The following is a 144179-nucleotide window of genomic DNA, read 5'->3' on the forward strand; positions in this document are numbered from 1 at the left end:
TCTTCCTTATTCATTGTCCAGCTTTCATGTGCATACAATGCGATTGAAAATACCATGGCTTGGGTCAGGCGCACCTTAGTCTTCAAAGTGACATCTTTGTTCTTCAACACTCCAAAAAGGTCCTTTGCAGCAGATTTGCCCAATGCAATGTGTCTTTTGATTTCTCGACTGCTGCTTCCATGGCTGTTGATTGTGGATCCAAGTAAAATGAAATCCTTGACAACTTCAATCTTTTCTCCGTTTATCATGATGTTGCTCATTGGCCTGGTTGTGAGGATTTTTGTTTTCTTTATGTTGAGGTGCAATCCATACTGAAGGCTGTGGTCTTTGACCTTCATTAGTAAGTGCTTTAAGTCCTGTTCACTTTCAGCAAGCAAGGTTGTGTGATCTGCATAACGCAGGTTGTTAATGAGCCTTCCTTCCATCCTACAGTCCAGCTTCTCAGATTATTTGCTCAGCATACAGATTGAATAGGTATGGTGAAAGAATACAACCCTGACGCATACCTTTCCTGACTTTAAACCAATCAGTATCCCCTTGTTCTCTCTGAACAACTGCCTTTTGTAAAGCTTCCTCATGAGCACAATTAAGTGTTCAGGAATTCCCATTCTTCGCAATACTATCCATAATTTGTTATGATCCACACAGTTGAATGCCTTTGCATAGTCAATAAAACACAGGTAAATATCCCTCTGGTATCCTCTGCTTTCAGCCAGGATCCATCTGACATCAGCAATGATATCCCTGGTTCCACGTCCTCTTCTGAAACCAGCCTGAATTTCTGGCAGTTCCCTGTCGATATACTGCTGCAGCCGTTTTTGAATGATCTTCAGCAGAATTTTGCATGCGTGTGATATTAATGATATTGTTCGATAATTTCCACACTTGGTTGGATCACCTTTCTTGGGAAGAGGCACAAATATGGATCTCTTCCAGTCAATCGGCCAGGAAGCTGTCTTCCATATTTCTTGGCATAGATGAGTGAGCACCTCTAGCGCTGCATCTGCTTGTTGAAACATCTCAATTGATATTTCATCAATTCCTGGAGCCTTGTTTTTCGCCAATGCCTTCAGAGCAGCTTAGACTTCTTCCTTCAGTACCTGGTCATATGCTGTCTTGAAATGGTTGAACATCGGCTAATTCTTTTTTGGTATAATGACTCTGTGTATTCCTTCCACCTTCTTTTGATGTTTCCTGTATCGTTTAATATTTTCCCCATGGAATTCTTCACTATTGCAACTCGAGGCTTGAATTTTTTCTTCAGTTCTTTCAGCTTAAGAAACACCGAGCATGTTCTTCCCTTTTGGTTTTCCATCTCCAGCTCTTTGCACATGTCATTATAATACTTTCCTTTGTCTTCTCAAGCTGCCCTTTGAAATCTTCTGTAGTTCTTTTGCTTCATCAATTCTTCCTTTTGCTTTAGATGCTCGGCTTTCGAGAGCAAGTTTCAGAATCTCTTCTGACATTCATCTTGGTCTTTTCTTTCTTTCCTGTTTTTTCAATGACCTCTTGCTTTCTTCATGCATGATGTCCTTGACATCATTCCACAACTCATCTGGTCTTCGGTTACTAGTGTTCAATGCATCAAATCTATTCTTCAGATGGTCTCTAAATTCAAGTGGGATATATTCAATGTCATATTTTAGCTCTCGTGGACTTGCTCTGATTTTCTTCAGTTTCAGCTTGAACTTGCATATGAGGAATTGATGGTCTGTTCCACAGTCAGCCCCTGGCCTTGTTCTGACTGATGATATTGAGCTTTTCCATCGTCTCTTTCCACAGATGTAGTCAACTGGATTTCTGTGTGTTCCATCTGGTGAGGTCTATGTGTATAGTCTCTGTTTATGTTGGTGAAAGAAGGTATTTGCAATGAAGAAGTCGTTGGTCTTACAAAATTCTATCATTCAATCTCTGGCATTGTTTCCATCACCAAGGCCATATTTTCCAATTACTGATCCTTCTTCGTTTCCAAGTTTCACATTCCAATCGCCAGTAATTATCAATGCATCTTGATTGCATGTTCGATCAATTTCAGACTGCAGCAGCTGATAAAAAATCTTCTACTTCTTCAGCTTTGGCCTTAGTGATTGGTGCATACATTTGAATAATAGTCACATTAACTGGTCTTCCTTGTAGGTGTATGGATATTATCCTATCACTGACAGCGTTGTACTTCAGGATAGATCTTAAAATGTTCTTTTTGACGATTAATGCAACATCATTCCTCTTCAAGTTGTCATTCCCAGCATAGCAGGCTACATGATTGTCTGATTCAAAATGGCTAATACCAGTCCATTTCAGCTCACTAATGCCTAGGATATTGATGTTTATGCATTCCATTTCATTTTGGATGATTTCCAATTTTCCTAGATTCATACTTAGAACATTCCAGGTTCCAATTATTAATGGATGTTTGCAGCTCTTTCTTCTCACTTTGAGTCATGCCACATCAGTAAATGAAGGTCCTGAAACCTTTACTCCATCCACGTCATTAAGGTCGATTCTACTTTGAGGAGGTAGCTGTTCCCCAATCATCTTTTGAGTGCCTTCCAACCTGGGGGGCTCACCTTCCAGCACTATATCAGACAATATTCTGCTGCTATTCATAAGGTTTTCACTGGCTAATGCTTTTCAGAAGTAGACTGCTGGGTCCTTCTTCCTAGTCTGTCAGTCTGGAAGCTCAGCTGAAACCTGTCCTCCATGGGTGACCCTGCTGGTATCTGAATACCGGTGGCATAGCTTCCAGCATCACAGCAACACGCAAGCCCCCACGGTACAACAAACTGACAGGCACGTGAGGGCAGACAAGATTAGACAGGCCTAGAAATAAAAAATAACACATGTGAGGAAGGTGCTTCTTTGTTCAATCAAATATACGAGACCAAATGGGCAACTCCTCCTGAGAAGGCAGGAAGGGACAGGAACTGGACGAATGGACACAGGGAACTTGGGGCAGAAAATGCTGTAACGTTGTGGGGATTGCAACCAATATCACAAAACAGTATGTATATAAATTTTTGAATGAGTAATTAACTTGAGCTGTAAACTTTCACCTAAAGCACAATAAAATTTTAAAAAAGAGATGAGTCATGTTAACAAGAACCATTAATTTTTTTATTAAATTTATAATCAAATACTATGATAATTTCTTCTCTTTCATAAAAAACTTAAATATTTACAACATTATCAGTTTGCAGAAAAAAAAAACAAAGAAAATAAGTAACCAAAAGACAAATTTAAACACAGAATAAATACAGCCTATTAATGTGTCTGCCTGGCTCTCATGGCTGTTGTCAGGGTATCAGACTCTCAGTCTCAAAATCAGTAATAGTTCAAGATCTCCTCCAGATTCAACATGTCCAAGGGGGGTATTTTGGTGACTTCAAAGAAGACCCTGCAAAAGGAAGAGACATCTGCTCAATATAAAATAGGACAAAGCCTACCATGCTCCATAGGACAAGGAGGACATAGCACCCCAGGTTCCCTATTTTGCTTTAACTCTAGAGCAGCAAAGAAAGTAAAATTGTCTGAATTCTTCTTTTTTTCATTAAATGAAGACAGTCTGAGCCTAGTGTTTTAAGGCTTCCCCAGGTCTGAATACAACCCCAACCTCATCCAGGGCTTGGTACTTACTGGTGAGAATACTTGGAATACACAGTCTTGAGCCTGTCACAAGATTGAAAAGTCAACATGATGTTCAGCTGCCTGACCAAGGGGTGAAGATCAGAGGTCTTATAGCCACTGTAATATTCCAGGGTAGGAGCCTGATAGAAGCAACATGAACAGTAATTTCTACTACAGGAAGCAGATTCTTCCTCCGTCTCTGCTATCCCAAGCCTAAACTTCCCATCCATGGTACAGTCATGAGTAACAGTCCAAATATTTTAAAAACCCATACAGCACAGATACTGACCAATAACTATAGGGTACTATCTAGAAGAACGGATTCCAGTATCCAAATATACCTGCTAGATATTAGCTCTGGTCATAGGTGATCATGTAAGCTGAAATCCATCAAATAATCTAAGGAACACGACTGATTTTGTAATTTACTCAGTCTCAGGTCCAGGGCCAATGGTCAGACAATTCCCAGAACAAACTTCAGGTTCCAACTCAACAGCCAACAGAAATTAAGGCTGTTTCTCTTATGACTATCATTCCATACATTCATTCAGTTCTTAAGAATAACTATTATGCGGCAGAAGCAGGATAGCAGAGTGTTTAAGAGCAAAGGTTCTGGATGCAGATTGCTTGGCTTCAAATCTCAGCTTCATGGCCTTGAGCTAGTTATTTAACCTCTTGGTGCCTCAGCTTCTTTGTATGGCAAATGAGGGCCACTACAGTAATTATATCATAGGATTAAATGAATTAATATATATAAAGCACATAGAGCAAGGTCTAGCATACAGTAAGTACCCAATCAATATCAGCTAGGATTAATAATACCAAACCCTATGTAGGATGCTGGGAATACAAAGATTAATAGTAAGGCTCAAGTTCTTGGGGAGTCTGTAGTCTAGTGGGAGAGACACATAAACAGAGAGTTACAAACTATGTGGTAAGTGCTATAATGGAAGTGAGCATGGGATACTGGAGGTACAGAGCAGCAGGGCCAATGAACTCTGGCTGGAAAAGTCACAGAAAGCTTCTAGAGGAGGGCACATTTGCAGTGGGTATTGAAAGAAAAGTGGGAGCTCAACAGGCAGAGAAAGGAAGAAGACTTATTCTGTAAGTCAGTGGCTTTCTAAAAGTGTTTTACATTCTTTTCCTTGATTTCTTTTTTTTTTCCCAAATAGCTTGCCTGGAAGCCTAAATATCTAACCGAGAATCAGAGGAGGGGGCCTATAAGCCCACCAATTTGGATCCCTTTGCCTTTTAAGTGGCCCCTGAGACACTTCTGCAGGAACCCCAGGGCTCTACCAAATACTGTTTGGAAACCACTGCTACACGCAAAGGGCAGTCATTGGAATGTTGAACATGGAAGTAACACATGGAGGCAACACACCATACTGTGTGTGTGTGTTAAATAAGATTAACGGTGTCACTGCCACTGTGTTGGTTCAGGCTCTCAATGTTTCACCTTGACAATTATGATAGCCTACTCACTGATGTTCCTACCTTTAGACTCTCTCTCATCTAATATACCTCATATACAGTACTGTTTCCAAAATACACAAACAGGAGTATGCTACTTTCTTGCCTAAAAGACCTCCAATGCCTTAGAATAAAGTGGGTTTCTCAGCATGGCATACAACGTCCCTTACAACCTGATGACAGCCTACCATTTTGATATCATCTCTCACCAGTCCCTGTTTTTTCATATATGTGTATATATATTTTTTACTGTGGTGAAATAATATACAAAACATACCCCAATTCAACAATTTCCCTATTAATTTACTCCCTGCTCTATCCATAGCAGATTTCATATTCTGCCTCAAATATATCACACTCTTTTCTTAGTGCCTTCACATCTTTGCAAATACCACTCTGCCTTGAATGTCTCCTCTCATAAATTCCTACTCATCTTTCAAGACTCAGCTTAAAAGTGATCTCTTTTGTAAAGCTTTAGTTATAGGAAAGACAGTATAACATAGGGGACTGTGGAGCCAGACTACCAGAGTTAAAATCAGGGCTGACATTTGGCTGATATTCACTAGTATAAGCCATTAAAAAAAAAACCCACTGTGTTAAAACACTGAAATATTTCTATACTGGCTGGCAAACAATTTGCTGCCTTGATGCTCTCAATTGCCTTCTTCCGGACCCACTGGACTTTCCTAGAGTCCAAGGGTCAGAGCCTAGCTTAGCATGGGGACTCCAGGACTGTGGCTCCAGAGTGCTGGTCACATCCATTATGCAGTAGTTATATATTTTGAATACCACTCCTAGTTCTCAAAGCGTAGATCTCTTTCCCATTAGCTGTATAAACATGGAAGTTATTTAAATTCTCAGTGCCTTAGTTTCTCAACTGTAAATAGGGATAATAGTCCTGATCTCGTAAGGTTGTTGGGAAGATTAAATGAGTTAATACGCAAAGTGCTTAGAACACTGTCTAAGCTCTTAATGAATGCTAGCCATTATTATTATTATTTATTCTTTTTTGTCATCATCACTGTCTCTCATTGAATGCTTTCTCTGTCCCAGGAAATTTCACTATGTTCTTAGCACACAGAGGTTTTCCCATCAGTAGTGGCATGAAAATTTCTAGATAGGAGGGACATAGGGGTGGTTAGAAAAAGGGGTTGATTTGCACAGGATGCATACTCTTTTTTACTTGGATTACATGTTAACATCAACAAATATTCAAAGGTCTTTAAAGTTTCTTTTATTCACAATTTTTCATAAAATTGAGAAAGCATCAAATATGATTTTTATTTGTATAGGAATAGAAGGCTTAGGGGATCTTACCCATCAGAGTAGAGCACTAAAGTCATACCTCTGAGTTCTCCATTATACATATGGACAGTTGCTTTCACTACTCTATTTGCACTGGCCGACCTTGCTGACAGGACTGTAAGGCGCAGGGATGGAAGGAGGTCAGGGATAAGAAGTGGGCCTACCCCACCCCCCTGCTTCAACTAGAATAACTCCACATTAGTTTGCTTTGCAATATTGGGCTTTGTGGTAAGCCTTCTTTGGAAAAAGGGTACAGTGACTGTTTTGGATTGAACTGTGTTCCCCATAAAAGATACCTTGAAGTCCTAGCCCCTGTACCTGTGAACGTGACCATATTTGGGAATAGGGTTTTTCTTTTGTTATGTTGATAAGATCATACCACAGTAGGGTGGATTCTAAACTTAATCCCTTCTGAGTGGTCTCTTATAAAAAGGAAAAACAGACAGAGAGACATACATAGGGAGAGGACAGACACTATGTGAGGATGGAGACAGATACATCTATAAAGGATTGCCAGCAGCTACTAAAAACTAAAAGAGACAAAGAAGAGTCGATGCCCTGAACTCTGAGAAAATACATTTCTGTTCTTTAAAGCCACCTACTTGTGGTTATTTTTGTTACAGTGGCACTAGAAAACTAAGAATTTGCACCTAATAGTGGGATCCTGCTACAACAAATAACTAAAAATGTGGAAGGGGCTTTGGAATTGGGTAATGGGTAGAGACTGGAGGAGTTTTGAGGTACTTGACAATAAGGTCTAGATTTCCTCGAAGAGGCTGTTGGTAGAACTATGGATATTAAAGGTGATTCTGATGAGGGCTCAGAAAGGATTGAGAGGTGTGGGGAATTTCTGTTGTTATGAACAGAATGTTGCTACAATGTGGAAGTTAAATGCATTTCTGGTGAGGCTTTAAAAGGAAACAATGAACATGTTATTTGGACGCTGGAGGAAAGGCAATCTTGTTATAAGGTAGCAAAGACTTGTGAATTATGTTCAAATGTTTTGTGGAAAGTAGAACTTGTAAGTAAGCAATGAACTTGGATATTTAGCTGAGGAGATTTCTAAGTGAAATCCTGAAGGTGCAGTGTGGTTTTTCCTTGCTGCTTATAGTAAATATGGGAGGAAATAGGCAGACTGATAAATGAACTATTAGGTAAAATGAAATCAGAACTTGAAGATAGGCATGTGACCTATGGATTCAACCAACCATTTCAGCAGAAACACTCCCAGTTTAGAATGAAGGGAACAAAGACGGGACAAAATGAAGTAAAGCTGTCCAATTCCTGTAATTATATAGGCAGAAACAGGACAATGGAGCAACTTAGCTGTGAATATCTGTTGTCCCCCAAGAAAAGGAAAAGACAATCCTGGGAGCAGTTTAGAGATCAGCAGGACTGGTAAAAGGAGCATGAGGAGGCAGGGTCACCAATTCCTGGGCTTCAAAGGGTAGGGTCACCCCTAGGTTTCAAAGGGTGAGACCATCACCTCAGCTCCAGAGCGTGAGGCTGTTATGCCAGTAGGTTGGGAGAGTGGGGCTGCTCAGGACTGAGAGGATAGGGCAATCAACCTGATGGGCCAGAAGAACAGGACCTTCCCAAACCAGAGATGATAGAGCTGCCACCCAGGGCTGCAGGGGCCCCACTCAAAGTCCAGAGGGCAGGGCCAATGCCCAGATGGTTCTGAAACACAGATTACTTTCAAGTCTTGAGATCTAAAAGCATTTGCCCTGCTGGGTTTTGGACTTGCTTGGTGCCCGTGACCCCTTCTTTCCCTCCCATTTCCCCCCTTTGAAATGCAACTGTTGCCTTATGTCTGTTTCACCATTATACTTTGGAAGCAGGTAACTTGTATTCTACATTTCACAGGTCTACAGATGAAGAGAAGTTTGTCCCAGGATGGATCATACCCAGAGTCTCACCTATATTTGATATAGATAACTCGGAAGATAAGATTTTAGACTTAAAGTGGATGCTGAAATGGGTTGATTTTGGGGATGCTGGGATGGAGTGAATGTGCGTTGCATGTGAAAAGGACATGAATTTTGGGGGGCAAAATGTGGAACGTTACGGATTGAATGTATCCCCCAGAATATATGTTGAAATCCTAACTCCTGTATCTGTGAATGTGACTCTGTTTGGGAATAGGGTTTTCTTTTGTAATGTTAATGAGGTTATACCAGAGTAGGGTAGGTCCTAAACCTAATCCCTTCTAAGTGGTCTTTTTTAAAAAAGGAAAAATCAGACACAGGGCGAAGACAGACACCATGTGATGAAAGAGGCAGAGGCATCTATAAGCAATGACAACAAAAAAACCAAATCTGCTGTCATCGAGTCAATTCCGACTCATAGCTATCCTATAAGACAGAATAGAACTGCCTCATAGAGTTTCCAAGGGGTGCCTGGTGGATTTGAACCGCCAACCTTTTGGGTAGCTCTTAACCATTATGCCACCAGGGTTTCCAATATAAGCAACAAAGGAATGCCAATGGTTGCTGGCAGCCACCAGAAACTAGGTGAGAGGCTAACAGAAGAAATCAACAGGGCTGAGACCTGAATTTGGTCTTTTAGCCTGCAGAAATGTGAGAAAACATATTTCTGTATTTCAAAGCCACCCACTTGTGGTATTCTTGTTACAGCCAAAACAAACAAAAAAACCCACTGCCATCAAGTCGATTTTGATTCATAGCAACCCTACAGGACACAGTACAATGCCCCATAAGGTTTCCAAGGAGCGGCTGGTGGATTCCAACTGCCAACCTTTTTGTTAACAGCCATAGCTCTCCACTGTGCCACCAAGGTTCCAGCACTAGGTAAATAAGACGGTTACTAAGAAAAATATTTTAAAATCATTGCTGTAGAAACCCTTTTGGGCAGCCAGGCACCTAAGTTGTTGAGGTATTAAGGAATTCATAACTTTGGGTATGTGGCAGTTTTTTCACTCAGAGTTTCCCACATCTTCCCTCCGAGTCAACCCTGTTTTTGAATTCCAACCCCTTGCCCCCTGCAAGTGTTTACCCAGTGTCCAAGCTTCTCCATGTAGAGGGCCAGGAGGAAGGAGCTAGCAGCTAGCTTGGAAGCCCTCTCCTGGATATAGTCATATTCTTGCAGGGTCATCTCACAGATGAAGCGGGACAAGGTCAGGGTCTTCATATTGGCACGGACACACTAAAAGTAGCAAGAAGACAGGCTCAACAACCAATTTGGAAAACCAGAACCAACCAGAAGTCTCCTCTATACCCACCCTCTCCACTTATCCCACCCCGGGACTAAATCCTATCTGCTTGAGAAATTTACCTCTCCTGCCTCCATGGTTCATCCTAAGGTCCCTAACCCAAAAAGAACAGAATCTTTATGAGCAGATTCTGAAATCAGCACTGGGAACTGCCGACTTTGGGGTTTTAAACTAAATTCTCAAATGTGTTCTTCCACCTACCTTTTTTGTAACAGTCATCCTTTGAAGAGCCAAAGTCCTCCCACTCTGACTTGGACCTTGCTCCACCCTAGAAGATGGTCCAGGATCCAAGAGAACCCTTTCTCTTCTCTTGTTTGAACCTCTTTTAAAAATTGTGGCCACACGCACAGACACAGAAAATTACAGAATGAACATGCAGCATACAACAAAAAATTACAAAGTGACCTTCTGTGTAACCAATACCCAGGTGAAGAAAAAGAACTAGCATCCCTCAAAAATTGCCCAGATATCCCTTCCTGGTTAAAGTATTGTCTTCCCTAGCCCTACTATGCCCTCACCTCAAAGCCTTATGGGCATGGAACAACCAGAATGCAATTAAAGAGAATGCTGATGCACTGTGAAAAACGTAACTAATGGTACTGAACAATTTGTGTAGAAATTGTCAAATGTGAACCTAATTTGCCGTGTAAACATTCACTGAAAAAACAATGAAGTTTTTTTTTTTTTTTAAATCTTGTAACACAGGGAATATAGGGTAGAGGAGTGTGCTGCCTCATTAAGGGGAGAGCAACTAGGAGTACACAGCAACGTGTACATAAGCTTTTAGTTATGACAGACTGGCTTGATTTGTAAACTTTCACTCAAAGCACAATAAAAAGAGGCGGGGCAAGATGCCAGAGTAGTCAGATTCTTCTGGTGATCCCTCTTATAACAAAGACCCGAAAAAACAAGTGAAATGATTATATATATGAAAAGCTAGAGCCCAGAACATCAAAGGCAAAGTTAGAAAACAGACTGAGCAGCAGGGGGAGGGAGAGATGGTTCAGAAGTGGTGAGGAGCTGCCGGACCTGAATCACCGAGAAACCTCAGGCACCATTCCCTGGAGCGACTGCGGCAGTAATGGCAGTAGTTTTTCCGACGTGGTTTCCTCAGGAGAGACAGTGAGCTGCACAGCCTACTAAAGCCTCCGGAAACAGATAAGAATAGTACTGTAGGCAAAAGCTAAGTATTTGCGTTTATTTTACCGCGACCCCTGCCCCCAAGCCTGCTTCAGCGGCTGTCGATTTCCCTGGGCCTGAGACAGGTCCTGCTGTGCACCTGAGCCATTCTCCCAGCCTTGGAGAAGGAGTAAATTCACAATTTGGGGAAAAGATAATCTGCCAGCTCTGCTAAGCTGGGAGCTCAGGACAGGAACAGCTCCTGTCCAGGCATAAACGGTCTGCAGACTTAGAATATATTTCACCCCTGCATGGACCTGTGTGGGCCCATTTCAGGAGAATAGGCCCTTGTTGGCAGACTGCAACTGTTTCAGCTGTGCGCTGGAGAGGTGGATGTTTGATTCTTGACACCGCTTCACCTATCAAACAGGGTCCCCACCTACTCACATCAGGGGCCTAAGGACTGGTAGCTCCACCCACGTCATCTCACCACCTGTGACAGAGGTCAAAGGATGACTTGTACCTCCCAATCCTTAAACCAAAAGCACTGGGTGCCCGTGGTCTGGCTGCAGAACCCACTCACCTGTGCGCTCTATGGAACAGGGATGTGCTTTCCTCACAGACACTCAGGGGATGATTGTCAGCCCTCTGCCTTATAAAGAGCACAATCCCCTGCTGCAATCAGACACCTGTACCTACACCAATCACCGCTGCCCCTCTAATACAGCAGAAGAGAGCCCATACCACATATCTGATGACCAACTACTTAGACACCTGGAATTAATCGATACAAGAAAAATGAATGGACTCCTAGGCTCATATATCTGGTAACAGCTTTAGCTATCTGGTGACAGGAAGTTAAAGCTTCAAAGGCAAAAATAATCAAGCTTGCTCACTCAAGCAGCCTATTTGGGCATATCGAAATAAAGCAAGAAGCTAGGATACAGTAAGCAAACATAAAATAAACTAATACGATAACTTATAGATGGCTGGGAGACAACATTCAATATCAAATCACATAAAGAAGCAGACCATGCTCACTTCAACAAGCTGCCAAAACAAAGAATCCAGGAATCCTGCAAATGAAGGTGCCTTCCTGGAACTGCCAGATGCAGAATATAAAAGATTAATATACAGTATGCTTCAAGATATAAGGAAGAAGATCAGGCAAAATGCAGAACAAGCCAAGGAACACACAGATAAAGCAGCTGAAGAAATTAAAAAGGTTATTCAAGAAAATAATGAAAAATTTAATAGACTGCAAGAATCCACAGAGAGACAGCAATCAGAAATTCAGAAGATTAACAAAACAATTACAGCATTAAACAACTCAAGAGAAAGTCAAAGGAGGAGAACTGAGGAAGAAGAAGGCAGAATTAGTGAGACTGAAGAACATGGAACCAATATATTCAAAGAAAAATCCTATAAAAGAATTTGAAAAAATGAAGAAACCTTAAGAATCATGTGCAACTCAATCAAGAGAAATAACCTACAAGTGACTGCAGTACCAGAACAGGGAGGGATAACAGAAAATACAGAGAAACTTATTGAAGATTTCTTGGGAGAAAACTTCCCTGATATGGAGAAAGATGAGAAGATATCTATCCAAGATGCTCATCAAACTTCACGTGAGACAGATCTCAAAAGAAACTCACCGGGCCATGTTATAATAAAACTTGCCAAAACCAAAGATAGGGAAAGAATTTTAAGAGCGGCCAGGAATAAATGAAAAGTCACCTATAAAGGAGAGTCAATAAGCATAAGCTTGGACTACTTGGCAGAAACCATGCAGGCAAGATGGCAATGGGATGACTTATATAAAGCACTGAAGGAAAAAAATTGCCAGCCAAGAATCACATATCCAGCAAAACTGTCTTTTAAATATGAAGGCATTTCCAAATAAACAGAAGTTTAGGGAATTCATAAAAGCCAAACCAAAACTACAAGAAATAATAAAGGAAGTTTTCTGGTCAGAAAAACAATAATATCAGATAATCGACCCAAGACAAGAATACCAGACAGAGCAACCAAGTGTCAACTCAGATAGGGAAACCACAAAAATAAATGAAGATTAAAAAAAAAAATGCTTAGGGCAGAGCCACGATAGCAGAATAGACACACGATTCCAGCGAGCCCTCTTTACAACAAAGACCCGAAAAAACAAGTGAAACGAGTATATCTGTGCCTGGCTGGGAGCCCTGAGCATCAAAGGCAAGCTTAGACAACGAACAGAGGGGCAGGGAGAGGGAGAGACTGTTTAGAAGTGGAGAGGAGTTACCAGACCAGAATTGTGGGAAGCCCTCAGGCACCATTCCCAGAGCGGCGGCGGTGGGCTACTACTAGCGTTCGGCAGCAGTTTCCTCAGGGAGAAGCAGCCAGCCATACAGCCTGCTCACACCTCTGGAACCTGAGAAGAACGGTGCTCTCAGCAAAAGCTAAGTACTTACGTATATTTTACCATGCCCCCCGACCCCCAAGCCGGCTTCAGCGGCTGAATCCCTGGGCCTGAGATAGACCCTGGTGAGCACCTAGAGCCATCCTCCCGGCCTTGGGGAAGGAAAAAAATTGCAATTGTGGGGAAAAGAAAATGTGCTAGCTCCATTAACCGGGGGAGCTCAGGACAGAAGTGGCTCCAGTCCAGGCACAAACTGTCCGTGGACCTTAAGCACCTTTCCCTTCTGCATGGACATGTGTGGGCCTATTTCAGGAGAATTGGCCCTTGTTGGCAAACTCCAACCATTTCAACGGTATGGTGGAGAGGTGGCTGTTTGATGTTTGACATTGCTTTGCCTATTAAACAAGGCCCTCACCTACCCACATCAGGGACCTAAGGACTCTAGCTCCACTCAGGTCACCCAGCCACCTGCGACAGGGGTCCAAAGATAACAGGTACCTCCCATTCCTTAAAACCAAAAACTTTGAGAGAGGCGAGGCCAAGATGGCGGACTGGGTGGACGCTACCACGGATCCCTCTTGCAACAAAGACTCGGAAAAACAAGTGAATCGATCACATACATAAAAAACTATGAACTCTGAACAACAAACACAGACTTAGAGACGGAGAACGAACAAATACGGGGAGGCAGCGATTGTTTTCAGAGCCTGGAGCCAGCGTACCAGTCAGCAGATTTTCTGGAAAAAACTAGTTTCCCAGTGATGGCTCGGAGACAGCAATCCATATCAAACCACATAAAGAAGCAGACCATGACAGCTTCTCCAACCCCCCAAACAAAAGAATCAAAATCTTTCCCAAATGAAGATACAATCCTGGAATTATTAGATACAGAATATAAAAAACTAATTTACAGAATGCTTCAAGACATCACAAAGGAAATAAGGCAAACTGCAGAAAAAGCCAAGGAACACACTGATAAAACTGTTGAAGAACTCAAAAAGATTATTCAAGAACATAGTGGAAAAATTAAGAAGTTGCAAGAATCCATAGAGAGACAGCATGTAGAAATCCAAAAGATTAACAATAAAATTACAGAATTAGATAACGCAATAGGAAGTCAGAGGAGCAGACTCGAGCAATTAGAATGCAGACTGGGACATCTGGAGGACTAGGGAATCAACACCAACATAGCTGAAAAAAAATCAGATAAAAGAATTAAAAACAATGAAGAAACCCTAAGAATCATGTGGGACTCTATCAAGAAGGATAACGTCCGAGTGATTGGAGTCCCAGAACAGGGAGGGGGGACAGAAAACACAGAGAAAATAGTTGAAGAACTCCTGACACAAAACTTCCCTGACATCATGAAAGACGAAAGGATATCTATCCAAGATGCTCATCGAACCCCATTTAAGATTGATCCAGAAAGAAAAACACCAAGACATATTATCATCAAACTCGCCAAAACCAAAGATAAACAGAAAATTTTACAAGCAGCCAGGGAGAAAAGAAAGGTTTCCTTCAAGGGAGAATCAATAAGAATAAGTTCAGACTACTCAGCAGACACCATGCAGGCAAGAAGGGAATGGGACGACATATACAGAGCACTGAAGGAGAAAAACTGCCAGCCAAGGATCATATATCCAGCAAAACTCTCTCTGAAATATGAAGGCGAAATTAAGATATTTACAGATAAACACAAGTTTAGAGAATTTGCAAAAACCAAACCAAAGCTACAAGAAATACTAAAGGATATTGTTTGGTCAGAAAACCAATAATATCAGGTACCAGCACAATACAAGGTCACAAAACAGAACGTCCTGATATCAACTCAAATAGGGAAATCACAAAAACAAACAAATTAAGATTAATTAAAAAATAAATAAATGAAATAATACACATAACAGGGAATCATGGAAGTCAACAGGTAAAAAATCACAATAATCAAAAAGAGGGACTAAATACAGGAGGCATTGAACTGCCAGATGGAGAGTGATACAAGGCGATATACAACGATACAAGTTAGGGTTTTACTTAGAAAAATAGGGGTAAATAATAAGGTAACCACAAAAAGGTATAACAACTCCATAACTCAAGATAAAAGCCAAGAAAAACGTAACGACTCAACGAACATAAAGTCAAACACTAAGAAAATGAGGATCTCACAATTTACTAAGAAAAACGTCTCAGCACAAAAAAGCATGTGGAAAAAGGAAATGGCCAACAACACACATGAAAAGGCATCAAAATGACAGCACCAAAAACTTATTTATCTATAATTACGCTGAATGTAAATGGACTAAATGCACCCATAAAGAGACAGAGAGTCACGGACTGGATAAAGAAACACCATCCATCTATATGCTGCCTACAAGAGACACACCTTAGACTTAGAGACACAAACAAACTAAAACTCAAAGGATGGGAAAAAATATATCAAGCAAACAATAAGCAAAAAAGAAGAGGAGTAGCAATATTAATTTCTGACAAAATAGACTTTAGACTTAAATCCACCACGAAGTATAAAGAAGGACACTATATAATGATAAAAGGGACAATTGATCAGGAGGACATAACCATATTAAATATTTATGCACCCAATGACAGGGCTGCAAGATACATAAATCAAATTTTTACAGAATTGAAAAGTGAGATTGACACCTCCACAATTATAGTAGGAGACTTCAACACACCACTTTCGGAGAAGGACAGGACATCCAGTAAGAAGCTCAATAGAGACACGGAAGACCTACTTACAACAATCAACCAACTTGACCTCATTGAGTTATACAGAACTCTCCACCCAACTGCTGCAAAGTATACTTTTTTTTCTAGCGCACATGGAACATTCTCTAGAATAGACCACATATTAGGTCATAAAACAAACCTTTGCAGAGTCCAAAACATCAAAATATTACAAAGCATCTTCTCAGACCACAAGGCAATAAAACTAGAAATCAATAACAGAAAAACTAGGGAGAAGAAATCAAATACTTGGAAAATGAACAATACCCTCCTGAAAAAAGACTGGGTTAGAGAAGACATCAAGGAGGGAATAAGGAAATTCACAGAACGCAGCGAGAATGAAAATACTTCCTATCAAAACCTCTGGGACACAGCAAAACCAGTGCTCAGAGGCCAATTTATATCGATAAATGCACACATACAAAAAGAAGAAAGAGCCAAAAGCAGAGAACTGTCCCGACAACTTGAACAAATAGAAAGTGAGCAACAAAAGAACCCATCAGGCACCAGAAGAAAACAAATAATAAAAATCAGAGCTGAACTAAATGAATTAGAGAACAGAAAAACAATTGAAAGAATTAACAAAGCCAAAAGCTGGTTCTTTGAAAAAATTAACAAAATTGATAAACCATTGGCTAGACTGACTAAAGAAATACAGGAAAGGAAACAAATAACCCAAATAAGAAGCGAGAAGGACCACAACACAACAGAACCAAATGAAATTAAAAGAATCATTTCAGATTACTACGAAAAACTGTACTCTAACAAATTTGAAAACCTAGAAGAAATGGATGAATTCTTGGAAAAACACTACCTACCTAAACTAACACATTCAGAAGTACAACAACTAAATAGACCCATAACAAAAAAAGAGATTGAAACGGTAATCAAAAAACTCCCAACAAAAAAAAGCCCTGGCCCGGACGGCTTCACTGCAGAGTTCTACCAAACTTTCAGAGAAGAGTTAACACCACTACTACTAAAGGTATTTCAAAGTATAGAAAATGACAGAATACTACCCAACTCATTGTATGAAGCCACCATCTCCCTGATACCAAAACCAGGTAAAGACATTACAAAAAAAGAAAATTATAGACCTACATCCCTCATGAACATAGATGCAAAAATCCTTAATAAAATTCTAGCCAATACAATCCAACAACACATCAAAAAAATAATTCACCATGATCAAGTGGGATTTATACCAGGTATGCAAGGCTGGTTTAATATCAGAAAAACCATTAATGTAATCCATCACATAAATAAAACAAAAGATAAAAACCACATGATCTTATCAATTGATGCAGAAAAGGCATTTGACAAACTCCAACACCCATTTCTGATAAAAACTCTTACCAAAATAGGAATTGAAGGAAAATTCCGCAACATAATAAAGGGCATCTATGCAAAGCCAACAGCCAATATCACTCTAAATGGAGAGAACCTGAAAGCATTTCCCTTGAGAACGGGAACCAGACAAGGATGCCCTTTATCACCGCTCTTATTCAACATCGTACTTGAAGTCCTAGCAAGGAAAATTAGGCTAGACAAAGAAATAAAGCGTATCCGGATTGGCAAGGAGGAAGTAAAGTTATCACTATTTGCAGATGACATGATCTTATACACAGAAAACCCTAAGGAATCCTCCAGAAAACTACTGAAACTAATGGAAGAGTTTGGCAGAGTCTCAGGTTATAAAATAAACATACAAAAATCACTTGGATTCCTCTACATCAACAAAAAGAACATCGAAGAGGAAATAACCAAATCAATACCATTCACAGTAGCCCCCAAGAAGATAAAATACTTAGGAATAAATCTTACCAAGGATGTAAAAGACCTATACAAAGAAAACTACAAAGCTCTACTACAAGAAATTCAAAAGGACATACTTAAGTGGAAAAACATACCTTGCTCATGGATAGGAAGACTTAACATAGTAAAAATGTCTATTCTACCAAAAGCCATCTATACATATAATGCACTTCCGATCCAAATTCCAATGTCATATTTTAAGGGGATAGAAAAACAAATCTCCAATTTCATATGGAAGGGAAAGAAGCCTCGGATAAGCAAAGCATTACTGAAAAAGAAGAAGAAAGTGGGAGGCCTCACTCTACCTGATTTCAGAACCTATTATACAGCCACACTAGTCAAAACAGCCTGGTACTGGTACAACAACAGGCACATAGACCAGTGGAACAGAATTGAGAACCCAGATATAAATCCATCCACGTATGAGCAGCTGATATTTGACAAAGGACCAGTGTCAGTTAATTGGGGAAAAGATAGTCTTTTTAACAAATGGTGCTGGCATACCTGGATATCCATTTGCAAAAGAATGAAACAGGACCCATACCTCACACCATGCACAAAAACTAACTCCAAGTGGATCAAAGACCTAAACATAAAGACTAAAACGATAAAGATCATGGAAGAAAAAATAGGAACAACCCTAGGAGCCCTAATACAAGGCATAAACAGAATACAAAACATTACCAAAAATGATGAAGAGAAACCAGATAACTGGGAGCTCCTAAAAATCAAACACCTATGCTCATCTAAAGACTTCACCAAAAGAGTAAAAAGACCACCTACAGACTGGGAAAGAATTTGCAGCTATGACATCTCAGACCAGCGCCTGATCTCTAAAATCTACATGATTCTGTCAAAACTCAACCACAAAAAGACAAACAACCCAATCAAGAAGTGGGCAAAGGATATGAACACACACTTCACTAAAGAAGATATTCAGGCAGCCAACAGATACATGAGAAAATGCTCTCGATCATTAGCCATTAGAGAAATGCAAATTAAAACTACGATGAGATTCCATCTCACACCAACAAGGCTGGCATTAATCCAAAAAACACAAAATAATAAATGTTGGAGAGGCTGCGAAGAGATTGGAACTCTCATACACTGCTGGTGGGAATGTAAAATGGTACAACCACTTTAGAAATCTATCTGGCGTTATCTTAAACAGAAATAGAACTACCATAGAACCCAGAAATCCCACTCCTCGGAATATACCCTAGAGATACAAGAGCCTTCACACAAACAGATACATGCACACCCATGTTTATTGCAGCTCTGTTTACAATAGCAAAAAGCTGGAAGCAACCAAGGTGTCCATCAATGAATGAATGGGTAAATAAATTGTGGTATATTCACACAATGGAATACTACGCATCGATAAAGAACAGTGACGAATCTGTGAAACATTTCATAACATGGAGGAACCTGGAAGGCATTATGCTGAGCGAAATTAGTCAGAGGCAAAAGGACAAATATTGTATAAGACCACTATTATAAGATCTTGAGAAATGGTAAAAACTGAGAAGAACACATACTTTTGTGGTTATGAAGGGGGGAGGGAGGGAGGGAGGGAGGGAGAGGGTTTCTTATTGATTAATCAGTAGATAAGAACTGCTTTGGGTGAAGGGAAAGACAACACTCAATACATGGAAGGTCAGCTCAATTGGACTGGACCAAAAGCAAAGAAGTTTCCAGGATAAAATAATGCTTCAAAGGTCAGCGGAGCAGGGGCGGGGGTCTGGGGAACATGGTTTGAGGGGACTTCTAAGTCAATTGGCAAAATAATTCTATTATGAAAACATTCTGCATCCCACTTTGAAATGTGGCCTCTGGGGTCTTAAATGCTAACAAGCGGCCATCTAAGATGCATCAATTGGTCTCAACCCACCTGGAGCAAAGGAGAATGAAGAACACCAAGGTCACACGACAACTAAGAGCCCAAGAGACAGGAAGGGCCACATGAACCAGAGACCTACATCATTCTGAGACCAGAAGAACTAGTTGGTGCCCGGCCACAATCGATGACTGCCCTGACAGGGAGCACAACAGAGAACTCCTGAGGGAGCAGGAGATCAGTGGGATGCATACCCCAAATTCTCATAAAAAGACCATAATTAATGGTCTGACTGAGACTAAAGGAATCCCAGCGGCAATGCTCCCCAGATCTTCTGTTGGCACAGGACAGGAACCATCCCCGAAGACAACTCATCAGACATGAACGGGACTGGTCAGCGGGGGGAGGGGGGGAGATGCTGATGAAGAGGGAGCTACTTAAATCAGGTGGACACTTAAAAAAAAAAAAACCAAAAACTTTGGGTGCCCATGGTTCCTCTGCAGAACCCACCCACTAGCACACTCTAGGGAACAGGAAGGCATTTTCTCAGAGACACTTGGGGGTCGGTTCTTAGTACCCTGCCTTGTTCAGAGTGTGACCCCCAGCTGCAATAAGATACTGGTATATACGCCAATCACCCCTGCCCCTCTAAGACTGTAGGACAGAGCCTGTACCACACACTTGATGATCAGCTACCTGGACACCTGAGCTGAATTCATACAAGAAAACTGAATGGACTCTGAGACTGATATACTTAACAGCTCCAGCCAGCTGGGGACAGGACACCAGAGCTCCAAAGGCAAAAATAATCAAGCTAGCTCACTCAAGCAACCCATAGGGGTATACCAAAACAAAACAAAGCAAGCAGCTATGACACAGTAAGCAAGTATAAACTAATACAATAACTTATAGATGGCTTGCAGACAACAGTCAATATCAAGGCACATAAAAAAACAGACCATGATCAGCTCAACAGGCTCTCAAAACAAAGAATCAAGGGATCTTCTAGATGAAAGTGCATTCCTGGAATTACCAGAGCCAGAATACAAAAGTTTAATATAAAGAACCCTTTAAGACATCAGGAAGGAAATGAGGCAATACGCAGAACAAGCCAAGGAACACACAGATAAAGCAACTGCAGAAATCAGAAAGATTATTCAGGAACATAATGAAAAATTTAATAAGCTGGAAAAATCCATAGACAGACAGCAATCAGAAATTCAGAAGATTAACACTAAAATCACAGAAGTAGACAACTCAATACACAGTCAGAGGAGCAGAATTGAGCAAGTAGAAGCTAGAATTTCTGAACTTGAAAATAAATCACTTGAAGAAGAATCAGATAAAATAATTTAAAAAAATGAAGAAACCTTAAGAACCATGTGGGACTCTATCAAGAGAAATAACCTACGAGTGACTGGAATACCAGAATAGGGAGGGATAACAGAAAATACAGAGAATATTGCTGCAGATTTGATGGCAAAAAACTTCCCTGATATTGTGAAAGATGACAAGATATCTATCCAAGATGCTCATTGAACTCAACATAAGTTAGATGTTAAAAGAAAGTCACCAAGACATATTATAATGAAACTTGCCAAAACGAAAGATAGAGAATTTCAAGAGCAGCTAGGAATCAATGAAAAGTCACGTACAAAGGAGAGGCAATAAGAACAAGCTCGGACTACTCGGCAGAAACCATGTAAGCAAGAAGGCAACGGGATGACATATTTAAAAAGCTGAAGGAAAAAAATTGCCTGCCAAGAATCATATATCCAGCAAAACTGTCTCTTAAATGTGAAGGTGAATTAAGACATTTCCAGATAAACACAAGTATAGGGAATTCATAAAAAACAAACCAAAACTACAAGAAATACCACAGGGAGTTCTTTGGTTAGAAAATCAATAATATCAGGTATCACCCCAAGGCTAGAACACTGGGCAGAGCAACCAGAAATCAACCCACACAGGGAAACCCAAAAAAAGAAAGCAAGATTATAAAAAAAAAAAAAGAGGTCAAAACACGGTAACAGTGATGTTATTCTATAAAAAAAAGACAACATTAAAATAATAAAAAGGGACTAAGAAATGTAATCATACACCTTCCATATGGAGAGGAAGATACATCGATACAAAGAAATAACAAACTATCCTACTCATCAAAATAAAATACAAGGGAAAAATAGAGACTCAGCAGAAACAAAATCAACAACAAATATGAGGAAATGACAATATATAACGAAAATCTACTCAGCACATAAAATCAAGTAGGAAAAAGAAACTGTCAACAACACACGAAAAAAGACATTGAAATGACGGCACTAAATTCAGACCTAGCCATAAATACCCTCAATGTAAATGGACTAAATGCACCAATAAAGAGACAGAGAGTGGCAGAATGGATTAAAAAACAAGATCCGTCTATATGCTGCCTACAAAAGACAAACCTTAGACTTACAGACACAAACAAACTAAAACTCAAAGGATGGAAAAAATATATATCAAGGAAACAACAATCAAAAAAAGAGTAGGAGCAGCAATATTAATTTCTGGAAAAATAGACTTAAAGTTAAATCCATCAGAAAGGATAAGGAAGGACACTATATAATGATTAAAGGGACAATACACAAAGAAGATATAACCATATTAAATATTTATGCACCCAATGACAGGGCTTCAAGATATATAAAACAAACTCCATCAGCATTGAAAAGTGAGATAGACAGCTCCACAATAATAGTAGGAGACTTCAACACACCACCTCAATGAAGGACAGGACATCCAGAAAGAAGCTCAATAAAGACACGGAAGATCTAAATGCCACAATCAACCAACTTGACCTCATAGATATATACAGAACACTCCACCCAACAGCAACCAAGTATGCTTTCTTTTCTAGTGGCACATGGAACATTCTCTAGAATAGACCACATATTAGGTCATCAAGCAAGCCTTAGCAGAATTCAAAACATTGAAATATTACAAAGCATCTTCTCTGACCATAAGACCATAAAAGTGGAAATCTATGACAGAAAAAGCAGGGAAAAGAAAGCAAACACTTGGAAATTGAACAATACCCTGCTCAAAAAAGACTGGATTATAGAAGACATTAAGGATGGAATAAAGAAATTCACAGAATCCAATGAGAATGAAAACACTTCCTATGAGAACCTTTGGGACATAGCAAAAGTGGTGCTCAGAGGCCAATTTATATCAATAAATGAACACATCCAAAAAGAAGAAAGGGCCAAAATAGAAGAATTATCCCTACAACTTGAACAACAAAAGAAAGCCACAGGCACCAGAAGAAAACAAACCATAAAAATCAGAGCTGAACTAAATGAAATAGAAAACAGAAGAACAACTGAAAAAATTAACAAGAACAAAAGCTGGTTTTTTGGAAAAATCAACAAAACTGATAAACCACTGGCCAAACTGACAAAATAAAAACAGGAGAGGAAGCAAATTACCCGAATTAGAAATGAGATGGGCGATATTACAACAGGCCCAACTGAAATTAAAAGAATCATATCAGATTACTATGAAAAACTATACTCAAACAAATTTGAAAACCTAGAAGAAACGGATGAATTCCTAGAAACACACTACCTACCCAAACTAACACAGAGGTAGAACAACTAAACAGACCCACAACAAAAGAAGAGATTGAAAAGGTAATCAAACAACTCCCAACAAAAAAAAGCCCTGGACCGGAGGGCTTCACTGCAGAGTTCTACCAAACCTTCAGAGAAGAGTTAACACCACTACTAAAGGTATTTCAGAGTATAAGAAGGACAGAATACTATCAAACTCATTCTATGAAGCCACCATATCCCTGATACCAAAACCAGGTAAAGACACCACAAGAAAAGAAAATTATAAACCTATATCCCTCATGAAGGTAGATGAAAAAATCCTCAACAAAATTCTAGCCAATAGAATTCAACAACATATCAAAAAAATAATTCGCCATGACCAAGTGGGATTCATACCAGGTATGCAGGGATGGCTCAACATTAGAAAACCAGTTAATGTAAGCCACCACATAAATAAAACAAAAGAATCACATGATTTTATTAATTGATGCAGAAAAGGCATTTGACAAAGTTCAACACCCATTCATGATAAAAACTCTCAGCAAAAGAGGAATAGAAGGAAAATTCCTCAGCATAATAAAGGGCATTTATACAAAGCCAACGGCCAACATCACCCTAAATGGAGAGAGCCTGAAAGCATTCCTACTGAGATCGGGAACCAGACAAGGATACCCTTTATCACCACTCTTATTCAACATTGTGCTGGAAGTCCTAGCCAGAGCAATTAGGCTAGATAAAGGAATAAAGGACATCCAGATTGGCAAGGAAGAAGTAAAAATGTCTCTATTTGCAGATGACATGATCTTATACACAGAAAGCCCTAAGGGACCCTCCAGAAAACTACTGAAACTAATAGAAGAGTTCGGCAAAGTATCGGGATACTAGATAAACATACAAAAACCAGTTGGATTCCTCTACACCAACAAATACAACATTGAAGAGGAAATCACCAAATCAGTGCCACTTATAGTAGCCCCCAAGAAGATAAAATACTTAGGAATTAATCTTACACGAGATGTAAAAGACTTCTACAAAGAAAACTACAGTACACTTCTGCAAGAAACCAGAACAGGCTTACATAAGTGGAGGAACATACCTTGCTCGTGGACAGGAAGACCTAACTTTGTGAAAATGTCTATTCTACCAAAAGCGATCTATACATTTAATGCAATTCTGATCCAAATCCCAATGACATTCTTTAATGAGATGGACAAACAAATCACCAACTCCACATGGAAGGGAAAGAGGCCTCAGATAAATAAGGCATTACTGAAAAAGAAGAAGAAAGTGGGAGGCCTCACTTTACCTGATTTTAGAACCTATCATTCCACCACAGTAGTCAAAACAGCCTGGTACTGGTACAACAACAGATACATAGACCAATGGAACAGAATTGAGAATCCAGACATAAATCCATCCACATATTAGCAGTTGATATTTGACAAAGGCCCCAAAGCAGTTAAATGGGGGAAAAGACAGTCTTTTTAACAAATGGTACTGGCATAACTGGATATCCACCTGCAAATAACTGAGACAAGACCCATACCTCAACTCCATGCACAAAAACTAACTCAAAATGGATCAAAGACCTAAATATAAAACCTGAAACAATAAAGATCATGGAAGAAAAGATAGGGACAATGTTAGGAGCCCCAATACATGGCATAAACACTATACAAAACATTATAAAGAATGCAGAAGAAAAACCAGATAACTGGGAGCTCATAAAAATCAAACACTTATGCTCATCCAAAGACTTCACCAAAAGAATAAAAAGACTACCTATAGACTGGGAAAAAGTTTTTAGCTATGACATTTCTGATCAGCGCCTGATCTCTAAAATCCACATGATACCGCGAAAACTCAACTGCAAAGAGACAAACAGCCCAATTAAAAAATGGGCAAAAGATATGACTAGACACTTCAGTAAAGAAGACATTCAGGTAGCTAACAGATATATGAGGAAATGTTCACGATCATTAGCCATTAGAGAAATGCAAATCAAAACTACAATGAGATTTCATCTCACTCCAACAACAACAAAAAAATTTTTTTTAACAAGGCTGGCATTAATCCAAAAAACACAAAATAATAAATGTTGGAGAGGCTGTGGAGAGACCGGAACACTTATACACTCCTGGTGGGAATGTCAAATGGTACAACCACTTTGGAAATCGATTTGGCGTTTCCTTAAAAGCTAAAAAATAGAACTACCATACGATCCGGCAATCCCACTCCTTGGAATCTATCCTAGAGAAATAAAAGCCTTTACACGAACAGATACATGCACTCCCATGTTTATTGCAGCACTGTTTATAATACCAAAAAGATGGAAGCAACCAAGGTGCCCATCAATGGATGAATGGATAAATAAATTATGGTATATTCACACAATGGAATACTACTTATCAATAAAGAACAGTGAGGAATCTGTGAAACATTTCATAACGTGGAGGAACCTGGAAGGGATTATGCTGAGTGAAATCAGTCAGGTGCAAAAGGACAAATATTGTATAAGACTACTATTATAAGAACTTGAGAAATAGTTTAAACTGAGAAGAAAACATTCTTTTGTGGTTATGAGAGAGGGTAGGGGGGAAGGTAGGAAGGGTGGGAGAGAGGCACTCACTAAGTAGATAGTAGATAAGAACTTCTTTAGGTGAAGGGAAAGACAGCACACGATACTGGGGAGGTCAGCACAATTGGACTAAACCAAAAGCAAAGAAATTTCCTGAATAAACTGAATGCTCTGAAGGCCAGAGTAGCAGGGGCAGGGGTCTGGGGACCATGGTTTCAGGGAACGTCTAAGTCCACTGGCATAATAAAATCTATTAAGAAAACATTCTGCATCCCACTTTGAAGAGTGGCGTCTGGGGTCTTAAATGCTAGCAAGCAGCCATCTAAGATGCATCAATTGGTCTCAACCCACCTGGAGCAAAGGAGAATGAAGAACACCAAGGACACAAGGTAATTATGAGTCCAGGAGACAGAAAGGGCCACATAAGCCAGATACTACATCAGCCTGAGACCAGAAGAACCAGATGGTGCCCGGCTACAACCGATGACTGCCCTGACAGGGAACACAACAGAGAACCCCTAAGGGAGCAGGAGAGCAGTGGGATGCAGATCCCAAATTCTCATAAAAAGACCAGACTTAATGGTCTGACTGAGAGTGGAAGGATCCCGGTGGTCATGGCCTCCAGACCTTCTGTTGCCCCAGGACAGGAACCATTCCCAAAGCCAACTCTTCAGACATGGATTGGCCTGGACAATGGGTTGGAGAGGGATGTTGGTGAGGAGTGAGATTCTTGGATCAGGTGGACACTTGAGACTATGTTAGCATCTCCTGCCTGGAGGGGAAATGAGAGGGTGTAGGGGGTTAGAAGCTGGCAAAATGGACACAAAAAGAGTGACTGGAGGGAGAGAGTGACTGTTTCATTAGGAGGAGAGTAATTGGGAGTATGTAGCAAAGTGTGTATGGGTTTTTGTGTGAGAGACTGACTTGATTTGTAGACTTTCACTTAAGGCACAATAAAAATTATAAAAAAAAAACTGCTCAAAATATGGAAACAGCGATGTCATTATGTAAAAGAAGACAACATTAAAAGAATAAAGAGGGACTAAGAAACTTAGTTATAGATCTTTCATCTGGAGAGGAAGTAAAGGCGACATAAAGAAACAAAAGTTGTGTTTTAAATTTAGAAAAATAGGGGTAAATATTAAGGTAACCAGAAAGGAGACCAACAATCGTACTCACCAAAATAAAATGCAAGAAAAAAAAGGCTCAGCAAAAACAAAATCAACATCAATGAATAAGAGGAACAGACAACATATAAAGATATACTACCCAGCACAAAAAATTAAGTGGGAAAAAGAAACTGTCAACAACATACTAAAAAAACATCAAAATGATAGCACTAAATTCATACCTATCCATAACTACGCTGTATGTATATGGACTAAATGCAACAATAAAGAGACAGAGAGTGGCAAAATGGATAAAAAAACACAATCCATCTATATGCTGCCTACAAGAGACACACCTTAGACGTAGAGACACAAACAAAAACTCAAAGGATGGAAAAAAATTTATCAAGGCAACAATAATCAAAAAAGAGCAGGAGTGGCAATATTAATATCTGACAAAATAGATTTAAAGTTAAAACCACCACAAGGGATAAGGAAAAACACTATATAATGATTAAAGGGACAATATACCAGGAGGATACAACCATATTAAATATTTATGCACCCAATAACAGGGCTTCAAGATACATAAATCAAACTCTAACAGCATTGAAAAGTGAGATAGCAAGCTCCACAATAATAGTAGAAGACTTCAAAACACCACTTTTGGTGAAGGCCAGGACATCCAGAAAGAAGCTCAATAAAGACATGTAAGATCTAAATGCCACGATCGACCAACTTGACCTCATAGACATATACAGGACACTCCATCCAACAGGAGCCAAGTGTACTTTCTTTTCCAGCACACATGGAACATTCTCTAGAAAAGACCATGTATTAGGTCATCAAGCAAGCCTTAGCAGAATCCAAAACATTGAAATATTACAAAGCATCTTCTCTGACCACAAGTCCATAAAAGCACAAACAAATACCATAAAAATCAGGGAAAAGAAATCAAACACTTGGAAACCAAACAATACCCTAATCAAAATGACTGGATTATAGAAGACGTTAAGGATGGAATAAAGAAATTCAAAGAATCCAATGAGATTGAAAACACTTCCCATCAGAACCTTTGGGACACGGCGAAAGCAGCGCTCAGAGGTCAATTTATATCAGTCAATGCACACATAGAAAAAGAAGAAAGGGCCAGAATCAAAGAATTATCCCTACAACTTGAAAAAATAGAAAGGGAGCAACAAAAGAAACCCTCAGGCACCAAAAGAAAGCAAATAATAAACATTAGAGCAGGATTAAATGAAAGGGAGAACAATAAAAACACTTAACAAGATCAAAACCTAGTTCTTCAAAAAGATAAACAAAATTGATAAACCATTAGCCAAACTGACAAAAGAAAAACAGGAGAGGAAGCAAATAACCAAAATAAGAAATGAGATGGGTGATATCACAACAGACCCAACTGAAATTAAAAGAATCATATCAGATCACTGTGAAAAGCTATACTCTAACAAATTTGAAAATCTAGAGGAAATGGAAGAATTTCTAGAAACACATTAGCTACCTAAACTAACACAAACAGAGGTAGAACAACTAAATAGACCCATAACAAAAGAAGAGATTGAAAAGGTAATCAAAAAACTCCCAACAAAAAAAAGCCCTGGCCCAGAAGGCTTCACTGGAGAGTTCTACCAAAGTTTCAGATAAGAGTTAACACCACTACTACTAAAGGTATTTCAGAGTATAAGAAGGACAGAATACTATCAAACTCATTCTATGAAGCCACCATATCCCTGATACCAAAACCAGGTAGGGACACCAAGAAAAAAAGAAAATTACAGACCTATATCCTTCATGAACACAGACGCAAAAATCCTCAACAAAATTCTAGGCAATAGAATTCAACACGTCAAAAAACAATTCACCGTGACCAAGTGGGATTCATACCAGGTATGCAGGGATGGCTCAACATTAGAAAAACAATTAACGTTATCCATCATATAAATACAACAAAAGACAAAACTACATGAGCTTATCAATTGATGCAGAAAAGGCATTTGAGAAAGTTCAACACTCATTCATGATAAAAATTCTCAGCAAAATAGGAACAGAAGGAAAATTCCTCAACATAATAAAGGGCATTTATACAAAGCCAACAGACAACAGCATCCTACATGGAGAGAGTCTGAAAGCATTCCCCTTGAGATCAGGAACCAGACAAGGATGCCCTTTATCACCACTCTTATTCAACATTGTGTTGGAGGTCCTAGCTAGAGCAATTAGGCTACATAAAGAAAGAAACGGCATCCAGGTTGGTAAAAGCTTCTCTATTTGCAGATGACATGGTCTTATACACAGAAAACCCTAAAGAATCCTCCAGAAAACTACTGACACTAATAGAAGCATTCAGCAGAGAATCAGGATATAAGATAAACATACAAAAATCAGTTGGATTCCTCTACACCAACAAAAAGAACATGGAAGAGGAAATCACCAAATTAATACCATTTACAGTAGCCCCCAAGAAGATAAAATATTTAGGAATAAATCTTACCAGAGCCGTAAAAGACCTACACAAAGAAAACTATAAGACACTACTGCAAGAAACCAAGAGAGACCTACATAAGTGGAAAAACATACCTTGCTCATGGATACAAAGACTTAACATTGTAAAAATGTCTATTCTACCAAAAGCAATCTATAGATTTAATGCAATTCTTATCCAAATTCCAAAGACATTTTTTAATGAGGTGGAGAAACAAATCACCAAATTCATATGGAAAGGGAAAAACCCCAGATAAGTAAAGCATTACTGAAAAAGAAGAACAAAGTGGGAGGCCTCACACTACCTGATTTTAGAATCTATTATACCACCACAATAGTCAAAACTGCCTGGTGCTGGTAAAAACAGATAAATAGACCATTGGAACAGAATTGAGAATCCAGACATAAATCCATCCACATATGAGCAGGGGATATTTGACAAAGGCCCAAAGTCAGTTAAATGGGGAAAAAGACAGTCTCTTTAACAAATGGTGCTGGCATAACTGGATATCCATCTGCAAAAAAAAAAAAAAAAAAATGAAACAAGACCCATACCTCACACCATGCAAAAAAAACTAACTCAAAATGGATCAAACACCTAAATATAAAATCTAAAACAATAAAGATCATGGAAGAAAAATAGCGACAATGCTAGGACCCCTAATACATGGCATAAACAGCAAACAAAACATTACTAACAATGCACAAACCCCAGAAGATAAACTAGATAACTGGGAGCTCCTAAAAACCAAACACCTATGCTCATCCAAAGACTTCACCAAAAGAGTAAAAAGATTACCTACAGATTGGGAAAAAGTTTTTAGCTATGACATTTCCGATCAGCTTCTGATCTCTAAAATCTACATGATCCTGCAAAAATTCAATAACAAAAAGAAAAATAACCAAATTAAAAGATGGGAAAAGGATATGAACAGGCACTTCACTAAAGAAAACATTCAGGTAGCTACAGATACATGAGCAAATGCTCAGGATCATTAGCCACTAGAGAAATGCAAATCAAAACTACAATGAGATACCATCTCACTCTAACAAGGATGGCATTAACCTAAAAAACACAAAATAATCAATGTTGGAGAGGCTGTGGAGAGACTGGAATACTTACACATTGTTGGTGGGAATGTAAAATGTTATAAGCAGCTTGGAAATCGATTTGGCACTTCCTTAAAAAGCTAGAAATAGAACTACCATACGATCCAGCAATCCCGCTCCTTGGAATATATCCTAGAGAAATAAGGGCCTTTACACGAACAGGTATATGCACACCCATGGTCACTGCAGCACTGTTTACAATAGCAAAAAGATGGAAGCAACCAAAGTGCCCATCAACAGACGAACAGATAAACAAATTATGGTATATTCACATAATGGAATACTATGCAACGATCAACAACAATGATGAATCTGCGAAAGATTTCATAACATTGAGGAATCTGGAAGGCATTAGGCTGAGTAAAATTACTTAGTTGCAAAAGGATAAATACTGTATGAGACCACTATTATAAGAACTCAAGAAATAGTTTAAACAGAGAAGAAAATAATCTTGGATGGTTACGAGAGTGGGGAGGGAGGAAGGAAGAGGGGTATTCACTAATTAGAAAGTAGACAAGAACTATTTTAGGTGAAGGGAAACACAACACGGAATACTGGAGAGGTCAGCACAACTGGACTAAACCAAAAATAAAGAAGTTTCCTGAATTAACTGAACACTTTGAAGGCCAGCGTAGCAGGGGCGGGGGTTTGGGGACCCTAGTTTCAGGGGACATCTCAGTCAACTGGCATAATAAAATCTATTAAGAAAACATTCTGCATCCCACTTTGGAGAGTGGTGTCTGGGGTCTTAAATGCTAGCAAGCAGCCATCTAAGCTGCATCAGTTGGTCTCAACCCACCTGGATCAAAGGAGAATGAAGAACACCAAGGTCACAAGGTAATTATGAGCCCAAGAGACAGAAAGGGCTACGTGAACTAGAGACTACATCATCCTGAGACCAGAAGAACTAGATGGTGCCCGGCCACAACCGATGACTGCCCTGACAGGGAACACAATAGAGAACCCATGAACGAGCAGGAGAGCAGTGGGATGCAGACCTCAAATTCTCATTAAAAAAAACCCAGGCCGAATGGTCTGACTGAGACTAGAAGGACCTTGGAGGTTGTAGTCCCCAGACCTTCTGTTAGCAGAAGACTAGAACCATTCCCAAAGCCAACTCTTCAGACAGGGATTGATCTGGACTATAGGATAGAAAATGATACCTGTGTGGAGGGAGCTTCTTGGATCAAGTAGACACATGAGACTATGTGGGCAGCTTCTGTCTGGAAGGGAGATGAGAAGGCAGAGGGGGACAGAAGCTGGCTGAATGGACACGGAAATAGAGGATGGAGAGAAGGAGCGTGCTGTCTCATTAGGGGAGAGCAACTAGGTGTATATAGCTAGATGTACATAAATTTTTGTATGAGAAACTGACTTGATTTGTAAACTTTCACTTAAAGCACAATAAAAATTAAAAAACAAAAAAGGAAAGTAAAAGAGAGGTAGTGGCATCACTAGAGGGGTGTGGGGGTGTGGATCATACTGGATGGCACTGTCAGAGGGGGGTACCAGCAAAATGACTTCTACACAATATCTGTGCAATGTTTTAGAAGAAAAAATTTTTTAATAAAAAATATCCCTGGGGATACTACGCATTGATAAAGAACAGCGATGAATCTGTGAAACATTTCATAACATGGAGGAACCTGGAAGGCATTATGCTGAGTGAAATTAGTCAGATGCAAAAGGACAAATATTGTATAAAAAAAAATCTTGAGAAACATTTTAAACTGAGAACACATTCTTTTGTGGTCACGAGAGGGGGCAGGGAGGAAGGGTGGGAGAGGGTTATTTACTGATTAGATAGTAGATAAGAACTACTTTAGGTGAAGGGAAGGACAACACTCAATACAGGGGAGGTCAGCACAACTGGACTAAACCAAAAGCAAAGAAGTTTCCTGAATAAACTGAATGCTTCGAAGGTCAGCGGAGCAGGGGCCAGGGTTTGGGGACTATGGCTTCAGGGGACATCTAAGTCAATTGGCAAAATAAATTCTATTAAGAAAACGTTCTGCATTCCACTTTGAAGTGTGGCATCTGGGTCCTTAAACGCTAGCAAGCGGCCATCTAAGATGCATCAATGAGTCTCAACCCACCTGGATCAAGGGAGAATGAAGAACACCAAGCTCACAAGGTAATTATCAGCCCAAGAGACAGAAAGGGCTACATGAACTAGGGACTACATCATCCTGAGACCAGAAGAATTAGATGGTGCCCAGCCACAACCGATGACTGCCCTGACAGGGAGCACAACAGAGAACCCCTGAGGGAGCAGGAGAACAGTAAGATGCAGATCCCAAATTCTCATAAAAAGACTGGACTTAATGGTCTGACTAAGACTAGAAGAATCCTGGCAGTCATGGTCCCCAAACCTTCTGTTGGCCCAGGACAGGAACCATTCCCGAAGCCAACTCATCAGACATGGATTGGACTGGACAATGGGTTGGAGAGAGATGCTCATGAGGAGTGCGCTACTTGCATCAGGTGGACACTTGAGACTATGCTGGCATCTCCTGTCTGGAGGGGAGATGGGAGGGCAGAGGGGGTTAGAAACTGACAAAACGGTCATGAAAGGAGAGACTGGAAGGAGGGAGCAGGCTGACTCATTAGGGGGAGAGTAAGTGGGAGTATGTAGTAAGGTGTATATAAGTTTATATGTGAAAGACTGACTTGATTTGTAAACTTTCACTTAAAGCACAATAAAAATTATTTAAAAAAAGAATCCCTGGTGGCAGAGCACAATAAAAAATAAAGGAAAAAAAATCTTATAGGTACAGTCTGCAAGTCAGTGATTTGACCCCCTGCTTCATAGACTGCTGTCTTAGTTATCTAGTGTTGCCATAACAGAAATACCACAAGTGGATGGCTTTAACAAACAGAAATTTATTCTCACACAGTTTAGGAGGCTAGAAGCCTGAATTCGGAGTATGAATTCCAAGGGAAGTTTTTTCTGTCAGCTCTGGGGTAAGGTCCTCATCATTAATCTTCCCCTGACCTAGGAGCTTCTCAATGTAGGCACCCTGAGTCCAAAGGACACACTTCACTCCTGGCTTTTCTTGCTTGGTGATAATGGGGCCCCTCTTCCCTCTGCTTGATTCTTTTATATTTCAAAAGAGATTGACTCAGAATACAACCTAATCCTGTAGATTAAGCCCTGTCTCATTAACTTAACTGCTTCTAATCCTGCCTTGTTAACATCATCCCCAAACCAAGCCCACTGCCATCGAGTTGATTCCAACTCATAGCGACCCCATAGGGTTTCCAAGGCTGTAAATCTCTACAGAAGCAGACTGCCGCATCTTTCTCCCACGGAGCAGCTTGTGGTTTCAAACCGCTGACCTTTTGGTTAGCAGTTGATTGCTTTAACCGCTGCACCACCAGGACTCCTTCATTAGTATCTTAGGGGTTAGGATTTACCACACACAGGATAATCACATCAGATCACAAAATAGTGAACAAGCACACAATACTGGGAATTGTGACCTAGCCAAGTTGACACATGTTTTGGGGGGATACAATTCAATCCATAACAATTGCCAACCTTTAATTAAAGGAGATAATTCCCCTACACCCCAGCTGTCCCCATTCTCTTTTCCTATGACTCAGACAGTCACTCTGGGCACACAAAGGACTAAAGAAGCAGTGAGAGAATGAAGATGTGCCCCTTCCACCTTACCATAGCATATCTGCGCAGAAAATGATAGGCAGTGGGGATGTTGATATCAAATTTGAGGGTTTTCAGGATGCTGATTTCCATGGCAAGCACATCATCTCTCTGATAAATATCATCACAGATGTACAGGAAGTCATCCACACAAGGTGAGCAGGTCTCCTATGGGGGGAGAAGAGAGGCAGTCACAACAGGCTAAAGACAGCACTCTGCTCTCTGCTTAAAGATAAATGGCAGAGGAAGAGAGATGAGATACAGGATGCAAACACACATCCTAGTATAAATATTCAGGGTACCACTGACAGCCAGCTTCTGGTAGATTTGAAAGGCTCAGAAAAATAAAATGAAAGGTGGATGACAGAGGAAGAGAGGAGGGTATAAGAGGGGCAGCAAGAGGGGAAGAGGGAGAGAGAAAGGGTGAGAAAGAGAAGGAGAGAGGGAGAGTGGGAGAGGCAGAGCCAGAACTAGAGGAAGAAAGGTGGAAAGAGACTAACAGAGAGGGGACAGAGAGTGAGACAAGGGGAGAAGGGGAGAGGGATGTATATCAGAGAAAACAGAAAAGAGGGGAAGAGAGCAAGACAGAAGAAGAAGGTGGAGGGAGGGAGAGAAAGGGAGGAGGAGTGAGGGGGGCAAAAGAAGGAAAGAAAGTGAAGGAGAAAGGCGGAGAGAAAATAAGATGGGAGAGAGATAGAAAGAAGTAGATAAGAAAGGAGAGAAGGAGTTGGGGAAGGGAAAGATATAGGGAGAGGTAAGTGAAGAGAGAACGAGAAAGAGAGAGAGAGGAATAGGAGTGGGGGTATCCAGAACAAGGAAGAAAGAGGAGAGGCAGAAATAGGATAGGAATAGTAGAAGATAGGCGGAGAGAGATGGCGGGGGTGGGGGAGAAGGCAGGGAGAGAGAGAAAGAAGGACAGAGAGGAGGAGACAGAGGGAGGGAGAGGAAGAAAAAGGGACTGAAAGGCAACCAGAGATCGGGACAAAGATGAAAACAGAGGATGAGAGAGGGGTAGTGGGAGAGAAGGAAGAGGAAAGGGAGGAAGAGAGAGACAGACATGGGGCAAGAGGGGGAGAGAAAGGGACAGAGAAGAGAAAAGAAAGTGAGGATAGGAGTAGGTCAAAGGGATGGGGGGAGAGCATGTGATAGGGAGAGGAGAAGGGAGGAGAAAAGGAGAGAGAAATAGGCAGGAATACAGGGAGGGCGCTGGAAGGAGAAAAAGATAGAAGAGAGGAGGGTAGCAGAGAGTGAGGGGGTAAAGAGAAGGGGAGGCAAAGAGGGAAAGGAAAAAGGAGACAGAGAAGGCTGGAGAGAGGGACGGGGCAGGGGAGAAAGAGATGTAATCAAGGGAATGTGGGAGAGAGGGTGAGAGAAAGGAGGGGTATGCAGAGGGAAAGAAGGATAAAGAGACATAGAAAGAGAATGGAGAGGTGGAGAGAGGAAGAGAATGAGAGTTGTGGGAGACTGGAAAAGTGGAGAAGGGCAGGAGGAAGACGCAGATAGAGATGAGTGAGGTAAAGGGAGGAGGAGGAGGAAGGAAGGGGAGGAAAGATGGGAGAGATAAAAGGAGCCAGAGGGAGAAAGAGTGAGGGGGATGATGAGGGGGAAATGACGGGGGCAGAGAAGTGAACAGACATGAGGGCAGAGGATAAAAGATGAGGGTAAGAGAGGGAAGAAGGGAAGGAGAGAAAAATAAAGGGGGCAGGAGGGACTGTGGTGAAAGAGGTGGGGGGAAGAGGAGAGGGGAGGGGGACAGAGGGAGGAAAAGGGTATAAAGAAGGGAACAGAGAATGATATGAAAGAGCGAGGTGGAGGTAGAGAGAGGAAGGGATGGTAGATGAGGGGTAAGGGAAAGATATAACGAGAAAGGAGGAGGAGAAGGGGGAAAAGCGGGAGAGAGAAGTAGCAGTATCTAGAGCACTGGAGAGAGAGGGGAAGCAAAATGGAAGAGAGAGGAAAGGGAAGGAGAGGAGGGAGAGATGGAGAGAAAGGAAGGAAAAGAGAGAGGGGGAGGGAAAAGAGGGAGAGAGAAAGAAGGGACAGAAAGGGGGATAGAGAGGGAGACACAGAGGCATATCAGAGAAAGAGGATCACAGGGAGTGAGTAGAACATAACAGGAGAGAGGGGTAGACAGAGCGAGAAAGAGAGCAAGGGGAGAGGGGGCAGAAGTGAGATGGAAGAAAAGGTCGAGGGTGAAGGAAGATGGGGAGAGTCTTGGGGGGAGAGAATAAGGGTTAGGAGTAGGAGAGGAAGGCAGAGGGGAAGAGAGGAAGAAAAGGATAGAGAGATAGGCATGAAGATAGGGAGGGACCAGGAGGGATAGAAGGAGATGGGAGAAAGTGAGAGAGGAAGAGGTAGGGAGAGCTAGTGAGAAATGAAGAGGAGGGAAAGAGATAATGGGAGGGGGAGAGAGAAACAGGGAGAGAGGTAAGCAAGAGAGTGTTGGGAGAGAGGAAGAGGGTACAGAGGGAGAGAAATGAAGAGAGAGGGAGGGAAGGAGAGGGAGAGATAGGAAGAAGGAGGGAGAGGATGAGAGTTGTGAGGAGGAAAGTGGGAGACGGAAGAAATCCAGATAGACATACAGGGAGAGAAGGAGGGAAAGGAAAGATTGAGGGGCCTATAAGGGAGAGAGAGGGAGACAAAAAGGGATAAAAGAGGAACAGAGATGGGGACAAAGAGAGGGACGTGGGAGAGGGGGAGAGAGGAGAAGAGAATTGAGGGAGGGAAGTAGAAAAGGAGAAAGAGATGGTAAAGAGATAGAGTGAGAGAGAGAGGAAGAGAAAGAGAGGGAGGGAAAGAAAAGACAGAAGGAGAGTTAAGAGAGTGAGAGAGAAAAGGAGGAGAAAGAGAACAGAAGGTGGGGGGGAACAGTCAGAGGAGGACAGAAAGGGGAATACAAAGAGAGAGATGGGAGAGAGAGGGAGGGGTGGAGAGAGGGGAGAGAGGAATATAGGAAAAGAAAAGGAAAGGGAAGGAATAAAGGGGGAGAGAGGGCAGGAGTGCAAAGGAGAAAAGGGGAGAGAGGGGAAGAACGAGATGGGAGAGGGAGGTAGAGAGAAAGGAAGGGAAAGAGGAAAGAAGGGAGAGGAAAGGAAAGATATAGACAGAGATAATGGAAGACCGAAGAAGAGAGAGAGAACAGGAAGGGAGAGAAAAGAGGGAGGGGAAAGAGAGGGAGGGGGGCAAGAACAACTGCGAGAAAGTAGAGACAGGAATGGGATAGAGAAAGTGGGACAGGGAGAGAAGGACAGAGAAGAGGAGACAAAGAGGGGAGACAGAGGGAGAGAGATCAGGGCTAGTGAGGAGGAGAGAAGATGAGAATGGGAGAGGGAGATTTTGGAAAGGGGGAGAGGTAGCAGGAATGGGATGGAAGGAAAGGAAGAGGAAGGCTGAAAGAGGAAGGGAGGGGGAGAGACAGTAAGAGAGGAGAAGAGAGGGTGAAAAACAAGGAGAGTAAAGAGAGAGGGCAGAAGGGGGAAGAGAAGGAAGGAGCAGGGAAGAAGGGGAGGAAGGGAGAGAGATTGGGGAATAGGAGAGGGGTAATGGGGAAGACAGAGAGGAAGATAGAGAGGGAGAGTGGAGAATTAGAAAGAAATGGAGAGTGAGAGAGGGAAAGAAGAGGGAGGAAGAGAGGAATGGAATGAAAAAGAGAATGGGAGATATGAGAGTGGGAGAGGAAAAAGGGATAGAGAGAGGCACAGAGATGTGGACAAAGAAGGGGAGACAGATAGGGAGGGGAGAGGAGGCAAGAGAGGGAGTAGGGGGGAAAAGGTAGGAGGCAGTGAGGGAGGGAGGAAAGAACCCAAAGACCAAGACAGTGGGGGAGAGAGAAGAGGGGACTGAAAAGAAGACGAAGAAGGGAGACAGAAGGGGACAGAGGGAGAAAAAGAGTGGTGGTTGGGACTAGGAGAAATAGGATATGAAGCAGGGAAGAGAGGGAGAGGAGAGGAGAACTAGGGAGAGGGAAAGAGAAGAGATGAAAGATGGAAGGTAGTGAAGGTGCAAGAGGAAGGGAAAGATAGGGATAGAAAAGGGATGAGAGTGGGGGGGAGAAAAAAGGACAAAGAAGGGGAATGAAGAGGGTAGAGAAAAGGGGAAATGGGGAGAGAGATCAGAGGAAGAGGGAAAAATACAGGTAGGAAGAAAGGAGGGAGAGATGAAGATAGAGAGGAGAAGGGGGGGAGAGATATGGAAAGAAACGGACAGAGAGGGGAAAACAGAGGGAGGGAGGGAGTGGGAAAGGAAAGAGTTGAGAGATAGGAGAATATGGAGAGAGAGGGAGAAAAAGAGGGATTGAAAGAGTAACAGAGGGTGACAGAGATGGGGAGAAAGAAGGAAAGGCAGAGAAGGAGGGGGAAAGAGAGAGGGGTTGAGGAAGCAAGGGAGAAGGGGGAGGGGAGAAGATAAGGAAAAAAGGGACTGAAAGAGGAACACAGGGTGACAGAGATGGGGACAAAGAGGGGGAAAAAGAAGGAAAGGCAGAGAAGAGGGGGAAGAGAGGAGGATAGAGAGGGGTACAGGAAGCAAGGGGGAAGAAGGAGGGGAGGGGACAGGAAGAAGGAAAGGGGGAGGGAGGGGAAAGGAGAGACAGAGGGATCTATAGAGAAAGAATATGGGAGAGAGAGAGGTAGAAAAAGAAGGACTGAAAGGGGGACAAAAAAAAAACCCCAACCTATTGCCACTGAGTCGATTCAGACTCATAGCAACCCTAGAGTACAGAGTAGGACTGCCCCATAGGTTTCCAAGGAGTGACTGGTGGATTCGAACTGCTGACCTTTTGGTTACAAGTTGAGCTCTTTAACCACTGCACCACCAGGGACAGAGGGGGACAAATAAGGGGAGATAGGGGAAGTGAGGGAAGAGAGAAATGGAGAGAGGGGAGTGAATGAAAGGAAAGAGGAGAGGGGGAAAAGGGAAAGGAAGGGGGGCAAGAGAGAGAAGGGGAGAGAGGGGGGTTGCTGTAGGTAAGAGATGGTGAAGAGAGGGCGGGAGAGAGAAACAGAAAGATACAGGGAGGGAGAGATGGAGATACAGAGCAAGGGAGAGGGGGAAAGGAGAAAGAGAGGAATGAGTTGGGAAAGAGGTGGAGACAGTGATAGAGGAAGGAGAATGCAGGAAAAGAAAGACAGAGGGAGAGACAAAGAACGTGTTGTGGATTGAATAGTGCCCCCCGCAAAATGTGTTAAAGTCCAACACCTGTACCCGTAACTATGACCCTGTTTGAAAATAGGGGTTTTCTCTTGTTTTGTTAATGAGGTCTTACCAGGGTAAGTCTTAAATCTAATCACTTCTAAGGAATAAAAAGAGCAGAATATAGACACAGAAATACACACAGAGAGAAGACAGACACCAAGAAACACCAAGGAGAGAACAAGGAAGGACCTTCCCTAGTCTATGCCTTGATTTGAACTTCTGGCTTCCAAAATTGTGAGACAATAAATTCCTGTTTTTTAAAGCTACCCATTTGTGGTATTTTTGGTTATGGCAGTACTAGGTAACTAAGAAGGGGAGACAGGGAAGGACAGAGAGATAGAGAAGACAGGGGAGTGGGAGTGGGGAGAAAGAGGGACAGAGATAAGGGGACAGAGAAAGAAACAGAGATGGGGAGACAGAAGAAGAGATCAGGGGAGAGAGATAGCGCAGAGAAAGGGAGAGGTATGTATAGAGGAGAGGTGGAGCAAGGGAATGAGAGAAAGGAGAAAAAGAGAAGGAGGGGGACAAAAGGACTAGGGGAAAAGGGGAGGGGGCAGAGGAAGGGGACTGAGGGAGAAAAGGGAGATAGAGATGGAGAAAGAGAAGGAGAGGGAGAGAAAAAAGGAATGGGAGAAAGGGGAAGAGAGGAAGAAGAAGAGGAGGGAGAGAAATGGAGGAAGGAGGGAGGGAGGGAGAAAAGGAGGGAGGGAGGTAACTAGATAGGTAGAGAAAGGGAACAAGAGGGGAGGACAGAAGGAGAAAGAGGAGGTAGAAAGAGTGGGGAGAGATGGAGAGAGAGGTGGTAGAGAGGGGGGATAGGAAGAAAGAGGGAGAGGATGAGGGTTGTGAGAGAAGTGGAAAAGTGGGAAGGGAGGGAGATTCAGATATAAAGGTAGAGGGACAAGGAAGAGAACAGCAGGAAGGGAAACAGATAGGTAAGGTGATTAGAAGGAAGAGAGAGTGCGAGCAAGAGGAGGAATGGAGAGAAGAGGGGGTGAAGTAGTGGAATAGAGAGAGGAAGGAAGTGAGGGAGAGGAAGAAAGAGGGGACAAGAAGAGAGAGAGGGTGACAAAGGTGGAGAGAGATGGAGATCTGGGGAGAGATGGGGAGGGATAGAGATAGAAACATAAAGAGAGGGGAAAGAACAGGGAAGGGGAGAGAAAGAGAGGGATAGACAAAGGGGTGGAGGAGGGGGGAGAGAAAGGGAGGAGGCATGGAGGAAATGGGGTTGAAGGAGAAAAAAGGAGAGAGGAGGGGGAGGAAGAAGAAAGGGAGAGAGAGGAAGGGGAAGAAGAGGGAGAGAAGGAGAGAGTGGAGAGTGGACAGTGGGAAGAGTAAGGGGGAAAAGAAAGTGGGAAAGAGGTGAGAGAGAGAGAGATGGAGACAGAGATAGGAAGGGGAAGAGAAAGGAAGGGCTGGAAGGAGGGAAGCCAAGGGAAAGACACAGGGAGAAATAGAGGAAGAGAGAGGTGGATAGAGAGAGGTAAAGAAAGGACAGAGAGGGGGACCAAGAGGGGGACAAAAATAGGGGAAACAGAGGGAGAGAGCTCAGGGGTTGAGAGGGGAAGAGGAGGGAGGGACAGAGAGAGTGTGGGAGAGATGAAATTAGAGAAAGAAGAGGGGGGAAGAGGGGAAGAGGGGTAGAGAGAGGGGAGAGAGATGGAAAGAGAGGGAGAGAAGGACAGGGAAAATATCGGGAAAGATAGAGAGGGAGAGACAAAGAGAGAGGTCATAGAAAAAGGGGGAGAGATAGAGAAGAAACAGAGGTTGAGGGAGGGGTAAAAAGGGGGAGAGAAAAGGCATAAGATAAAGGGACAGAGATAGACAGAGGAAGAGAGATCAGGGGGATAAAGAAGGACAGGAACAGAAGAGAGGGAGAGGATAATATGGGAAAGAGATGGAAATAGAGAGGGAGAGAGGAAATGTGGGTAGGAGGGAGGGGAAGGAAAAGATAAAGGAAGAGAAAGGGGATGAGGAAGATGGAGAGAGAGCGAGCTAGGGAAGAAAAGAGCGACCCAGAAAGGGGAAGAGAGGGGAGAGGGGAGGAGAACTTGAGAAAGATAGAGAGCGAGGGAAACAGAGAGGAGGAGAGTGAAAGAGAAGCAGAGAGATGGCCAGAGAGACAAAGAGGACAGAAGAGAGGAACAGAAAGCGGAACAAAGAAACAGAGAAGGAGAAAAAGGGGGACACAGAGAGAGATCACAGGGAGAGAGTAAGACATGGGGGAGAGAGGGAGAGATAGAGGAAAGGAGAGAGGGAGCAAGGGAGAGATGGGGCAGAAGATGGATGGAAGGAGAGGAAGATAAAAGATGAAGGAAGAGGAGAGTCTGGGAGAGGGAAAAGGAGAGGAGGGGGAGGGAGGAATGGAGGAAGAGACGGGCAGGAAGGGGAGAGAAAGGAGGAGAGAATAGAGAGATAGGCATGAATAAATCCTGCTGACTATGCCAATTGGGCAAACAGTCCAGGAAAATTAAAATCACCCACTTCTGATGCCAAGTTGTGTGGTGGATAACAAATTCCACTCCATACAACCAGCTGTGTCCAATGGAAATCTCAGCTTCCCTTCCCTGTTCAGTTCAGACCTCAGCTCCCCAAGCAGCCCATCTCTCCCTCATCCCCAGCCACCCACGACTGGGTCATCAGGTATCAACCACAAGCTCAGGAGTCCACATGACTCCTTCCACTTTGGATCAACCATCCCCTTCTCTCCTTTCAGTCCGATAATTTACTGGAACAACTCGCAGAACTCAGGTGAGACATCATACTTTCAATAACAGACTTAATATCACAAAAAAGGATACAAATGAAGAGATGCATAGAGTGAGGTTTGGGAAAAAGTGGGGAAAAAAGTGGGAGGGGTCACAAAATGGAGTTTCTATGTCTCAAGGGGACATGCTACCCTCCAGAGAGCAGATGTTGGCTCTTCCTAACCAGGAAGCTCTCTCAGCCTGTCTTCCAAAGCCTTTATTGGCCTTACCATGTGGCCTTTATAAATTATATCCTTACTCCTGAAGCTTAGTCAGCGTTGCCCCTATGTAGTCACTCTTGGGCTAGTCAATACCACTCATTAGTCTCAGGTGCTTGTATGGCTTGAGATAATTGAGAACAAAGGCCAAACGGTTTTCTGCAAGATGATTCCATACCTTGCGGGGGGGGGGGACAAAGAGAGGGAGAGCTAGGAAAGGAGAGAGAGAGAGGAGGGAGGGAAAGAGAGGGGGGAGAGAGAGAAAGATACAAAGGGGGGGGAGAGAGGGAGAAATGGAAGAGGGGAGGAAGCATGGGGGACATAGAGAGAGGTAAGGGAGAAAATGAGAGATGGGGAGCAGATGAGGGGTGTGGGAGGGGGAAAGTGGCAAAACAGGGAGCAAGATGTAGACAGGAGGGAAGGAGAGGGAGAGAAAGAGAGAGAAATAAGATGACTGAGGGAGAAAGAGATAGGGGAGATGGAGTGAGAGAGGGGACAAAAAGGGGCAGAGATGAAGACAAAGGGAGAGATCAGAGGGAGACAGAGACTGGGAGATACGGACTGAAGTGGGATAGACAAAGGATGGGGAGGATCAGAGGGAGACAGAGACTGGGAGATACGGACTGAAGTGGGATAGACAAAGGATGGGGAGGAGAGAAAAGAGGGACAAGAGGGAGGGAGAAGGGGACAGAGGTAACAGGAGAGAAGAGGACAGAGAGTGAGATGGGAGAGAGATGGAGGCAGGAAGGGGATAGGAGGGAGGGAAGAGAAAGATATAGGGAAAAACAGGAGAGACAAGAGGGAAGAGATAGGGAAGAGATGGGGGAGAGAGAGAAAGAGAGGGAGGGAAGAGAGAAGGATGGGTATCTAGATCAAAAATGAGAGGGGCAGGGATGTGATAGAGAGAGGAGAAGAAAGAGAGGGGAAAAGAACTAGGGGAAAATGGATAGGAAGGGAGGGAAAAAGAAAGGGGGAGAAAGAAAGGGAAAGAAAGATATGGCCAGGAAGAGGAAGGGAGAGGGAAGATCAAGAGACAGAGGAACATGGAGGGGGACATAGAGGGAGACAGAAAGAGAGATAGAAAGGCGAGGTCACAGGGACAGAGTAGCAGAGAAGGGGTAGAGAGGGAGAGATAGAGGGTAAGAGAGGGAGTAGAGGGGAAGTGGGAGAGAAGAAGGGAGGGAGAGAGACAGGGGGCAGGAGAGGAGAAGAAAGGGGGGGAAGAAAGAGTAGGGGTAGGAGTAAGAGAGAAAGGAAGGGGGAGGGGAGGGAGAAAAGGACAGAGATATAGGCAGGAAGAGAAAGGAAGTGCGAGGAGAGAGTGAGAGAAGGGAAGAGAGAGAGCCGGAAGAAATGGAGAGGAAGGGAAGAGAATGAGGGAGGAGAAAGGCACTGAGGGAAGGAGAGGGGAGGAGAGAAAGTAAGAGAGAGGTGGATATACAGGGAGGGAGAGACAGACAAAGAAAGGTTGAGGATTGTGGGAGGGGGTAAAGTGGGGGAGAGCAGGAAGGAGACGCAGATAGAGACAGGGCGGGAGGGAAGAAAAGAGAGAGAGAAGGACAGGGAAGGGAACAGAGATGAGGCCAGAGGAAGAGAGTGCAGGAGAGATGGAGAAAGAGCAGGAGAGAGAAAATGAGAGGGGGCAGAGGGGTGAAAAAGTGGGAGAAAGATGGAGACGGAGAGATGGAGATGGAGACAGAGAAGTAGAGACATGGAGAGATAATCAGAGAAAGGAGAAAAGAGAGAGACAGAGGAAGAAATATCAAGGGACAAGAGGGAAGGGGGTGGCAGAGTGTGTGGAGTGGGAGAAGAGAAGAGGAAAGTGGGTGGGAGAAGGGGATAGTATGGGGAAAGGGAGAAGCTAGAGATAGAGGGAGGGAAAGAGATTGAGATGGGAGAGAAATATCTAAAGAGATGGAGAAGGAAAGATGGAAAGAAGAAAGGAGAGAGACAGGGAGGCAAAGAGAGAGAAATGGGGTGGGAAGGAGAAAAGGGAGAACTGAAAGATAGATGGAGAGATGGGAAACGGGAGATTGAAATGGTAACAGAGACAGGGACAAAAATGAAAAGACAGAGAGGGAGGGAAGCAGAGCAAGATGGCAGAGTAAAGTCACTCCCATTTATTCCCCTGCAACTAACTCACTGAAAACGAATAAAAAACAGACACAGAGAGAGATCTCAGAGCTTTGGATAGCAGCTGAAGTGTTGGAGAATGGAACAAAATAAATATGTTATGCAACAATGCGCTTAACTGGCAATAAAACATACCAATTATAGTTGAACTTGACAGCACACAGCATATATAAACCCATGGATTTCTGTTCATTTTCAGAGAAGACAGAAGCAAAAGGTCTCTCTGACTCTGTCTAAAGACTGAGAAACCTACTGAGATACTGCTTGTCACAAGAGACCTCAGACCCTAGCTAAGGGGGACTACCTTTGACTTTGAGGGGTGGTCAAGTCCCCTCCCAGAGACCAATCATTAAAGGTAAAAACCTGAAGTCTAAAGATTTGGACTCTAACATTTAAACTAAAATTATAATTGTTAATTCTGATTCTCTAATGCTAAATGAATGTCTTGAGGTCTTACTTTTGTGCTTAGCTATGACTACCTTGCAATAAACTAAATGAGTTTACGTATAAAAAAAGACAGAGGGGGAGGGGGAAGAGAGGGAGGAAGGAAGAGACATAAAGACAGAAGACAAAGAGAAAGAGGTGAAAGAGAGGGTGTGGGGTTGGGAAGAGGGGGAGAAAGGATGATAGGAAGAGAGGGAGAGGGAAGGAGAAAAGAAGAGAGAAATAGGCATGAAGAGAGGGAGGGATATGGGGGGAGAAAGAGATAGACGAGAGATGGGGTAGGAGAGAGTGAGAGAGGGGGGAGAGACGGAGAGGGATGAAAACAGAAAAAAGAATGGATAGAGATAAGAGGTAGAGGAGAGAGGGAGAGAAGTATAGAGATATAGGCAGGGAGAGAGGGAGGGAAGAGCGAGGGGAAAAGAGTGGGAGACAGATCACTGGGAGAGGGAGTGAGAAAGGCAGAGAGAAGAGGAACAGAGGGGAGAAATAGCAAGGGAGAGATGGGAGCAGGAGTGGGATGGTAGGAGAGGAAGAGAAAGGATAAAAGGGGGAGGGCAAAAGAGACAGCAGGAGAGAGGAGAAGAGTGGAAGAGGGAGAGAGCAAGGGGGCTGAAGAGGGAAGAGAAAGAGGGAGCAGGGGAGAGGAGGAGGGAGGGAGAGAACAGACAGTGAAAGAGGGGGTGAGTTGCTAGATGAGGAGGAGTGTGTCAGAGAAGGGAACAGTGGAGGAGAGGTAGGGAGATGGAGATAGAGAAATGAAGGCAGAGATGAAGATAGAGAGGGATGAGAGAGAGGAATAGGAAGGAAGAAGGGGAGGGGAAAGGGGGAGATAGAGGGAGAGGGAGAAGGATAGAGCAGGGGAAAGGGGAAGGAGAGAGGAAGGAGATGGAGAGAGAGAGAGAGGGGACTAGAGAAGGGGGGAAGAGATGGGAGAGAGATGCAGAGACAGGGAGAGAGGGAGGGAGGGAGGGTGGGAGAGGAAGGGGAAGATACAGGGAGAGAAAGTGGGAAAGAAAAAGCGAGGAAGAGAAAAAAAGGACAGAGGGGGTGACTAAGAGGGGTAAAGAAAGTGGGAGAAAGAGGCAGGCAGAGGGAGAGAGATCAAGGGAAGAGAGAGGGAGGAATAGAGAGTGGGAAATGAAGATAAAGAAATGGAGGAAGGGAGAGCGAGGGAGAAGGGAGAGATGTAGAATGAAATGGAAAGGGGGAAAGCAAGGCAAGCAGGGAGGGGGAAAAGATAGAGTGAGAGATAGGGGCTTACAGTGGGAAAGAGGGTGAAAAGAGAGATTGAAGGGAGAGGTGGAGACAGAGGAGAGGTGGGAAAATAGTGGAATAGTAAGGGGTAGAGGCGGGTGAGGAAGAGGGAGGAGGACAGAGGGGAAGAAATGGGGATAGAAAAAAGAAGAGGAAGAGGAGAGGAAAAGGGAGAGAAGGGAGGGAGGGGAAAGGAAAGACAGAGGGACCTACAGGGGAAGAGAATGAGGGAGACAGAAGGAGAAAAAGAGGGACTGAAAGGGAGACAGAGAGGGGGGCAAATAGGAGAAGAGGGGGAGTGAATGGGGAGAGATGAAGAGAGAGGGAGTAGATGAGAGGGAAGAGGAAAAAGAGCAAGGAAGGAAGAGGGGGGAGGCAGGAGAGAGAGAGAAAGTAGAGAAAAGGGAAGAGTAGGGGTCAGCTGTAGGAAAAATTGGGAGGTAAGGGGGGAAGAGAGGGTGGGAAATGGAAACAGAGAGATGGTGAAGAAAGAGAGAAGGGGGAGGGAGTGTAGGAGGGAGGGAAAGATATAGGAAGAGATAAAAAAGGAGAGAGAAAGAGAGGCAAGGGAGAAAGAGGAAGGGGTACTGAGAACAAGGGGAGAAAGGGGAGGCAGAAATGGGACAGAAAGAGTAGAAGAGGGGAGTGAGGAAGAAGCTAGGGAGAGAGAGAGAGAGAGAGATGAAATGAGAGAGGCAGTGGGGAAACAGATGGCCAGAGAAAGGAAGGGGAAGAGTGGAGAGAGAGAGGTGGAGACAAAGAGAGGGAGATCATGGAGAAAAAGAGTAAGAGAGGGAGGGAGAGATAGGGGCATGAGTGGGTTAAGGAGAGGGGGAGAGAGACCAGGGAGAGAGAAAGAGAGGGGAGGGGGGAAAGAGGGAGGGAGGTGGAGGGAGAGAGAAAAGGAGAGAAGGGGAGAAAGACGGAGAGACAGATAAAGAAGGAGGGAGGAGAAGAGAAAGATAGAGGGAGAGTTAGGAGAAGGGAGGGGGGGAACAGAGAGGGAGAAAGAGAGAGGGAGAGATAGAGGAAAAGACATAAGGGGAAGAGAGGGAGAGATCAGCATTTGAGAGTAGGAGAGAACTGGGAGACCCTGTGATAGGAGAGAGATGGAGACAGAGGTAGAGAGAGGGAGGGGTTATAGGAGGGAGGGGAAGGAAAGATAAAGGGAAAGATAAGGTTAAAGGGGAGAGAGATGGAGGTAGAGGAGAGGAGGAGGCAAAAGAAAGGGAGAGAGAGGGGAGGCAGGAATGGGAGACTGTGAGACAGGGAGAGGGGAGAGAGCTAGGGAGAGGTGGAGAGAGAGAACAGGAAAGAGATGGACAGACAGGGGGACAGCAAGAGAATGAGAGACAGGGAAATAGAACAAAGGGGGAGAGGAAGAAGGGAGAAAGGGAGGAGTGGGAGAAGAGGAGAGTGGGTGGGAGCAAGGGACAGTAGGGTGAGAGGGAAGAGGTGGAGATAGAGCTAGAGGGAGGGAGAAACAGAGATACAGGGATGAAGATAGAGGGAAAAAGAAGGAGAGAGAGATTGGAGAGAAATATAGAAAGAGATGGAGAGAGAGAGGAAAATGGAGGGCTGGAGGCAGGGAGAAAAGGATGGAGGAAGGGAAGGTGGAAGGGGAAAGGAAAGACAGAGGGAGAGAGAGGAAGAAAGTGGGAGAGAGGGAGAAAAAGAGGGATTGAAAGGGGACAGAAATGGGGATGAAGAAGGGAAGACAGAGTGAGACATAGTGGGAGAGGAGGAGTGAAGGGAGAGAGCAGGAGAGAGGGGAAGTGGGAGAGGGAAAGAAGAGAGAAAGAGGGGTAGGAAGGGGAGAAAGAGGAGGGGCAGATGGGGTATAGAAGAAGAGAGGGAAAATGGGGGAGGGAGGGAGGAGAAAAGGAGGGAGAGGAGGAGAGAGAAAGAGGGGCTGAGGGAGGGGGAGAGGGCATAAGAAGCAGTGAGATGAGAGATAGAGTAGAGATGGATAGAGGAAGGAAGGGTAGGAGGGAAAGAAAGGTAAAGAAAGATATAGGAAGTGACAGGAGAAGAGAGGGAGAGAGAGGGAGGGAGGGGAGAGGTAAGCGAGGGAGAAAGGAGGAGGGGTATCTAAAGCAAGGGGAGAGAGGAGAGATGGAGAGAGAGAGAGATGGGGAAGGAAAGAGAAGGGGAGAGAGGAGGGGAGGGGGAGAAGTAGGAGGAAGAGAAGGATAGAGCGAGGAGGAGCAGCAGGAGGGAGGGAGATGGAGATAGAGGGAGGGAAGAGAAGAGAGGGGACAAGAGAAGGGAGGGAGAGAGTGATGATGGGAGAGAGATGAAGAGAGGAAGGGAGAGAAGGTGGGAGGGGAAGGAAAAGATATAGGAAGAGAAAGGGGAAAAGAGAGTGGGAGAGAGGGGGGAGAGAAAGAAGGACAGAGAAGAGGACCAAGAGGGGTAGAAAGGGGGAGACAGAGGGCAAGAGATCTGGGGAAAAGAGATGGAGAGAAGATGGGAGCTGGCGATAGAGATGTATGTGGGGTGGGGAGAGAAACAAAGGGAAAGAGAGGGGAGAGATATAGAAAGAAATGGAGAGAGGAAAGGAAGGAAGGAGGAAGGAAGGGAGGGGAGGAGAAAGAGAGAGAGGGAGAAAAAGAGGTATTTAAAAGAGAACAGAGAGGAGGACAAAGATGGGAACAAAGAGGAGGAAACAGAAGGGGAGAAGAGGGGAGAGAAGTGAGAGGGAGGGGGAAGAGACAGAAGAAGAGAAATGGTGAGAGAGAAGGGGTGAGAAGGAGAGGGCAACAGGGAGGAAGAAAGGGAGGGGAGAGAATAGAGGGAAAGATAAAGGGACCTATAGGAGACGGAGAAGGAGAAAAAGGGATTGAAAGGGGTACAGAGATGGGGACAAACGGGGAGAGGGTGAGAATGGATATGAGAGGACAGGGGAGAGAGACGGGGGAGGGAATGAGAGAGTGAGGGGAAGAAGATGAGGGGGTAAGAGAAGGAAGGAGACAGAGAGAGGTAGAGAGAGATGAAGATAGGGAGAGAAGGAGAGAGAGGGAAGTGAGAGACAGGAAAGAAATGGAGAGTGAAAGGGAAAGAAAGAAGGTGAGTTAAGATGAGGGAATAAGAGAGGGGGTAGACAGAAAGAGGAACAGAGGGAGCGAGATCCCTGGGAGAGAGGGAGGGAAAGAGAGGGAAGAAAATGGGGTGGGTGAGTATGGAAAGGGAGGGGGAAGAGAGAAATGACAGAGATGAGAACACAGAGATGGAGACAGGAAGAAAGATCGGGGGAGAGGGAGGAGAGAGGAAGAGAGGAGGAAAGGAAGAGATTAGGGAGAGAGTGAGACGGGAGAGGGAGAGAGGAAGGGAGGGATAGAGGGAAGGAAATGGAAAGATATACGGAGAAATAAAGGAAGAGAGAGGGAGGTGAAGAGAGAGGGAAGGGAGCAAGATCCATGGAGAGAGTGGAGAGGCAGGAATGGGAGAGTGGGGAAGATAGAGGGGAGAGTGTGGCAGAGAGAGAAGCCTGAGAGGGCTGGAGAGAGATGGCATGTAGGAGTAGGCTGAAGAGAGGGAGAAGAATAGGGAAAGGGAGAGAAAGAAGGGGGCAAGATGGAGGGTGAGTGTGAAAGAGGTGGAAAGGGAGAGAGATGGACAAAGAGACATAGAGTGGGGGAAGGGATAGGGAGCATGCTGAAGCTGGAGCAGGAGCATAGCACAGAAAGATGGGACCAGAAGGAGGGAGAATAGGGAAAGAGAGGGGAGGGAGGGAAAGGGAGAATAAGAGGAAGATGGAGGGAATGGGAGAGGGGGGAATCACACAAACAAAACGAAAGCCCACAGTTCTAAGGCTCTTTGAACTCATTAGTAAAAGTTGCTACCTCTCTCTCCCAAACCCTAAGGTTCATTCAACTTGCTGATCTTATGGAAAAAAATCAGAGTCAAACATAGTTAAACTCAAAAAAAACAAAAAAAAGCCACTGCCACTGAGTCAATCCTGACTCATAGTGACCCTATAGGACAGAGCAGAACTGCCCCACAGAATTTCCAAGGAGTGCCTGGTGGATTCGAACTGCCGACCTTTTGGTTTGCAGCCGTAGCACTTAACTGCTACATCACCAGGGTTTCCAAACACAGTTTAAAAAATAAAAATAAATTTCTTTTTTAGCACCTAAGAAATAGGAAAGAATCACTTTTAAAAGGACCAATTTAAATAGGTGCATCTTCAAAGATGAAATGGAAGAAACTTGCTGATGCCAGGAAACCAAGATACAGCACCATAACCATCCAACACTGGCTTCTCTGCCTGGGGAAAACAGACACAAGATTTAGTAAGAAAAATTTTGTGTGTGTGTGTGAGAGAGAGAGATTGTATTATACACACATTTATATGTACAAACACACATATATACAAAAATGTATACATACATACTTGGATAGAAATCTGATTAGTTCTCTCTAAGCCCAATGGATTCAGACTCACCTCAAATTTTGCTGCAATCAGAAAGGCAGTGGAACCAAGGAGCTGCAGCTTGTCCCTCTTGCACGCTACCTTCATTAGGTAGTGATCCACCAGCTTCACTGCCAAGTACAGTGTCTCATGACTCATCTCAAAGGCCATCTGGAGGAATATACAGAACAGGGCAAGAATCTAGATATTGCCCAGTACCAAAGCCACATCCAGATATATCTAGCTACTTGGAATATTCATAGCATCAAGGACAGTGGAGCTGGGAAGACCTGGCCAGCTAGGACTATTATGAATGCAGGAAACTGCTTCAGCTAGGTGCCTGAGTATGTCTTCCATGCCTCTGAGGGTCCTGACACTAACTATCCCTACATATTGTTGCTCATATGAAAGTTCAACTGAAGCTAAAGAAAATTAAAACAAGTCCACAAGAGCTAAAATATGACCTTGAGTATATCTCACCTGAATTTAGAGACCATACCAAAAACAGATTTGATGCCTTGAACACTGTCATGGATTGAGTTGTGTCCCCCAAAAATATGTGTATCAACTTGGCTTGGCCATAATTCCCAGTACTGTGTGATTGTCCACCATTTTGTCATCTGATGTGATTTTCCTATGTGTTGTAAATCCTATCCCTATGATGTTAATGAGATTAGTGGCAGTTATGTAGACTTAATCTACAAGATTAATCTACAACTTAAGCCAATCTCTTCTGAGATATAAAAGAGAGAAGTGAGCAGAGAAAGGGGAACCTCGTACCACCAAGAAAGCAGCACCAGGAGCAGAGCACGTCTGTAGACCCAGGGTTCCTGAGTAGAGAAACTCCTAGACCAAGGGAAGACTGATGACAAGGACCTTTCTCCAGAGCTGACAGAGAGAAAAAGCCTTCCCCTGGAGCTGGCACCCTGAATTTCGGACTTCTAGCCTACTAGACTGTGAGAAAATAAACTTCTCTTTATTAAAGTCATCCACTTCTAGTATTTCTGTTATGGTAGCACTAGATAACTAAGACAAACACTAATGATTAATGGCCAGAGGAGTTATGGAATGACATCAAGGACATCATACATGAAGAAAGCAATGGGTCATTAAAAAGGAAAGAAAGAAAAGACCTAAATGGATGTCAGAAAAGACTCTCAAACTTGCTCTTGAACACAGAGCAGCTGAAACAAATAGAAGAAATGATGAAGTAAAAGAACTAGACAGAAGACTTCCAAGGGTGGCTTGAGAAGACAAAGTAAATTATTATAATGAGATGTATAAAGACCTGGAGTTAGAAAATGGAAAAGAAAGAACACACTCAGCATTTCTCAAGCTGCAAGAGCTGAATAAAAAAATCAAGCCATGAGTTACAATATTAAAGGATTCTATGGGCAAAATAGTGAACAATGCAGGAAGCATCAAAAGAAGATGGAAGGAATACGGAATCACTGCACCAAAAAGATTTGGTCGACCTTAAATACCATTTCGGGAGGTAGCATATGATCAAGAACCAATGGCACTGAAGGAAGAAGTCCAAGCTGCACTGAAGGCATTGGCGACAAACAAGGCTCCAGGAATTGACTGGATACCAACTGAGATGTTTCAACAAACAGATGCAATGCTAGAAGCACTCACTTGTCTATGCCAAGAAAGTTGGAAGACAGCTACCTGGCCAACCGACTGGAAGAGATCCATATTTGTGCCCATTCCAAAAAAAGGTGATCAAACAGAATGCAGAAATTATCAAACCGTATCATTAATATCACATGCAAATAAAATTTTGCTGAAGATCATTCAAAAGTGGCTGCAGATGCAAAATTGATTGAGAACTGCCAAATTGATAGAGAACTGCCAAAAATTCAAGCCACACTCATAAGGAGACATAGAATGAGGGATATCACTGCTGCTGTCAGATGCATCTTGGATGAAAGCAGGGAATACCAGAAAAGTGTTTGCCTGTGTTTTATTGACTATGCAAAGGCATTCAGCCGTGTGGACCATAACAAATTATGGATAACATTGTGAAGAATGGGAATTTCAGAACACTTAATTGTGTTTTCTGTGTATAAAATCATGTCATCTGCAAATAGAGATAATTTTACTTCTTCCTTGCCAATCTGGATGCTCTTTATTTCTTTGTCTAGCTTAATTGCTCTGGCTAGGACCTCCAACACAATGTTGAATAACAGCGGTGATAAAGGGCATCCTTGTCTGGTTCCTGTTCTCAAGGGAAATGCTTTCAGGCTCTCTCCATTTAGGATGATGTTGGCTGTTGGGTTTGTATAAATGCCCTTTCTTATGTTGAGGAATTTTCCTTCAATTCCTATTTCGCTAAGACTTTTTATCATGAATGGGTGCTGGACTTTGTCAAATGCCTTTTCTGCATCAGTTGATAAGATCATGTGGTTTTTGTCTTTTGTTTTATTTATATGGTGGATTACATTAATTGTTTTTCTAATAACCACCTTGCATAAAAACCCAGTACCCCCATCTTTTGCATAGCTGGTATAAATCCCACCTCACCATCCTGGATTATTTTTTGATAGGTTGTTGAATTCTATTGTCTAGAATTTTGTTGAGAATTTTTGCATCTATGTTCATGAGGGATATAGGTCTGTAATTTTCTTTTTTTGTGGTGTCTTTACCTGGTTTTGCTATCAGGGATATGCTGGCTTCATAGAATGAGTTTGGTAGTAGTCCATCCATTTCTATGCTCTGAAATACCTTTAGTAGTAGTGGTGTTAAGCGTTCTCTGAAAGTTTGGTAGAACTCTGCAGTGAAGCCATCCAGGGCAGGGCTTTTTTATTGTTGGGAGTTTTTTGATTACCTTTTCAATCTTTTTTTTGTTGTTGTTCTACTTCTGAGTGTGTTAATTTAGGTAGGTAGTGTGTTTCTAGGAATTCATCCATTTCTTCTAGGTTTTCAAATTTGTTAGAGTACAATTTTTCATAGTAACCTGATATAATTCTTTTAATTTCAGTTGAGTCTGTTGTGATATGGCCCATCTCATTTCTTATTTGGGTTATTTGTTTCCTTTCCTGTATTTCTTTAGTTAGTCTGGCCAGTGCTTTATTAATTTTGTTAATTTTTTCAAAGAACCAGCTTTTGCCTTTGTAAATTCTTTCAACTGTTTTTCTGTTCTAAAGAAAGAATTTTAAGTGCAGCTAGGGATAAACAAAAAGTCACCGACAAAGGAGACCCAATAAGAATAAGCTCGGACTACTTGGCAGAAACCATGCAGGCAAGAAGGCAATGGGATGACTTATATAAAAAATGAAGGAAAAAATTGCCAGCCAAGAATCATATATCCAGCAAAACTGTCACTCAAATACGAAGGTGAAATTAGGACATTTCCAGATAAACGAAGTTTAGGGAATTCATAAAAGCCAAACCAAAACTACAAGAAATAATAAAGGGAGTTCTTTGATTAGAAAATCAATAATATCAGCTATCAACCCAAGATTAGAACACTGGGCAGAGCAATCACAAGTCAACCCAGGAAGGGAAATCACAAAAATAAATCAAGATTAAAAAAATGCTCAAAACAGGGAAACGGCAATGTTATCAGGTAAAAGAACACTACTTTAAAACAATAAAGAGGGACTGAAAAACAGAGTCATATATCTTCCATACAAAGAGAAAGACAAGGCGATACAAAGAAATAAAAGTTAGGTTTAAATTTAGAAAAAGAGGGCTAAATAATAAGGTAACCACAAAAGGAGACAAACCATCCGACACATCAAAATAAAACACAAGAAAACATTAGAAACTGAGCAGAAACAAAATCATCAACAACGAATATGACAAAAGGACAATAAATAAAGATAATCTGCTCAGCACATAAAATTAAGTGGGAAAAAGAAACTGTCAACAACACACAAAAAAGACATCAAAATGATAGCACAAAATTCATACCTATCCATAATTACGCTGAATATAAATGGACTAAATGCACCAAAAAAGAGACAGAGAGTGGCAGAATGGATTAAAAAACACAATCTGTCTATATGCTGCCTACAAGAGACACACCTTAGACTTACAGACACAAACAAACTAAAACTGAAAGGATGGAAAAAAATATATACCAAGCAAACAACAATCAAAAAACAGTAAGAGTAGCAGTATTAATTTTTGACAAAACAGACTTTAAAGTGAAATCCATCATAAAGGATAAGGAAGGACACTATATAATGATTAAAAAGACAATATTTTTTTATACCAAGAAGACATAACCATATTAAATATTTATGTACCCAATGACAGGGCTGCAAGATACATAAAACAAACTATCAGCAATAAAAACTGAGATAGACAGCTCCACAGCACACCACTTTTCGTGAAGGATAGGACAACCAGAAAGTCATGGAAGATCTAAATGCCACAATCAACCAGCCTGACCTCATAGACATACACAGAACACTCTACCCAGCAGCAGACAAATATACTTTCTTTTCTAGTGCACATGGAACATTCTCTAGAATAGACCACATATTAGGTCAGAAAGCAAGCCTTAAACCAAACACCAAACCCAGTGCCGTTGAGTCGATTCCGACTCATAGCAACCCTATAGGACAGACTAGAACTGCCCAATAGAGTTTCCAAGGAGCACCTGGTGGATTTGAACTGCCGACCCTTTGGTTGGCAGCCATAGCAGTTAACCACTACGTCACCAGGGTTTCCAAGCAAGTCTTAGCAGAATACAAAACATGGAAATACTACAAAGCATCTTCTCTGACCATGGGCCATAAAAGTGGAAATCAATAACAGAAAAAGCAGGGAAAAGAAATGAAACGCTTGGAAACTGAACAACACCCTGCTCAAAAAAGACTGGATTATAGAAGACATTAAGGGTGGAACAAAGAAATTCACAGAAACCAATGAGAATGAAAACATTTCCTATCAGAACATTTAGGAAACAGCAAAAGCAGTGCGCTGAGGTCATTCTATACCAATAAATATACACATACAAAAAGAAGGGACAAAATCAAAGAATTATCCCTACAGCTTTAACAAACAGAAAGAGAGCAACAAAACAAACCCTTAGGCACTAGAAGAAAACAAACTATAAAAATTTAGAACAGGACTAAATGAAAGAGAAAACAGAAAAACAATTGAAAGAATTAACAAGACCAAAAGTTGGTTCTTTCAAAAAGTCAACAAAACTGATAAACCATTGGCCAAACTGACAAAAGAAAAACAGGAGAGGAAGCAAATAACCCAAATAAGAAATGAGATGGGCGATATTACAACAGACCCAACTGAAATTAAAGAATCAGATTACTAGGAAAAACTGTACACTAACAAATTCGAAAGCCTAGAAGAAATGGATGAATTCCTAGAAACACACTACCTACCTAAACTAACACAAACAGAGGTAGAACAACTAAATACACCCATAGCAAAAGAAGAGATTGAAAAGGTAATCAAAAAACTCCCAACAAAAAAAAAGCCCTGGTCTGGAGGGCTTCAATGCAGAGTTCTACCAAACTTTCAAAGAACGCCTAACACCACTACTACTAAAGGTATTTCAGAGTGTAGAGAAGGACGGAATACTACCAAACTCATTCTATGAAGCCAGCATATCCCTGATACCAAAACCAGGTAAAGACACCACAAAAAAAGGAAATTACAGACCTATATCCCTCAAGAACACAGAATCCTCAACAAAATTCTAGCCAATACAATTCAACAACATATCAAAAAAATAATTCACCATGACCAAGTGAGATTCATACCAGGTATGCAGGGATGGTTCAACATTAGAAAAACAATGTAATTCACCATATAAATAAAACAAAAGACAAAAACCACGTGATTTTATCAATCAATGCAGAAAAGGCATTTGACAAAGTTAACACCCATTCATGATAAAAATTCTCAGCAAAAGAGGAATAGAAGGAAAATTCCTAAACATAGTAAAGGGCATTTATACAAAGCCAATAGCCAACATCATCCTAAATGGAGAGAGCCTGAAACCATTCCCCTTGAGATCAGGAACCAGACAAGGATGCCCTTTATCACCACTCTTATTCAACACTGTGCTGCAGGTCCTTGCCAGAGGAATTAGGCTAGATAAAGAAATAAAGGGCATCCAGATTGGCATGGAAGAAGTAAAAGTATCTCTATTTGCAGATGACATGATCTTATACACAGAAAACCCTAAGGAATCCTCCAGAAAACTACTGAAACTAATAGAAGAGTTCAGCAGAGTATCGGAATACCAGATAAACACACAAAAATCAGCTGGATTCCTCTACACCAACAAAAAGAACATCAAAGAGGAAACCACCAAATCAATACCATTTACAATAGCCCCCAAGATAAAATACACAGGAATAAATCTTACCAGAGATGTAAAAGACTTATACAAGGAAAACTACAATACACTTCCGCAAAAAACCAAGAGACCTACATATCTGGAAAAACATACCTTGCTCATGGATACGAAGACCTAACATTATAAAAATGTCTATTCTGCCAAAAGCGATCTATAGATTTAATTAAATTGCGATCCAAATCCCAACGGCATTTTTTTAATGAGATGGAGAAACAAATCACCAACTTCATATGGAAGGGAAAGAGGCCCCGGAAAAGTAAAGCATTACTGAAAAAGAAGAACAAAGTGGGAGGCCTCACTCTACCTGATTTTAGAACCTGTTATACAGCCACAGTAGTCAAAACTGCCTGGTACTGGGACAACAACAGATACATAGATCAACGGAACGGAATTGAGAATCCAGACATAAATCCATCCACATATGAGCAGTTGATATTTTACAAAGGCCCCAAAGCAGTTAAATGGGGAAAAGACAGTCTTTTTAACAAATTCTGCTGGCATAACTGGATAAAATATATATATATATTCATCTGCAAATAACTGAAACAAGACCCATACCTCATACCATGAACAAAAATGAGCTCAAAATGGATCAAAGACCTAAATATAAAATCTGAAACGATAAAGATCATGGAAGAAAATATAGGGACAATGTTAGGAGCCCTAATACATGGCATAAACAGTATACAAAATATTACTAACAATGTAGAAGAAGAACTAGATAACTCGGAGCTCTTAAAAATCAAACAACTATGCTCATCCAAAGAGTGAACCAAAAGAGAAAAAGGATCACCTACAAAAACCCAGACTGGGAAAAAGTTTTTAGCTATGACATTTCTGATCAGCGCCTGATCTCTAAAATCTACATGATACTGCAAAAACTCAACTGCAAAAAGACAAATAACCCAATTAAAAAATGGGCAAAAGATATGAATAGACACTTCACTAAAGAAGACATTCAGGTAGCTAACAGATACATGAGGAAATGCTCACGATTATTAGCCATTAGAGAAATGTAAATCATAACTACAATGAGATTCCGTCTCACTCCAACAAGGCTGGCATTAATCCAAAAAACACAAAAGGATAAATGTTGGAGGGGTTGCGGAGAGACTGGAACACTTATACATTGCTGGTGGGAATGTAAAATGGTACAACCACTTTGGAAATTGATTTGGCACTTCTTTAAAAAGCTTAAAATAGAACTACCATAGGATCCAACAATCCCACTCCTTGGAATATATCCTAGAGAAATAAGAGCCTTTACACGAACAGATATATGCACACCCATGTTCACTGAAGCACTGTTTACAATAGCAAAACGATGGAAGCAATCAAGGGGCCCATTATCAGATGAATGGATAAATAAACTATGGTATATTCACACAATGGAATACTACGGATCCATAAAGAACAGTGATGAATCTGAAACATTTCATAACATGGAGGAATCTGGAAGGTATTTTGCTGAGTGAAACTAGTCAGTTGCAAAAGGACAAATATTGTATAAGACCACTATTATAAGAACTTGAGGAATAGTTTAAACAGAAAAGAAAATATTCTTTGATGGTTATGAGAGGGGGAATGGAGAGAGGGACGGGGTATTCACTAATTAGATAGTAGATAAGAACTACTTTAGGTGAAGGGAGAGACAACACACAATACAGGCGAGGTCAGCACAACTGGACTAAACCAAAAGCAAGGAAGTTTCCTGAATAAACGGAACACTTCGAAGGCCAGTGTAGCAGAGGCGGGTGTTTGGGAACCGTGGTTTCAGGAGACATCTAAGTCAACTGGCATAATAAAATCTATTAAGAAAAGATTCTGTATCCCACTTTGGAGAGTGGAGTCTGGGGTCTTAAATGCTAAAAAGCAGCCATCTAAGACGCATCAATTGGTCTCCACCCACGTGAACCAAAGGAGAATGAAGAACACCAAGGACAGAAGGTAATTACGAGCCCAAGAGACAGAAAGGGCCAGAAAAACTGGAGACTACATAAACCTGTGACCAGAAGAACTAGATGGTGCCCAACTACAACGGATGACTGCCCTGACAGGGAACGCCATGGAGAACCCCTGAGGGAGCAGGAAAGCAGTGGGCTGCAGACCCCAAATTCTCGTAAAATGATCAGACTTAATGGTCTGACTGAGACTAGAAGGACCCTGGTGGTCATGGCCCCCAGGCTTTCTGTTGGCTCAGGACAGGGACCACTCCCAAAGCCAACTCTTCAAACAGGGATTGGAATGGACAATGGGATGGATAGGGATGCTGGTGAGGACTGCAGTTCTTGGATCAGGTGGACACTTGAGACTATGTTGGCATCTCCTGTCTGGAGGGGGATGAGTGGGTAGAGGGGGTTAGAAGCTCACTAAACGGACAAGAAAAGACACAGTGGAGAGAGGGAGTGGGCTGTCTCATTAGGGGGAGAGCAACTGGGAGTATGTAGCAAGGTATATATAAGTTTTTGTGTGAGAGACTGACTTGATTTGTAAACTTTCACTTAAAGCACAATAAAAAATTTAAAAAAGGAAAATTAACATTGGCATGGATGTGGGGAAACTGGAATCTTTATGCATCACTGGTGGGAATGCAAAATGGTATAGCCATTTGCCAAACAGTGTGGTAGTTCCTTGAAAAACTAAGAACAGAACTACTATAGGACCTAGCATTCCACTCCTATGTATATACACAAAAGACTTGAAAGCAGAGACTCAAAAAGAGACTTGTACACCAAAGTTCACTGCAGCACTATTCACGATAGTCAAAAGTTGGAAACAACCTAAATGCCCATGAACAAATGAATGGAGAAACACAATGTGATGCATACATACAAAGGAATACTAATTAGCCAGTAGGAGAAATGAAGTCTTGATACACGCTACAGTATGGATGGACCTTGAAGACATTATGCTGTACAAAATAAGCCAGTCACAAAAGGACAAATACTGTATCACCTCCCTTATTTAAAAATACAAGAAAAGACAAATGCACAGAGACCAAAGTCTATTATTGGTTACCAGGGGTGGGAGGGAGGGGGTAAAGGGGGAATGAGGATGATGGAAAAATTGCAATAAGAGTAGCGTTGCACAGCCGATTACTATAATGCCTGTTAATAAGTTGCACACCTGTAAAAAGCTGAACTGGCAAAAGTTGTGTGACAAATATATTTACAACAGTGACAAAGAAAGAAAGAGTAGCTGCTGAGACTGCTTATGTACAACTGAACACCTCATGGGATTTGGTTCCTTGGTTTGGAGGTTTAGGGTCATGGTTTCATGGATCATCCCAGTTAATTGGCCTAACAACATGTTTAGTGCTTCTGTTCTACCTCCTAGATCATTGCATAGTTACTGAGGTTTTAACAGCTTGCAAGCATCCATTCAAGGCACAACAGTTGGTCTCTATTCACCTGGAGCAACAGAGGAAGAAGGAGAGTCAGGAATAGCAGGAGGATATGGGATGTGTGGCTAATTGCCTCCATGAACAACTGCCTCCTTTGCTATGAGACCAGAAGAACTGGATAGTGCCTGGCTACCATTACTGAACATTTTGATCAAAGATTCCATAGAAAAATCCTGATCAAAAGGGGAAAATGCAGAACAAAAAATCTCAAATTCTCATGGACTCTAGACTTTCTGGAGCCATGGAGGGTGGATAAATCCTTGAAGCTACTGCCTTCAGATAATCTATAAACCTTAAACCAAAAATATCCCCTGAAGTCATATTAAAACCAAGCAATAGTTTAGTTTAACTCATAAAAAACAACTGCCTTGAGCATATGCTCTTTTCAGAACTATTTATATTGGATCATATTTACACCAGCAATTTGAAAGATTAGACAGGAATCTTAGGGGGCAGTGAGTTCATGTCAGTGGGGGATGAACAACTGAGAAAAGGAGGGTAAGAGTCAAAGAATGTAATCAATGTCACTAAGTTGTACATGTAGAAACTGTTGAATTGGTGTGTTTTATTCTGTATATTTTCAACAACAAAAAATAAATTTAAAAATTACTTAATTTTAAAATGTAATTGAGGCAGTGAACAGCATATTATATACTGCCAAAAGCCAAATCATTACTTTCAAAGTCACTTCGAGAAATTCTCCCAAAATTGAGAGGTACAAGAGAGTTGAAGATAATGATTGAAAACCTGAGAGACGTGGATAATAGATTCTACACACACACATACACACACACAGAGCAAGAGAGAGATCATAAGAAGGAGAAAAGAGAAAAGGCAGAAGAGAAATAATAACTATGTAATAATAGATGAAAATTTCTCAGCCAAAGAAAGAATTGAAAATTTAGAGTGAAAGAACTCATAAGGATAATAAACTTAAGGGAAAAAAACCCACACCTAATTTAATTTTTAATTTCAATGTAAAGAAAAAGGATTTTAGAATGTGTTAAAAAGCAAAGACGTCAGGTGGGGTCAAGATGGCAGAATAGAGAGATGCTTTTGGTGAGTACTCTTACAAAGAACACCTGAAAAAAAAAGTGAAACAAGTATATTTATGACAAGCTAGCAGCCTTGAACATCAAAGGCAAGGTTAGAAAATGAACTGAGGGGCAGCGGGAGGAAGAGACAGTTCAGAATTGGAGAGGAGTTACCGGACCTGAATTGCTGGGGGCCCTTGGGCACCATCCCGGGAGTGCCTGTGGCGGGTTGGGGCTAGCGTTCGGCTGCAGTTTCCTCAGGGATAAGCAGCCAGCTATACAGCCTACTCACATATCCGGAACCAGAGAAGAACATCGCTGTTAGCAAAAGCTAAGTACTTGTGTATATTTTACCGTACCCCGCTCCCAAGCCAGCTTCAATGGCTGCTTTCGCTGGGCCTGAGATAGGCCCTGTTGAATGCCTAGAGCCATCCTCCAAGCCTTGGAGAAGGAATAAATTTGCAATTTGGAGAAAAGATAATTTGCCAGCTCCACTAACCAGAGGAGCTCAGGACAGAAGCAGCTCTGGTCTAGGCATAAACGGTCTGTGGAATTTGAGTACTTTTCCCCTCTGCATGGACCTGTATGGGCCTATTTCAGGAGAATACGCTCTTGTTAGCAGACTACAACTGTTTCAGCTGTGCGGTGGAGAGGTGGGTGTTTAATGTTTGACATTGCTTTGCCTATTACACAGGGTCCTCACCTACCCACATCAGGGGCCTAAGGACTGGTGGCTCCACTCAGGTCACCCAGCCACCCTCGACAGGGACCCAAAGATAACTGGTACCTCCCAGTCCTTACAACCAAAAACACTGGGCACCCAAGGTCCATTGCAGAACCCACCAACCTGTACAATCTAGGGAACAGGGACACGCCTTCCTCAGAGACACTTGTGGGAGGATTCTCAGCCCCCTACCTTGTTCAGAGTGTAACACCCTGCTGCAACCAGATACTGGTACCTACGCCAATCACCCCTGACCCTCTAAGACTGTCAGACAGAGCCTGTACCACACACTTGATAAGCAGCGAACTGGACACCTGAGCTGAATTCATTCACACAAGAAAACTGAATGGACTCCTAGACTGATATACCTGATAACAGCTCTAGCCATCTGGGGACAGGATGCCAGAACTCCAAAGGTGAAAATAATTCAAGCTAGTTCACTCAAGCAACCCATTTGGGCATATCAAAACAAAACAAAGCAAGAAGCTACGACACACTAAGCAAACATAGAATAAACAAATGCAATAACTTATAGATGGCTCAGAGACAACAGTCAATATCGTCACATAAAGAAAAAGAACATGATTACCTCAACAAGCTCTCAAAACAAAGAATCAAGGGATCTTCTAGATGAAAGTGAATTCCTGGAAATATTGATGCAGAATACAAAAGATTAATATACAGAACAAGACATCAGGAAGGAAATGAGGCAATATGCAGAACAAGCCAAGGAACACACAGATAAAGCAGTTGAAGAAATTAAAAACATTATTCAGGAACATAATGAAAAATTCAATAAGCTGGAAAAATCCATAGACAGACAATTACCGGAAATTCAGAAGATTTACAACAAAATTACAAAAGTAGACAACTCAATAGAAAGTCAGAGGAGCAGAATTGAGCAAGTGGAAGGCAGAATTTCTTAACTTGAAGATAAAGTACCTGGCACCAATATATTTGGAGACAAAGCAGATAAAAGAATTTTAAAAAAATGAACAAACCTAAGAATCACATGGGACTCTATCAAGAGAAATAACCTACGAATGACTGGAGTACCAGAACAGGGAGGGACGACATAAAATATAGAGAGAATTGTTGAAGATTTGTTGGCAGAAAACTTCCCTGATAACGTGAAAGATGAGAAGACATCTATCCAAGATGCCCATAGAACTTCACATAAGGTAGATTTTAAAAGAAAGTCACCAAGACATATTATAATCAAACTGGCCAAAACCAAAGATAAAGAGAGAATTTTAAAAGCAGCTAGGGATAAAGGAAAAGTCACCTACAAAGGACAGTCAATAAGAATAAGCTTGGACTACTTGGCAGAAACCACGCTGGCAAGAATGCAAAGGGAAGACTTATAAAAAAAAATTGAAGGAAAAAAAATGCTAGCCAAGAATCATATATCCAGCAAAACTGTCGCTCAAATATGAAGGTGAAATTAGGACATTTCCAGTTAAACAGAAGTTAATGAAATTTGTAAAAACCAAACCAAAACTACAAGAAATATTAAAGGGCATTCTCTAGTTAGAAAATCAATAATATCAGGTATCTACCCAGAACTAGAACAATGGGCAGAGCAATCAGAAGTCAACCCAGACAGGGAAATCACAAAAATAAATCAAGATAAAAAACGCTCAAAACAGGGAAACAGCAATGTTATTATGTAAAAGAAGACAACATTAAAGCAATAGAGACTAAGAGATGTAGTCATAGATCTTCCATACGGAGAGGAAGACAAGGTGCTACAAAGAAATAAAAGTGAGGTTTAAATTTAGAAAAATAGGGGTAAATAATAAGGTAACCACAAAGGAGACAAACTATGCTACACATCAAAATAAAATACAAGAAAAAAATAGAGACTCAGCAGAAACAAAATCAACAACAACAAATATGAGGAAAGGACAATAATCTACTCAGAACATAAAATTAAGTGGAAAAAGAAACTGTCAACAACACACAAAAAATGACATCAAAATGATAGCATTAATTTCACACCTATCTATAATTACGCTGAAAGCAAATGGAATAACACACCAACAAAGACACAGAGAGTGGCAGAATGGATAAAAAAAACACGATCCATCTATATTCTGCACACAACAGACACCATAGAGTTAGACACACAAACAAAATGAAACTCAAAGGATGGAAAAAATATATATCAAGCAAACACCAATCAAAAAAGGGCAGGAGTGGCAATTTAATTTCCTACAAAACAGACTTTAAAGTTAAATCCATCATAAAGGATAAGGAAGGAAACTATATAATGATTAAAGGGACAATATACCAGAAAGATATAACCATATGCAATGTATATGCACTCAATGACAGGGCTGCAAGATACATACAACAAACTCTATCAACACTGAAAAGTGACATAGACTGCTCCACAATAATAGTAGGAGAATTCAACACACCATTTTCAGTGAGGAGAGGACATCAAGAAAGAAGCTCAATAAAGACACGGAAGATCTAAAGGCCACAATCAACCAACCTGACCTCATAGACATATACAGAACACTCCACCCAACAGCAGCCCAGTATACTTTCTTTCCTAGTGTACATGGAACATTCTCCAGAATAAATCACATATTAGGTCATAAAGCAAGCCTTAGCAGAATCCAAAACACTGAAATATTACAAAGCATCTTCTCTGACCATGAGGCCATAAGAGTAGAAATCAATAACAGAAAAAGCAGGGAAAAGAAATCAAACACTTGGAAACTGAAAATATACCCTGCTCAAAAAGGACTGGATTATAGAAGACATTAAGGATGGAATTAAAAAATTCATAGAATCCAATAAGAATGAAAACACTTCCTATTAGAACTTTTGGGACACAGCAAAAGCAGTGCTCAGAGTTCAATTTATATCAATAAATGCACACAGAAAGAACAAACAGCAAAATCAAAGAATTATCGCTATAACTTGAACAAATAGAAAGAAAGCAACAAAAGAAAGCCTCAGGCACCAGGAGAAAACAAATAATAAAAATTGGAACTGAACTAAATGAAATAGAAAACAGAAAAACAATTGAAAAAATTAACAAGACCAAAAGCTGGTTCTTTTAAAAAAAAAATCAACAAAACTGATAAACCATTGGCCAAACCAACAAAAGAACAGGAGAGGAAGCAAATAACCCAAATAAGAAATAAGATGGGCGATATTACAACAGACCCAACTGAAATTAAAAGATTCCTATGAAAAACTGAACTCTAACAAATTTTAAAACCTAGAAGAAATGGATGAATTCCACACACTACCAACCTCAACTAACACAGACATAGAACAACTAAATAGACCCATAACAAAAGAAGAGAGTGAAAAGGTAACCAAAAAACTCCCAACAAAAAAAAGGCCTGGCCCAGACAGCTTCACTGCAGAGTTCTACCAAATGTTCAGAGAACGCTTAACACCACTACTACTAAAGGTACCTCAGAGCATAGAAACCACAGAATACTCCCAAACTCATTCTATGAAGCCAGCATATCCCTGATACCAAAACCAGGTAAAGACATCAAAAAAAAAAAAAAAAAGAAAGAAAATTACAGACCTATATCCCTCATGAACACAGATGCAAAAATCCTCAAGAAAATTCTAACCGATAGAATTCAACAACATATCAAAAAAAATAATTCACCATGACCAAGTGGGATTCATACTAAGTATGCAGGGATGGTTCAACATTAGAAAAACAATTAATGTAATCCATCACATAAATAAAACAAGAGACAAGAATCACATGATTTTATCAATCAATGCAGAAAAGGCATTTGACAAAGTTAACACCCATTCATGATAAAAATTCTCAGCAAAAGAGGAATAGAAGGAAAATTCCTCAACATAATAAAGGGCATTTATACAAAGCCAATAGCCAACATCATCCTAAATGGCGAGAGCCTGAAAGCATGCCCCTTGAGGTCAGGAACCAGACAAGGATGCCCTTTATCACCACTCCTATTCAACATTGTGCTGGAGGTCCTAGCCAGAGCTATTACGCTAGATAAAGAAATAAAAGGCATCCAGATTGGCAAGGAAGAAGTCAAAGTATCTCTGTTTGCAGATGACATGATCTTATGCACAGAAAACCCTAAGGAATCCTCCAGAAAACTACTGAAACTAATAGAAGAGTTCAGCAGAGTATCGGAATACCAGATAAACACACAAAAATCAGTTGGATTCCTCTACACCAACAAAAAGAACATCGAAGAGGAAACCACCAAATCAATACCATTTACAGTAGCCCCCAAGAAGATAAAATATTTAGGAATAAATCTTACCAGAGACGTAAAACACATATACACAGAAAACTATAAGACACTACTGCCAGAAACCTAGAGAGACCTACATAATTGGAAAAACATACTTTGCTCATGGATAGGAAGACTTAACATTATAAAAATGTCTATTCTATCAAAAGCGAGCTAGAGATTTAATGCAATTTCGATCCAAATTCCAATGACATTTTTTCATGAGATGGAGAAACAAATCACCAACCTCATATGGAAGAGGCCCTGGAAAAGTAAAGCATTACTGAAAAAGAAGAACAAAGTGGGAGGGCTCACTCTACCTGATTTTAAAACCTATAATACCACTGGGCACTGGGTAATACCGACACAGTAGTCAGAACAGGCTGGTACTGGTACAACAACAGATACATAGACAAATGGAACAGAACTGTGAATCCAGATATAAATCCATCCACATGTGAACAGCTGACATTTGACTAATGTCCCAAAGCAGTTAAATGGGGAAATGAGAGTCTTTTTAACAAATTCTGCTGGTATAACTGGATACCCATCTACAAAAAAATGAAAGAAGGCCCATACCTCACACCACGTACAAAAACGAACTCAAAATGGATCAAAGACCTAAATATAAAATCTAAAATTATAAAGATCATGGAAGAAAAAATAGGGACAACATTAGGAGCCCTAATACATGGCATAAAGAGTATACAAAACATACACAGTTCTACTCTGTCCTATAGGGTCGCTATGAGTCGAAATTACTAACAATACAGAAGAAAAACTAGATAACTGGGAGTTCCTAAAAATCAAAAACCTATGTTCATCCAAAGACTTCACCAAGAGAGTAAAAAGGTCACCTACAGACTGGGAAAAAGCTTTTAGCTATGACACTTCCGATCAGTGCCTGATCTCTGAAATCTACATGATACTGTAAAAAGTCAACTACAAAAAGACAAATAACCCAATTAAAAAATGGGCAAAAGATATGAACAGACACTTCACTAAAGAAGACATTCAGGTAGCTAACAGATACATGAGTAAATGCTCACAATCATTAGCCATTACAGAAATGCAAATCAAAACTACAATGAGATTCCATCTCACGCCAACAAGGCTGCCATTAATCCAAAAAACACAAAAGAATAAATGTTGGAGAGGCAGTGGAGAGACTGGAACACTTATACACTGCTGGTGGGAATGTCAAATGGTACAACCACTTTGGAAATCGATTTGGTGCTTCCTTAAAAAGCTAGAAATATAATTACCACGCAATCCAGCAATCCCACTCCTTGGAATATATCCTAGAGAAATAAGAGCCTTTACACGAACAGATATATGCACACCCATGTTCACTGCAGCACTGTTTACAATAGCAAAAAGATGGAAGCAATCAAGGTGCCCATCAACAGATGAATGGATAAATTATGATATATTCAGGCAACGGAATACTAAGCATCAATAAAGAACAGTGATGAATCTGTGAAACATTTCATAACATGGAGGAATCTGGAAGGCATTATGCTGAGCAAAATTAGTCAATTGCAAAAGGAAAAATATTGTATAAGACCACTATTATAAGAGGTCGAGAAATAGTTTAAACAGAGAAGCAAATATTCTTTGATGGTTATGAGGGGGCAAGGGAGGGAAGGAGGGAGGGGGTTTTCACTAATTGTAGAGTAGATAAGAACTATTTTAGGTGATGGGAAAGACAACACACAATACAGGTGAGGTCAGCACAACTGGACTAAACCAAAAGCAAAAAAGTTTCCTGAATAAACTGAACCCTTTGAAGGCCAGCGTAGCAGGGGCAGGAGCTTGAGGACCATGGTTTCAGGGGACATCTAAGTCATACGGCATAATAAAATCTATTAAGAAAACATTCTGCATCCCACTTTGGAGAGTGGCGTCTGAGGTCTTAAACGCTAGAAAGTGGCCATGTAAGATGCATCAATTGGTCTCAACCCACCTGTAGCAAACAAGGATGAATACCAAAAACACAAGGTTTTTGAGCCCAAGAGGCAGAAAGGGCCACATAAAACAGAGACTACATTAGCCTGAGAGCAGAAGAACTAGATGGTGTCCAGCTGCAATCGAAGACTGCCCTGACAGGGAACACAAGAGAGAACCCCTGAGGGAGAAGGAGAGCACTGGGATGCAGACCCCAATTTCTCATAAAAAGACCAGAATTAATCGTCTGACTGAGACTAGAAGGACCCCGGAGGTCATGGTCCCCAGTCCTTCTTAGCCCAAGACAGGAACCATTCCCAAAGCCAACTCTTCAGACAGGGATTGGACTGGACTATGGGATAGAAAATGATACTGGAGAAGAATGAGCTTCTTGGATCAAGTAGACACATGAAGCTAGGTTGGCATCTCCTGTTTGAAGGGGAGACGAGAGGGTAGAGGGGGTCAGAAGCTGGCTGAATGGACAGGAAAAGAGAGAGAGGAGGGAAGGAGTGTGCTGTTTCATTAGTGGGAGAGCAATTAGGAGTATATAGCAAAAAAAATAGCAAAGTGTTTATAAATTTTTGTATGAGAGTCCGCCTTGCTTTGTAAACTTTCACTTAAAGCACAATAAAAATTAAAAAAGAAAAAAAGATCATAGATAGGTACACTAAAAATTGTCGTTTACTGTCTATTTAAAAATATAAAAATTAAACTTATAAAAATCTTGCCCCCTAGATTACAAACCCTGAAGGCAGAAATCATAGCTTATTCAGCTCTGTTATACCCAGCAAATGTTTACCATGTTTAGCAACTGGAGGTGCTGAATGAAAAACTGATAAAAAGAATTCCAATTCCTTAAGGCAGCAGTTGTCAGTCTTACCTGTACCTCCACCAACCAGTCCACAAGAATGGCCCTCATATCACTGTTGATGTCAGTTTGTCTGTTCATGTATTTTTTAAGTATGAATTTTTCCTGGCAGCAATGAGAAAGGAATGTTAACGAATAAACTCTTCTAGGAGTTTGAAAACTGTACCTTAACATAATTAACTTCTCCTTCATGATGCTAATTCATTATTCCCAGGTGGTACCAGATAGGAGCAATATCAAAGTATTTTTTTCAGACATGTTCCAGTTATTTTGGGAAATGGATACACATGGCATTCAAGTGCCAGCGTGAATACTGAGAAGTCCAAAGGGAATATGAGCAGGAACACACCTATGGGTATAGATGAATGCCAAAAACATTCTTTCCCCTCTTTGCAATGCAGTCTAAAGTACAGTATTATGCTTTGTACAGAACTGCTACGCAAACTTTAACATGCATATGCACCACTTGGGGATCTTGTAAAAATGCAGATTTTGATATAGAAGGTCTGGGGTGGTGCTAAGTTTCTGCATTTCTAACAAGATTCCAAGTGAAACTTTTACTGCTGAGCCAATGCCCACATTTTTAGAATAGCAAAGTTGCCTCTTACTTCCTCCAAGGCTTACTAGAAAAAGCATGGGCTCTGGAGTCAGACAGGTAATTGCTCTCTACCTAAAGACTAGATATTCACTTTCTCTTCTTACATACATGGCTTGCTAAAATTCTGATTGACAGTTAGGCTTGGTCCTACCTGTTCCTTTAAGAGAGACAAGAAAATTTGGAACTGATAAATACTAGTAGTAAAGCGGACTGGCAGATTCAAAAGAGAAAGAAAACTTCATCAGGCTGGAGAGTTGAAACAAAAGGTGTGATTTTATATATGATGCCAGAAACCTGCACAGAGAAGGAAAAAGGTCTCTGACAGCAGCTACTCAGAAATATTTCCTCCTCAGTACTCAGAGGTATAGTATTATAGTCTTCAAAGTAATCAGACTTTAGTCCAAATTTCTGCTCTGCCACATACTAGTTGCATGGCTTTGGGCGGATTCCGCTACCTGTAAAAGGGGGATAATAGGAATACCTCCCATCATGAAACTACTGGGACTAAACAAAATAATGTCTATAAATCTCTTAGCACAATGTCCAACTCATAGTAAGTTACCAGTAGACAGACATAAGCTGTTGCTATTTTTGTTATTTTCATCATCGTTATTATCTTCTCTTTCAATTCGCATGGTGAAGGAGATGAAGTGATGAAGAAATGAGAACTAGAAAGCATCATTGGCCCTCCAAGTCACCTACATACCTCTCTCTCTTTCATGTAACTGAATATATCCTTGGCATATGTTGAGTTGAAAAATGGATCACTGTGGTCCTCGTCAATATCCTCTAGTGAGGTCATCTGCTTGGAAATTACCAAGAAGACATATTAGGAGGAGAAAGATTCCAAGGAAGGCTTAGGACATGCACATCAGTGATGACATCTTTCTCCCTATTGTCTTCTTCTGCTAAGGTTCCTCCAGCCTCATATATCCTGGGTCATAATACAGCATCCCTTGCCCCTGCAATCCTCATACTGTCCAGTGGCCAAGGAATACCTAGTCCTCCTTGTACATGCCTGCTCTGCCCTAAGAACCAAGCACCCTTTTTTACAGCAAGCTCAAGACTCTTCAAGAAAGACATTCTTACTTTACTACTTCAGATTATGTCATCTGTCTTTTTATCTACTGCCATCGGAGTCAATTCTGACTCATAGAGACCCTATAGGACAAAGTAGAATGGCCCCATAGGGTTCCCAAGGCTGTAAATCTTTACGGAAGCAGGCTGCCACATCTTTCTCCTGCAGAGCAGCTGGTGGGTTCAAACCACCAACCTTTCCGTTAGCAGCCAAGTGCTTCGACCTCTGCGCCACCAGGGCTCCTCCCTGACTTCTTAGGCCCTTCTTATGTCCCTATGCTTTCACTTGGCTCAATTCATCTTCTTGGTAGTCTCCTCCCTTCCTTTGCCCAAGTTGTTTTGCCTACCACAGGGGTATTTATCCTGGCTGCTAAATCTCATCCCTTCAGTCTTCTAATTTACAACTTAAAGACTACCTCCTTGGGAGGTACTCCTTTGAACATCACCCACCTTTGACTGAAGCCCACTGTCATGAAGATTTTATTAAGGCAGTTTCCTGAATAAAATTCTCTAACCAATACTACAAAGCCCATGTATTTATCCAGATCCTGTGGATATTCCTGGAGTAAGCACTATGCCAACCAGGAAGTAAAAAGCTTCTCCAAAACCAACTTGATTTAAGAGAAAAATGCCAAAAATCCTGGTAAATTTATCCTATATAGTGGGTAACCCCAGATTGCAAGAGGCAAGAAAAGATGATTCCACATTATCTACCATTAGATAGAACCACAAGCAAACCCAAGAAATATCTACCCTCTTTTTTGCTAGGTAGAGAGACCTCCCATAACTTTATATAAAGTTCAATTGCTTAGGAAAGAAAAAAAAAATCTCTTTGCTAGCATCCACCTCCAGAACAATAAAGAATACTTCACCTAATTTAAGGTAAGGAAAAACAGAGAATACCTCTTTCTGTGTTCTCTTGCCCTGAGGTGAGAAATATTTTTTGGAACTGGATTCACACCAACTGAACTTGCTGGGAGTACTGGACTTGCCCACACTGAACATGGTGGCAGTGCTGGACTTGCCTGTTCTGGATTCAATGGCAGTGCTGGACAGATGTGGGTTTGTCTCAACTTGGAAGGTCAAGAGTGCTTTGAGAAACATGTCCTCCTTGATGGTAGGATTTCCTTGCAAGGGCAAAGGCTCCTTGAAGGAAAACTTCTCCCCAGTGGTGGGTTTCTCATTCAAAACTAATATTTTCTTGGAAAAGAATGCCTCATTGATGGTAGGCTTCTCCTGCAAGGCCAAAGGCTCCTTGAAAAGGGCTCCCTTCTCAATGCTGGGCTCCTCCTGCAAGGCCAAGTGCTCTTTGAAGTAAGCCTCTGTGTCAATAGTGAGATCCTTGAGGAGGGCTTCCTTCTCAATCCTAGGCTTCTCCTGCAAGGTCAGGGGTCCCTTGAAGTGAGCCTCTGTATCAATAGTGGACTCTTTCAGTAGGACTTCCTTCTCAAAAGTAGGCTTCTCCTTCAAGTCCATGGGCTCTTTAAGGACTGCCTCCTCAATGCTGGGATTGTCCTGCAAGACCAAAGGCTCCTTGAAGAGGGCCCCTTTCTCAATGCTGGTTATCTCCTGGAAGGCCTTTGGCTGCCTAGGAAGGGACTTCTTATCATTAGCGGTGTTCTCTTGCAAGACCAACCAATTCTTTAAGAGAAACACTTCCCCCTGAGCAGCGGGCTTCTTCTTTAAAGATAATTGCCTCTCTATGATTGTTGCCACCTCAGCAGAAGGCTCCTTCTTGAGGTCCAATGGCTTCTTAAAAAGGGGCTTCTTTTCAGTGGTGGTTTTGTCCTGCAAGATCAACAGTTTCTTCAAGAAAGGTTCCTCTTTGGTGTCAGTCTTCTCACGCAAAGCCAATGGTTGCTGGGAGAGTGAGTCTTCTTTGTTGGTAGAATTCTTCTGCAATGATAATGGTTTCTGGAAAGGAAATTCCTCTACCATGGTGGACTTTTCCTTCAAAGCTAATGGTTCCTTAATTAGGAACTCCTCTTCAGAGGTGATCTCTTGCAAAGCCAACAGTTTCTTGAAGGACCCCTCTTTGATATCAGTCTTATCCTGCAAAAACAAAACCTTCTGGAAGAGGGACTCATTTTTGTTGCCAAGTTTCTCATGTAATGGAAATGGCTCCTGAAAGAAGAAGTCCTCCTCAGTGGTTGGCTTCTCCTTCAAGGCCAATGGTTCCTTACTATATGATTCCTCTTCACTGGTGGTTTTCTCCTGCAAGACTAATTGTTTCTTTGAGAGTGATACCTCCTCCAGAAAGGTGTGCTTCTCTTGCAATGCAGATGGATCCTGGAAGAGGGACTCCTCCTCAGGTGTAGGCTTCTTCTTAAAGAACAATGGCTTCTTAAAGAGTGACTCCTCTTCAGAGGCAGTCTTCTGCAACATTAGTGGCTTCTTTAACAACATCTTCCCCTGAGTGATTTGCTTCTTCATTAAAGATAATGGTGTCTTGGTGATGGTTGCCTCCTCAGTTGTGGGATTCTTCCTACATGACATTGGCTCTATTAAGAAGGAATCCTTTTCTTTGACAAACATGCCCTGCACGTCCAAAAATTCTTGCCAGATGGCTATCTTCCCCTGAGTGGTGCACTTTTTCTTTTTTAATGACAACAGCTTCTTGGTGGGGGGTGCCTCCTTGGTGGTATGCTTCTTCTTAAAGGAAACTGGCTCCATAACAAAGGAATTTTCACTGTTAACATTCTCCTGGGATGCCCATGGCTTCTTCAAGATGAACACTTCCCCCTGAGTGGTCTGCTTCTCTTGCAATGCAGATGGCTGCTGGAAAAAGGACTCCTCAATGGTAGGCTTTTTCTTAAAGAACAATGGCTCCTCAATGACTGACTTTTCTTCAGATATGGTCTTCTGCAGTATTAGTGGCTTCTTCAAGCGGGACATCTTCCCCTGAGTAGTGCACATCTTTAAAGATGATGGTTTCATGGTGAGGGTTGCTGCCTCAATGGTACATTTCTTCTTAAAAGCCAAAGGCTCCCTAAAAAGTGACTGCTCCTCAATGGGAGTCTTTTGTAAGGGCAAGGACTTCTTCAGGATGGACATGTCCCCCTGAGTGGTGTGCTTCCCTTGTAATGTAGAAGAATCCTGAGAGAGGAACTCCTCCTCAGTGGCAGGTTTTTTCTTAAAGGACAATGGCTCCTTAAAGAGTGACTTCTCTTCACAGGTGATCTTCTGCAATACTAGTGGCTTTTTCAAGCAGGACATCTTCCCCTCAGTGGTAAGCTTCTTCTTTTTTAAAGATAACAGCTTTCTGGTGGGGGTTGCTGCCTCAGTTTTAGGCTTCTTCCTAAAGTTCACTGGCTTCATAAAGAAGGAATTCTCTTCAATGTTGATCTTCTCATGCAAGGCCAATAACTCCTCCCAGAAAGACTGCTTCCCCTGATGTGTGCATATCTTCTTCTTTAAGGATAATGTCCTCTTGGTGATGGCTGCCTCTTCAGTTCTATGCTTCTTCCTTAAAGTCACTGGCACTATAATAAACTCATCTTCATTGTCAGTCTCCTCACGCAAGGATAATGATTTTTTCAAGAGGGACATGTTCCCCAGATTCGTGTACTTTTTTAAAGATAATGGCCTCTTGATAAGGGTTGCCTCCTCAGTAGTGGGATCCTCTTTTAAAACTAATGACTTTTTGGAAAGAGATGCCCTCTCAGTAGTGAGTGTTTTGGAGATGGTAGATATCTCCAGAATGAATAGTTTCTCCATAATGTTTGATACCAAGGTGGTAGAGGCTATGACTCGTAATGGTTTCAGCTTATACCTATAAAGAAGAAAATGCCTGGGTAAGAAGAATGTAATTCCCAGAATTCTCACCTACTATCACATTGGAAATATGCTCATAAGAGACATCTTGTTGCTATATTTACTAACGTATGGAAGGGGAAATGGCTTCAAGTTCAAGAGACAGATTAGAGTGTAAAAATCAATAGGTGCCATGGGAATCAAGTAAATAGCACACTGTATAGGTTCTATGATCTAGGTCCCTACACTTTTCTGAAAATTTTCTTCTGAAATTCATGTATGTTTTCTCATGTTTTATTACCTTCATTTACATACAAATGCACATATACATATATATACAAATACACATATATACATTTTTGTATATGTCTATATACATGCGTGTATATAAACTGTATATATTGGTATATATAAGAATATAACTCATACAACACTTATTACATTGTATGAGTTATCTTATGTATCAGTCTCTCCCACTAGCTGCATTTATTTGTCTTTGTCTATCAGCACCAGGCAGAGGTAAAATGCTGGTTGAAATTAATATTGTTTGAAGGCTCATGACTTGCAATTATTTAAGAGATGGTCTGACAATTAACGTTGAGGGTATCTAACCACATTCCCTTCATTCTCGAGGTACAAAGGTGCTATTTAGGAGGCTCTTTCTCAATGGAGGTAATAGAACAACCAAAACATAAATTTGTTTAGAAATGTAACACACAAGCCTTTTTTTGAGTAAGATTTCATGTCCAACTAGAGTAGCAGTGTGATAAAATCACTGGAAGACTAGAAATCAGAATAAGAAAGTGGATTAAAATCACTAGTCTGAAAAAGTGACTCAAAAGGTCTAGATCCCAGGTTCTTCCTGGTGAAAACTTTTGGAGGTGGTCTTCAGACAGTCTAGTTGTGATCAAGAGCATACATTCTGGAACTAGACTATCTGGATTCAAATACTAGCTCCTTCGCTTATAAGCTAGGGGACCTTGGGCAAGTTAACTCTCTATGCCTCAGTTTTTTCATCTACAAAATGGAGATTATAACAGTACTCCTTCATAAGCTCGTCATGAAGATTGAATAAAATAATATACATTAAAACATTTAACACTTAATTTTATATCAATACGTTACATCATTTAGATAAAATGGACAAATTTGTAGGAAGACACAAACGACTGAAAATGATCTAAGAAGAAATAGGAAATCTGAATATATCTATAACAAATAATGAGATTTAATTAGCAATCAAAAAACTACCCACAACAAAAATTCCATGCCCATGGAGTTTCACAGGGGAATTTTATCAAACATTTAAAGAAGAATTAATACCAATTTATGAATTCTCAAAAAAAAAAGGAAGCAGGAACAGTTGACAACTTATTTTATGAGGTCTCTATTACTCTGATACCAAAAACAGACAAAGCCATTACAAGAAAACTACAGACTAAGATCTCTTATGAACATAGATGCAAAAATCTCCAACAAAACACCAGCAAACAGAATTTAGCAACGTACAAAAGGACTATACGCCATGAATCAGTGGGATTTCTCCCAGGAATCTAAGGTTGATTTAACATCCCAAAATCAACTAAATGTAATATACCATATCAATATTTTAAAAAACCACATGATTATCTCAATAAATCTACAAATACCCTGAGATAACATCGTACCGATAGGAAACAACTGATGCTTCTCCTTAAAACGAGGAAAATGACTGCTTTCACCGCTGCTATCTGACAATGTACTAAAAATTCCACCACAGATAAAGGAGTGCAGGAAATTAAGGAGATTATTCAAGAGCATAATGACAAATTTAAAAAGCTGCAAGAATCCACAGAGAGACAGTGAATAGAAATTCAGAAGATTAACGATAAAACTTCAAAATTACACAACTCAATAGAAAGAGAAGCAGAAGTGAGGAAATGGAAGTCAGAATTAGTGAGACTGAGGATAAAACAATTGGCAACAATATAATAAAAAATAACAATACAGTCAAAGAAAAATCAGATAAAAGAATTTTTTAAAAAATGAAGAATCATTTGCAACTGTATCAAGAGAAACAATCTACAAGACATTGGAGCACCAGAACAGGCAGGGATAACAAAAATACAGAGAGAATTGTTAAAGATTTATTGGCAGAAAACCTGCTGATATCGCAAAAGACGAGAAGATATCTATTCAAGATGCTCATCGAACCCTGCACAAGATAGATCCCAAAAGAAAGTCACAAAGAAATATAATCAAACTTGCCAAAACCAAAGATAAAGAGAACTTTAAGAGCGTAAAAATAAAAAATAGCTAGGGATAAATGAAAAGTCACCTAAAAAGGAGAGTCAACAAGAATGAGCTTTTTCAGGGATAAATGAAAAGTCACCTAAAAAGGAGAGTCAACAAGAATGAGCTTTTTCAGGGATAAATGAAAAGTCACCTAAAAAGGAGAGTCAACAAGAATGAGCTTCTGAAGGCGAGGTCAAGATGGCAGAGTAATCAGATGCTTCTGGTGAGCCCTCTTACAACAAAGATCTGAAAGAACAAGTGAAATGATTATATATATCACAAGCTGGGAGCCCTGAACATAAAGGAAAAGTTAGAAAATGGACTAACCAGCAGGGGGAGGGAGAGACAGTTCAGAAGCAGCAAAGAGTTGCCGGACTTGAATCACTGGGAACACTCAGGCATGATCCCCTGGAGCGACCGAGGTGGGGCTGGTGGTAGCATTCCAGACGTGGTTTCCTCAGAAAAGACAGTGAGCCGCACAGCCTACTCACACCTCCGGAACCAGAGAAGAATAGCACTCTTGGCAAAAGCAAAGTACCTGCATTTATTTTACCATGCCCCCAGCCCACAAGCCAGCTTCAGTGGCTGTTGATTTCCCTGGGACTCAGATAGGACCTGCTGCGCACCCTGAGCCATTCTCCCAGCCTCGGAGAATGAATAAATTCACAACTGGAGGAATATATAATCTGCCAGCTCCATTAAGCTGGGGAGCTCAGGACAAAAGCGACTCCTGTCCAGGCACAAACAGTCTGTGGACATTGAAGACCTTTCACCACTGCAAGGACCTGTGTGGGCCCATTTCAGGAGAATAGGCCATTGTTGACAGACTGCAACTGTTTCAGCTATGCGGCGAAGAGGTGGGTTTTTGATGTTTCACTCCACTTTACCTATTAAATGGGGTCCTCACCTACCCACATCAAGGGACTACGGACTGGTGGCTCCAACCACATTACCTAGCCACCCGTGAAAGGGGTCCAGAGATAAGCAGTATCTTACCATAAGCACTGGGTTCCCGTGGTCCGCCTGCAGAACCCACCCACTCGTGTGGTCTAGGAAACAGGGATGTGCTTTCCTCGCAGACACTCAGGGGATGGTTGTAAGCCCCCTACCTTGTTCAGAGAATGACCCCCTGCTGCAACCAGATACCTGTACCTACACCAATCACCCCTGACCTGCTAAGACTGTAGGAAAGAGCCTGTACCACACACTTGATGACCAACTACCTGGATACATAAGCTGAATCCATACAAGAAAAGTGAATGGACTCCTAGGCTCATACCTAGAAACAGCTCTACCCATCTTAGAACAGGACGTTAGAGCTTCAAAGGTGAAAATAACCAAGGTAACTCACTCAAGCAACCTACTTGAGCATATCAAAACAAAACAAGAAGCTAGGATAAAGTAAGCAAACAAAAACTAACACAATAACTTACAGACGGCTCGGAGAAAATGGTCAATATCAAATAACATAAAGAAGCAGACCATGATCACTTCAACAAAGCTCTCAAAACAAAGAATCAAGGAATCCTCCAGACGAAGGTGTATCCCATAAGTACCACATATAGATGACAAAAGATAAATATACAGAACTCTTAAAGGAAACAGGAACGAGATCAGGCAAAAGGCAGAACAAGCCAAGGACACAGATGAAGCAGTTGAATAAATTAAAAAGGTTATTTAAGAACATAATGAAAAATTTAATGAGCTACATGAAACCACAGAGAGACGGCAATCGAAATTCAGAACATTAACAATAAAATTACACAATTAGATAACTCAATAGAAAGTCAGAGGAGCAGAATTGAGGAAGTGGAAGGCAGAATTAGTGACACAGAAGATAAAACACTTGGTACCAATACATTTGAAGACAAATGAGATAAAATAATTTTAAAAAAGAAAGAAACCCTAAGAATCATGTGAGACTCAATCGAGAGAAATAACCTACGAGTGACTGGAGTACCAGAACACAGAGGGATAAAAGAAAACAGAGAACTGCTGAAGGTTTGTTGGCAGAAAACTTCCCCGATGTCGTGAAAGATGAGAAGATATCTATCCAAGATGCTCACCGAACTCCACATAAGGTAGATCTCAAAAGAAAGTAACCAAGACATATTACAATCAAACTAGGACATTTCCAGATGAACAGAAATTTAGGGAATTCATAAAAAACCAAACCAAAACTACAAGAAATACTAAAGGGAGTTCTCTGGTTAGAAAATCAATAATATCAGATATCAACCCAAGAATAGAACACAGGAAGAGCACCCAGATGTCAACTCAGACAGGGAAATCACAAAAATAAATCAAGATTAAAAAACGCTCAAAACAGGGAAACAGCGATGTCAATATGTAAAAGAAGACAACATTAAAACATAAAGAGGGACTGAGAAATATAGTCATAGATCTTACATATGGAGAGGAAGTCAAGGAGAAATAAAGAAATAAACGTTAGGTTCAAACTTAAAAAAATAAGGGTAAATATTAGGAGAACCACAAAAGAGGATAACAATCCTACTCAACAAAATAAAATACAAGAAAAAAATAAAGACTCAGCAGAAAAAAATCAACAAAAACGAGAAAAATTAAAAGACAATTATAAAGATAAACTACTTAGCACAAAAAAAAATTAAGTGGGAAAAAGAAACTGTCAATGACACAAAAAAGACAAAATGACAACACTAAACTCATACCTATCCATAATTGTGCTGAATGTAAAGGGACTAAATGGACCAATAACGAGACCTAGAGTGGCAGAATGGATTAAAAAAACACGAACCATCCATAGGCTGCCTAAAACAGACACAAAAAACAACCAAAAAAGAGCAGAAGTGGCAATATTAATTTCTGACAAAATAGACTTTAAAGTTAAATCCACCACAAAGGATAAGAAAGGACACTATATAATGATTAAAGGGACAACATACCAGGAGGAGACAACCAAATTAAATATTTATGCTCCTAATGACAGGGCAGCAAGATCCATAAAAAAAACTCTAACAACATTGAAAAGTAAGATAGACAGCTCCACAATTATATTAGGAGACTTCAACACACCACTTTCAGTGAAGGACAGAACATCCAGAAAGAAGTTCAGTAAAAGCACAGAAGAACTAAATGACACAATTGACCAACTTGACCTTATAGACATACACAGAACACCCCATCCCACTGCAGCAAAGTATACTTTCTTTTCTAGCACACATGGAACAGTCTCTAGAACAGACACCATATTAGGTTATAAAGCAAGCCTTAGCAGAATCCAAAACATCAAAATATTATAAGCATCTTCTCTGACTGTAAGGCCATAAAAGTAGAAATCAATAATAGAAAAAGCAGGGAAAAGAAATCAAACACTTGGAAACTAAACGATATCCTGCTCAAAAATGACTGCGTTATAAAGGACATTCAGGATGGAATAAAGAAATTCATAGAACCCAATGAGAATGAAAACACTTCCTATCAGAATCTTTGGGACACAGCTAAACCAGTGCTCAGAGAACACAGCAAAAGCGGTGCTCAGGAGCCAATTTATATCAATGAAGGTACATATCCAAAAAGAAGAAAGGGCCAAAATCAAAGAATTATCCCTACAACTTGATCAAACAGAAAGAGAGCAACTAAAGAAACCCTCGGGCACCAGAAGAAAGCCAATAATAAAAATTAGACCAGAATCAGGAGAGGGGGGCCAAGATGGCTGACTAGGTAGACGCAACCTCGGATCCCTCTTGCAACAAAGACTCAGAAAAACAAGTGAATCGATCACATACATGACAATCTACGAACCCTGACCATCAAACACAGATCTAAAGAGTTGACCTGAGTGACAGAGACAGAGAATTAACAACCAAGGGGGAGCAGCGACTGTTTTCGGAGCCTGGAGCCAGCGTCCCAGTCAGGAAACCTTGGCGCCGGGCTTTGGACTGGGCATAGGGGAGCTGAGCACGGCATCCTGAGACAGCGTAAAAACGGGGCACAGCCCTAGCCCCCTGAACTGACCTCGGGGGAAGCCCAGCCAGTGCACTCAGGCAGCACAGCGACACGGCTGACAGGAGGAGAAGTCATCGGAAGGCAGCGACTGGTTTTGGAGTCGGGAGTGCAGCGTCCCAGCCGGGAAACCTTGGCACTGGGCTTTGGACTGGCGGTGGAGGAACTAACCGCAGCTTCTGAGACGGTGCAAGCACAGGACGTGGGCCTGACGATCAGGGACAATCTCTACCCACCCAGCGCACATAGTCGATGTGCCCTTCGGGAATCTCAGATAAAAGAGTCATCCCAAGCAAGATAAGTAACTTTGTCTATATTCTGAGGTGCTACTCTCTCCTGTTTATCTGAACCCTCCCCTCCCCTTCCCAGGTGGCTTCATTAACATTGGAATTTCCTGAGCCAGAGGGAGAACTGCTCAGCGGTTTTCCTTTTCCTTTTTTTTTTTTTTTTGGTCTTTTCCTAACGCATTCCTCTGGCCTGAGAGAAGCAACCACAAAAAACCCAGGGACCAAAAATCCTTCCCTAATCGGACTAAAAACACAGAACCAGCTCCAGCCAAGCATATGTGATCCATAGTCTCCGGCTTTCATCCCTACAGGGAACAAGGTGGCTATTATAATGCAAAGGCATTTCTGATAGGGATCTGACTGCAATTGTTTTAGCAGATTTACTGGAAAGACAAGTTTCCCAGGTCTGATATCTCTGCGAATTCAACAGAGCCCTCACTGACCCACAACAGGGAACTGAGGGCTGAAGCTCCCCCCAGACCACCTAGCCTCCTGCCTTAGGGGTCTAAGGAGGGTGACACCTACCAATCTGTAGAGGTTCTTGCATTGGGGGCCTAAGGTCTGGTGCACATAACTATCACCACTACTTCTCTAGGTGGACCCAAAATCAGATTCTACTCAAGAATAGTGAATGGACTCAGGCTTATATATCTGGTAACAGCCCAAACCAGCAGGTAATAGGACATAAGTGAGTCAAGGGCTACAACAATCAAGACAGCTCAATCTAGTAGCCCATCTATGTACATTGAAAGAAAACAAAATAAGATAAGACTCAGCGAGCAAATACACAATAAATCACTACAATATCTTAGTGAAGGCTTGGAGACAGCAGTCGATATCAAACCACATAAAGAAGCAGACCATGATTGCTTCTACAACTCCCCAAAAAAAAGAATCAAAATCTTTCCCAAATGAAGATACGATCCTGGAATTGCCAGATACAGAATATAAAAAACTAATTTACAGAATGCTTCAAGACAACAGGGATGACCTCAGAAAAGAAATAAGGCAATCTACAGAAAAAGCCAAGGAACACACTGATAAAGCAGTTGAAGAAATCAAAAAGATTATTCAAGAACATAGTGGAAAAATTAATAAGTTGCAAGAATCCATAGAGAGAAAGCATTCAGAAATCAAAAGATTAACAATAAAATTACAGAATTAGACAACACAATAGGAAGTCAGAGGAGCAGACTCGAGCAATTAGAATGCAGAGTGGGAGATCTGGAAGACCAGGGAATTAACACCAACATAGCTGAAAAAAAATCACATAAAAGAATTAAAAAAAATGAAGAAACCCTAAGAATCATGTGGGACTCGATCAAGAAGAATAACTTGCATGTCATTGGAGTCCCAGAATAGGGAGGGACAACAGAAAACACAGAGAGAATAGTTGAAGATCTGTTGGCAGAAAACTTCCCTGACATCATGAAAGATGAAAGGATATCTATCCAAGATGCTCATTGAACCCCATTTAAGATTGATCCAAAAAGAAAATCACCAAGACATATTTTCATCAAACTTGCCAAAACCAAAGATAAAGAGAAAATTTTAAAAGCACCCAGGGAGAAAAGAAAGGTCTCCTGCAAAGGAGAATCAATAAGAATAAGTTCAGACTACTCAGCAGAAACCATGCAGGCAAGAAGGCAATGGGATGACATATATACAGCACTGAAGGAGAAAAAACGCTAGCCAAGGATCATATATCCAGCAAAACTCTCTCTGAAATATGAAGGGGAAATTAAGACATTTACACAAGCTTAGAGAATTTGCAAAAACCAAACCAAAGCTACAAGAAATAATAAAGGAAATTGTTTGGTCAGAAAACCAATAATATCAGATACCAGGACAACACAAGGTCACAGAACAGAGCATCCTGATATCAACTCAAATAGGGAAATCACAAAAACAAACAAATTAAGATTAATTAAAAAAAAAAGCTCAAAACAGTAATCAAAAAGAGGGACTAAATACAAATGGCATAGAACTGCCATATGGAGAGGGATACAAGGCGATATAAGACAATACAAGTTAGGTTTTTACTTAGAAAAATAGGGGTAAATATTAAGGTAACCACAAAGAGATATAACAACTCCATAACTCAAAACAAAAACCAAGAAAAACATAACGACTCAGCAAACATAAAGTCGAATACTATGAAAATGAGGAACACACAATTTACAAAGAAAAACATCTCAGCACAAAAAAGTAAAGGGAAAAATGTAATTGTCAACAACACACATAAAAAGGCATCGAAATGACAACACTAAGCACATACTTATCTATAATTACACTGAATGTAAATGGACTAAACGCACCAATAAAGAGACAGAGAGTCACAATCCGTCTATATGCTGCCTACAAAAGACACACCTTAGACTTAGAGACACAAACAAACTAAAACTCAAAGGATGGAAAAAAATATATCAAGCAAACAATAAGCAAAAAAGAGCAGGAGTAGCAATATTATTAATTTCTGACAAAATAGACTTTAAACTTAAATCCACCATAAAGGATAAAGGACACTACATAATGATAAAAGGGACAATTGATCAGGAAGATATAACCATATTAAATATTTATGCACCCAATGACAGGGCTGCAAGATACATAAATCAAATTTTAACAGAATTGAAAAGTGATAGACACCTCCACAATTATAGTAGGAGACTTCAACACACCACTTTCGGAGAAGGATAGGACTTCCAGTAAGAAGCTCAATAGAGACACGGAAGACCTAACAACTACAGTCAACCAACTTGACCTCATTGACTTATACAGAACTCTCCACCCAACTGCTGCAAAGTATACTTTTTTTTCTAGCGCACATGGAACATTCTCTAGAATAGACCACATATTAGGTCATAAAACAAACCTTTGCAGAATCCAAAACACTGAAATATTACAAAAGCATCTTCTCAGACCACAAGGCCATAAAAGTGGAAATCAATAACAGAAAAAATTAGGGAAAAGAAATCAAATACTTGGACACTGAACAATACCCTGCTCAAAAAAGACTGGGTTGTAGAAGACATTAAGGAAGGAATAAGGAAATTCATAGAATGCAACGAGAATGAAAACACTTCCTATCAAAACCTCTGGGACACAGCAAAAGCAGTGCTCAGAGGTCAATTTATATCGATAAATGCACACATACATAAAGAACAAAGAGCCAAAATCAGAGAACTGTCCCAACAACTTGAACAAATAAAAAGTGAGCAACAAAAGAATCCATCAGGCACCAGAAGAAAACAAATAATAAAAATTAGAGCTGAACTAAATGAATTACAGAACAGAAAAACAATTGAAAGAATTAACAAATCCAAAACCTGGTTCTTTGAAAAAATTAACAAAATTGATAAACCATTGGCCAGACTGACTAAAGAAATACAGGAAAGGAAACAAATAACCCGAAGAAGAAACGAGATGGGCCACATCACAACAGACCCAACTGAAATTAAAAGAATCATATTAGATTATTACGAGAAATTGTACTCTAAAAAATTTGCAAACCTGGAAGAAATGGATGAATTCTTGGAAAAACACTACCTACCTAAACTAACACAATCAGAAGTAGAACAACTAAATAGACCCATAGCAAAAAAAGAGATTGAAATTGTAATCAAAAAACTCCCAACAAAAAAAAGCCCTGGCCCAGATGGCTTTACTGCAGAGTTCTACCAAACTTTCAGAGAAGAGTTAACACCACTACTACTAAAGGTATTTCAAAGCATAGAAAATGGCGGAATACTGCCTAACGCATTCTATGAAGGCACCATATCCCTGATACCAAAACCAGGTAAAGACATCACAAAAAAAGAAAATTACAGACCGATATCCCTCATGAACATAGATGCAAAAATCCTCAACAAAATTCTAGCCAATAGAATTCAACAACATATCAAAAAAGTAATCCACCACGACCAAGTGGGATTTATACCAGGTATGCAAGGCTGGTTTAATATTAGAAAAACCATTAATGTAATCCACCACATAAATAAAACAAAAGACAAAAACCACATGATCCTATCAATTGATGCTGAAAAGGCATTTGACAAAGTCCAATACCCATTCATGATAAAAACTCTCAGCAAAATAGGTATTGAAGGAAAATTCCTCAACATAATAAAGGGCATCTATACAGAGCCAACAGCCAACATCACTCTAAATGGAGAGAGCCTGAAAGCATTTCCCTTGAGAACGGGAACCAGACAAGGATGCCCTTTATCACCGCTCTTATTCAACATTGTGTTGGAGGTCCTAGCCAGAGCAATTAGGCTAGACAAAGAAATAAAGGGCATCCGGATTGACAAGGAGGAAGTAAAATTATCTCTATTTGCAGATGACATGATCTTATACACAGAAAACCCTAAGGAATCCTCCAGAAAACTACTGAAACTAATAGAAGAGTTTGGCAGAGTCTCAGGTTATAAGATAAACATACAAAAATCAGTTCGATTCCTCTACATCAACAAAAAGAACATCGAAGAGGAAATCACCAAATCAATACCATCCACAGTAGCCCCCAAGAAGATAAAATACTTAGGAATAAATCTTACCAAAGATGTAAAAGACCTATACAAAGTACTACTACAAGATACTAAAAAGGACCTACTTAAGTGGAAAAACATACCTTGCTCATGGATAGGAAGACTTAACATAGTAAAAATGTCTATTCTACCAAAAGCCATCTATACATACAATGCAATTCTGATCCAAATTCCAATGACATCTTTTAATGTGATGGAGAAACAAATCACCAACTTCATATGGAAGGGAAAGAAGCCTTGGATAAGCAAAGCATTACTGAAAAAGAAGAAGAAAGTGGGAGGCCTCACTCTACCTGATTTTAGAACCTATTATACAGCCACAGTAGTCAAAACAGCCTGGTACTGGTACAACAACAGGCACATAGACCAATGGAACAGAATTGAGAACCCAGATATAAATCCATCCATATATGAGCAGCTGATATTTGACAGAGGCCCAGTGTCAGTTAATTGGGGAAAAGATAGTCTTTTTAACAAATGATGCTGGCATAACTGGATATCCATTTGCAAAAAAATGAAACAGGACCCATACCTCACACCATGCACAAAAACTAACTCCAAAGACCTAAACATAAAGACTAAAATGATAAAGATCATGGAAGAAAAAATAGGGACTACGTTAGGAGCCCTAATACAAGGCATAAACAGAATACAAAATGTTACCAAAAATGACAAAGAGAAACCGGATAACTGGGAGCTCCTAAAAATCAAACACCTATGCTCATCTAAAGACTTCACCAAAAGAGTAAAAAGACCACCTACTGACTGGGAAAGAATTTGCAGCTATGACATCTCAGACCAGCGCCTGATCTCTAAAATTTATAGGATTTTGTTAAAATTCAACCACAAAGAGACAAACAACCCAATCAAGAAGTGGGCAAAGGATATGAACATGCACTTCACTAAAGAAGATATTTAGGCAGCTAACAGATACATGAGAAAATGCTCTCGATCATTAGCCATTAGAGAAATGCAAATTAAAACTACGATGAGATTCCATCTCACTCCAGCAAGGCTGGCATGAATCCAAAAAACAAAAAATAATAAATGTTGGAGAGGCTGCGGAGAGATTGGAACTCTTATACACTGCTGGTGGGAATGTAAAATGGTACAACCACTTTGGAAATCTATCTGGTGTTTTCTTAAAAAGTTAGAAATAGAACTACCATACAAGCCAGAAATCCCACTCCTCAGAATATACCCTAGAGATACAAGAGCCTTCACACAAACAGATATATGCACACCCATGTTTATTGCAGCTCTGTTTACAATAGCAAAAAGCTGGAAGCAACCAAGGTGTCCATCAATGGATGAATGGTTAAATAAATTGTGGTATATTCACACAATGGAATACTACGCATCGATAAGGAACAGTGACGAATCGGTGAAACATTTCATGACATGGAGGAACCTGGAAGGCATTATGCTGAGTGAAATTAGTCAGAGGCAAAAGGACAAATATTGTATAAGACCACTATTATAAGATCTTGAGAAATAGTATAAACTGAGAAGAACACATACTTTTGTGGTTATGAGGGGGGGAGGGAGGGAGGGTGGGAGAGGGTTATTTACTGATTAGTTAGTAGATAAGAACTACTTTAGGTGAAGGGAAGGACAATACTTAATACACGGAAGGTTAGCTTAACTGGACTGGAACAAAAGCAAAGAAGTTTCCGGGATAAACTGAATGCTTCAAAGGTCAGCGGAGCAAGGGTGGGGGTTTGGGGACTATGGCTTAAGGGGACTTCTAAGGGAATTGGCAAAATTATTCTGTTATGAAAACATTCTGCATCCCACTTTGAAAAGTGGCATCTGGGTCCTAAATGCTAACAAGCGGCCATCTAAGATGCATCAATTGGTCTCAACCCACCTGGATCAAAGGAGAATGAGAACACCAAGGACACAAGGTGATTACGAGCCCAAGAGACAGAAAGGGCCACATGAACCAGTGACTACATCATCCTGAGACCAGAAGAACTAGATGGTGCCCAGCTACAACCAATGACTGCCCTGACCGAGAACACAACAGAGAAACCCTGAGGGAGCAGGAGAGCAGGGGGATGCAGACCCCAAATTCTCATAAGAGCAGAATTAATGGTCTGACTGAGACTGGAAGGACCCCGGTGGTCATGGCCCCCAGACCTTCTATTGACCCAGGACAGGAACCATTCCCGAAGCCACCTCTTCAGACATGGATTGGACTGGACAATGGGTTGGAGAGGGATGCTGGTGATAAGTGAGCTTCTTGGATCAGGTGGACACTTGATACTATGTTGGCTTCTCCTGCCTGGAGGGGAGATGAGAGGGTGGAGGGGGTTAGAAGCTGACGAGAAGGACACAAAAAGAGAGAGTGGAGGGAGAGAGCAGGCTGTCTCATTAGGGGGAGAGTAATTGGGAGTGTGTAGCAAGGTGTATATGGGTTTTTGTGTGAGAGACTGACTTGATTTGTAAACTTTCACTTAAAGCACAATAAAAATTATTTTTAAAAAAGTATAAAAGATGGAAACAGCCTAGGTGGCCATCAACAGATGAATGGATAAACAAACTGTGGTATATACACACAATGGAGTATTACACAACACTAAAGAACAACGATGAATCTGTGAAGCATCTCATAACATGGATGCATCTGGAGTACATTATGCTGAGTGAAATATGTCAATCACAAAAGGACAAATATTGTATGAGATCACTACTATAAAAACTCATTAAAAGTTTACACGCAAAAAGAAACAATATTTGATGGTTATGAGGGAGGGGACGGGTGGTGGTGGAAAAACACTTAATAGACAATAGATAAATTACTTTGGTGAAGGGTAAGACAGTACACAATGCTGGGGAAGCCAGCACAACCTGTACAAGGCAAGGCCACGGTACCTCCATAGACACATCCAAACTCCCTGAGGGACTGAATTGGGGGGCTGAGGTCTGTGGGGACTATGGTCTCAGGGAATATCTACCTCAACTGGCATAACAGAGTTTATAAAGAATATGTTCTACATTCTACTTTGGCGAATAGCTTCTGGGGTCTTAAAAGCCTGTGAGTGGCCATCTAGGATACTCCACTCATCTCACCCCTTTGGGAGTGAGGAAGAATGAAGAAAACTAAAAACATAAGGGAAAGATTAGTCCAAAACACTAACGGACCACATCTACCAGACTGAGTCCTGTACAACTAGATGGTGCCCGGCTACCACCAATGACTGTTCTGACAGGGATCACAACAGAGGGTCCTGGACAGAGCTGGAGAAAACGTAGAACAAAATTGTAACTCAAAAAGAAAGACCAGGGTTGCTGACCTGACAGAGACTGGAGAAACCCTGAGAGTATGACCCCCAGGTACCCTTTCAGCTCAGGAATGAGGCCACTCCTGAGGTTTACCCTTCAGTCAAAGACTGAACAGTCACATGAAATAAAACAAGTCCAAAGGGGCGCACCAGCTGTGGAGCAGGGACTGGAAGGTAGTAGGGAACATGACGGCCAGTAATAGGGAACACAGGCTTGAGAAGAGGAGAGTGTTGACATGTCGTGGGGTTGTTAACCAATGTCATACAACAATGTGTGTACTGCTTGATGAGAAACTAGTTTGTTCTGTAAACCTTCATGTAAAGTTCAATAAAAAAAAGAAGAAAATTAAAGGACAGTACAGAGAATGAATGAAAATATTTACAAATCATATATCCAACCAGAAACCTTTATCAAGAATATAGAAAGAACACTTATAACTCAATAACAAAAAGACCAATAACCGAATTTTAAAAATCAATAAAGGATCTGAATAGACATTTCTCCAAATATACAAAAGACCAATAAGCACATGAAAGATACTTAACATAATTAGTCACTGAGGACTTGCAAATCAAAACCACAATGAGATACCATATCACTCCCACTAGGATGGCTAAGACTTAAAAAAAAAAAACAGAAAACTAATTTGGCAAGGATGTGGGGAAATTGGAACCTTTACCCACTGCTTATGGGAATGCAAGATGGTACAGAAAACAGTGTGGCGGTTCCTCAAAAAACTAAAAATAGAACTACCATTTAATGCAGCAATTCCACTCCTAGGTAGGTATATACCCAAAAGACTAGAAACCAAAGACTCAAACAGAGACTTGTATACCATGTACACTATGACATTTCCGATCAGCGCCTGATCTCTAAAATCTACATGATACTCCAAAACCTCAAGTACAAAAAGACAAACAACCCAATTAAAAAATGGGCAAAAGATATGAACAGACACTTCACTAAAGAAGACATTCAGGTAGCTAACAGATACATGAGGAAATGCTCACGATCATTAGCCATTAGAGAAATGCAAATCAAAACTACAATGAGATTTCATCTCATGCCAACAAGGCTGGCATTAATCCAAAAAAAAACACAAAGTAATAAATGTTGGAGAGGCTGTGGGGAGACTGGAACACTTACATACTGCTGGTGAAAATGTAAAATGGTACAACCACTTTGGAAATAGACTTGGCGCTTCCTTAAAAGGCTAGAAATAGAACTACCATACGATCCAGCAATCCCACTCCTTGGAATATACCCTAGAGAAATAAGAGCCTTTACATGAACAGATGTATGCACACCCATGTTCATTGCAGCATTGTTTACAATAGCAAAAAGATGGAAGCAACCAAGGTGCCCGTCAATGGATGAATGGATAAATTATGGTATATTCACACAATGGAATACTACGCATCGATAAAGAACAGTGATAAGTCTGTGAAACATTTCATAACATGGAGGAATCTGGAAAGCATTATGCTGAGTGAAATTAGTTAGTTGCAAAAGGACAAATGTTGCATATGACCACTATTATAACAACATGAGAAATAGTTTAAACAGAGAAGAAAATATTCTTTGATGGTTATGACAGGCGGGAGGGACGGAGGGTGGGAGAGGGGTACCCACTAATTAGATAGTAGATAAGAACTACTTTAGGTGAAGGGAAAGACATCACACAATACAGGCGAGGTCAGCACAACTGGACTAAATCAAAAGCAAAGAAGTTTCCTGAATAAACTGAATGCTTCGAAGGCCAGCATAGCAGGGACGGGGTTTGGGGACTGTGGTTTCAGGGGACATCTAAGTCAACTGGCATAATAAAATCTTAAATGCTAGCAAGAGGCCATCTAAGACCCATCAATTCATCTCAAACCACCTGGACCAAAGGAAAATGAAGAACACCAAGGACACGAGGTAATTACAAGCTCAGAGACAGAAAACGCCACATGAACCAGAGAATACATCAGCCTGAGACCAGAAGAACTAGATGGTGCCCAGCTACAACTGATGACTGCCCTGACAGGGAACACAACAGAGAACCCCTGAGGGAGCAGGAGAGCAGTGGGATGCAGACCCCAAATTCTTGTAAAAAGATCAGACTCAATGGTCTGAGACTAGAAGGACCCCGGTGGTAATGGCCCCCGGACCTTCGGTTGGCCCAGAACAGGAACCATTCCCAAAGTCAACTCTTCAGACATGGATTGGACTGGACAATGGGTTGGAGAGGAATGCTGGTGAGGAGTGAGCTTCCTGGATCAGGTGGACACTTGAGACTATGTTGGCATCTTCTGCCTGGAGGGGAGATGAGAGGGTGGAGGGGGTTAGAAGCTGGATAAATGGACACAAAAAGAGAGAGTGAGGGAGTGGGCTGTCTCATTAGGCGGAGAGAAATTGGGAGTATGTAGCGAGGTGTATATGAGTTCTTGTATGAGAGACTGACTTGGTTTGTAAACGTTTACTTAAAAAAAAGCACGATAAAAATTTTAAAAAATAAATCAAGTAATAAAAAAAAAAACAAGTAATAGTTTAGGTTAATTCGTAAAAAATGTCTGCCCTGAGCATCATACTCTCCCAACAACTATCTATATGGGGTCAAATTGACAAGAGCAACTCAAAAGATTAGATACGAATCTTAGGAGGCAGTGAATTTATGTTAATGCAGGAGAGACAACTCAGAAAAGGTGGGTGAGAATTGTTACACAACTCGAAGAATATAATCAATGTCACTAAATGGTTTACGTAGAAACTTGAATTGGTATATGTCTTGCTATGTATTTCACAACAACGATAATAAATGAAACTACATATTCAAAAAGAAAAAGAAATCAAAGAACATATCACATTGGCCAAATCTTCAAAATTTGCAAAACACCTCTCTGAAGTACTGAAAAACAAAGATATCACTTGGAGAACTAAGTTGCACCTGACCCAAGCCATGGTATTTTCAATTTCCTCATATGCATGTGAATGCTTGAGATGCAGATTAATTATTTTTGTTGTGTGGCCTTTCTAGCCATGGTCTTGTAACGCCCATTCAGGTTGTTAATTTGAAACATTATAGGATACCTGGTGGACAAAAAGAGATTACTGCCTTGATTAAAGACATGCTAAAGGCTGGAGTATCAGTGCCAAGACATTCTCTGTATAAAGGCCCTGTATGGCCCATGAAAAAGGCAGATGGGTCATGGAGGCTGAGAGTAGACTATGGAGGCCTAAATAAAGTAGTGCCACCTGTGGCTTCAGCTGTTCCAGACATTGTATCAATAGTGGAGAAAATATAGCAGGTTAAAGGAGGCTGGAACTCAGTGATTGATCTTTCTCTCCAGCCGCAGCTTGCTTTCACATGGGAAGGAGCTCAGCTTACTTTCAGTATATTGCCACAGGGTTACCTGAATTCACCAGTTTACTGTCAGTTTGATTAGAAGAGACTTGGACTTGGTGCGGATCTCTAGTACAATGATATATTACATTGACGATATTATGTTAATATCAAGCACTGAAGAACAGACTAGGGCTGATTTGAATACTGTGCTAAGCCCACATGACCAACAGAGACTAGTTAATAAGTCCAGTATCCCTTCCAAATGGTGAAATCCTTGGGAAATAACTTGAGCAGGAGCCACCATGCAGCTAAGGATAAGTTGTTGTCACTACCTACCCCCAAGACTAAGCAGGAGGCCCAGTGTTTGGCTGTTTTTTTTTGGATTTTGGAGAACACATATTCTACATCTGGGGATATTGCTGGCCCCCATCCATAAAACCACTCAGAGGAAATCTGCATTTGAATGGGGGCCATAGCAAGGGCAGGCTATGTCTGAATTACAAAAAGCAGTTTCACTTTCCCTGCCTTTAGGCCCTTACGACCCACATTCGGACATGATTTTGGAGGTGTCTACCACACATGCTTACGCAGACTGGAGCTTATGGCAAAAACCTGAGAATGCTGCCCTACAGTGACCACCGGAATTTTTGGACTAGAAAGTTTCCAGATGCTGTAGCATGAGACACACCATTTGAAAGGCAATTACTCACCTGTTATTGGGCGTTGATTAAGACTGCCTCAATGACAGAAGGACATAAAATCATCATGAGACCTGAAATACCTATAATGTCTTGGGTGATGTCAGAGAAACATTCTAATAAGGAAGGCAGTGCCCAAAATAGTTCCATAATAAAATGGAAATGCTTCATACAAGAACAAGCTACTAGGGGAATGCAGTGAGACACCCACCGTATTCACAAGCAGGTAGTCTCTCTTCCCATAGGTTCTACCCTGGAACCACCTGAGAAGCTGCCAGAGCCCACTGCTACATGGACAGTGCCCTATGAACAACTTTCTCCTGACCAGAAGAAGGTTGCTTGATTCACAGATGGTAGTTCCAGGGTACATGGACAACATGTGATGTGGAAACCTGCTGTGTTAAGACTAGCAGATGGAAAGACTCTAATTGAAGAAGGTAAACAGGTCAGCTCAATGAGCTGAACTGCATGCTGTTTTCCTAGCTGTGATGGAAAAACTGTGCAATGGTGAGAGTCCATATGTTTGGATTTTTACTGATTCATGGGCATTGGCCAATGGCCTGGCTATATGGTCAGGCAAATGGGCAATGGAAAATTGGACTATTAAGGGGACACCCGTGTGGGGCATGAACGTATGGAAAGCACTCTGGGAACTTGGAGGGCACATGAGAGTAGGACATGTTGATGCCCATCAGGAAAATCTTCCTGGATTGGAAGGTGATTGAAATCAGCAAATGGACCTGTTCGTATCCTCACCTGAGGTGGCCAACTGAATCCATGAAATGAGCAGACATGAGGGTGCTGAAGCAATGCAGAGACAGGCTGAATCCTTGCATCCCCTGAGGCACAAAATGCCAACAAGGACTGCTCTGTCCACCAGCAAGAAAGGCAGAGGCTGCAGATAGCTATGAGGCAGATTCTCCAGGAGGAAGGCCCTGCACATAGCTGGCAAGTTGATTATACTGGACCAGTGATGCTAGTGGTACCAGGTGGCTATAAATGGGTCCTCAGAGGAATAGATACTCTGGACTGGGCTTTGCACATCCCATGACAAATGCAGATGTCAAAAATACCATTAACGGATTGGAACAAAAGATACTGTACCAATTTGGGCCACCAAGTTATAGTTCATCAGATCAAGGAACACACTTTACAGCCCACAGGGTGTAGCAATGGGCCAAGAAACATTAAATGGGCATACCATGTTTCGTACTATATTCAGGGTAATAGTTTGAAAGAGAATTGAATGGGCAATTGAAACATTTGTTATCCAAAGCAAGGGAACACAAAGGCATAAAAGGCTGGCTCACACACTTTCATGAGTGTGTGCTCACACTGAACGTGAGGGGAACAAAGGGAGGATCACCACTGGACAGATTCTTACAATTCTCTAGGGGATCTGGGGAAGAGGGGGTGAGGGAGGATAATGGTGCCACTGTACAGTTCTTCCCCACATTACCTAAAATTGTTTTTTTTCCTGCTGGATGCTGTGGTTCCAGAACCAGGGATGCAGCTGCAGGTGCCAGAAGCAGGGGTGATCCTTAAGCAAAAGACTGTATATACCCCTGAATATGTATGCCAGAATTCCCAAGGGCCTGATGAGATGGATTGTACCTTCCCCCCATCCGGCAAAATTGGGGTTGACAGTGTATACCGCCATATTGCCTAGTGGGTGAGATAGCCCACTAGTGTTGTACCTGTGTAACCCTTCCCAACATGAATGGGAATGGACTGAAGGGGAAGAACTTACTAGACCGGTCTTGCATCCAGCAGTCTGCACTAGCACAGCAGCTGAACCTGATGTTCCTTACCAAGGTAGAAAAGTCTGGGTAAAAATAAATGACAAAAGGAAGGAAGGAGAAATAATAGCTGAAAGTAAAGGAATGAATAAATGTGTTATGCAGGGGAGGATACTAACATTATGCTGATACCTCAAGAAAGGAATAATCTTCTCCCAGTTGAATTTTGTCAGAGGCCCAAAAGGGTGAAGACGAGATGACTTTTGGAGAATCTGACCAGATCAGATCGAAACCTGCAGCAGACCTTAATGGCCGGTGCCTGAGTAAACTCACCCTTTGAACTCTTTGCTCTATTGAAGGACAATTGTTAACGACTGTTTTGGAATGGTAAAATAATTGGGAGGGGGAAATTATCCCCCAAATATGGAAGAAACATGGCTAGAAAAGCCAGGGGGTGGTCTGCAGTGCAATTAATTACTTTTGTGTGTGACCTTTCTAGCCATGGTCTTATAACTCCAACCGAAGTGATTGTGTGATAGGGTAATTGTGGCCTACCAAGGGGACTGGTCAGTTTTGCCTTAAAAGAGAGCCAATTCCAGAGCAGAGAGAGCCCACCACCACCAGAGAAGGAGACCCATGGCAAAGACTGGCAGGAGATGGCGCAGTGGGCTTCCCAGCCTACAGAGCGAGAAAGCTGAGTGCCTTTGGGCAGAGACTGAGGGCCAGGGAGAAGTCTATGCCTGACTCATGAATTTGGGACTTGCCAACCTCCACGACCGCATGAGCCATTTCCTTTACATGGTTCATGGGTTCTGTGAGACGTTGCAGCGAATTAGGGAACTCAAAGACAGGAGGGAGAGTACTGGGGCAAGGGGGAGCAGTTGATATTAGAGATGATGGAGTGGTAAACAGCCTGGAAAAGTTAGATATTTAGGACATCTTTAACCTCTGCCTCATAGGAACCAGCTTTGTGCTGATCCTTATAAAAGAAATTATTCGTTTAATGCTGAACAATGAATAAGAATGAAGAATAGATGCACTTAAATTATGGTGTTGGCAAAGAATATTGAATATACCACGGACTGCCAAAAGAATGAACAAACCTGTCTTGGAAGAAGTACAGCCATAATATCCCTAGAAGCAAGAATGGTGAGACTGTGTTATTAGGAGGGACCAGTCTCTGAAGAAGGACATCTTGCTTGGTAAAATAGAGGGTGAGGAAGACCCCTAATGAAATGGATTGATGCAGTGTCTGCAACAATGGGTCAAACATAACAACAACTGTAATGTTGCTGCAGGACTGGGCAGCATTTAATTCTGTTGTACATATGGTCGCTGTAAGTCAGAACTGACTCAATGGCACCTGACAACAACAGTCTTTCAAGAGGACCCAAAGATAATGGTAGTTTACGGGATGCTTTCTGCTGTTAGCATAGCAACAGGGACTATTATTTTTTATTTATTTATTTTTAACCAATTTAACCTGCTGTTGTGTGCTGTTGAGTGAATTTCAACTCACAGTGGCTCTACAGTACAAAGTAGAACTGCCCCATGGAGTTTCCTGGGCCATGGTCTTTATGGAAGCAAATTTTCAGGTTTTTGCTCCTGCAGAGCCACTAGTGGGTTCAAGCCACCCACCTTTCAGTTAGCAGCTGAGTGCTTAACCATTGTGTTACCAGGGCTCCCTATCAATATAACCTGCCTACTTACTTTCAGTTACACAAACACAAACACTTATCTATACAAGTATATTTAGAGATTATGTCAAGGAAATGGCTCAAACAGTTGTGGAGGCTGGCAAGCCCCAAATCTATGGGTCGGGCATCAGGCTGGAGGCTTCTCCTGACTCACAAAGTTGTGGGAGGTCATGAATCCCAAGATCTGCGTGTCAGGTGGAAGGCTGCTAGCTCACAGGGCTGCAGGAGCTGGTGAATCCCAATATCTGCAGGTCAGGTGGCAGGCTGCTGGCTCACATCCCAAGAACCACAGGTAAGAGGATGACTAACAGGATGCAGGATCCACAGCATGTGAGCTTTGGCAGAATATCCATATATACTGGATGCAGGCCACACCTTCAAGGGAACTTCCTTTTCAACTGCGTGGCTGCTCATATCAGATTACAAAATGGGGGATGAACTACATCAGATCACAAAACGGAGGATGATTGTATCATCACATAAATGCCAAACTACATCATTACATAACTGCCAAACCACTGAGAATCATGGCCCAGCCAAGCTGACACACAACCTTAACCATCAGTCTTTATTTAAAAATGATGAGCTTACTTACTACTTTACTAATCCACTATGTATATTAAAAGTGGAAAAATAAAAAGATGAAATGAGGAAAACACAAGATGCCACTTCACACTTACTAGAATAACCATAATTTTAAAAACAGAAAACAGCAAGTGTTAGCAGAAAGGTGGAAAGATTGGAAGCCTCATACTTTGCTGGTGGGAATGTAAAATGGTGTAACCACTGTGGAAAACAGCTTGAAAATTCCCCAATAAGTTTACCATAGAATTACCATATGACCCAGCAATTCTCCTCCTAGGTATATACCCAAAAGAATTAAAAACAGGTGTTCAAACAAAAACTTGTACACAAATGTTCACAGCAGCACCATTCACAGTAGTCAAAAGGTAGAAACAAGTCAAATGTCTGTCAAACTGATGAATGGAAAAACAAGATGTGTTATATCCATACAATGGAATACTATTCAGCAAAAAAAGGGAATGAAGTACTGATACACGCTGCAACACAGATACGCCTTGAAAACATTATGCTGAATGAAAAGAAAAAAAAAGTTGCCATTGAATCAATTCCGACTCACGGCAACCCCATGTGTGAAAGAAGACAGTAACAGATGACCACATTATTATACAATTCCATTTATATGAAATGCCCAGAATAGGCAAATCTACGGAGACAGTAAGTAGATTAGTGGATATCTAGGACTGGGGAATGAGAGGATTGAGAGGTGATAGCTAAAGGTACAGAGTTTTTTTTGGGGGGGGGGGTGATAAAAATGTTCTAAAATTGATTGTGGTGATGGTGGCACAACTCTGTGAATACATTAAAAGCCATTGAACTATATGATTTAAATGAATGAACTGTATGGTATGTGAATTATATCTCAATAAAGCTGTTAACAAAAAAAAGCCACTTAGAGTGATGTACGATTATAGTGAACTCTCAGTGTTAACTCTCAGTATTAAAAAAAATAATAATTCCAGACCTATTATTAGTGCCCACTCCAGTGAATCCTGAATGATGGGAAGAAAGGTTTTGGCATTTTATGTGGGTTCTCCTGCTAAAATCAGAATGATGGAAGATATTCAAAAGAAAACAATGTAGAGAATTAAGGTTAAAATATACATGCAAATTCCAGGAATTCCATTTCAATAGAAAAACAAGTAGGGCTAGATACTATCTGGTTTGATTTCTTTCTGTTGGATAATTGGCAAAGTATCCTGCGGATCTGACATGTTAATTTTCTGGAGCTCCCCAATCTCTTCATCTTACCCTTTGGAACTCATGCTTAGCTTGGCTACGGCTATCTAATCTCTTCAAATGCAGAATGGTCAGTCCCTGAAGAAGTAATTCCTACTGGAATAAGGGGAGGACACAGAAAGGTCTCACCTCATTTTCTAACTCCTCTTCCGATAAAAGTTTTTCTATGGCTAAATTCTTTTTCCTTTCCTAGATGGGAATGCTCATATCTACTTGTAAAATATGAAAACAGCTCCCTTTAACAGCTGGAAGAAAAATGTTTTTGGCCTAAGGAGAAAGTAGTTTCTTTCCAGTAACAAGGGACAAGCCTCCCTTCTAAACTTCTAAGGGGAAAAGCAGACTGGCAAGATAGCAGCCAGCTGCTGAGAGTCCCCTAAAAAGTTAAGTTGCCCCAACACCCCCAAGCACAGACTAGCTCAGACGGAAGGAATTACTAAAACGGAGAAAGAGATGAGCACAAGGTCTTTTGGCAAATTCCCTAATGACAACGGGTCTTCCAATATGCAACACTCTATGGAAGAAGAGAGAGAGAAGCCTGTAACTCTTCAGCAACCACAGTTGGGCCCACCCCAGCACCCAGAGCCTCAGCACCCAGGGTTAATATGGTAATCACCACTGTGACTCACCAAACATGTTCTCAGTGGGGACAAAAGGAGGTCAATAATATGACACATTCCTTTACCATTTAAAACAATGGCATCCTGAGACCCCTCTTACTCACGTTTTTAGACTCAACTCATTGTTTTTGGCCAACCCAAGAGCAGGTGTGCTTCCATTTATTTTCTTGAAAACACCATTAGTGAACTCCTTATTGGCCTCTTTCTTGGGCTGGGCAGGTTGACTTTGAGAAGCCTGCAAAAAAAGGAGGAAAGAGGCAGGGAAATAAAGAGAACCACAAATTATCCAATAGGTAGCTCATATTAAGAAAATCTTAAACCATATTCCCACTCTGGGCAGCTTGTTTGGGAGTTCCTAGGAATGATAACTAAAACACTTCACAGCCAGCATGACACTGGTGCCAACCAATCACAATGAAAGCTAGCAGCAAATAACCAGAACGGGAGAACTGGTACATATCAGCTAAACATCAGCTCTAAGGGCTCCCAAGGGATATACTATGTAGTTTTGACCTCCATGCCAGACATACAGGCTGGCAAATAACTGAAAAGATGTCCTGGTAACATCATATTCCACTTTGACCCCGTAAGATGTTTGAGTGAGGGGTGGCAGGGGTTCGGGGGGCAATATAACTGGGTTTGTTGTCTAGATATGCCAAGACCTACAACCTTTTCAAGGTAGACCTATAATACAACAATGCTATCTGTGATACATCGATCTCATCTCATTGAGGGTCAGTTATACTGTACTATTTATTTAACATGGTACTCTGGGGAGTTCCACCAAATACTATAAAAAATACTCATGACTAATTCTATTAAACAGTAGGAGAGATAATGAGACTGTGAATAATGTCAGTAAAAATAAGTTTAAAAATTATATCTTTAAAATGAAACCAATGAACCTAATTATATTTCAAATAAATACCGTAACCATACTAAAGAAAAGGAAGGACAGACTGAGTAACCCAACTAATTTATAAACACAGTATTTGACTATATACCCTCAAGCTATACATCCACAATCATGGCGTGTGTGTGCGTGTGTGTGCGCGTGTATGTGCGCGTGCGCACATGTGTGTGGTGAGAGTAAGGGAGATACTGCAAATAAATCTTGAACTCTTTTCAGTAGATTTGTTTATTTTATGGTATCAGCAAAGCAATTTTGAAACTACTTTAGATGTGTTACAGTACTGAGTAAACGTGTTGATGTTCTTGGGAACCAGAGTTCTCACTGTGGAAGAAGGAACCTACAAAATATGGATTAGGAAATTTAAGAAAGAACCCTATGTGTTGGGATTGGAGTTGTGCAAACGTATGATTTCTTATAGGCATATGTATGTGTATATGCATGTTTAAGTACACATATGTGTATGTATATGTTGTTGTTGTTGTTAGCGGCCAAATCAGCCCCCGACTCATGGCAACCCCATGCACAATGGAATGAAACGCTGCCTGGTCCTGCACCATCCCCATGATCAGTTGGGGATCAGACCGTTGTTATCCATGGGGTTTTCATTAGCTGATTTTCAGAAGCTGACTGCCAGGACTTTCTTCCTAGCTTGTCATAGTCTAGAAGCTCTGCTAAAACCTGTTCACAGCATCATAGCAACATGCAAGCCTCCATTGAAAGATGGGTGGTGGCTGTGCGTGAGGTGCACTGGCTGGGAATTAAACCCAGGTCTCCCTCATGGAAGCTGAGAATTCTACCACTGAAACACTAATGCCTCAGCATGTACATATATACACATGCAGATATTTCCTAGCCCTGACTGCTGAAATTATGAAAAAGCAAAGTCACCCTAGTAGCAATGAGCACACCTAGCACCCAGATCTTGGCCTCCAATACAATTCCCCACTAAAAGGAACCAGAACACCTTGGAGGAATAGTCTACTTCAGGGATAAAACTAGAGGGAATAAGTACAAGATGAGCCTGAAACATCTTTGTATGCTGAAAAGAAAATCCTCAAAAAATTACGAAGTCAGGTCACAAGGACACAGCAGTCCAATTGAAGAGGCTCCTGTTAACCAAATCTGGAACAGTTTAAGCACCAAAATAATTAAATACAATAATAAATAATAAATCACTGAGAAATGAGGAATTCATGAGTTCATATCAATAAAAAATAAATGGGATAAGGGGAGGCTCATGCTTATAGTAGAATGTTAAGAGCAGACTGGTAAATGTGGAGTGAGTACTGGAGTTGAGAAAATCTTCATAAAGATTGGTTCAGGCAAAAATCATCAATGGATACTAAATCTGGGGATATTTTGATTTGATGAGCAGCAGATTATTTGCAGGTCCTTACAGTGTGGCCCACAGACTGTTTTTTAGTTGCAAGAGAAAAAAAACTTTTTAAAGTGGAGAAAACAGGCAACATCTTGACTGGATGATCAAAATTAACATCACCAACGAAGGGCAGATGGACATGATGTGCCTCCAGATGTGAAACCCTGAGAAGGGCAGACATCACCTAACATCATTCCAGTCAAGAACGTATAATACCAATCCAATCACAAGGAAACATCAGACAAACACAAAATAAGCAATGTTTTATTTTAAAAGGGTGGTTGGCAGGATTGTATTCTTCAAACATGGCAATATCATAAAAACAAAGAAAAGTTATGGAAATGTTCCTGATTAAAAGAAGCTAAAAAGACAAGCCAACTAAATGCAATATCTGATCCCAGACCTGATCCTTTACTGGAGGGTATAAATGCTATAAAGGATATTTTAAAGTCAACTGGCAGAACTGCAATAAGACAGTAGACTATATAAAATTATTGTATCAATATAAATTTATAAAGTTGATAACTATAGTGTGGTTATATAAGACAATTTCCCTATTCTTTGAAAACACACACTGAAGTAGTTAGGGGTAAAGAGTCATGATGTATAAGCAAATGATAAAGCAAATGGGATAAAATGTTAACAATAGGTGAATCTAGATAAAGGGTTTATGAGTGCTCTTTGTACGATTTTCCATTTTTGAACTTTTTGTAAATTTGAAGTTATTTCTAAATGAAATGTAAAAAATATATATGTCTTGCTGTCATCAGACAATAATGAGCAACTACAATCCAATAGGGAATTGTTTCTTAGGAACTCGTCATCTACCTCTGTTCTTCAAAGAAATTGGCACAGTTTTCATTTTAACTTTACCTAAAGTTTTACCAACTCTCTATATGTGGAATCGAGATTCAGGATGGGAAAAGAGGTGCATTCTTGGTAGGAGAAAGGTGGTGACTCTAACCCCTAAGGTGAAACTCTCCACTGCCATATGTGAAGGTTCAGAGCACTGATATTATTAGCTCTAAGCTTGAGGGGACCTTTACGTGTACTTCCCCATAATTCTTTCGCCAAGAAAAAAAAATAGAGTTGAAAATCTTATTGACACGAAACCATCTAGGTAACATGGATATAGGCCCTATCTCCTTATCTACTGGCTCTTAAATATGAAAAGTTCTTCCCATGTTAGAATGATAATGTAGAAGGAAAGGGAAAAAAAACCTTACAGATTAACTAATTAAAACAGATCAAATCTTTTTGGCAAGCCAGGACCTCACTGTAGTGAATTCTGAGAAGAAGACAGATATGGGGACATGGAGACCTAGTAATGTTGACTGGAAGAAGCAAATCATCATGTAGGGAATCCTAAGAATTCAGAGAAAGGAGCCTTCAACCCTCAAATAAATGAGCTCAGACATCTGCAGAAATGCCCAACCCTAGGAATGACTTAAAACCAAACCCAAACCCCTTGCCATCGAGTCGATTCTGACTCATAGTGACCCTATAGGACAGAGTAGAACTGCTCCATAGAGTTTCCAAGGAGTGTGTGGTGGATTCGAACTGCCGGCCCTTTGATTAACAGCCATAGCACTTAGAGCCACTACGCCACCAGGGTTTCCAGGAATGACTTAGGTGCCTTGTATTGATGGAGCTTTCTCTGGAAAGCACCAATAACCATTCAAGGTGACCAAAGTGAATCTTAGAACTTGAATGCAAAAGGAAAATGGGCTTTCTGAGCTGCCGGCAAACTAGAGGCAGAGACACTGCTCAGGGTTGCCTTACTTAGATGAGGATGCAGCCTAATGGATATTGAATTTAGTTAGAGAAGCAGGAAGGTTCTGGATATCTGCATGTATTTCCTATTAATGGTATAGTTCATTTGTACTTGTTCTTTCTTAATGATAATATAAACCTCATTTTAAAAAAAAGCAGCATGGAGGCTGGATGAACCCCTGAAACTATTGCCAAGATTAATGTTTAAACCTTAAACCAAAATTATCTCCTGAAGTCTTCTTAAAACCAAACAATAAGCCAAAAACCCACTACCGTTGAGTTGGTTCCGACTCATAGTGACCCTATAGGACAGAGTAGAACTGCCCCATAGAGTTTCCAAGGAGTGCCTGGCAGTTTCGAACTGCCAACCACTTAGTTAGCAGCCGTAGCATTTAACCACTATGCCACCAGTTTCCAAGACCAAACAAAAGTTTAGCTTAACTAGTAAAGAATGTCTGCCCTGAGCACTGTGGTCTTTTAAGATCTATGTATATGGAATCAAATTGACAACAGCAACTTGAAAGATTAGATAGCAACCTTAGGGGGCAGTGAGTTTATATTAAGGGGGAGGAACAACTTGGAAAAGAAGGATGAGAATGGCTGCACAGCTCAAAGAATGTAATCAATGTCACTGAATTGTACATTTAGAAACTGTTGAATTGGTGTATGTTCTGCTGTGTATATTTTCAACAACAACAAAAATAAACTATATATATTTAAAAAAGGACTGAGACCTAGCAAGAAAGTAAGCTGCTCATAGCTGTGAGACCTTGCCTTATCTTACACAGTGTCACCACACTCTCATCAAGGACTCTGGGGGCCAAGGGAAGATACACTAAGATGAGCCACATCTGCTCAAAACTGTGTGGCTACCTTATTTCAGCTGAATTTCTAAATCCTTGGCTAAATAAGCCAGGAAATGAGTCTAACCTTACAGGTGTGGCAAGGGGGAGGAGCGCATCTCTTTCAACCAATCTATAGTAAATCTGAAATGATCCAGAAAACTATAACTTAATCACATACAGTGTAATCTTCATGGGAAAGAAACTGCATTAGCAGAAAGGTCGTCACATAGCACCTATAGAGCAGGGATCCAAAGCAGAGAAAATTATCCAGTACTGCCCAAGGGGGTAAAACATTATGAGTAGATAAAACTATTCTGGTAGCCGCATAAGTACCTTCTATTGTGGAGAGCACACAGCTCCCCAGGTTTCCCTGCAGCCTAGATGAAACAGACTTCAAAATCAATATTGGGCAAGTTCCTTATCTGTAAAGTAGAGATAATCATAGTATCTACCGCATAGGTTATATGTGGATTAAGTAAGTTAATGCAAGTAAAAGTGCTTAGAATTGTGCCTAGCACATGGTAAGTACCCAGTAGGTGTTGTTATTATTTTCTAAGACCAAAGATTATCTTTGGCCTGATTCTATATTCAATTAGCAACTTTCTAACAACTGATTCTGATTTTTGCTGGTACTTTAGTAATACCAGAAGGGAGACGACTTGGAAGTGAATTTGAGAAGTCTATGTCAAAACTGAGTTTCTGGATCTTCACAGTTGAAGACCAGATTGTGGAACAATGGTTCTGTACTTTAGGGGACATTTTTGATTGTCACTGTGCCTGGGGTGTTGCTAGAATTTAATGCCTGGGGCCAGAGATGTTGACTAAGGTCAGTCCTACACAATAGAAAAACTGTCCTTCCCCAAATGTTCATAGTGCTCAAATTGATAAACATTGCCCTCGACTAACAATGACTGCACCAAATTACTTACCTCCAAGGCCTAGGCAGCAAGCTGAGCCATCTCTGGACTTTATCTAAATACAATATGCCATAGTTCTCATAATTAACTATAATTTCATATCTGATATTTACTCTGCTGCTTCCAGAGAATTCCACCAACTGACTCAGATGTACCAGTAGAAGAACGCCTGCAGTTTCTAAAATTGGGTCATTAATTCTAAACGAAGTTTTCACTCAACATTCCAGAGAGGGTCAGGGTCTGGAAAACAGGGCAGGTCCCTCAAGAAAGAGGTTGTCTAAGCCTTAGGCAAAACCATAGCAAAAGACTGGACTGGCATATTCACATTGGTAAGATCTTCAAAAGCTGATCTCTTTTTGAGTGTTCCCTGAGGTGCAGATGGAGACATCTTTGTTTGGTAATTCTCCCTCCTCTAAAAAGGTACAAGAGGTAAATAAGTATGTTCAATTGTGAACAGTCACTTCAGGGGAACTTGGGTCATCTTTGGGGTTCAAAAAGAAACTCCAAAATCTCCAAGAAACTGGGGATATATATAATAAATCCCAATAAACTAAAACAAGAGGAAATTTTGGCACTCAGACCTGCTTCTAGTGTTCCTGAAGAAGGTAGTCACTGATGGAGACAAGGCTGTGAGAAAGCAAGATGACCTTCAGTGTAACTCTCAGAATTAGCAAAACAGCATGGTGAAGCTATTTTAGTCTCTGCAATTCTCCTTACTCCTCTCATATTTATACTTATCCTATCCAAGATTATCACTACCACCACAACCACCCACTGCTCCTAGTCATTCCTTTAATAAGAATGCTCTCAGGTATATCAGTTCAATAATTTAATAAATATTTAAGTATATCTTTTTTTATGTTAAGTAACTGATTTAAGTCATTCCCAACAAGGACAACTGCACACAATCCCAGATACTGGTCCAGGACCATCAATTTACTAGCTATTGACCTTGGACAAATCACTTAATCTCTAAGTCTCAATTTTCTTATCAGTAAAATTGGAAGGATAATCTACCTTACAGGGTCCTTGAGGACCAAATAAGAGAATAGATGTAAAAATAAGTCTGTATAAACTGTAATGGGACAGAAATAGTACTTGAGAAGTATATAGTCTGATATGACTGTAAACCCCACAGAGAAAATTTCGTATTTTAAGAATAAAATTTGGCAAAGCAGATTAATTTCTAATTATTTATTTATATAACAGAGGAATAGGTGAAGGGAAGAAGGGTAAATATTTTGGATCAGAGGGGGCTTTCTTTCTAAGTATTGTGTATCTGAGCTTGACTTACCCCATTCACAAATGAGTTAAGACCATCTCTATGGGGTTAGAGGTGAGGGGAAAAAATCACACAGTAAGGCTCTTCCACCTCCAAAAGCTTTTTTTTTTTTTTTGGTAAAAGTCTCAGATTCCCCTTATGAAATGAGAACAAACCCTGCCTACCCACATAAAAGAGTTGTTATAATGTGAAGGAGAACAAACTATGTGTTCTGTTCTCCATCTATACCATGAACAGTTAGAACATGGCACATAAAGTGATCAGAGAATTGGATTAATAATGCAATAGATCAGTCCAATAGTGTAGAGCCATCCTGGAATAGTTGAGGAGAATTACGTATGCTTTCTAATGAGTCAAGATAAAAAAATAAGTAAACTATTAGGCTTTTATCTAGTTCACAATAAAAAAAAAACCCTGGAGAAAATAATGAGCAAAAATTAAATATAATTTTCTTATGTATTAGCTAAGAAATAAACTGCCAAACTGTAATCCAATCCCTGCTTAATACTACTGGAAGAAATAATAAGCCAAAATAAAAATTAATAGTTGAAGCTTCACACAATAAAACTTAGATTTGCAAAATATGCCCAAGAAAATTAAATTTGTTATATAAAAAAAAAACTTACAATGACAGAGCTTTAATCAGAAAATTTTTTATGGACAAAAAGTTGATCAATGCATCAAATCTTTCTTGCCAAATTTACACAGGAAAAAACATTTGGCCCCTCCATGAAAATCATTTTAATAAGACAAAAATGAAAATGTTTATTATATTTTTATCTGTGTAGAAAGAAAACCAATCGAGGAAATTAAATAGGCCTCCCTGGTGGCACAGCAGTTAAAAACTCAGCTGCTAACCAAAAGGTTAGCAGTTCGAATCCACCAGCCACTCCTTGGAAACCCTATAGGGCAGTTCTGCTGTGTCCTATAGGGTCTCTATAAGGTGGAACCAACTCAACGGCAACAGGTTTGGGTTTTGGAATGATGCTGCGACAGGAAATACTCTCTTGATGAAGACTCATCAGTGTTAATATAATTCTGATTACAATATGTATGATGATGAGCAGAGAACACCCCAGAGTCAGAACGACGATGTCAAACTATTCACCAGGTCAAAACAGCAGAGTCAAAATGTACCCATTCTTCTAATCTAATAGCTATAAAATGCATGGTAATACAATCTGTTGACCTAATTTTTATACTCATCCCAGAATGTACTAAACAGGCTCGCACAAGGTGCTTTGAGATTCTCAGGGAAAGTAAGAGTCTAGAAGTGATCATTAATGAGGGCTGAGTTTTGTTTGGTTTTAAAGGTTGTGGAGGGCGATCTTCATTTTAGCCGTGCATTTCTGGGAAAGAAGAGTTCTCACTTTCTTCTCAAGTTCTAATTTGCTGGTATTCTCCAATTACAAGGACTGCTACCGCTTCCTACTTTCTCAGATTAAAGCAGACACATTCCAAAAATTCAGGGATTAGAATAGGGACTGATAATGATAGTATCTACCTCATAGGGTTATATGCAGATTGAGTGAGTTGATCCAGGTAAAAGTGCTTAGAATTGTGCCTAACACATGGTAAGTAATCTGTAGGTGTTAGTTATTATTATTTTTGAGGTCTAAAAACTACCTTTGGCCTGGTTCTATACTGAATTAGTAACCTTCTAAAAATTTATTCTGATTTTTGCTGGTACCTTAATAATACCAGAAGGAAGATGACTTGGAAATAAATTTGAGAACTCTAAGTAGCCATAGAAATTGGAACCAAAACAGGAAGAGACTACTGAAACATTGTTGAGAGAGACAGCTTGCTCTAACCTTTTCAGATTGGTCATGGTCACTGGGCATAATTTTGCGGGACTTGGAACTTTGGAGTGGCAGTGGCAGTGGCATCTCTTACAGACTCAGCAGTGGTTTGTCAAAGGCACAGCTGCAATCAGAAAGGGACTCTTTAAAACACATTCACCAGGAACATCACAGAATTCTCTGGAAGTCCTTGAGAAAACCTAGTCTCTCAATAGCATCTCCCGAAGAAAATCAACTTTGTAGTCAGGCAAACCTGGATAGAAATCTTGGTTCTATCAAAATTAACCTGTGGCAAGCGAATTAAACATCCTGAGCTTCAGTTACCTCTTCTGTTAAATGGAGATAATTATACCTACTTCTACAAGACATCATTCAAATTAAATGAGCTACTCTATGTAAAAAGCCCATTTCTATGTGCCTGCCATCCTCTTTAGGCACTGGGACTATGGCCCAGTCCCTAGTTTAGGCCTAGTAACACTGAGGACAAAATTACATCAGAGTTTAGCATTGAAAACAATCATGGATATGACAGTCATACAAATATGGAGGTCAGCTGGTAAACCAAATATTCTTTAAAAGGCATAAGGTCTTGGCCACAGCAATAATAATGGCCCTAGAGAGAAGACAAGAGAATGCACTGCACACACACCACATATACACATGTACACACATGTACAGACAGTATCCAATGGATGCATTCAATCAGGAGAAACTGTAATTCATTTGCAGATACCTGTTGTTGTTGTTAGGTGCCGTTGAGTCAGTTCCAACTCAGTGACCCTATGCACAACAGAACGAAACACTGCGCGATCCTGTGCCATCCTTACAATCGTTGTGGGAAAAAGATTCAGAAGATAACAGCAGAAGGAACTAACTTACTAAAAATCACTTCACATAACTTAAGAAGCCCTAGTGGTGCAGTGGCTAAAGCGTTCAGCTGCTAACCAAAAAGTCAGCAGTTCAAACCCACCAACCCACCAGGTGCTCCTTGGAAACCCTGTGGGGCAGTTCTACTCTGTCCTATAGGGTCGCTATGAGTCAGAATCAACTCGACAGCAATGGGTTTTTAAGGACCTTTTAGACCTGTTATACATAGGATCACTATGAGTTGGAACCAACTTGACACTACCTAACAACAAGGACCTTTTAGGAGCCCTAGGGAAGCAGTGGTTAAGTGCTTGGCTGCTAACCAAAAGGGCGGCAGCTTTGCTCTGTCCTATACAGTCGCTATAAGTCAGAATTGACTCAAAGGCAATGGGTTTGGTTTTTTGTGTGTTTAAGTACCTTTTAGTGTAAGTCCTCAAAAGCTAGGACACACTTACGTGTCTTACAAGAAAGTACATTATTAGGAGGAATCCTTTTTTGAATGCACAAGAAACCCTTTCCACTCAAATACAACTTCCTTTCCCACCCCACCCACATTCAATTTCCAAGTTAAACTACATTTTATAAAGAACAGGCTTCCCTAAGAGAGACCCTAAAAGCAAAGCAACAAATGTATCACTATGTATCAGATACTTCAGGCAATAAGGTTACAAACACAAAAACAACATGAATCCTATCCTAGAAGTAGTCACCTGCACAGTTCTAGCATTTACATAAAAACATAACAAATACTTTAATAAAAGTAGATACAAAGTACTGTAAAAACATGATAAAAGTCAGTAATCTTATGGGGCAAAGAGGGCCAAGGGAGGCTTCATAGAGGTACTAACATTTGATTTAGATTTAAAAGACAAACAGGTTCCCAAGTAGGCTAGAGAGCTTTCCAGACCAAAAAAAAAAAAAAGCCAACTCCAGGGAGAGGCATGATCATGGAGAAGGACCTCCAAGTTGTCTGGAATGTGGAGCATAAAGAATGTTTGAAGCCCCCAAATAGCTAAAGCAATGTTGAAGTAGAAGAATAAAGCAGGACTCAAATTTCCTGATTTTAAAACATATCATATAGCTATAGTAATCAAACAGCCTGGTACCGGTATAATAATAGACACATACACCAATGGAAAAGAATTGAGAGTCCAGATATAAACCCACAAATCTATGGTCATCTGAGTTTTGACACAGGTGATAAGTCCATTAGATGGTAGAAAGAAGCGTTCCCTCGATAATTGATGTTGGGGAAATTGGATTTCCACATGCAGAAAAACAAAATAGGATCCATGCCTTACACCGCACACAAAAACAAATTCAAAATGGATTAAAGGCCTAAATGTGAAAACTAAAAACATAATATTCTTAGAAGAAAATTCAGGGTCAAGGTTGTTGGGCCTAGCTTTTAACAATGGATTATCCAATATAATAACAAAAGCACAAACAGCAAAGGCAAAATAAGTAAAAGGTACCTCACAAAAATTAAAAACTTTTGTTCTTCAAAAGAATTTACAAAAAAAGTGAAAAGGCAACCATACATCCAATAAGAACCCAATAGCCAAAATATATATAAAACTTTAATGACAACAGAAAAACAAATAACCCAATCCAAAAATAGGCAAAGGATTTGAATATGCATTTCACCATACAAGATATTCAAATGGCCACCAAACAAATGAAATGATGCTGAACATCATTAGACATCAGAGAGATGCAAATCAAAATCACAATGAGATACCATTTCACTCCCACTAGAGCCTTGGTGGAACAGTGCTTAAGAGCTATTGCTGCTGGTCCACTACCCCCTCTCTCTTCTCTTGGTGTCTGCTCCTCCCCTAGTGGCACCAAGCCCAGAGCTGGTCTGGCCTTTTCAAACTTGATATCCTGTCCCTTGATTTGGAAGTCATTCCAAAGTCTTCAAAGTTTACCCCTCTTTTCACCCAGCAAGTTTATGTCTAAAATTCAATCCAGGAAAAGAATCAAGAATACATACAGCAGAGGCAGGGCCAAGATGGTACAGTATTCAGATACTTTCTGTGGTCCCTCTTACAAGGACCCCCAAAAAACAAGTGAATCAATTATATATGACAATCTAGGGGCCCTGAATATCAAAGACAAAGTTGAGGAATCAGACTGAGCAGCAAGGGGAGGGAGAGACAGTTCAGAAGAAGCAAGAAGTTGCCAGACCTGGCCTGACTGGCACTGGCACTGGCACCCTGCAGGCTGGATTGACTAGCATGCGAAGGGTGAGGCAGGCAGTGGCACTTGTGATGCATTTTCCACATCGGGAGAGAATGAGCAGCAGAGAGTCTGCTCAAGCCTCCAGAACCAGCGAGAAACAGTGCTCAGTTGGCAAAAGTACAAGCGTCTAACCTACTACGTGAAGCAAACCCCCCCCCTTTTGAGAAGTACCTCTCTCCCATTTACTTGCCCCCTTCCCCCTCTGCTCCGTGTCCAGTCCAGCTTCAGTGACTGCTAAGCCCCCTAGGCTGGAGGAAGGACCCGTTGCGCATCCTGAACCATTCTCCCAGCTTTGGAGATGGAACAAATTAACAAACAAGAAAAAATAATCTACCAGCTACCCTAGTCAGGAACTCAGGGAAGGCACAGCCCCTTTGCCTAGGCACAGGCATAAGGGGTCCACAGACTTTGAATGCCTTTCTCCCCTGCATAGACCTGTGTGGGCCCATTTCAACAGGGTAGGCCCTCATTAACACAGTACAACAGGGTATGTACCTGAAGCCTATTTTCATCTGTATCAGCTATAAGGGGGAGTGGCAGATTTGTGACATTTGACACTGGCCTGCCCATTAAGCAGGGTCCCCACCAATCCACATCAGGGGCCTAAGGACTGGTGGCTCCACCCACTCCACCAAGCCACCCGTGACAGGGGTCCAAGAATAAGTGGTGACTCCCAGTCCTTACAGCCAACAGCATTGGGTGCCCATAGTCCTGCTGCAAACCCCACCTACCTATACACTCTAGAACAGAGACACGCCTTCAACCCAGACACTCAGGGGCAGCATGACACCCTACCACAGCCAGATACCTAGGCTTACTCCATTCACCTCTGCCCATCTAGGACTGTAGGTGAGAGCCAGTACCATACACTCAGTGACTGATGGCCTGGACACCTGAGCTAAATCCACACAAGAAAAGTAAATGGACTCTTGGGCTCACATATCTAGTTAACAGCTCTAGCCACCTGGAGACAGGACGTGAGAGCTTCAAAGATGCCAATAATCAAACTAGCTCACACGACCAGCCTATTTGGGTATATCAAAACAAGGAGCTAGGACACAGTAAGCAAACATAAAATAAATAAATATAATAGCTTATTGATGGCTCGGAGACAACAGTCAATATCAAATCACATAAGTAGGCAAACCATGATGGCTTCAGCAAGCCACTAAAACAAAGAATCAAGAAACCTTCCAGAGGAAAATAGTTTTTTGGAATTACCAGAGGTAGAATTCAAAAGATTAGTATACAGAACTCTTCAAGAGATCAGGAAGGAGATCAGGCAAAATGCAGAACCAGCCAAAGAACACAAGATAAAGCAAGAGAGGAACTTAAGAAGGTTATACAAGAGCATAATGACAAATTTAACAGGCTGCAAGAATCCATAGAGAGAAAGCAAACAGAAATCCAAAAGATTAACAATAAAATTTCAGAATTAGACAACTAAACAGAAAGTCATAGGAGCAGAGCTTAGGTCATGGAAGTCAGAATTAGTGAGATTGAAGATAAAGCACTTGACACAAACTTATTTGAGAAAAAATCAGATAAAGGAATTTTTTTAAATGAAGACACCCTAAGAATTATGTGGGATTCTATCAAAAGTAATAACCTACAAGTGATTGGAGTACCAGAACAGGGGGGATAATGGAAAATACAGAGAGAATTTTTGAAGATTTGCTGGCAGAAAAATTTCCTGGTATCGTGAAAAATAAGAAGATATCTATCCAATAAACTCATTGAACCCCACACAAGGTAGATTCAAAAAGAATGTCTCCAAGAAATATTATAATCAAACTTGCCAAACCAAAGATAAAGAGAGAATTTTAAGAGTGGCTAAGGATAAATGAAAAGTTACCTACAAAGAAGATTCAATTAGACTAAGCTCTGACTACTCAGCAGAAACCATGCAGGCAAGAAGGCAATGGGATGACATATACAAAGCCTTGAAGGAAATTGCCAGCCAAGAATTATATATCCAGCAAAACTGTCTCTCAAATATAAAAGTCAGATTTGACATTTCCAAATAAACAGAAGTTTGGGAAATTTGCAAAAGCCAAACCAAAATTAAAAGAAATACTAAAGGGAGTCTTCCAGTTAGAAAATCAATAACATAAGATAACAACCCAAGACTAGAACACAGGACAGAACAGCCAGATATCAGTCCAGACAGGGAACTCACAAAAATAAATCAAATCTAAAACACTGAAAATAGGGAAACAGAGATGTCAATATGTAAAAGATGACAACATTAAAACAAAAAAGAGGGACTAAAAACTACAGTCATATATCTTCCACGTGGAGAGGAAGTCAAGGTGGTAAAAAGAAATAAAAGATTGATTTAAACTTAGAAAAACAGGGGTAAATATTAAGGTAACCACAAAGGAAACTAACAATCCTACACATCAAAAAAAAAAAAAAAAAGATGAGAAAGATATCTATCCAAGAAGCTCATGAAAAGTGACAGACAACTCAAGAGAAAGTCATAGGGGCAGAACTGAGGCAATGGAAGTCAGACAGAGATGGGAGAAACCCCAAGACTATGGCCCCTGGACACCCTTTTAACTCAGTTTGAAGTCACTCCTGAGGTTCACCCTTCACCCTTTAGACAGGTCTATGAGGTCAGCGACAACACACATGAGGGACTTGCTTCATAGTTCATTCATGTATACAAGACTAATGGGCACACCAGCCCAAAAGCAAAGAGAAGAAGGCAGGACGGGACAGGAAAACCAGACAGATGGAAATAGGGAACCTGGGGCGGAGAAGGGTAGAGTGTTGACACATTACGGGGTTGTCAATCAATGTCACAAAACAATTTGTGTATTAACTGTTTGATGAGAAATTAATTTGCTTTGTAAACTTTTACTAAATCACAGTAAAAATTTTAAGATGTTGAAAATAAAAGTTGTACACCTGTAAAAATGTGAATTGGTAAAAGTGTGAAAGATAGATTTACAACCACAACAACAAAAAGAGCAGCTGCTGAGGCTACGTACGTACAACCAAATACCTTATGGGTTTTGTTCTCTTGGTTTGGAGGTTTAGGGTCATAGTTTCATCGGCCATTCCAGTTAATTGGCCTAATATTGTGTTTACTGCTTCCGCTCTATCTCCTCGTTCATTGTGCAGTGTCTGCCTACAGTCTTAAAAGCTTGCAAGTGGCCATCCAAGGTACATCAATTAGTCATTCATCTGGAGCAACGGAAGAAAAGTCAGGAATAGGAGGAAGAAATGGAATGTGTGGCTAATTGCCTGCAGGAACAACTGCCTCCTTTGCCATGAGACCAGAAGAACTAGATGGTACCCGGCTACCATTATTGAACATTTTGATCAAAGATTGTAAGAAGAATCCTGATCAAAAGCGAGAAAATGTAGAACAGAATTACAAATTCTCATGGAATTCAGATTGTATGGAGCCATGGAAGCAGGCTGAAGCCCTGAAACTATTACCCTGAGAGAATCTTTAAATTTTAAACCAAAAATATCTCCTGAAGTTTTCTTAAAACCAGACAATAGTTTAGCTTAACTTGCAAAGAATGTCCACCTTGAGCACTGTGTTCTAAGAACTATTCATATGGAATCAAATTGACAACAGCAATTCAAAAGATGAATTAGGAAACTTAGGGGGAAGTTAAAGTTACTTGGGGAGGAACTATTCAGAAAAGGAGGGTGAGAATGGTTGTACAACTTGAAGAATGTAATCAATGTCACTGAATTGTACATGTAGAAACTGTTGAATTGGTGTATGTTCTGCTGTGAATATTCTCAATAACAACAACAACAAAGTAAATTATAAAAGAAAAAGTTCATCATGTGTAACAAGGATGTGAAATTTCCACACAGACACACAGAAAATGTTAGGGAGGAGGTAGAATGGGGCTGACAGGCTAAGCTGGGGTGGTAAGAAAGGGAAGCAGAGAAGAGTACAGCTTGAGGAAAAGGCTTAAGAAAGGGGAAAGGCTGGTTTGGGTTTTGCTTTGGATGGAGTAGCATAACCATTTTGTTAAGTGAGGAAAAGCCAGTATAAGTATGTGTCCTTACATTTATAACCCCGGATGATCCTCACAACAAAATTGTGAGAGTAGGCTGGGCAGGTACTATTCACCATTTTACAGTCCCAGATGTGTTAAGTGACTCACCACCTAGGGTCACAAACTATTATCCAGCACAGATCACCCAGCTCTTTCCAGAGCTCTAATTCATGGATTCAGGCTGATCATGCTCAAAAACATTCCAAAACAGTACAAGGTCTGAAGAGAAAGGCAGTGTAGAAAGGAGGTAGAATGAGCAAGGGTTTTGTAGTCTGAACAACTGGCCTTCTAAACCAGCCAACTTAGCACCTTTGAGTCTCAGTTTCCTTATTTGCATAACAGCTACAACACTATTTACTTGCAGAGAAGACCTGTTGCTCAAATATAAGTTTGTGTGTAAGAAGCCTCAGGGTAAGCATTCAATAAGTGGATTCAATAAGTGGTATCTTCTTACTCTCCTTCTCTTCCCCCAAAATCCAACACTATTTTCCATCTCATCCTTCAAAACTCAGCCAAGCAGAAATAAAGCTAAATTGGATGCACCCACCCTTATCTGCACTGTTTGAAAAATACTTACTTCACTACTATTATTCACATCTCATACAATTATTTTATGGATGATCAAAGACTCATGGTCTGAAACCTTTACCTTTCAAAAGGAAAGAAAAAAGCTCACCGAAGTCAACAGGCTGGAAAACTCATCTGATGAGGTTAACTAAACCTCAAGGTCAGAGAAAATAAAGTTATTTAGATGATTGTCATTTATCCTCTTCATTGTCCTGGACATTAATCACTTGCTTTGGGGCATACACACAGTAACTTAGGTAATCTCCCTACCTCTGAGTTAGGGGTGGGGGACTGACACCATCAAAAACATCCTTTCGTAAAACCATCTGCAGAACACTCTTGGCTTCTACCACCTACAGAACACTGAGCCTTACTTGAACAATTAGAATCCTTTCCACTTTCCAGGCTTTTTGTCTCCACTACACACACACTGATAGATGCTGGAGACCGTGCTGGGTATCCCAGGGCTGGTGCTGAGACCCACACAGGGGCAGAGGAGCTAAGCTGACCAAGAAAGTCTATAGGAATGAGTAGGGGCTTTATTTTATATGTAAAGGCAGGTTACAGACACCAAGGCCCTGAGGAAGGAAGGCAGCATGGTGTGAATGAAAGCAGCACTGGGCTGGCAAGAAGAAGGCCTACAGTTTAGTTCTGGCCCTGCCCCTAGCTGACTGGGTGATGTCAAGTCCCTTCCCCTCTCTAGGCCTCAGTTTCCCCACCTAATAAAATGAGGCCATGAGACCAAAGCCCCCTTGCTATTGAAAGTGTGATTCATGGACCATCAACATTAGCATCACCTGGGAGCTTGTTAGCAATTCAAAATCTCAGGCCCAAAGCTAGGCCTACCAAATTGGAATTTGAAAGTAAACAATATCCCAGGTGATTTGCATGTACATTTAAGTTTAAGAAGCACTGTTCTAGGGTTCTTTCAACCTCTGACATTCTAGGATTCTAAGCGGACCATAGGAGAGAGCGGTGAAAAGTCTGAGCTGACGGGGGTTGAGGTCAGGGATAGAAGAGAGCAAGGCAGTGTATTGTAAAAGGGGTTAAAAGGAAAAGAGGGTAAATATTTCCATCCTCCTTCATATCCTTCAACTTGTAGGTTCAAAAAACTCCCTTCAAGTAGCATGCTCCGACTTAAACACATCTGATCCCTCAGGACTTGTGGATGAAATCGGGCCCTGCACTTAAGACGTTTTGTAAATGTACTCTGATTCAGGCACGTGTCCTGGTCGCTCCATCTAAAAGATGGGACCCAGTCTCATTTGCTTTGCTTTCTCACCTCCAATACACATTCCTCGGCCAACCTCTTAAGGGGCTCACTCAGCACACTGCTGAGAGGAGGAGACAAAGGTTTTGTCACAGGGCCGCCGTGCATCTCGGCAAAAGAAAACAGTGTTTAACAGGGGGCTGGAGCAACCCCAAGAACTGACCAGCCGGTGACAGAGCAGTAAAAGCCTGAAGGCGCCTACCTTACACCGAGACTGAGGGCAGAGCAGGAAAAACCATGGACGCACCTCTAGACCAGGAGAGACCTCCAAATGAACGGAGCTCAGTGTCTCGGTGTCGAAGAGCCTCGTGTAGGTCTACACCTGGGCGGTGCTCCCTCCAATCAGCCCAGTAACTGATTTTGAAAACCACAGCCCTAGGCGCAAGCGCAGTTGTGACTGGCCATCTGCAACCTGCATTCGCTAGCAAGCAGAAGCAGGGCTGCGCATTTTAAAATTGAACTCGGGCTAATGGTCTTCGCATTTGGGCGTGGTTTCGAGTACAATTGGTTGGCAAGCTGGAGTACTGTCTCTTTAAAGAAGCCTTTTCATTTAACCCTGCTGGAGGATGGAAAGGGTGTCTGTATAATATAGGTTAAAACCAATTCAAACGTTAATAACCCCTTATAGAGCCTAAAGGAGCCCTGGTGTCACAGTGGTTATGTGCTCCACTACTAACAGAAGGGTCAGCGGTTCCAACCCACCAACCACTCAGTGGGAGAAAGTTGTGGCAGTCTGCTTCTGTAAAGATTACAGCCTAGGAAACCCTATGGGGCAGTTTATACTGTTGTATAGGGTCTCTATGAGTCCGAATGACTTGACAGCAATGGGTTTATAGAGCCCAACTTTAACTCCTGCAGGCTTCACAAATCGCCCTGTGAGGGAAGCAGGGCAGAAATAATTGCCGCTATTTTATGGATGAGCACCTGAACTGCAGAGAGCTAAGAGTAAAAAAAAGTAGCTAACATTAATTCATCACTGTGTTGTTGTTATTGGGTGCCTTCGAGTGGATTCTCGACCCCATGTGACAGAGTAGAATTGCCTCATAGGGTTTTCTTGGCTATAATCTTTATGGAAGCAAATCACCAGGTCTTTCTCCCACAGAGCAGCTGGGTGGATTCAAACTGCCAACCTTTCTGTTAGTAGCAGAGCCCTTAACCAGTTGCACCACCGAAAAAACCCCAAAACCAAATCCATTGCTGTCAAGTTGATTCCAACTCATAGTGACCCTATGGGACAGAGTAGAACTGCCCCGTAAGGTTTCCAAGGCTATAATCTTTCTCTCCCAAAGTGGCTTGTGGGTTCAAACTGCCAACCTTTCGGTTAGCAGCAGAGCACTTAGCCACTGCACCACCAGAGCTCCTTAATTCAGCACTGTTATTATTGTTGTTGTGTGCCATGGAGTCAATTCCAACTCGTAGCGATCCTATAGAGCAGAGTAGAACTGCTGTAATCTTTAAGAGAGCAGATAGCCAGGTCTTTTCTACCGCGGAGCAGATAGTGGGTTAAACTACCAACCTTTCAGTTACCAGCTAAGTGCTTTACCATTGCAACACCAGGACTCCTTTAATTTAGTACTAGCTCTATGTTAACCTTATAAATCTTTTATCCCTTTAAATCCTGCCCAACATGATAGGTACTTTTATTATTGCCATTTTACAGATGACAAAGGAGTCCCTGGGTGATGCAAATGGCTAAGCACTGGACTACTAACTGAAAGGTTGGCAGTTCAAACCCACCCAAAGGCTCCTTAGAAGTAAGGCCTGGCGAACTGCTCCTAAAAGGTCACAGCCTTGAAGACCCTATACAGTACAATTCTACTCTGCACACATGGGGTCTCCAGGAGTCTGAATCAATTTGACAGTGACCAATAACAACAACAGATGAAAAAAGTATAGCTTGGTAACTGCCCAATATCACCAACCTACATTGTTGCAAAGAAGGTACTACAAGCCCAATATTCTCATTCATTTCAGAGATTCATTCACTCGCTTAACGAAATATTTATTGAGCACCTGCTTTGTGCCAGGAACTAGAAAAAATACATATGATAAATTGACAAAAGACTTGCAGAATTCGTAACCATGCCCTGTCCTCTGAGGAGGCAAAGAGAAAATGGAGATGCCAGGGATAAAACCTAGGACTTTCTACATGTACAGCAGGTATTCTACCACTGAACTACATCCCTACCTAGATTACTAGTGCATTCTCCTTTTAGTACCTTGTGGCCTCTGCATTAAAGACACAATATTTACATAGTCCCAGGCCGCCTTCTCTTTTTAATCTCCTTAGGTTACTTCATCCAGATTAACAACTTTAAATATCATCTAAAAGCTGGCCCTGAACTCCAGACTCATAAATCCAATTGTCTATTCCACACCTCCCCTTGGTTGTCTAATAGACATCACAGACTCCATATGTTCACAACAGAGCTCTTAATTATCACCTTCTCACCAAAATTGATCCTTCCCGCACTATACCCATCTCAGAAATTGGTACCACAGTAAACCTGTGACTCAAGCCAGAAACCTGGGTATAATGCTTAATTCCTCTTTTCCATCACTTTACCCCCCCCCATATCCAATCCTTCAGCAAGTCCTGTTGATTCTACATTAAAAATATCTTTAATCCATCCACATCTCTATATCTCCACTGCCACCATTGTGTCTTGTTTGAACCACTGTCAAAAGTCTCCAAGCTGGTCTCCCCTTTTCCAGTCTTGTACTTCTCTAATACAAATACTACACAACAAGAACGATCTTTTTTTTTTGATTGTATCATGTCTCTCTCCTGTTCAGTAGATTGCTACAGAAAATCCAAACTCCTTACTCTGATATACAAGGTCCCACCCACCTGATCAACTTCTTCTCATATCACCCTGTTATTCACTCCACTCTAGCCAAAATGGTCTTCTTTCAAAGCCTTGAATAAAACAAACTCCCTCTCCTCAGGATTTTTGCACATGCTGCTCCCTCTGCCTGGAACATTCTTCCCTCCATTCTTTAAATTGCTAGCTTTTCCTCAAACTTCAAGTTTCAGCTTAAATATACCCTCTTCAGAGAGGCCTTCTCTGGCCGTATTATCTAAAGTAGGATTCCCTTCCACCCCCTTGTACACTATCTCAGCCCCTTACTTTTGTTTTAGAGTAATTATTGCTATTTGTATTTTTTAACCTATCTCCGTACTCATGAATGCAAGGTCTGTGATGGTAAGGACCGTATCTATCGTGCTCTATCTCCAGTGATTAGCATTAATAATAACACCAAAAAAAAAAAAACCCAAACCCACTGCCATAGAGTCACTTTCAACTCACAGCAACCCTATAGAACTGCCCCATATGGTTTCCAAAGAGCACCTGGTGGATTCAAACTGCAGACCTTTTGGTTAGCAGCTGTAGCTCTTAACCAGTATGCCACCAGGATTGCCACATTAATAATAGTTCACATTTATTAATTACTTATTATATGTCTGACATTGTTCAAACACAACAATCCTATGAGATGTTATTGTGCCCATTTTACAGATGAGGAACCTGAGACAGAGAAGTTTAGTAACTTGTCCAAAATCACACAGCTAGTAAGTGACCAGACTTGGATTTAGACCCAAACAGTCTGATTCTAGAGCACAAACACGTACCCATTACCTCCCTACAATTTTATATGATTGAAAAATATTTGTTAACTAAGTGAATGCATATCTTCCTGTAAGGGTCATCCTCTGGACAAGTGTCTCACTGAGACGCACTATACGAGCAATGTAGTATTCATATAAGTCACTCCAAGTTTTCTTTAGTCAAGAGAGGAAAAGGCCCACCCATGAAAACAACAGCAACACAAAAACCACACAATTAAGAAATCTCATTTTTCCGATTTCTTCCTAGCTTTTCACAAAAACAAAAAAGCTATTGAGTAAAAGTTGTGATTTTTCCAAATTTTTTTTAATTTATTTTTTCTCTCAGCCTTCATACCTGCTGTTGCCTTAATCTTTCCTTTGGGTTGCAATCAGAGAGAACACTGGGGAAAAAAGGAGACAATCCTTCGACTCCACCATTTCCCAATATTTCCCTCCTCCAAGGCAAAGGACATTCTCATAAACTCTCCTCTCCCTCACACCTGTTTTAAAATCTGCTTTAAGTGTTTTTTTTAAGTGTTAGTTTTTTTTAAGTGTAGCCTGATAGAAAAGATCTGCTATTATCCACCTTACTTTTACATGAAAATATATTCCAGAGGGATCCAAGATTTAGATGTGAAAACGAAACCGTGAAAATGAAACCATGAAAATACCAGACAAAATACAAAAGAATATTTTTATAATCTTGTAGAAGGAAAAAATCTTCCTAAACTAGAAAGACATGGCAAAACGGTAAAGATTCGTAAATATGACTAGATAAAAACTTAAAATTTCTGTTTTACAAAGCAACCAAGCAAAAAACAAAACTCTCTTAGTTATCTAGTGCTGCTATAACATAAATATCACAAGTGGATGGCTTTAACAGATAATTATTCTCTCACAATTTAGAAGGCTAGAAATCCGAATCCAGGACACCAGCTCCAAGGGAAGGTTTTCTCTCTCTGTCAGCTCTGGGAGAAGGTCCTTGTCATAAATATTCCCATGGTCTAGGAGCTTCTCAGCACAGGGACCCCTAGGCCAAAGGATGCACTCTGCTCCTGGCTCTTCTTGCTTGGTGGTAATGAGGTCCCTCTCCTTTCTGCTCACTTCTCTCTTTTATATCTCAAGAGATTGACTCAAGATACAACCTGATCCTGTAGATTGTGTGCTGCCTCATTAAAATAACTGCCTCTAATCCTGCCTCATTAACATCATACAGGTTAGGATTTACAACACATAGGATAATTACATCAAATCACAAAATGGAGGACAATCACACAACACTGGGAATCATGGCCTAGCCAAGTTGACACATGCTTTTGAGGAACACAGCTCGATGCATAACAAAAATCAAGATTAAAAAACTAATAACTGGCAAAAGCTTTTGCAACACAAATGACAAAGGAAAAATTTCCACAATATAAATTAAAAAAAAAACTGTATAATCAATAAGAAAAAGATGAACCAAGGGGGCGGCGCCAAGATGGCAGAATAGCTAGATGATCCCTTTTACAACAAAGACCCAAAAAATCAAGTTAAATGAGTATATTTAAGAAAAGCTAGGAGACCTGAACATCAAAGGCGAAGACAGAAAACAAACTGAGCAGCAGAGGGAAGAAGAGATGGTTCAGAAATGGAGAGGAGTTACCAGACCTGAATCACCAGGAGCCCTCAGCAGGCTGGTACTAGCGTTCAGCCACAGTTTCCTCAGGGAGAAGCAGCCAGCCACACGGCCTACTCACACCTCTGGAAACAGAGAAGAATGGTACTCTCAGCAAAAGCTAAGTACTTGCATTTATTTTAGCGCACCCCCCACCCCCAAGCCAGCTTCAGTGGCTGTTGATTTCCCTGGGCATGAGATAGGCCCTGTTGAGTGCCTAGAGCCATCCTCGGCCTTAGAGAAGGAATAAATTCACAGTTGGGGGAAAAGATAATTTGCCAGCTCCACTAACCTGGGGAGCTCAGGACAAAAGCAGCTCCTGCCCAGGCATAAATGGTCTGTGGACTTTGAGTACCTTTCCCCACTGCATGGACCTGTGTGGGCCTATTTCAGGAAAATAGGCCCTTGTTGACAGATAACAACTGTTTCCGCTGTGCGGTGGAGAGGTAGCTGTTTGATGTTTGACACTGCTTTGTCTGTTAAACAGGGTCCTCCCCTACCCACATCAGGGGCCTAAGGACTGGTGACTCCATTCAGGTCACCCAGCAACCCCCGATAGGAGTCCAAGGATAACCAGTAACTCCCAGGTTCTAAAACCAAAAACCTTGGGCGCCCATGCTCTGTCTGCAAAAACCACCCACCGGTACGCCCCAGGGAACAGGGACACACTTTCCTCAGAGACACTTGAGGAAGGTTTTCAGCCCCCTGCCCTGTTCAGAGCGTGACCCCCTGCTGCAACCTGATACCGGTACCTAAACCAATCACCCCTGCCCTTCTAAGACTGCAGGACAGAGCCTGTACCACAAGCTTGGTGACCAGCTACCTGGACACCTGAGCTGAATCCATATGAGAAAAGTGAATGGACTCCTAGACTGATATACCTGATAACAGCTCTAGCCATCTGGTGACAGGACATCAGAGCTTCAAAGGTGAAAATAATAAAGCTAGCTCACTCAAGCAATCCATTTGGGCATATCAAAACAAAACAAGGCAAGAAGGTAGGATACAGTACACAAACACAAAATATACTATTACAATAACTTAAACATGGCTTAGAGACAAGAGTCAATACCAAATGACATAAAGAAACAAACCACAATCACTTCAACAAGCTTTCAAAACAAAGAATCAAGGGTTCTTCTAGATAAAAGTGCCTTCCTGGAATTACCAGATGCAGAATACAAAAGATTAATATAAATAATACTTCAAGACATCAGGAAGGAAATCAGGCAATACGCCAAACAAGCCAAGGAACACACAGATAAAGCAGTTGAAGAAATGAAAAAGGTTATTCAGGAACATAATGAAAAATGTAATGAGCTGGAAAAATCCATAGACGGACAGCAATCAGATATTCAGAAGATTAACAATAAAATTACAGAATTAGACAACTCAATAGAAAGTCAGGGGAACAAAACTGAGCAAGTGGAAGGCAGAATTTGTGAGAATGAAGGTAAAGCTCTTGCGACCAATACACTTGAAGAAAAAAAAAAATTTAAAAAAATGAAGAAACCCTAAGAATCATGTGGGACTCTCAAGAGAAATAATCTACGAGTAACTGGAGTACCAGAACAGGGAGGGATAAAAGGAAACACATAGAGAATTGTTGAAGATTTGCTGGCACAAAACATCCCTGATATCGTGAAAGCTGAGAAGATATCTATCCAAGAAGCTCATCAAACTCCACATAAGGAACATTTTAAAAGAAAGTCACCAAGACATATTATAATCAAACTTGCCAAAACCAAAGATAAAGAGAGACTTTTAAGAGCAGCTAGGGATAAACAAAAAGTTACCTACAAAGGAGAGTCAATAAGAATAAGCTTGGACTACTCGGCAGAAACCATGCAAACAAGAAGGCAATGGGATGACTTACATAAAGAATTGAAGGAAAAAAATTGCCAGCCAAGAATCATATATCCAGCAAAATTGTTTCTCAAATATGAAGGTGAAATTAGGACATTTCCAGATAAACAGAAGTTTAGGGAATTCCTAAAAACCAAACTAAAACTACAAGAAATACTAAAGGGAGTTCTTTGGTTAGAAAATCAATAATACCAGGTATCAAACCAAGACTAGAACTCTGGACAGAGCAATTAAATGTCAACCCAGACAGGGAAATCAAAAAATTAAATCAAGACAGAAAAATGCTCAAAACAGGGAAACAGCGATGTTATTATGTAAAAGAAGATATTAAAACAATAAAAAGAGACTAAGAAATGTAGTCATAGATCTTTCATATGGAGAGTAAAACAAGGTGATATAAAGAAATAAAAGTTGGAGATGGGGCCAAGATGGCAGACTAGGTAGACGCTACCTCGGATCCCTCTTGCAAAAAAGACTCGGAAAAACAAGTGAATCGATCACATACATAACAATCTACGAACCCTGAACAACAAACACAGATTTAGAGACAGAGAACGAACAAATACGGGGAAGCAGCGACTGTTTTCAGAGCCTGGAGCCAGCGTCCCAGTCAGGTAACCTTGGCGCCGGGCTTAGGTCTGGGCCCAGGGGAGCTGAACACAAAATCTTGTCACGGCGCAAACAAGGGGCGCAGCCCTAACCCCCTGAACTGACCCCAGGAGGGGGCCCAGCCGGTCCACATAGGCGGTGTGGTGACGCAGCTGGTGGGAGAAGTCCCCGGAAGGCAGTGACTGGTTTTGGAGCCGGGAGTGCAGCATCCCAGCCAGGGAACCTTGGCGCCGGGCTTTGGACTGGGCGCTGTCACGGCACAAGCACAGGGCAAAGCCCAACTACCCTGAACTAACCCCGGGAGGGGGCCCAGCCGGTCCGCGGGGGCAGCAAGGCGACGCGGCTGGCGGGACGAGAAGTCCCCAGGAGGCAGCAACTGATTTTGAAGCCGGGAGTGCAGCATCCCAGCAGGGGAACCTTGACGCTGGGCTTTGGACTGGCAGCGGAGGATCTGACCATGGCTTCAGCGTGCCAGACCCTTGGGGGCAGTCTCCACACAGCCAGCACACACAGGCCACATGCCCCTCAGGAATCTGAGAAAAATTGTCATTCCAAGCAAGATAAGCAACTTTGGCTATATTCCGGGGTGCTACTCTCCTGTTTCTCTGAACCCACCCCCACCCTTCCCAGGCGGCTTCATTAAAATTGGAATTTCCTGAGCCAGAGGGAGAACGGCTCTGGCTCCGCGGCAGCTTTGCTTTTCCCTTTTTTTTTTTTGGTCTTTTCCTAACCCATTCTCCCAGCCTGAGAGAAAAAAAAAAAAAAAGACAAGGAACCACAAAAAACCCAGGGACCAAAAATCCATCCCTAATTGGACTAAAAACACAGAACCAGCTACAGCCAAGCATATATGATCCAAATCTCGGACTTTCACCTTACAGGGAACAAGATGGCGGTTATAATCCCCAAGACACTTCTGATAGGGATCTGACTGCATTTTTTTTTAGCGGATTTTCTGGAAAAACAAGTTTCCCAGGTCTGATATCTCTGCTTATTCAACAGAACCCTAACTGACCCACAACAGGGAACTGAGGGCTGAAGCTCCCCCCAGACCACCTAGCCTCTTGCCTTAGGAGTCTAAGGAGGGTGACACCTGCCAATCAGTAGAGGTCCTTGCATTGGGGGCCTAAGGTACAGCTGCAGTGCCCTCCCACCAAGGTGCTATAGGAATAGAGACACACCTACCTCACTGACACTTGGGGGAAGCCTGTCAGCATCCTGCCCCCCTGGAGGGTGAACCCCAGCTGCTAATAGAATCTGGTGCACACAACTATCACCACTACTTCTCGAGATGGATAGGTGTTAGGGTGCAGCACACACTTGATGACCCAAAATCAGATTCTACTCAAGAATAGTGAATAGACTCAGGCATATATATCTGGCAACAGCCCAAACCAGCTGGCAATAGGTCATAAGTAAGTCAAGGGCTACAACAAACAAGACAGCACAATCTAGTAGCCCATCCACGTATATTGAAAGAAAACAAAATAAGATAAGACTCAGTGAGCAATTATAGAATAAACCACTACTATGTCTTAGTGATGGCTTGGAGACAGCAGTCGATATCAAACCACATAAAGAAGCAGACCATGACAGCTTCTACAACCCCCCAAACAATCAAAATCTTTCCCAAATGAAGATACAATCCTGGAATTATCAGATACAGAACATAAAAAACTAATTTACAGAATGCTTCAAGACATCAGGGATGACCTCAGAAATGAAATAAGGCAAACTGCAGAAAAAAACAAGGAACACACTGATAAAACTGTTGAAGAACTCAAAAAGATTATTCAAGAACATAGTGGAAAAATTAATAAGTTGCAAGAATCCATAGAGAGACAGCATGTAGAAATCCAAAAGATTAACAATAAAATTACAGAATTAGACAATGCAATAGGAAGTCAGAGGAGCAGACTCGAGCAATTAGAATGCAGACTGGGACATCTGGAGGACCAGGGAATTAACACCAACATAGCTGAAAAAAAATTAGATAAAAGAATTTTAAAAAATGAAGAAACCCTAAGAATCATGTGGGACTCTATCAAGAAGGATAACTTGCGTGTGATTGGAGTCCCAGAACAGGGAGGGAGGACAGAAAATGCAGAGAAAATAGTTGAAGCTCTGCTGACAGAAAACTTCCCTGACATCATGAAAGACGAAAGGATATCTATCCAAGATGCTCATCGAACCCCATTTAAGATTGGTCCAAAAAGAAAAACACCAAGACATATTATCATCAAACTTGCCAAAACCAAAGATAAAGAGATAATTTTAAAAGCAGCCAGGGAGAAAAGAAAGGTCTACTTCAAGGGAGAATCGATAAGAATAAGTTCAGACTACTCAGCAGAAACCATGCAGGCAAGAAGGCAATGGGATGACATATACAGAGCACTGAAGGAGAAAAACTGCCAGCCAAGAATCATACATCCAGCAAAACTCTCTCTGAAATATGAAGGCGAAATTAAGATATTTACAGATAAACACAAGCTTAGAGAATTTGCAAAAACCAAACCAAAGCTACAAGAAATACTAAAGGAAATTGTTTGGTCAGAAAACCAATAATATAAGATACCAGCACAATACAAGGTCACAAAACAGAACATCCTGATATCAACTCAAACAGGGAAATCACAAAAACAAATTAAGATAAATTAAAAAAATGCTCATAACAGGGAATCATTGAAGTCAATACGTAAAAGATCACAATAATCAAAAAGAGGGACTAAATACAGGTGGCATAGAACTGCCATATGGAGAGGGATACAAGGCGATATAGGACAATACAAGTTAGGTTTTTACTTAGAAAAATAGGGGTAAATATTAAGGTAACCATAAAGAGGTATAACAACTCCATAACTCAAGATAAAAGCCAAGAAAAACGTAACGACTTAACAAACATAAAGTCAAACACTATGAAAATGAGGATCTCACAATTTACTACGAAAAACGTCTCAGCACAAAAAAGTAAATGGAAAAATGAAACTATCAACAACACACATAAAAAGGCATCAAAATGACAACACTAAACACTTATTTATCTATAATTATGCTCAATGCAAATGGACTAAATGCATCAATAAAGAGACAGAGAGTCTCGGACTGGATAAAGAAACACCATCCATCTATATGCTGCCTACAAGAGACACACCTTAGACTTAGAGACACAAACAAACTAAAACTCAGAGGGTGGAAAAAAATATATCAAGCAAACAATAAGCAAAAAAGAAGAGGAGTAGCAATATTAATTTCTGACAAAATAGACTTTAGACTTAAATCCACCACAAAGGATAAAGAAGGACACTACATAATGATAAAAGGGACAATTGACCAGGAAGATATAACCGTATTAAATATTTATGCACCCAATGACAGGGCTGCAAGATACATAAATCAAATTTTAACAGAACTGAAAAGTGAGATAGACACCTCCACAATTATAGTAGGAGACTTCAACACACCACTTTCGGAGAAGGACAGGACATCCAGTAAGAAGCTCAATAGAGACACGGAAGATCTAATTACAACAATCAACCAACTTGACCTCATTGACTTCTACAGAACTCTCCACCCAACTGCTGCAAAGTATACTTTTTTTTCTAGCGCACATGGAACATTCTCTAGAATAGACCACATATTAGGTCATAAAACAAACCTTTGCAGAATCCAAAACATCGAAATATTACAAAGCATCTTCTCAGACCACAAGGCAATAAAACTATAAATCAATAACAGAAAAACTAGGGAAAAGAAATCAAATACTTGGAAAATGAACAATACCCTCCTGAAGAAAGACTGGGTTATAGAAGACATTAAGGAGGGAATAAGGAAAGTCATAGACTGCAACGAGAATGAAAATACTTCCTATCAAAACCTCTGGGACACAGCAAAAGCAGTGCTCAGAGGTCAATTTATATCGATAAATGCACACATACAAAAAGAAGAAAGAGCCAAAAGCAGAGAACTGTCCCGACAACTTGAACAAATAGAAATTGAGCAACAAAAGAATCCATCAGGCACCAGAAGAAAACAAATAGCAAAAATTAGAGCTGAACTAAATGAATTAGAGAAGAGAAAAACAATTGAAAGAATTAACAAAGCCAAAAGCTGGTTCTTTGAAAAAATTAACAAAATTGATAAACCATTGGCTAGACTGACTAAAGAAATACAGGAAAGGAAACAAATAACCCGAATAAGAAACAAGAAGGGCCACATCACAACAGACCCAAATGAAATTAAAAGAATCATATCAGATTATTACGAAAAATTGTACTCTAACAAATTTGCAAACCTAGAAGAAATGGATGAATTCTTGGAAAAACACTGCCTACCTAAACTAACACATTCAGAAGTAGAACAACTAAATAGACCCATAACAAAAAAAGAGATTGAAATTGTAATCAAAAAACTCCCAACAAAAAAAAGCCCTGGCCCAGACGGCTTCACTGCAGAGTTCTACCAAACTTTCGGAGAAGAGTTAACACCACTACTTCTGAAGATATTCCAAAGCATAGAAAAGGACGGAATACTACCCAACTCATTCTATGAAGCCACCATCTCCCTGATACCAAAACCAGGTAAAGACATTACAAAAAAAGAAAATTACAGACCTATATCCCTCATGAACATAGATGCAAAAATCCTCAACAAAATTCTAGCCAATAGAATTCAACAACATATCAAAAAAATAATTCACCACGACCAAGTGGGATTTATACCAGGTATGCAAGGCTGGTTTAATATTAGAAAAACCATTAATGTAATCCACCACATAAATAAAACAAAAGACAAAAACCACATGATCTTATCAATTGATGCAGAAAAGGCATTTGACAAAGTCCAACACCCATTTATGATAAAAACTCTCACCAAAACAGGAATTGAAGGAAAATTCCTCAACATAATAAAGGGCATTTATGCAAAACCAACAGCCAACATCACTCTAAATGGAGAGAGCCTGAAAGCATTTCCCTTGAGAACGGGAACCAGACAAGGATGCCCTTTATCACCGCTCTTATTCAACATTGTGCTAGAAGTCCTAGCTGGAGCAATTAGGCTAGACAAAGAAATAAAGGGCCTCCGGATTGGCAAAGAGGAAGTAAAATTATCTCTATTTCCAGATGACATGATCTTATACACAGAAAACCCCAACGAATCCACCAGAAAACTACTGAAACTAATGGAAGAGTTTGGCAGAGTCTCAGGTTATAAGATAAACATACAAAAATCACTTGGATTCCTCTACATCAACAAAAAGAACATCGAAGAGGAAATCACCAAATCAATACCATTCACAGTAGCCCCCAAGAAGATAAAATACTTAGGAATAAATCTTACCAAGGATGTAAAAGACCTATACAAAGAAAACTACAAAGCTCTACCACAAGAAATTAAAAAGGACATACTTAAGTGGAAAAATATACCTTGCTCCTGAATAGGAAGACTTAACATAGTAAAAATGTCTATTCTACCAAAAGCCATCTATACATACAATGCATTTCCGATCCAAATTCCAATGTCATTTTTTAAGGTGATAGGGAAACAAATCACCAACTTCATATGGAAGGAAAAGAAGCCTCGGATAAGCAAAACATTACTGAAAAAGAAAAAGAAAGTGGGAGGCCTCACTCTACCTGATTTCAGAACCTATTATACAGCCACAGTAGTCAAAACAGCCTGGTATTGGTACAACAACAGGCACAGAGACCAATGGAACAGAATTGAGAACTCAGATATAAATCCATCCACCTATGAGCAGCTGATATTTGACAAAGGCTCAGAGTCAGTTAATTGGGGAAAAGATAGTCTTTTTAACAAATGGTGCTGGCATAACTGGATATCCCTTTGCAAAAAAATGAAACAGGACCCATACCTCACACCAAGCACAAAAACTAACTCCAAGTGGATCAAAGACCTAAACATAAAGACTAAAACGATAAAGATCATGGAAGAAAAAATAGGGACAACCTTAGGAGCCCTAATACAAGGCATAAACAGAATACAAAACTTTACCAAAAATGACGAAGAGAAACCAGATAACTGGGAGCTCCTAAAAATCAAACACCTATGCTCATCTAAAGACTTCACCAAAAGAGTAAAAAGACTACCTACAAACTGGGAAAGAATTTTCAGCTATGATATCTCCGACCAGTGCCTGATCTCTAAAATCTATATGATTCTGTCAAAACTCAACCACAAAAAGACAAACAACCCAATCAAGAAGTGGGCAAAGGATATGAACACACACTCCACTAAAGAAGATATTCAGGCAGCTAACAGATACATGAGAAAATGCTCTCGATCATTAGCCATTAGAGAAATGCAAATTAAAACCACGATGAGATTCCATCTCACTCCAGCAAGGCTGGCATGAATCCAAAAAACAAAAAATAATAAATGTTGGAGAGGCTGCGGAGAGATTGGTACTCTTATACACTGCTGGTGGGAATGTCAAATGGTACAACCACTTTGGAAATCTATCTGGCGTTATCTTAAACAGTTAGAAATAGAACTACCATACAACCCAGAAATCCCACTCCTCAGAATATACCCTAGAGAAATAAGAGCCTTCACACAAACAGATATATGCACACCCATGTTCATTGCAGCTCTGTTTACAATAGCAAAAAGCTGGAAGCAACCAAGGTGTCCATCAATGGATGAATGGGTAAATAAATTGTGGTATATTCACACAATGGAATACTATGCATCGATAAGGAACAGTGACGAATCTGTGAAACATTTCATAACATGGAGGAACCTGGAAGGCATTATGCTGAGCGAAATTAGTCAGAGGCAAAAGGACAAATATTGTATAAGACCACTATTATAAGATCTTGAGAAATAGTATAAACTGAGAAGAACACATACTTTTGTGGTTACGAGGGGGGGAGGGAGGGAGGGTGGGAGAGGGTTATTTACCGATTAGTTAGTAGGTAAGAAGTGCTTTAGGTGAAGGGAAGGACAATACTCAATACATGGAGGGTCAGCTCAACTGGACTGGACCAAAAGCAAAGAAGTTTCCAGGATAAAATGAATGCTTCAAAGGTCAGCGGAGCAAGGGCGGGGGTTTGGGGACCATGGTTTAAGGGGACTTCTAAGTCAATTGACAAAATAATTCTATTATGAAAACATTCTGCATCCCACTTTGAAATGTGGCATCTGGGGTCTTAAATGCTAACAAGCGGCCATCTAAGATGCATCAATTGGTCTCAACCCACCTGGAGCAAAGGAGAATGAAGAACACCAAGGTCACACAACAACTAAGAGCCCAAGAGACAGAAAGGGCCACATGAACCAGAGACCTACATCATCCTGAGACCAGAAGAACTAGTTGGTACCCGGCCACAATCGATGACTGCCCTGACAGGGAGCACAACAGAGAACCCCTGAGGGAGCAGGAGATCAGTAGGATGCAGACCCCAAATTCTCACAAAAAGACCATACTTAATGGTCTGACTGAGACTAGAGGAATCCCGGCGGTCATTGTCCCCAAACCTTCTGTTGGCACAGGACAGGAACCATCCCCGAAGACAACTCATCAGACATGAAAGGGACTGGACAGTGGGTAGGTGAGAGATGCTGATGGAGAGTGAGCTAATTATATGAAGTGGTCACTTGAGAGTGTGTTGGCATCTCCTGTCTGGAGGGGGGATGGGAGGATAGAGAGAGTTGGAAGCTGGCAAAATTGTCATGAAAGGAGAGACTGGAAGGGCTGACTCATTAGGGGGAGAGCAAGTGGGAGTACGGAGTAAGGTGTATATAAACTTATATGTGACAGTCTGACTTGATTTGTAAACGTTCACTTGAAGCTCAATAAAAGTTAATAAAAAAAAGAAATAAAAGTTAGGTTTTAATTTAGAAAAATAGGGTTAAATATTAAGGTAACCAAAAATGAGACAAACTATCCTACACATCAAAATAAAGTATAAGACAATAAAATAGAGACTCAGCAGAAACAAAATCAACTACAATGAATAAGAGCAAAACACAATATATAAACTACTCAGCACAAAAAAACTAAGTTGGAAAAAGAAAGTCTACAACACACAAAAAAGATATTAAATGACAGCATCAAATTCCTACCTATCCATAATTACGCTGAATGTAAATGGACTAAATGCACCAATAAAGAGACAGAAAGTGGCAGAATGGGTTACAAAACACGATCCGCCTATATGCCTCCTACAAGAGACACACCTTAGAGACACAAACAAACTAAAACTCAAAGGATGACAAAAAATATATCAAGCAGACAACAATCCAAAAAGAAAAGGAGTGGCAATATTAATTTCTGATAAAATAGACTTTAAAGTTAAATCCACCACAAAGGATAAGGAAGGACACTATATAATGATTAAAGGGACAATACACCAAAAAGATATAACCAATTAAATATTTATGCACCCAATGACAGGGCTGTAAGATACATAAAAAATAACTCTAAAGGCACTGAAAAGTGAGATAGACAGCTACACAATTATAGTGGGAGACTTCAACACACCACTTTCGGTGAAGGCCAGGACATCCAGAAAGAAGCTCAATAAAGACACGGAAGTTCCTAAATGCCACAATCAACCAACTTGACCTCATAGACATATACAGAACCCTCCACCCAACAGCAACCAAGTATACTTTCTTTTCTAGTGCACACGGAACATTGTCTAGAATAGACCACATATTAGGTCATAAAACAAACCTTTGCAGAATCCAAAACATTGAAATATTACAAAGCATCTTCTCTGACCATAAGCCCATACAAGTAGAAATCAATAACAGAAAGAGCAGGGAAAAGAAATCAAACACTTGGAAATTGAACAATACCCTGCTCATAAAAGACTTGGTTCTAGAAGACATCAAGGATGGAACAAAGAAATTCATAGAATCCAATGAGAATGAAAACACCTTCTATCAGAACCTTTGGGACACAGGGAAAGCAGCGTTCAGAGGTCAATTTATATCAGTAAATATGCACATAGAAAAATGAGAAAGGGCCAAAATCAAAGGATTATCCCACAACTTGAACAAAAACAGAGCAACAAGAGAAACCCCCAGGCACCAAAAGGTAGCAAATAATAAAAATTAGACCAGAATTAAATGAAATAGAAAATGGGAAAACAATTGAAATAATTAACAAGAAAAAAAGCTGGTTCTTCGAAAAAAATAACAAAATTGATAAACCACTGGCAAAACTGAAAAACCAAAAACAAGAGAGGAAGCAAATAATCCAAATAAGAAATGAGATGGGTGATATTACAACAAACCCAACTGAAATTAAAAGAATCATTTCAGATTACTATGAAATATTGTACTCTAACAAATTTGAAAACCTAGAAGAAATAGGTGAATTCCCAGAAACAGACTACCTCCCTAAACTAACACAAAGAGAGGTAGAACAACTAAATAGACCCAAAAGAAGAGATGGAAAAAGTAATTTAAAACTCACAACAACAACAACAACAAAGCCCTGGCCCGGATGGCTTCACTGCAGGGTTCTACCAAACTTTCAGAGATTTAACACCACTACTATTAAAGGTATTTCAGAGCATAGAAAAAGATGGAATACTCCCAAACTCATTCTATGAAGCCAGCATATCCCTGATATCAAAACCACAAAGAATAAAAATTACAGACTTATATCCCTCAAGAACTTAGATGCAAAAAACCTCAACAAAATTCGAGCCAATAGAATTCAGCAACATATCGAAAAAATAATTCACCATGACCAAGTGGGATTCATACCAGGTAAGGGATGGTTCAATATTAGAAAAACAATTAATATAAGTCATCATATAAATAAAACAAAAGACAAGAATCAAATAATTTAATCAATTGATGCAGAAAAGACATTTGACAAGGTTCAACACCCATTCATGATAAGAATTCTCAGCAAAATAGGAATAGAAGGAAAATTCCTCAACATAATAAAGGGCATTCATACAAAACCAATAGCCAAGATCATCCTAAATGGAGTCTGAAAGCATTCCCCCTGAGATCGGGAACCAGGCAAGGACGCTCTGTATCACCACTCTTATTCAACATTGTGCTGAAGGTCCTAGCCAGAGCAATTAGGCTAGATAAAGAAATAAAGCGCATCCAGATTGGCAAGGAAGAAGTAAAATTATCTCTATTTGCAGATGACATGATCTTATACACAGAAAACCCTAAGGAATCCTCCAGAAAACTACTGAAACTAATATAAGACTTCAGCAGAGTATCGGGATACAAGATAAACATACAAAAATCAGTTGGACTTCTCTACACCACCAAAAAAGAATATCGAAGAGGAAATCACCAAATCCATACCATTTACAGTACCCCAAGAAGATAAAAAATATTTAGGAATAAATCTTACCAGAGATATAAAAGACTTATGCAAAGAAAACTACAAAGCACTACTGCAAGAAACCAAAAGAGACCTACATAAGTGGAAAAACATACCTTGCTCATGGATACAAAGATTTAACGTTGTAAATATGTCTATTCTACCAAAAACCATCTATAGATACAATGCAATTCCGATCCAAATTCCAATGACATTTTTTAATGAGATGGAGAAACAAATCGTCAGCTTCATATGGAAGGGAAAGCATTTCTGGAAAAGAAAAACAAAGTGGGAGGCCTCACTCTACCTGATTCCAGAACCTATTATACCGCCACAGTACTCAAAACACCCTGGTACTGGTACAACAACACATACATAGACCAATGGAACAGAATTAAGAATCCAGACATAAATCCATCCACATATGAGAAGCTGATATTAAACAAAGGTCCAAAGTCAGTTAAATGGGGAAAAGACAGTCTTTTTAACAAATGGTGCTGGCATAACTCTGTATCCATCTGCGAAAAAATGAAACAAGACCCATACCTCACACCATGAACAAAAACTAACTCAAAATGGATCAAAGACCTAAACATAAAATCTAAGAAAACAAAGATCGTGGAAAAAAGAATAGGGACAATGCTAGGAGCCCTAATACGTGGCATAAAAAGTATACAAAACATTACTAACAACGCAGAAGAGAAAACAGATAACTGGGAGCTCCTAAAAATCAAACACCTATGCTCATCCAAAGACTTCACCAAAAGAGTAAAAAGATTACCTATAGACTGGGAAAAAGTTTTTAGCTATAACATTTCCGATCAGTGTTTGATCTCTAAAATCTACATGATACTCCAAAAACTCAACTACAAAGAGACAAATAACCCAATTAAAAAATGGGCAAAAGTTAGGAACAGGCGCTTCACTAAAGAAGACATTCAGGTAGCTAACAGATACAGAAGAAAATGCTCAGAATCATTAGCCATTAGAGAAATGCAAATCAAATCTACGATGAGATTCCATCTCACTCCAACAAGGCTGGCATTGATCCAAAAAACACAAAATAATAAATGTTGGAGAGGTTGTGGAGAGACTGAAACACTTATGCACTGCTGGTGGGAACTTAAAATGGTATAACCACTTTGGAAATCGATTTGGTGCTTACTTAAAAAACTAGAAATAGAACTACCATATGATCCAGCAATCCCACTCCTTGGAATATTCAAAAAAAAAAAAACCAAACCCACAGCCATTGAGTCGATTTGGACTCAGCGACCCTTTAGGACAGAGTAGAACTGACCCATAGAGTTTCCAAAGAGCGCCTGGCGGATTCCAACTGCCGACCTCTTGGATAACAGCTGTAGCATTTAACCACTACGCCACCAGAGTTTCCCTATGCCACCAGGGTTTCCCCTTGAAATATATCCTAGAGAAATAAGAGCCTTTACATGAACAGATATATGCACACCCATGTTCATTGCAGCACTGTTTACGATAGCAAAAAGATGGAAGCAACCAAGGTGCCCATCAAAGGATGAAAGCATAAATAAATTATGGTATATTCGCACAATGGAATATTATGCATCGATAAAGAACAGTGAGGAATCTGTGAAACAATTCATAACATGGAGGAATCTGGAAGGCGTTATGCTGAGTGAAATTAGTCCGTTGCAAAAGGACAAATATTGCATAAGACCACTATTATAAGAACTCGAGAAATAGTTTAAACAGAGAAGAAAATATTCTTTGATGGTTACAAGAGGGAGGAGGGAGGGAGGAGGAGAGAGGGGGCTTTCACTAATTAGAGTAGATAAGAATTATTTTAGGTGAAGGGAAAGACAACACACAATACAGGAGAGGTCAGCATAACTGGACTAAACCAAAAGCAAAGAAGTTTCCTGAATAAACTGAACACTTCGAAGGCCAGCATAGCAGGGGCGGGGGTTTGGGGACCATGGTTTCAGGGGACATCTAAGTCAATTCTGCATCCCACTTTGGTGAGTGGCATCTGGGGTCTTAAATGCTAGCAAGCAGCCATCTAAGATGCATCAATTGGTCTTAACCCACCTGGAGCAAAGGAGAATGAAGAACACCAAAGACACAAGGTAATCATGAGCCCAGGAGGCAGAAAGGTCCACACAAGGCAGAGACTACATTAGCCTGAGGCTAGAAGAACTACATGGTGCCCGGCTACAATCGATGACTGCCCTGACAGGGAACACAACGGAGAATCCCTGAGGGAGCAGGAGAGCAGTGGGATGCAGACCTCAAAGGCTCGCAAAAAGACCAGACTTAATGGTCTGACCGAGACTAGAAGGACCCTGGAGTTCATGGTCCCCAGACTTTTTGTTAGCCCAAGACAGGAACCATTCCCAAAGCCAACTCTTCAGACAGGGATTGGACTGGACTATGGGATAGAAAACAATACTGGTGAAGAATGAACTTCTTGGATCAAGCAGACACATGAAGCTATGTTGGCATATACTGTCTGAAGGGGAGATAAGAGAGTAAAAGGGGGTCAGAAGCTGGCCGAATGGACAGGAAAAGAGAGAGTGGAGGGAAGGAGTGTGCTGTCTCATTAGGTGGAGAGCAATTAGGAGTATATAGCAAGGTGTTTATAAATTTTTGTACGAGAGTCCGACTTGATTTGTAAACTTTCACTCAAAGAACAGTAAAAATGAAAAAAAAAAGATGAACCACCCACTCATCAAAAAAATTGGCAATAAATTGAACAATTAGAGAAGAAATACAAATGATCAATGAACATGGAAATGTGCTCAATTTCCCTAAAAAAATAAATGCAGACTAAAATGGCTATTAATTATTTTTATTTAGGAGATTGGCAAGTCTTATAGATTGATAAAAGCTTCTGTTAGTGAAGAGTGTGAGAAAGAGGTACCTTTGTTCTCTGTTGGTGGGAGTAAAACTGCTATAAATTGGGAGGGTTATTTGAAAATACTACTGGATTTTAAACATTTGAAAACTTTTACTCAGACATTCTACTTCTGGTAATCTTTCCTACAAAAATAATTACAGGAAATATGGATGACATTTTCTCAAATTTGGTAAAAGATACAAATTTACAGATTAAGGAAACCAAGCAAACCCCAATGGGATAAATTCAAAGAAATTCACACAGACACATCATAGTCAAACTTCTGAAAACTAAAGACAAAGAAAACCTTGAAAACAGTGAGAAAGAAAGGACACCTTCCTAACAGGGCTTCAAACCAGTTTGTTCCACTCAAACCCCCGCTGATAATTTGCATTTCTAATAGGTTCCCAGACCATGTTAATGCTGCTGGTTAGGAACCAATTCTGACAACACTTGTAGAGCAGCGGGTTTCAAAATTTATTATACATAAGAATCACCTGGGGATCTTGTTAAACTGTAGATTCTGATTCAGTATATCTGGTGTGGAAATGCAAATTTCAGCAGGGGTTCAAAGCAGAATTAACCAGTTTGAAGCTCTGCTTTCTAATAAAAAAAAAATTTTTTTAAGGGTAAAAAAAATTGAAAGACACTGGATTTCTCATCAGAAACCATGGAAGACAGAAGGAGGTGGCAGATTCTGCAAGTGCTAAGGCCAAAGATGAAGAAATAGAAGATTTGTATTTCTGATAGAAGATTTTTATTAGCTGCTGCAGTCTGAAATTGATTGAACATGCAATCAGGATGCATTGATAATTACTGCTGATTGGAATTCAAAAGTTGGAAACAAAGAAGAAGGATCAGTAGTTGGAAAATATGGCCTTGGTGATAGAAACAATGCCGGAGATAGAATGATAGAATTTTGCAAGACCAGCGACTTCTTCATTGCAAATACCTCCTTTCACCAACATAAATGGCGACTGTGCATATGGGCACACAGGAATAAAATTGACTACATCTGTGGAAAGAAACAATGGAAAAACTCAATATCATCAGTCAGAACAACGCCAGGGGCCAACTGTACAACAGACCATCAATTGCTCATATGCAAGTTGAAGCTGAAATGGAAGAAAATCAGAGCAAGTCCACGAGAGCCAAAATATGACCATGAGTATATTCCATCTGAATTTAGAGACCATCTGAAGAATAGATTTCACGCATTGAACACTAGTGACCGAAGACCAGACGAGTTGTGGAATGACAACAAGGACATCATACATGAAGAAAGCAAGAGGTCATTGAAAAGACAGGAAAGAAAGAAAAGACCAAGATGGATGTCAGAGGAGACTCTGAAATTTGCTCAAGAACGTCGAGCAGCTAAAGCAAAAGAAAAAAATAATGAAGTAAAAGAACTGAAGATTTCAAAGGGCAGCTCAAGAAGAGAAAGTATTATAATTACATGCGCAAAGAGCCTGGAGATAGAAAACCAAAGGGAAGGACACACTCGGCATTTCTCAAGCTGAAAGAACTGAGGAAAAAATTCAAGCCTCAAGTTGCAAATAGTGAAGGGTTCTATGGGGAAAATATGAAATGATGCAAGAAGTATCAAAAGAAAATGGCTACAACTGATGATGGCCCTGACAGGGAACACAACAGAGAACCCCTAAGGGAGCAGGAGAGCAGTGGGATACAGACCCCAAATTCTCATAAGAAGACCAGACTTAATGGTCTGACTGAGGAAGGACCCCCGTGGTCATGGCTCCCAGACCTTCTGTTAGCCCAGGACAGGAGCCATTCCCAAAGCCAACTCTTCAGACATGGATTGGCCTGGACGATGGGTTGGAGAGGGATGCTGGTGAGGAATGAGCTTCTTGGATCAGGTGGACACTTGAGACTATGTTGGCATCTCCTGCCTGGAGGGGAGATGAGAGGGTGGAGGGGGTTAGAAGCTGGTGAAAAGGACACGAAAAGAGAGAGTGGAGGGAGAGAGCAGGCTGTCTCATTAGGGGGAGAGTAATTGGGAGTGTGTAGCAAGGTGTATATGGGTTTTTGTGTGAGAGACTGACTTGATTTGTAATCTTTCACTTAAAGCACAATAAAAATTAAAAAAAGGAGAAGATGGAAGAAATACACACAGTCATCATACCAAAAAGCATTAGTCGATGTTCAACTATTTCAAGAGGTAGCATATGTACAGGAACCGATGATACTGAAGGAAGAATTCCAAGGTGCTCTGAAGGCACTGGCAAAAAACAAGGCTCCAGGAATTAACAGAATATCAATTGAGATGTTTCAACAGATGCAGTGCTGGAGGTGTTCACTCGTCTATGCCAAGAAATATGGAAGACAGCTTCCTGGCCAACTGACTGGAAGATATCCGTATTTATGCCTGTTCCCAAGAAAGGTGATCCAACCAAACGCGGAAATTATACAATATCATTAATATCACACAAAAGCAAAATTTTGGTGAAGATCATTGAAAAACGGAAGTCTATCAACAGGAAAACTGCCAGAAATTCAGGCTGGTTTCAGAAGAGGACGTGGAACCAGAGATATCATTGCTGATGTCAGGTGGATCCTGGCTGAAAGCAGAGAATACCAGAAGGATGTTTACCTGTGTTTTATTGACCATGCAAAGGCATTCAACTGTGTGGATCGTAACAAATTATGGATAACATTGCGAAGAATGGGAATTCCAGAATACTTAACTGTGCTCATGAGGAACCTTTACATAGAACAAGAGGCAGTTGTTTGGACAGAACAAGGGGATACTGATTGGTTTAAAGTCAGGAAAGGTGTGCATCAGGGCTGTATCTTTTCACCATACCTATTCAATCTGTATGCAGAGCAAATAATCTGAGAAGCTGGACTATATGAAGAAGAATGGGGCATCAGGATTGGAGGAAGACTCATTAACAACCTGCTTTCTGCAGATGACAGAACCTTGCTTGCTGAAAGTGAAAAGGACTTGAAGCACTTACTAATGAAGATCAAAGACCACAGCCTTCAGTATGGATTGCACCTCAACATAAAGAAAACAAAAATCCTCACAACTGGACCAATGAGCAACATCATGATAAATGGAGAAAAGATTGAAGTTGTCAAGAATTTCATTTTACTTAGATCCACAATCAACAGCCATGGAAGCAGCAGTCAAGAAATCAAAAGACTCATTGCATTGGGTAAATCTGCTGCAAAGGACCTCTTTAAAGTCTTGAAGAGCAAAGATGTCACCTTGAAGACTAAGGTGTGCCTGACCCAAGCCATGGAATTTTCAATCACATCATATGCAGGACAATGAATAAGGAAGACCAAAGAAGAATTGACACCTTTGAATTGTGGTGTTGGCAATGAATATTGAATATACCATGGACTGCCAAAAGAATGAACAAATCTGTCTCAGAAGAAGTGCAACCAAAATGCTCCTTGGAAGGAAGGATGACGAGATTGCATCTTATATACTTTGGACATGTTGTCAGGTGGGATCAGTCCCTGGAGAAGGACATCATCCTTGGCAAAGTACAGGGTCAGCAGAAAAGAGGAAGAACCTCAATGAGGTGGATTGACACGGTGGCTACAACAATGAGCTCAAGCATAACAACGATTCTTAGGATGGCACAGGACCGGACGGTGTTTCGTTCTGTTGTGCATAGGGTCGCTATGAGTCAGAACTGACTCAACAGCACCTAAAAACAACAACAACGAGAGCTGTCAACTCAGAATTCTATATCCAGCATCCTTCGGGAATGAAGGGCAATCAAGACATTCTGAAATGAAAGGAAACCAGGAGAATTTGTCACCAGTAAAGTTACCCTAAAAACAGGAAATTCTCAATGTAGAAAATAAAAAAGGTCATAGTAGAAATCTTGGAATATCAGAAAGAAAGAAGGAAGGAAGGAAGGAAGGAAGGAAGGAAGGAAGGAAGGAAGGAAGGAAGGAAGGAAGGAAGGAAGGAAGGAAGGAAGGAAGGAAGGAAGGAAGGAAGGAAGGAAGGAAGGAAGGAAGGAAGGAAGGAAGGAAGGAAGGAAGGAAGGAAGGAAGGAAGGAAGGAAGGAAGGAAGGAAAGAAAGAAAGAAAGAACGAACAATGGAAAGAGCAAAACTATTGGTAAATACAATAGATTTTCCTTCTGATCCTAAGTTTTATCAATTATGTTTGACAGTTAAATCAAAAATTATAACATCGTCTGATGTGGTTGTCAATGTATTAGAGAAAATTTAAAATAATAATATAAATGGAGGAGGTAAAGGGGTATAAAGGGTAGAAAGGTTTCTACACTTTCCTCAAACTGATAAAATGTCAACAGTAAACTGTGGTAAGTTATGTATACATAAAGTCATACCTGAGAAACCACTATAAAAGCTATACAAAAGGATGTATTCAAAAACTATAAATAACATGACCTCACTTATATAAAAAGACAAGAAAAGACAAATTATAGAGACCAAAGTTCATCAGTGGTTACCAGAGGTAGGAGGGAGGAAGGAGGAGGGGGTTATTGCTTATGGAGTATTGAGTTTTGGTATAGGTTGATAGAAAAGGTGCACTGATTAAGGGTAGGGTTGCACAGCCAATTATTTTAAGTGCTGTCAATAAATTGCACACCTGTGTAACAAGTTGAATTGGCAAAAGTTGTGTGACAGATGTATTTAGACAACAAAAAGAGCAGCTACTGAGGTTGCTTATGTACAACCAAGTACCTCATAGGTTTTGGTCTCTTCATTTGAGGTTTAGGATCATGGTTTCATGGGACATCTCAGTTACGTGGACTAATATCGTATTTAGAGCTTCCACTCTATATCTTCTAGTTTGTTGTGTAGTTCCTTCCTGAGGTCTTAAAAGCTTGCTAGTAGCCATCTAAGGTACAACAATTAGCCTCTATTCACCAGGAGCAACAGAAGAAGAAGGAGATTTGGGAATAGCAGGAAGAAATGGGATATGTGGCTAAGTGCCTCCCTGAACAACTGTTTCCTTTGCCACAAGACCAGAAAAACCGGATGGAGCTTGCTTATCATTACTGAACATTTTGAGCAAAGATTTTATAGAAGAATCCTGATCAAAAGGGGGAAATGCAAAACAGAATTACAAATTCTCATGGAATCCAGATTTTTTGGTGCGGTGGAGGCTGCATAAAGCCCGAAACTATTGCCCTGAGATAATCTTTAAACCTTAAACCACAAATATCCCTGAGGGCGGCAGGGCCAAGACGGTGAAGTAGTCAGATGCTTCCAGTGATCCCTCTTACAACAAAGACCCGGAAAAAAAAGTGAATCAATTATATATACGATAAGCTAGGAGCCCTGAATATCAAAGGCAAAGTTTGGAAATCAGACTGACTGGCGGGGGAAGGAGAGCTGTTCCAAAGCAGAGAGGAGTTGTCAGACCTGACTCAGTGAGAACGAGCACCCCTCAGGCACAATCCCCTGGCATGACTGCAGCGGAGCTGGCATTAGCAATTGGGAGGCAGTTTCCTCAGGGAGAGAAAGCAAGCCGCACAGAATCAGCGAAGAAGAGCACTATCGGCAAAAGATAAGTACTTGTGTCTAGCTCAGGGTAGAAGCAGCTCCTGTCCAGGCACAAATGGTCCATGGACTTTGAATGCCTTTCACCCCTGCATGGATCTGTGTGGGCCCATTTCAGGAGCTTAGGTCCTTGTTGGCCGAGTACAACCATGTATGTGCCTGAGATCTGATTTTAACTGTTTCAGCTGTGTGGTGGAGAGGCGTGTGGGGGGGGGTTGGTATCTGACACCACTTTGCCTATTAAACAGGGTCCTCACCTACCCACATCAGGGGTCTGAGGACTGGTGGCTCCACCCATGCCACCTAGCTACCCAAAACAGGGGTCCAAGAACAAGTGGTGCTTCCCAGTCCTTACAACCAAAAGCATTGGGTGCCCCTAGTCCAGCTGGAGAACCCACCTGCCTGTGCACTCTTGGGAACAGGGACCCACTTTCCTCACAGACACTCAGGGGACAGTTGTCAGCCCCCTGCCTTGCTCAGAGTGTGACCCTCTGCTGCAACCAGATACCTGTTACTACACCAATCACCCCTGCCCCTCTAAGACTGTAGGACAGAGCCTGTACCACACACTTGATGACCAACTACTTGGACACCTGAGCTGAATCCATACAAGAAAAGTGAATGGACTCTTAGGCCCATATACCCAGTAACAGCTCTAGCCAGCTGGTGACAGGACGTTAGAGCTTCAAAGGCGAAAATAATGAAGCTAGCTCACTCAAGCAGCCTAATTGGGCATATCAAAACAAAACAAAGCAAGAAGCTAGGATAGAGTAAGCCAACATAAGTTAATAAAATAACTTTTAGATGGCTCAGAGACAACAGTCAATATCAAATCACATAAAGAAGCAGACCATGATCACTTCAACAAGCTCCCAAAACAAAAAATCAAGGAATCTTCTGGACAAAGAGGTATTCCTGGAATTACCAGAGGTAGAATACAAAAGATTAATATACAGAACTCTTCAAGATATCAGGATGGAGATCAGGCAAAACGAAGAACAAGCCAAGGAACACACAGATTAAGCAGTGGAGGAAATTAAGAA

The 144179-nt window shown here is 40.9% G+C and overlaps 1 protein-coding gene across 1 annotated transcript; it reads right to left on the minus strand.

The window, feature by feature from the left end:
• Positions 1-3262: 3262 nt before the first annotated feature.
• Positions 3263-107784, minus strand: CCNB3 (cyclin B3). The gene is made up of 12 exons (XM_049871857.1): positions 107710-107784; positions 104939-105025; positions 98892-99022; positions 72750-74523; positions 71655-72536; positions 70381-70476; positions 69089-69181; positions 50538-50675; positions 34114-34269; positions 9415-9564; positions 3634-3764; positions 3263-3394 (listed from the first exon to the last, which is right to left on the minus strand). The coding sequence occupies exons 1-12, from the start codon at positions 107782-107784 to the stop codon at positions 3322-3324; spliced, it is 3786 nt and encodes a 1261-aa protein (XP_049727814.1). The 3' UTR covers positions 3263-3321.
• Between the last annotated feature and the right edge of the window lie 36395 nt (positions 107785-144179).

Source organism: Elephas maximus, chromosome X, assembly GCF_024166365.1.
Source record: "Elephas maximus indicus isolate mEleMax1 chromosome X, mEleMax1 primary haplotype, whole genome shotgun sequence".
Taxonomy (NCBI): domain Eukaryota; kingdom Metazoa; phylum Chordata; class Mammalia; order Proboscidea; family Elephantidae; genus Elephas; species Elephas maximus.

Excerpts from the sequence above, each read along its gene's own strand:
- CCNB3 (XM_049871857.1), bottom strand. The coding sequence starts at position 107,784 with ATGCCACTGCCACTGCCACTCCAAAGTTCCAAGTCCCGCAAAATTATG. Across the intron at positions 99,023-104,938 it reads CTTTTGAAGATCTTACCAAT|GCTTCTCAAAGTCAACCTGC; the intron begins GTGAATATGCCA and ends CTTTTTTTGCAG. Across the intron at positions 69,182-70,380 it reads GTTACATGAAAGAGAGAGAG|GAAAAATTCATACTTAAAAA; the intron begins GTATGTAGGTGA and ends CATTGCTGCCAG.